The sequence below is a fragment of the Bos javanicus genome, chromosome 20, assembly GCF_032452875.1.
Source record: "Bos javanicus breed banteng chromosome 20, ARS-OSU_banteng_1.0, whole genome shotgun sequence".
Classification (NCBI taxonomy): domain Eukaryota; kingdom Metazoa; phylum Chordata; class Mammalia; order Artiodactyla; family Bovidae; genus Bos; species Bos javanicus.
This window is the reverse complement of record NC_083887.1, coordinates 42625126-42769304: the sequence shown is the minus strand read 5'-3', so window position 1 is coordinate 42769304 and position 144179 is coordinate 42625126.

Sequence of the window (144179 nt, the reverse complement as noted above, 5' to 3'; positions counted from 1 at the left end):
TCAGGAATTAAATATATGAATTTGGGGAGAGGACACAATTTAATTTATAGTAAGCACTTTTCAAAATGTATTATATCTATATGTGTATGTTTGCTTTTTGTTTTAGTGACCATTTCCTCTACCAGACAGTTTTTCTTTTACTTTTTTTTCAGAAAGATATACTCAGTGACCTCAACAACTTTGGCAGTTGATAGTTGATAAATATTTATTGTTTTTCTACATATGTCATTATGTCATTTATAAAGTTCATTGATGTTCTGAATTTTGTGATTTTGCTTTCTCTACGCCCAATTTTATCATCACAATTTTATCCAATGCCATCCTAGGGCAAATTTTTCGAAATGTAAACCATATGTCAGAATGAGGCAAACATAAATCCCGTTTTGTTTTATGACTTCCTAAATAATTCAAACCAAAATATGTATGCTTTTAGAAAGGAGATGGAAGTAGTACCATAGTTCACTTAGTAATTTTTCAACCAGCTTTCAATTTACTTTAGCTCTGAGGAATGAGATTTAAGAATAATAATATAAAATGTAACCCCACTATTTTATGCTGGATGAGAGAAACTTGAGAGAATGCCCCTCCATGGTTCAAAGATCACTGGCTTATACCATACTGTTCATAGAGGAACTGTCCTTCTGTCCATCTCACTCCAAGCAAGAGACCTGAACCCTGTAATAGCCTACTAAATCCTGCATTTATTATACATTTCCTCAGCCTTCTCTTACTCTCCCTTTTTACCAGTTCCATCTTCTATGCTGTCAAAAAAGCATGAGTCTCTTGTTTTAAGAAGGCTTGTTTTAAATCTTCCTAATCTATTATTGGATCTGGTCTCTCAACTCAAACTCCTTGATATTTTATTCAGCCTCTTTAAATCAATCATGTCACCTCTACTAGATGAATCTTCCCAAAATGCCATTTTCATTATAGCACTTCTCTGACTTAAAACTATACTGGTCACCTATTGGATCAAGTTTAAGATTCCATATCACCTAATGGATCAAGTTTAAGATTCTAAGTCTCCATTAACTAGCCTCAGATTGCTCATCCCTTTTTTAACTTCCACTATGTCTCAGACTTATGCCATCTGCTTTATTCTTTCAACAACTCTTGCCAATTTCAACTCTCTTGCTTTATTTATGCTGCTTTTCCAAGTGAGAAAGACCTGCCTACTTCTTCCTGAAAAATCCAGCTCTATCCAGTCATTGAGCTCCTGCTAAGGAAGTTCTCATGAGGTTGATTCTTCCAGTCCATAAAATATTCTCTGTCTCAAGTTCTGCAGCAATTTTATTTAGGAAGCAATGAAGATATATATATATATATATATATATATATATATATATATATATATAGTTAGATGAGTGAACATTAAACTTTTGGTTCATCTGTGCTTTTTGGCATTCTTCTTATCTCAATAAATAGACAACCAACTTCAGTACCCTTCAGAATTAAGCCTGAGCTACATGGAATCAATAAAGGCAAATCTTTAAACAAGACTCTGTTTATTTCATGTATAAGCTATTCTCTTTATATTTTTCTTTTGCACTTTTTTTTTCTTTTGCACTTTTTAAATTTCAATGCCTAAGTACTTTCATCACAACAGCTAATGTATAACATACACACAATTGCAAGATTTCATATAAAATACATTACATCTAAAATAAACCTAGTGCTCGTGCTGTCGCTTCTGTCATGTCCAACTGTTTGCAACCCTGTGGGCCGTACCCCGCCAGGCATTGCTCTCCATGAGGATTTCCTGGCAAGAATACTGGAGTGGGCGCCATTCCCTCCTCCAGGGGATCTTCCCCATCCAGGAATAGAACATGCATCTCTTGGGTCTCCTGTATTGCCAGGCAGGTTCTTTACCACAGGCGCCACCCGGGAAGCCCAAAATAAACCCAGAGAAGGTCTATATCACTTAGTAGAAAGCCTTTACAAACACATGCCAGCAGAAATTATGTAAATTGTAAAGCTATAGAAAGTTCATGAAAAAACATACTTTGTATCTAGCTGCTCTAATTCTTTAATCACATGTAACATATTAAAGGAATATTTTGCTCCTGACTCATGATTCAACTTCACACTTGCAGTATAACACTGATATGAGGGAAACAGAGGGAACAAGGATAAAAGAATGTTAGTAGACTACAAAAGTGTGTTAATTAAGAATGTATTTATTTAAAAATACCAAGAATAATCTTCCCATATAAAGAGCACATATGAAAAGTGGAAATACATTAAATGTTTGGCATGTATTCATCACAATATTAATCTTGTGATGCTTTAAAAAACTCTGAATAGTGGAAAATTTTACACTTTTGATTTACTGTTCAGTCTGTCATTGTAGGCTGACACCCTATCCCATTATACAGACCAGGTGGCCTAGCCACATGTGGCTATTGTATTATATACCCCAAATATGGCTAGGTCAAAGTGAAAGCACGTTGAATTTTGAAGTTTTAGTTAAAAATTGCAGTGTCTCAGTTTTCTGTTGAAATGATAATACTATACTGTGTGTGTGCGTGTGCTTATTTGCTCAGTTGCATCTGACTTTTTGCAAACTCTTTGCTCTGCAGCCCGCCAGGTTCCTCTGTCCATGGGATTTTCCAGGCAAGAATACTGAAGTGGGTTGCCATTTCCTCCTCCTGGGATCTTCCAGACTCAGGGATTCAACCTGTGTCTCTTGTGTTTTCTGCATTGAAGGCAGATTCTTTACTTGCTGAGCCACCAAGGCAGCCATAATATTGTACATATTAAGCAAAATTTGCAAAACACTAAAATTCACCTATGTGTTTTCTACTCTTCTTAATGAGGAGTTACAAAATTTTAAACTGCACACATAGCTTAAATTATATTTCTGTTGGACTGTGTTGATCTAGACTTCATAAGACCTCATAAACTTTCAGTAAAGCCCTTTATATGAATAAGTGAAGACATTCCATAATGAGTTAAAGTAGCTGTATCTTGCTGCAATTATTTATTGTCTGTTTACAATATTAAATGTTTAAAACCATATTTTTTAATTTTAGAAAATTTTGATTTTTGCTCAAAAAGTCTGACTTTTTTCCAGTATATTACTGCCATTCACATTATTTATACCATGCAGCACAAATAAGTTTTTTCAAGATTGTGTACATGACACATTAAAACATGCCTGTTTAAAATAAAATCCAACTTTTCAATTTTCAACATAAAGCAAATGACACTTTCCATATGTAATTTAAAATTAGATGATCTTCTCTTTGAATTGAGTACATGTTTTGACATTGAGAAATAATTATGGACCCTGACAGAATATGAAAGCAAGATTAGTTTTCTAGCAGTGCAAGGATATAGAAATTCTAAGCAGCACTTTTTATCCAGAAAATTGTAGAACTGGCCAATGAAATCCAGCCCAACCCTCTTATTTTATAGATGAACCATCAGATGCCTTGAGAGGTTAAAAGACTGCTCATTGTCACAGTGAGATCACTGTGATCCCCATCCAATTCTCTTCCCCTTGTAGCACACGATCCTTTCTTCACTCTGAATTTACTTCATCAGACACATCTGTAATGACTAACTGAACTGAGTTCCAAACAAGTTATCAAATTCCTGAAACAGCATATAAGACAAATAATCAGTAGAACAGAGCAAAAAAAAAAAATTCCTTAAATTCAATGAGAATAGTGAAATAAATGATGGCAATCATCAATAACAACAAATTGCTTTTTTTTAAGCATAACTTCCAAGAATACCATTTTCGTTTTATTTATTTTATACTTCTAAGAGTGTACATGTTTTTCCTTCTGTATTTGAGCATTTTCCCTAATTACACACTTAAATATATGCAATGGAGTCACTCCGAATCCTCATGCCTTTCCTCCTTCTAATTTTTAAACTCTTTAGAATCATTATTTCTAATCATCATCTATGAGTATCTTATATGATTTTTAATATTTCAGGCAATTCTCCTTAATAACAGAATCATGATTATAAGTGTTCTGAGAATAGCTACTATGTTTTATAAACCATTATTATCCTAAGAGACTTTTGTCAGAGGTGTAAAACCCAGCAGGATGCATTGTGCGGACAATAATGGACAAAAGCTGATGGACTAGTAGAAGTAGTCTTCCTTCCTTCCTTCCTTCCTGAGTTTGTGATAGGAAGACTAACATGTTCCAGATGCTGAAGGAAAGATATGTGCTGATGGCATTAGCAATTGGCAATACATACTATTGATTATGGGCTTCCTAGGTGGCTCAGTGTTAGAGAACCTACCTCTCAATGCTAGAGATGCAGGGTGAAACCCTGGGTAGGGAAGATCCCCTGGAGGAGGGCATGGCAGTATTCTTGCCTGGAGAATCTGATGGACAGAGGAGCCTGGCAGGCTACAGTCCATAGGGTCGCAAAGAGCTGGACACAACTGAAGTGACTGAGAACTCATGCATTGCTGATTGTGTGTAATAAGGACCCCTGATCAAATATAGAAGTAAGGAGCCAGGCCACACTGATCTCCAGGCTCAGATTCTGTGATGTTTACCCAAACTTTGTGGCCTCACATCTCTGCACTATATTTCTGGATTACAGGTCAGAGCACTTTACAGACAATATCATATTTACCTTTATGGTATTCTCTGATTGTTGAGAAGGGGCTAATGCTTAGCCCATTTCCCTTTATTGCCACAGGGAAAAATATAAGCAAAGAGAGCCTGAATCATTTATACGGCGCGGTACCATAAGGCAAAAAAAGAGGCAGGTGCAGGTCTCAGATGGTTGTCTAAGTCCACATTCCACGCTCTATCTGCTAGATAATCCTGCCTTCCCTCTCAATAGAATATTTCCCTAGATAGTTCCTGAAACATTTATAGCAGGAGCCTGCAGAGTCTCTGTTATAGAAGTTTGTGGAAAACTTCCAGGCATCTAAAAATGTAAGAAATGGCCACATTTCACTTTGGGTATTCACATTTGAGAAATGATGTTTTTTTTCCTCCCCTCAAATATTCAAAAGTTTGATCTAAGGCAAAAGTTTTACTATTCCTCCCTAAACTGGAGGAATGAAAACACCCATGAATTTTCATCAGTTTGCTGTAGGCAGAAATTTGCCAGTTTGAGGGAAAATGGCTTAAAAATCGAAGCCGAGATGAAATTCTTGAACTTCTTGTGTGAACCTATGAAAGCAATATTTTTCTTTATCAGCTGATATGAAGGTTTGCACAACCCTACATTACTTCAGTATAAAAATGACTTTTCCTGTCTAAAATGTCACAAAACTGTTTGGATTTTCCAGAAAACATTCGTAAAAAGGTTCTCGTCCCCTTAATTTTGTCATATGCCATCTTTTCCCTTTTATTTGTTATCTATTTCCATACTTAATAGAAATTCCCTATAACTAACTTCCTGTATCCTTCCCTATGAAGTATGCTTTGGGAAAAGTTGTAAATGGGATAAAACTGGAAAACTTTTCCTTTCTCTGAGTGTCAAACCCTGCATGGACTGGATAGTTGCTGCCTATCTAGCTAGAAACTATAATCATATTGAATGCAGTTGAGCCCCTGAGTCCCACCCTGAAACATGAGTGTTGGGTTGGCATTTGCCCAAATTACCAACTGCATCATGTCAACCTGGTATTGGTTTAGGCCATTTGGATGTCAGCAATAATTACCATAGGCAAAGGTACTTATGCTGCAATGTGGTTCTTCCACTAATGGGACCAGAAGGATCCACTGGGTGAAACCTTGATCTATTTATTTCTTTGCCACCCCCAGCTGGCAAGTCAGTTTTACTTTTATGGCATGTATTTAATTAAATCCATTTCTCAAAGATTTTTTTAAATTTCAGACCAACATATATTTCTAGAGGCATCAACTACCTGAAACCTGCTATAATAAATGCCATAAAGTATTTATGCTGATAATGATATTAGTAATATAAACAAGAATTTACATATCCATCCAATCACAGGCATTTATTTGTTCAAGAAATTAGTTAGAATTATGTGTGCTTCCTGTTCCACTGACTTACCAGTGAAGGATGCAATAATCCTTTCAGTAATATTCTCCTTCCATAAAGCATCTTGTGAGCTTTCTTAATTATTAGAATTTGAAGCCAGTGAAAAGACTAAACCAAGTAGACATATCAGAATATCAATACAAGTGGAGGTTTTGACTTCAGTATTTTTGCCCCATAAATATCTCTACTTTACTTTCTAACATAGATCATCCCTTAGAAGTATTCTATTGTCAGACAGCCATGTGTTTTGAGTTGCTTGTTTAATAGTTGTGGGGAAATAGTAAATATTCACTCACTCTTGTTGGCTTATCCTTCCTGTCTTATATTAAGGAAGAAAAAATGAAATGTTGCTGGGTGGATTAGAGCACTGACCATCATCAACAATTGAAGAAAAGCCAGTCGGTATTTATAAGAAGCAAGAAATACTCATGGTCTTATTAGAACTACAAAGCAGTCTAGATAAAGGATACAGTTTACTTAAACTCCACAAATTGACCTACGTTTTCAATCGCCACCAAAGTATAATGCAGGTTCTCTGAGAAACAGATGCCAAGACAAGATCAGATGGGCAAGAGGTTTGTTAAGGGAAATGCCTATGAGAAAATTAGAAAGGAACTGGGAGGTCTTAAAGAGTCTTCAGATCAAGATGTCTATCTGACTCTTGAGAAGAAGAAAAGAAATACATGAAGGCAGATCTAAGAAAGTCTGGCATTGTCAAGGACCAATAGGAAAGACTGAGCCAAAAAGGCCCAAAAAAGGAGTTCTGTATCTCCAGGAATGACCTAGCCTGCTGCTGTCAGCACAGCTCTCAGCCTTGGCTGGGAATAGTGATAGGGATTGTCAGCCTTGGTTTGATAGTGGCGATGGCTTTCAGAGCACAGCAATAGGAACCATTGCTGAACTATGCTCTGCTCATTTGGAACTTTTGAGAAACATAATTTGATGGATGCCACAGGCCACCTCTTGCATCACATACATTTACTTTACTCTCTACTTGGGGAGCATTTTATCCAGGGTTCCCATGGGCCTCTCTACCTAACGAGAAACTCAAAAGAGGCAGTTTTGATGCAGTCAATATAATCTCGAGATAACAACTGATATTTAAACTATCCCTCCTCTGTTATCCATTCACAATTCCCTTTATACTCAGTGATCATCTCAGCACATTGTTGGTGGTGCACCTCAATACTAGCACAACCCAAACCTTCTTTCCTGGGAAGTATGTATCCTTTTTCATACTGTTCGTGGGGTTCTCGAGGCAAGAATACTGGAGTTGTTTGCCATTCCCTCCTGTAGTGGACTGATGCTTAAGCTGAAGCTCCAATACTGTGGCCATTTCATGTGAAGAGCCAACTCAGTGGAAAAGACTCTGATGCTGGGAAAGATCAAAAGCAAAAGAAGAAGGGGTAAGCAGAGGTGAGATTATTAGATGGCATCACCAACTCAATGGACATGAATTTGATCAAACTCTGGGAGATAGTGAAGGACAGGGAAGCCTGGCATGCTGCAGTCCATGAGATTGCAGAAAGTCAGATGTGTCTCAGTGACTGAACAACAACTGTATTCCTGGTTAACCAGACCCTCAGATGATGGCTGCTACACATATCTATTCATAGTTACAACTGGGCAGGTGAATACTAGGAGGTGCCCACCTGAACAAACTGGGTTCTACATGTATTTTTCATCACTCTTACTGCCTGAAGAGTAGCCCTGTGGTCTCTTATTATCGAGGTCAATTGCCTCTGCCAGTATGATGACATCTCTTCTACCCTGGTGGTCTCTGGCTACAAAGAATCCAAAATGCCCAGACAGCAGCATTGCATGCACTTCAATGGAACCTCTTCTGTGTCCCCCAGCAAAAGTATGTCCCCTTTGCTTATAAAGACCAACTCTGCAAAGCCCAGAGTACTGTATATAGAAAAATAAAATCCCCCACCTAGTTATGGAGCGTGATGGTCAATGAGGATAATCCTATTTCCATGCTATGGTTCCCAGATCTCCATATTCTTTCCTTAGGGACACACAGCATCACAGGGAAGTCTATAACTTAATGAATACACTACATGCTGAGGATTTTGTTGTTGTTATTTAGGCACGCAGTCGTGTTCAACTCTTTGAGACCCCATGGACTGCAGTACGCCAGATTTCCCTATCCTTCACCATCTCCCAGAGCTTGCTCAAACTCATGTCCATTGAGTCAGTAATGCCATCCAACCATCTCATCCTCTGTCATTCCCTTCTCCTCCTGCCTTCAATCTTACCCAGCATCAGGGTCTTTTGTAATGAGTCAGCTCTTTGCATCAGGTAGCCAAGGTATTGGAGCTTCAGCCTCAGCATCAGTCCTTCCAATGAATACGCAGGATTGATTTCCTATAGGATTGACTGGTTTGATCTCCTTGCAGTCCAAGGGACTCTCAAGAGTCTTCTCCAACACCACAGTCCAAAAGCATCAATTCTTCGGCACTCAGCCTTCTTTATAGTCCAACACTCACATCCATACATGACCACTGGAAAAACCCTGAGGGCTCTGTTTAATTTCAGAGTATTGCCTGTGGATTGACAATTTGGCTAGATTTCTCTAGTTCTGTGGGACTTACTGACTCTAGATGGTGCACTATGTGATACAACCAGCAGATGCCAAGGTCATACGGCTTTTACCTAACCTCTTCACTGTGAGGTGTGCCCACTGTTTGGATGTTATGGGTTCAGTATTTGAAAATTGGCTCATATATGAGTACTAAGCAAGATATTTTTACTTTGCTGGGGGGGAATTGTCTTTACTTCTCAGCCTCCCTATCCTCCCTCCTTTCCTTTTTATTTTTGGGTTACAGTTATTAAACACCATTCTTGTTGCCAGGGATGCCACTTTTCAATAACCACCTTTACCACTCCCCATGGGCCAAGCTCATTTGGCTGCCCCTTTGACCTTGCTTATCTTTAGAATAATTGTGTCCTCCTGGCATTTGATGTGTAATTCTGATACCTGGCTTCTAAAGACTGTATCTGCTTTTTCTACCACCAGCTCTGGCCTACAAAAGAGGCCCTACAGAATTTCTGATGCTAGTGTCCCTCTCACCAGCATTTTGATGATTGCCTTAGAGAATAATGTGACCTCTGGTTTCTTCTGTGGAACACAGTAATCTGCTGGATTTTCTGGCCTCACATAAGGTATCCACTCCAGTATGCCTGTTTCCCTCAGCCTCTTTATTCCTGCCTCTAATGTTAGACAACACAAGTCAGACATTTTTACTCCACTTAACATTGATCATCACTTTCTTTTAGGTATCCAAGAGACACTGCAGCCATGAGCTTACTTCATCTCCTAGGTCCTTGCTAGGATATGTCTTGTCCCAGGAAAATCAATTAACTGTCCCAAGTCAAGAATACTTGCTTACACAGTCTTACATTCTGGCCTCTTTAATGAAGCATCTTCAAAATCCCATCCCAAGAGTATTATCCTAGCTCATGTATGTATAACCTATTTCTTTCAACTCATTCATTATACAACAGTCTCTTTCCTTCTTTATGAAACCCAATATGGTTATCCTGGGACCTACCAATTACCAGCCTGCAGCCAGAAGTGGAGAAGGGGATCATCTGTTTCCTTCAGAGGAGAGTTTTGTTTTGTTTCAACAGCCACCATTCCTGCTTCACATCTACCATGTGCCCAGTTCTTCCATCCATCATGTTATTTATTCTGCACAGTCAATTGCCCCACCAGGACCAGGACCTTCAAGAAACTGAGGTACAGAAAGGTTAAGTCACTTGTCCACGTTCCCCAGCAGGTAAGTGTTAGAGGAGGGATCCCAGTTCAGATCTTCCAAACCCATGTTCTTCCCACTTTGCCACCAGTGACTCTCAGTGAAGGGTATTTGCTGCAGCTGTCAAGTGAGAAAATAGTGATTTTTATGGAAGTGCCTAAAGGGTGTTACAAGGCAGGGTTGGATTTAAGTGGTGTTGCTAACAGCAGTCAAGACCTTTCAAGGTTCCCAGGTTCTTCTCAGCCTAGAGACCCACATATGCCAGACAGGCAGACTTTCACAATTCCATGGACACAAACACCAGATCCAAGGAGATATGCATTCACCTAATTGTGATGTGAATGTGTAAGTATACATAGGCTCTTAATCACAAATCATGCAATCCCACCAGAGGGGTAGACCATCCTGGGGCATGTACATACTCAGACACACTCACCATCTGCTTCTCACACATACACACACAACACTCACTCAGGATGCTGAGGCAGGTGATGGAAAGAAGGACTCTGATTGGGTTGTCTGAGGCTGGTGATGATGGATATAGTTGTATGACCCTGACCAGCAGACAACCATCTTGAAATGGTAAAGATGCTTTCATTTCTACTGTGGTCACCTTGAGCAGTGGGGGAGAAGGGGGGCAATATCAGATAGGGCAATAACAGAAGGGTAGGCAATATCCACTCACGCCCACTTGGTACAGCAGACCGGGGAGCAAGACCAAGACGGAGGCAACCAGAGCAATGTCTGCTGACAACATAGCAGTCAGTGATCAAGCAGGGGAAATGGCCAGGCCAGCCAGCATCAGGATGGTGACCAGGAGACAAGGCCAGCTAGCAGCACCACAAGGGCATCATCACCTCCAGCACTGTGCAGCTGACACATGAAGTTCACGTCCTGCTCAGCTGAGCTCATCAGCTGCTTAACCAGAACCAGCAGAGCAACCAGTAGACAGCACAGTGACTACCACTTGCTGCCACTCGCCCAAGTAGCCGCTGGTGGAGGATTATAGCAGCGCCATGCCAGCCACAAGGCCTTCAGTGAAAATGATAGCTCTCTCTCAAGAAGGCAGTCCACCTCTGAAGCCCAGAGGGTTCAGGACAAGTGCAGAAATAACATCAAGGTATCCCCATCCTGTATTTCAGGGCCTCGGGTTTTCCCAGCCAGCACCCTGGCCTTGGCACAACCAAGCAGAACACTGGGTGATCACTCAGATGCCACCGAAGCCCTACAGCTCTGTGAGATCGTCAGCCTGTTGCATATCTCTGCCTATGTTTTCACTACAGGAAATAAAAGCCTCTTTGTAAGATACCAAGGCTTGTTAGCAGCCCTCAGTTTCTTACTATCCCTCCACAGGGCATAAATACACTTAGAAGGAACTAGCCAAGTTCACTATCTTTATAAGCATTGTTAACACACAGCTGTCAAATGCCTGAATCCTCATCCCCATCACAGCATTCTTCTCCACTGAGATAGTTTCCCGCCACCAGCAATAAACTCCTTAGCAATTAACACTGCCTTGGCTCAGATGGTAAAGCATCTGTCTACAATGTGAGGGACCTGGGTTCGATCCCTGGGTTGGGAAGATTCCCTGGAGAAGGAAGTGGCAACCCACTCCAGTACTCTTGCCTTGAAAATCCCATGGATGGAGGAGCTTGGTGCAGGCTACTATCCATGGGATCACAAAGAGTCGGGCACAACTGAGCGACTTCACTTTCTTTCTTTCTTTCTGTATGAGGCAGTGTCATTGCCCCACCTACCAAACAGGACAGTATCCTTCCTCTTCACCCACAAGGCGATGATTAAGCCAGTCCTAAACCCCGTCTTGTTTTTCTTTTTGGATAGCTCCTGACTCCACTGGTGTTATTTGGGTACTGTGAGAAGCAGATGACACCGAGACACAATTAGATGTCCAAAAGTTTGTTTTCTTTTATTTTAGGGAAAACATCTATGAAGGAAACTGTGAAAGGAGCTGGAGGAGCCTGGGAGGGCTGACAGAATTCAGGGCTAACCCTTGTGAGGGGAAAGAGAAGAAAGAAAAGTCAGGTCCAAGAGCAGGGAGAGAATGTGGCAATTTTAAGAAAGCTTGGCAAAGCTGTTGGTTGAATCCTCAGTTCAAAGTTTCCCATCAGAGGACTATCCATCTTTTAGTATCAGGCATCTCTTAGAATCAGGCTATAGCATCCTTCAGCTCCTATGGCAACATGATTGCTGAGTAAGCTACTGAGTTAAAGTGTTTAGTTTCATCAAATCTTAAAAGAATGTAGAGACCTACGTGTCTCTATTTTGCTGTGTTTGTGTCTTTCCTGTGATCCATATATTCTCTTGTTCTATAATTTTATTTTTCTTAGCTCTTTGAAGTCCTCAAGAATTTATGAGATTAAATTACTATAAATCACTTTATGATTCAATCGTTACCTCTAAGTTGTTATATAGAGAACCCTGGATAAATTAGTCTGTGGAGGCAGTAGGGAAGTTACAATTGATTTTTTTTTTTTTAGATAACACATATTCCCAATCATAAATTGAGCACAATTAAAACACCAAATTGCTTGGTAAAAATTAATCAATCTTCATATGTTATTGCATCAATGCATATATTATTTCTATAGATGCACAGAAAGCTTCAGCCTTTCCTTCAGTTTTCCTATACTAGTTTTTTTTTTTTTTCTTATTGCCATATTCATCTGTGCATAAAGGCTTGAGATTAGTAATTTTACCTGCATCTTCCATCTCTTTGATGGAATCTCATCAGGCTGTTCTAATTTCTACTGAAGTGCAGTGTTCATACAGCTCAGCACTAAATTATAGAGACAACAAAGTGCCTAAATACTCCAAATTATCTCAGTTATAACTTATTTGAGATTATCATTTCATATGATTGGTCTCTTTTTGTTACTTTTATTCTTTAAAATCTTTCCATTTTTTTCCTGAGTCTCTGCTATGCATGTAATACCCTATTCACGTTATTCATAAACTATGCTCCTAAAGATATGTTTCTGGAGGGAGACTCATAGAGCATAAGGACTTTTGTAACCAAAGTCAATTTTCTGAGTGAAATTCACAGGTACGTCTTCTCAAGTGATTTCAGAAAAGACAATAAACCTTGTCAATACAGTGCAATTGATTCCAGTCGCTTGTTATTATTTTATAAGAATGGCCCATCTCCAAAGAAATTATCAAATCGACCATGAAGAAATCCACACTGCCATTAATATTGGCATTAGTATAGCAGAAAATAATATAATCTAATCATGCTCAGTTGTATAGACACAGCCTTAGACAAGACACAAACATTTTCAGTAAATAGTATGGAGAGTAATTTCCTTTGAATCCTTTATGATGACAAAAGATTTATTACAAATAGAGTTCCCATTATGAGTCATGTTCTTTACCAGTTCTCAGTGCAATCTTTGCTAGGTCTGAAGTATTCATGAGTTGAATATACTCCCTTATTGGTTGCAGGATGCTGTCCTGGTGGCTCAGACAGTAAAGAATCTGCCTGCAATGCAGGAGACCTGGGTTCAATCTCTGGGTCAAGACTATCCCCTAGAGAAGAAAATGGCAACCCACTCCAGTATTGTTGCCTGGAAAATTCCATAGATAGAGTCCATGTGGTCACAAAGAGTAAGACACAACTGAGCAACTAATACTAACTACTAGCCATGCCTGCATGCACTCTTGTCATCAGGATCCAGGTGTGATCACGTAGAAAACTGGGTAACCTATTTTTGGACTTTCAACTTAAGTACTTTAGTAACAGCCACTCTGAGAAAATGATTTTATCTCTCATTTTCATAGGTTCATGCTTAGCCTTCAAGATGAAGGTAATTGCCAATCAAGGAAAATACCCACATCCATTAGAAGTACAGATATGAAAGAAGAGAGAAGATGCTCACCCAAAGAGCAGCCTGGGAAGTAGGGGGGAAAAAAGAAACAAAGTAATATAGCCAAATAGACTTAAGGTACTAGATCTGATAGAGTGCCTGATTAATTATGAACGGAGTTTGAGCAAGCTCCGGGAGATGATGCAGGACAGGGAGGCCTGGTGTGCTGCAGTCCATGGGGTCACAAAGAGTCAGACATGACTGAGTGACTGAACAACAAAAGGCTTCTGCTCATAGCTGTTTATCACTAAAACAAAACAAACAAACAAAAAAAGCAGTGATTTAATTTAAAAAGTTTTCTTCATTAATCACAAATATTAGAATCTTGGGGGGAAATGACATGGAATTTTGATAGTTTGATAATCTTTGAAAAAGATAATCCATTTGTTCTAATAAAATTAAAGCATTTGAGTGATTTTATAATGTTTTGCATAAAGATAAAAACAGAAGAGGAATTAGAAAGAGCTCTGCAAACTACAAATAAGTGCACACTTATTTTATTACTTATACTATATAAGTTGAATATTTTATTCACTTATTATCTAGGATCTCAGATAGCTAATAACTCTCAAATAATAAAACAATGTCCTAAATGCTCTGGACATACTACATATTTTCTGGTTGGAAGTACTTTCTTGAAAAACAGTTACTCTCTTTTAAAAATAAACTGTCAACTTTTAAATTTAAAAGGAATGTACTTTCTACCCTTTAAAAATTGCTATACTTGGCACTCTTGATAGGTTAGATGAGATACATGGTGATAGATAGATAGATATGTGACATGAATTCATATTGGTATATACATGCATGTTCACAGTCTCTACCAAAATAAATAATTTCAAAAATACAAAAAATAAATTGAAGATAATAAAAAAGAGAATTCTTCATTCTTTACCAAAAATATCATGGATCTAGCATCAAAACAGATATTTGTTTTCCTGAATCTCTAAAAGTTAGATAATACCAGACCTTTGTTTTTCCCAGAAATCTTACTTCCTCCTGATATTCCAGTAACTTGGTCATTTCCTAGACTTCTAGAGAATCTATGCTTTTCACAAGCCTTGTTGAAATTGTTCTAGTGGTATAAGCAAAGTGGTTGACATAACTTGAGAAATAATGCACAGAAATTACTAGTGTAAGGTCAGCCATGCCCTCCTACAGAAGCAATCAGTGCACGGAAGTTAAAGTGTTAGTTACTTAGTTGTGTCTGACTCTTTGTTATCCCATAAGCTCTAGCCCACTAGGCTCCTCTGTCCATGGAATTCTCCAGGCAAGAATACTGAGTGGGTCGTTATTCCTGTCTCCACGAGATCTTCCAGACCCAGGGATCAAACCTGGGTCTCCTGCATTGCAGGCAGATTCTTTAATGTCTGAGTCACCAGGGAAGCCTTAAACAGAATGTGGCCTAGCTCTAATAGCAAAGAGGGAAATACAGAATATACATCTGGGCATAAAGCAAATGATGGTAGCAATCATTCTCTCAGAGATGAAAGGGATTTTAAAAAGCAGTGCCATTTCTCAAAAATACCCATCAAGATCATGAATACTAAGAAATCCCAAAGAAATTAAGAAAATCCAAATAGCTCCCAAAGAGGCACATCATTTTAGTGATAAGAAAACATTTATACTTCATTACTCTTTTAAAGAAATCCTGCTAGCAAAAGACATCAATATTTGTTTGAGAGTAGGATGAAAGCCATATTTGGCAGGAGTACATTTGAAATGTTTCCAAAACGTATTTTTGTTCTCAATGGAAAAACAAAACTTGGTTTTTCTCCAGTTTTGGAAAAGTATACACATATTCATATACATACAAGTTTGTGTCAAAGCAAATGAAAGGTGTGACTTTAACAAGTATACTTCCCCCTCCCTCACTCAAGTCATTCTTTTCCCTGACCAACATGTGTAAACACAGTCAGTAAAACTTACACAGTTATGACAGCTCTATTGATGCTTTGAAAGACCATTTGTGTGTGTGTGTGTGTGAGAGAGAGAGAGAGAGAGAGAAACTTTGTCAGGTGTCTTTTAAAAATGTGATTATATACATTATATGAATCTATAAAAATGTATAGTTTATAAATATTATCATGTTATATCAACTGTCTGCAAGTTGCTTGCTTATGCTCAGTAATATGTCTTTGGGAACTTTCCATTTTGGGTACATATAACCAGTCCTTTTAACTATGCAGAAGGTCCATTACATAACACTGATATTTACTAAACACTTAGTAAATGCAAGACGCTCAATGGTTTACTTGTATTGTTTCATTTCATTTTCACAAATGAGTAGATACTCTTAATGTCTCCGTTTTACAGATGAGAAAATAAAGTCACAGAAAAGTTAAGCTATTTTCCCAAGTGCACACTGCAGGGAAAGAGCAGAGCTGGGTTTTTAGTCCAAAATGCTGATTCTTCTCTCAGTATTCCACAACATTCTTTATAAATGCCTGAGACTTTTTTAAAAATATACTGTCATTAGAGGACAATCAGCTAATTACAAGACTTTAAGAAAAACACAACTCACTGCTACAGTAAACTTTTTTGTCTTAACTTCTTTATGTATGTAAATGAACAACCCCTAATGTATACATTTACAACTGCAATTCCTAGTGGAATGTTAATTGCATAGGTCATCTTTCAGTCGGAGAAGGAAATGGCACCCCACTCCAGTACTCTTGCCTGGAAAATCCCATGGACAGAGGAGCCTGGTAGGCTGCAGTCCATGGAGTTGCTAAGGGTCGGACACGACTGAGCAATTTCACTTTCACTTTTCACTTCCATGCACTGGAGAAGGAACTGGCAACCCAATCCAGTGTCCTTGCCTGGAGAATCCCAGGGACGGGGGAGCCTGGTGGGCTACCGTCTATGGGGTCGCACAGAGTCAGACATGACTGAAGCGACTTAGCAGCAGCAGCAGCATCTTTCAGTAGTTTAAACTAGAGCCTAGAGGTTAAGACCCCTCAGCTGTGAATCACACAAACCTAGATTTGAATCTGTTTTTCTACTTAGGGGCTTTGGAGAAAGGTCTCTCTGAACATGTTTACTCATATGTGAATTGAATATACTCACAGTATCTCTCTCAAAATTTTGCTAAAGGTTAAATGAGTTAATGGACAAAAAGAGTTTAATCTAGTGCCTAGTACATAGTGAGTATTCATGATCATCATCATTATTAAGTAGCATCCAAGGAGTGGTGGCTGCGCGGGCACAGGACGACCGAGAGGAGCTACTCCACGTTCAAGGTCAGGTGGGGTGGCTGTGAGGAGATATCCCTCATCCAAGGTAAGGAGCAGCAGCTGTGCTTTGCTGGAGCAGCCGTGAAGACATACCTCACGTCCAGGGTAAGAGAAACCCAAGTAGGACGGTAGGTGTTGCAAGAGGCATCAGAGGGCAGACACACAAACCATAATCACAGAAAACTAGTCAATCTAATCACAGCCTTATCTAACTCAATGAAACTAAGCCATGCTGTGTGGGGCCACCCAAGATGGGTGGGTCATGGTGGAGAGGTCTGACAGAATGTGGTCCACTGAAGAAGGGAATGGCAAACCACTTCAGTATTCTTGTCTTGAGATCCCCATGGATAGTATGAAAAGGCAAAATGATAGGATACTGAAAGATGTACTTCCCAGGCAGGTAGGTGCCCAATATGCTACTGGAGATCAGTGGAGAAATAACACCAGAAAGAATGAAGGGATGGAGCCAAAGCAAAAACAATACCCAGCTGTGGATGTGACTGGTGATAGAAGCAAGGTCCAATGCTGTAAAGAGCAATATTGCATAGGAACCTGGAATATTAGGTCCATGAATCAATGCAAATAGGAAGTAGTCAAACAGGAGATGGCAAGAGGGAACGTCAACATTCTAGGAATCAGCAAACTGAAATGGACTGGAATGGGTGACTTTAACTCAGATGACCATTATATCTACTACTGTGGGCAGGAATCCCTTAGAAGAAATGGAGTAGCCATCATAGTCGACAAAAGAGTCCAAAATACAGTACTTGGATGCAATCTCAAAAATGACAGAATGATCTCTGTTCATTTCCATGGCAATCCATTCAATATCACAGTAATCCAAGTCTATGCCCCAATCAGTAATGCTGAAGAAGCTGAAGTTGAATGGTTCTATGAAGACCTACAAGACCTTTTAGAACTAACACCCAAAAAAGATGTCCTTTTCATTATATGGGACTGGAATGCAAAAGTACGAAGTCAAGAAACACCTGGGGTAACAGGCAAATTTGGCCTTGGAATATGGAATGAAGCAGGGTGAAGGCTAATAAAGTTTTGCCAAGAGAACGCACTGGTCATAGCAAACACCCTCTTCCAACAACACAAAAGAAGACTCTACACATGGACATCACCAGAGGGTCAACACCGAAATCAGATTGATTGTATTCTTTGTAGCTAAAGATGGAGAAGCTCTATACAGTCAGAAAAAAACTAGACCGGGAGCTGACTATGGCTCAGATCATTAACTCCTTATTGCCAAATTCAGACTTAAATTGAAGAAAGTAGGGAAAACCACTAGACCATTCAGGTATGACCTAAATTAAATCCTTTATGATTATACAGTGGAAGTGAGAAATAGATTTAAGGGTCTAGATCTGATAGATAGAGTGCCTGATGAACTATGGACGGAGGTTCATACATTGTACAGGAGAAAGGGATCAAGACCATCCCCATGGAAAAGAAATGCAAAAAAGCAAAATGGCTGTCTGGGGAGGCCTTACAAATAGCTGTGAAAAGAAGAGAAGCAAAAAGCAAAGGAGAAAAGGAAAGATATAGGTATCTGAATGCAGAGTTCCAAAGAATAGCAGGGAGAGATAAGAAAGCCTTCCTCAGTGATCAATGCAAAGAAATAGAGGAAAACAACAGAATGGGAAAGACTAGAAATCTCTTCAAGAAAATCAGAGATACCAAGGGAATATTTCATGCAAAGATGGGCTCGATGAAGGAGAGAAATGGTAGGGACCTAACAGAAGCAGAAGATATTAAGAAGAGGTGGGAAGAATACACAGAAGTACTGTACAAAAAAGATCTTCATGACCAAGATAATCACGATGGTGTGATCACTCACCTAAAACCAGACATCCTGGAATGTGAAGTCAAATGGGCCTTAGAAAGCATCACTACGAACAAAGCTAGTGGAGGTGATGGATTCCAGTTGAGCTATTCCAAATCCTGAAAGATGATGCTGTGCAAGTGCTGCACTCAATATGCCAGCACATTTGGAAAACTCAGCAGTGGCCACAGGACTGGGAAAGGTCAGTTTTCATTCCAGTCCCAAAGAAAGGCAATGCCAAAGAATGCTCAAACTACCGCACAATTGCACTCATCTCACATGCTAGTAAGGAAATGCTCAAAATTCTCCAAGCCAGGCTTCAGCAATATGTGAACCGTGAACTTCCAGATGTTCAAGCTGGTTTTAGAAAAGGCAGAGGAACCAGAGATCAAATTTCCAACATCCGCTGGATCATCGAAAAAGCAAGAGAGTTCCAGAAAAACATCTATTTCTGCTTTATTGACTATGCCAAAGCCTTTGACTGTGTGGATCACAATAAACTGTGGGAAATTTTGAAAGAGATGGGAATACCAGACCACCTGACCTGCCTCTTGAGAAATCTATATGCAGGTCAGGAAGCAACAGTTAGAACTGGACATGGAACAACAGACTGGTTCCAAATAGGAAAAGGAGTACGTCAAGCCTGTATATTGTCACCCTGCTTATTTAACTTATATACAGAGTACATCATGAGAAACGCTGGGCTGGAAGAATCACAAGTTGGAATCAAGACTGACACGATAAATATCAACAACCTCAGATATGCAGATGACACCACCCTTATGGCAGAAAGCGAAGAGGAACTAAAAAGCCTCTTGATGAAAGTGAAAGAGGAGAGTGAAAAAGTTGGCTTAAAGCTCAACCTTCAGAAAACGAAGATCATGGCATCTGGTCCCATCACTTCATGGCAAATAGATGGGGAAACAGTGGAAACAGTGTCAGACTTTATTTGTTTGGGCTCCAAATCACTGCAGACAGTGATTGCAGCCATGAAATTAAAAGATGCTTACTCCTTGGAAGGAAAGTTATGACCAACCTAGATAGCATATTCAAAAGCAGAGACATTACTTTGCCAACAAAGGTCCGTCTAGTCAAGGCTATGGTTTTTCCAGTGGTCATGTATGGATGTGAGAGGTGGACTGTGAAGAAAGCTGAGCGCCGAAGAATTGATGCTTTTGAACTGTGGTGTTCAAGAAGACTCTTGAGAACCCCTTGGACTGCAAGGAGGTCCAACCAGTCCATTCTACAGCAGATCAGTCCTGAGTGTTCTTTGGAGGGAATGATGCTAAAACTGAAACTCCAGTACTTTGGCCACCTCATGTGAAGAGTTGAATCATTGGAAAAGACTCTGATGCTGGGAGGGATTGGGGGCAGGAAGAAAAGGGGATGACAGAGGATGAGATGATGGATTGCATCACCGACCTGATGGACATGAGTTTGAGTGAATTCCCGGAGTTTGTGATGGACAGGGAGGCCTGGCGTGCTGTAGTTCATGGGGTCGCAAAGAGTCAGACATGACTGAGCGACTGAACTGACTGATCATTATTAACTTCAGTAAGAAACCTTTTCTGACTCCCACATCTATTCCCATTTCACCTGCTGTAGCTTACACCCATACGTTATTTCTCCCCACTATATTTTGAGCAATCACTTCTTATATCTCTCTTTCTCTTTGGATTTTATGCTTCCTGATAGAAGGCGCTATTGCTGCTGTTCAACTGCTAAGTTGAGTCCGACTCTTAATGATCCCATGGATTGCAGCATGCCAGGCTTCCCTGACCTTCACTGTCTCCCAGATTTGGCTCAGATTTTTGTCCATTGAGTCAATGATGCTATCTAATGATGTCATCCCCTGCCGCCCCTTATCCTTTTGCCTTCAATCTTTCCCAGCATTAGGGTCTTTTCCAGTGAGTCAGCTCTTCCCATCAGGTGACCAAAGTATTGGAGCTTCAGCTTCAGCCTCAGTCCTTCCAGCGAATAGTCAGGCTTGTTTTCCCTTAGGATTGATTGATTTGTTCTCCTTGCTGTCCAAGAACTCTTAAGTGTCTTTTTCAGCAAAACTGTTTGAAAGCATCAATTTTTCAGGACTCAGCCTTCTTTATGGTCCAACTTTCACATCTGTACATGACTACTGGGGCCTTTGTTGGCAAAGTGATGTCTCTGCTTTCTGTATCAGAACTATCTGGCAGGTACCTAGCATCATCTGTGTTTTCTGAATGAACGATAAATAGACATGCAGAAAATAGATTCCTAAATGCTTTCTAATTCTTCCCCATCTTTTTGGCTGTCAACCTAAAATTTCTTAATAATACTGAGTTCTTTACATTCCTTCCATCAAACATACCTAATTTTCCTTTATTGTATTAGTTTGTGGGGCAATGTAATTTAATAAAAACTTGAAGAAAATGTATTTAAAATATATAACTGGGCCAAAACCAAAAGAAACAACAAAACTGATGTGGTCTTCTGATCTGACCAAGATGACAACCATTCAGGGTCCTGTAAGCCACAAAGTAAAAATGTGGCTCCAGCTCTCATACTTAGTTATGAACCTTGACCAAAGTAAGTGGGGAGGGAGCAATTTCCATTTCATCCTGTGCTGTATAGACACAGCATGAAGTTGTTACATTTTGTTGTTTTTTTTTTTTAAGGGTCATTCTTTTATTTTATTTTATTTTTAAACTTTACATAATTGTATTAGTTTTGCCAAATATCAAAATGAATCCGCCACAGGTATACATGTGTTCCCCATCCTGAACCCTCCTCCCTCCTCCCTCCCCATACCATCCCTCTGGGTCGTTCCAGTGCACTAGCCCCAAGCATCCAGTAAAGTGCATCGAACCTGGACTGGCTTTATTGTTTGCCTGGAGAATTCGTTTTTCTGTTTTAATAATACATTGAGACGATTTGATGATGGATGGGGTTTCAGAACTCTTAATCAGCTTGCCATGATAACTAGGGTAAACTGAGCATGTGCAGACATAACAGAGATGAGGAGAAATGTCCCTTAACAGTGAACCTGCTAATAGCACTTATATGCTTTCAAATTCTGTTTCATTAATTCTGCAAGATTTTCCATCCTCTTTTCCTGTTCTCTACTTTTTTATTCGTACTTCGTTCATTTGATTCTACTTTGTGTGTTCATAACTGATTTCAACGCCTGTATTTAGAAATTCTGCTTTCATTTGAATAGGAATTTACTATTCATTTTTAGTAAGGACAAAGGAAAAAATATCTACAGCTGAATTTGTGTGCTTGCCAAAGTCAAAAAGTGAAATTAAATGTAGGGAAAGTATCCAAAATGAGAATGAAAAGAAATACACCAGTGCAGGGAATTAGAAGTGGCCTGGGTTTTATCTGTCTGATTTGGTTTGTGTAATCTCTCCCTATTACCACTGTTTTCATCAGCCTGTGTATAATATATAATATATATATATGTATGTGTGTGTATATATATATATATGTTGCATAATTTGTTGTCAGAAAACTATGAAAGAATTTAAAGTGTGCAGTAGAGAGCTAGGGGCTAAGTTCAGTTCTGACATTCATTTTCTGTCCTGGGCAGTCAAGGGTTCAGATCACAGAACCTAGAGAGACCATTTATCCAGAGTATGATAATGGGGCATGGAGAGACAAAGCATAAAGGATAAAGAAGCAGAGTTCTGTCCCTGACCAGATGCAAACTTGGAAAGAAGCTCTGACAGTTTCTGCCAAAAGAGCAATACTGTAAGGAACAGGCATATTTCCAAATGGCCAAACAGCCAGCCCTGATCCAACTACCATGTACCCACAACGCCCGTTAAACTTGGTGCCCAGCAGTGTTGATCCTGCGCCCACTGTGATGTGCTGCAGCTCTGCTTCCAAAGAGCAGCATGATTATTTCGGACTCCTCTCCTACTAACCACTACCCTAATGAATTTTTCCTTTAACTGCCATGTAAGATTGTAAAAGAAATAACCAGCTTACTATAGAAAAGAGAAATATTAAAATTGCATCTTCAGGGTCATGGAAAAACCTCCCAAGTCATAATCAAAGTTCCAAAACAAAAGTACAATTAGTTGAAGTGTTAGTGGAAAACATGTGTGTGTATAATAAAGTTCTTATATGAAGGCTAGTGTCTTAGTACTGCACAATTGTTAAAACTCTCAGCTGTAGGAGATGACTCTATCTTGGTTGAATCAAGATGCTCTTCTCACAAAAGCTTCCCAGATTTTGTGCATCACTGTATAGTCACTACCTATGACCAACACCAATCCATAACACACCTGACTTGTGCTGATAAATATTTTCATAAGTGTCATAGTATATCATATAGCCATTGTTCACTTTTGCAAACCTCATACAGAATCTCCATTTATTAAACCTCTGTGGTTCTAAGCACAGTTACTCCCAATTTGACACACTCACAGCCAAAATGTATTGTGGTTCATTAATTTGCAATTGGTGTTGGGTAAGTGCTCTCAGTAACTTATTATCTGGACAGCATTGCTTTCTGAGTGGCATTCCAACTACTCGAAAGTAATTGATTATACTTAGTTCTTGGATAGTCCTCTAAAATAGCTTCCCAAATTAGCACTAAGATGTTATGTACACATCTCTGGGTCAATGAGGTATGGTTTGCTAAAGCATTTATTCAGTCAGGTAATCATTTAAAAATCAGTTACTGAACACAGGTTTGTGGTGAGGCACTGAAAAAGATCTGGGGCTATGAAGATATAGCTTATTCACATTTCAATCTGATAAAGAGAGAGATAAATATGTAAATTAATGTGCATAACATATGATAGATACTGTAAAAGGGGATATAGCAGGAGAAAAGGGAAGTGGTCAGATCTACTTGGGAGTAGGGAATGGTCATTCTACAGCTCAAGAATTCCTGGCTCACCGCTAAAAGAATATCAAATGCAGCTAAAATAATGTGCCATTAAACTAAAACTCTGAATATATTGAATAATGGACAAAACGGGATACCTATTGAGCTCTCCAGAATTTTACCCTTCTTTCTATCCAGAAATAAAAAGTGAATTCATAGCTCACAAAATGTATCAATCAAGAAAATAAGGAAAAATATTTGTTTCCTAGTGTCTCTTCTAGAAATTTGTAGTCTTCTCATGCTGGGTTGTGTTTTAGCTCCTGTTAGAATATAGTAAAATCAATATATTCAGTGAATAGTAAATGGCTATATTCACTTCATAAGAAAGTCAATGAAATATACACATTTTGTACATTTTACCCATGAAATTATATTCAGGGGATTAATTTTTGTATATATTGTTCTCCTTTGAAGATATTCTTTTAAAAATCATATTTTCAAATTGTGTAATCCATATAAAAATTTTTAATATGCATTAAATATTCTCTGTGAAATACATCTTGGTACTACAGTCCCTCATCTTTTAATCCTTCAAACAAGTTCAAAACAAAATTGTAGCACTATACCATTAGTTGCAAATATTTTCTATAAAAAAGCTTTGATGATTTTCATGGTTTCAGATATGTAAATTCCATTTGTGGTATCTTTTTTTGTTTTCAAAGTAATCATCAATAGAAGTAAGTCATTCTTATTTCGTCAAACACGCAAAAACTATTAACAGAACATTTGTTAACTGATTCATAGGATTCTCCAGGTAAGATTGATGTGATTACTTGTATAAAATCTCTTTAAAAAGCATGAAATTCTCTTTCATACGCTCATCTTCCTGAAGTTTATGGCGCTTGATCAGCTGGAATAGTTCATATTCTCCTTCCTCTAAAAAATAAAATCAATAAATAAATATTAGGTAGAATTTAAGACAGAACTTATCTTTATTGCAGACATTTTATAGTCCAGTCTTAAGAATAAGGGTTTTGATCTATAGATGAGAATACCTAATGCATGTTCACTTGTTTAATAAGAGAAGGAACACAAGAATTGTTTGACCTATATTGTCAAATGAAGTTTCTGAAACCATTAAATAATGCCTGAATTTTCATAGAAAACACAGAAAGGCATTTGAAAGAATATAATCGCTCCTTATGTTTTCCATAGGACAACAACTATTCTTTTATCTACCAGAAAAAAAAAGCATGAACAAAAAGCACCAATGAACTTTGGTGCTTTCCTTCAAAGAAAGAAAATTTTGATTACTATTACTTTCATAGCAGTGAAAACTATTATGGTGTAACAGTAAAAGGTAATGAGCAAATCACAACACATAAATACTCAAATTTTTGTAGATCTCTTTTATCCAGTAAATAAGTTAAAAACTAAATTATTTTCATAGAAATAATGGTTACAGATACTGCATAAAGTTACAACACCCATCAAAAAAAAATGCTATTACTGACAACATACATGTTGTCATGTTTTGTGTTATGTATGTTGTATATGTTTTGCATACTTCTCAAGCTTAGAAAATGTTACCAAGACTGTGGGGAGAACAGGGTTGACACTGGGAGTGATCAACTTAAACAAAGCAAAACAAGTAAGTAAACCTTGTTAGTCACAAAGGCAGTGGGAGCAGCAGGGACTGGACCAGAGGCAGCAAAAATGTGCTTTTTAAGCTTACCTCCTACTTGCCCACAGGAGGTATGCTGATTCTTGGTTCAGTTGGTTCCCACAAGAACTTGAAGAAGCCCTGATGACTTCTTTACTTTCCAGGAACTATTATAATAGTATTTTTTAATCATTACAAAGCTTCCACCAAGATGCTCAGGGTACTATATTAACAATTAAAACATCATCATTGTAAACAATAATAATTAAAAACACATAAAGAGCACAGCACAGAGCAGCCACAGAACACTGAGCACAAGTCATGTTGAAGAGAGAAGGGTCTTTTTGCAGTGCTCCTTATAATGCAATATTGCATGGCCATTTTCTGAAGTTCAAAACCAGAAGCAGATCTAAAAGTATCATCAATTTACCAACTGCAAAATGCCTACAGATTGATGTATGGAACATTGCTCTCATACATGGGAGAATCATCTAGTATCCATTGTCTCCTTTAAAATCAGAACTTTCAAAAAATAATGTAATGCCAATTAAAATGATGAAAGAACCTGCTGACAGTTTCTGACTGAATAGACAATGTTGTCAGAATTTTAATAATTCTGTCTCCTATTTTATGTTCCTCTGGTTGTGATGATTAGTAAGCTGCTTAACCCATTTATGGTTTTATTTCAGCATCTGTGAACAAGGAGTAGAATTGTGTCTGGCATTAGAGAAATTGCTTTAAGTTGTACAAACTAAAGATTCTATTTATCCACAAGTAGTTCACATATCCCTCTCCACAAATCTGATGTTTAACCAGGGAATGCCAGCTCTCTGATTTAAAATATATTTATTTCAAATTTTAAATTTATTTTAAAGAAATAATATCGGTGACATTTTCTTTAAGGAAATGCCAAATATCTATAGGAGATCCAACCAGTCCATTCTAAAGGAGATCAGCCCTGGGTGTTCTTTGGAGGGAATGATGCTAAAGCTGAAGCTCCAGTACTTTGGCCACCTCATGCGAAGAGCTGACTCATTGGAAAATACTCTGATGCTGGGAGGGATTGGAGGCAGGAGGAAAAGGGGACGACAGAGGATGAGATGGCTGGATGGCATCACCAACTCAATGGACGTGATTTTGAGTGAACTCCGGGAGTTGGTGATGGACAGGGAAGCCTGGCGTGCTGCGATTCATGGGGTCGCAAAGAGTTGGACATGACTGAGCGACTGAGCTGAACCAAACTGAAATATCTATGTATTTTTTAATAGAATAAAATTTCTATTGACGTTTTTTGTTCACATTATAAAGTGAGCAAAATACATGTTTAGCTTGATAAGGGGTTATAAAGTGAGCATACCCATGTAACCCACCACTCATGAATAAATGGAACAATTCCAGCATCACAGAAATCTCCTTTCTGTCCGCTCAAGCTACTAACATTAGTTCTGAAAAGTAATTAGGAGGCCACCTTCTACAACCATCTCTCTACACTACCTGCTTTTGACCTGTTTGGAAACAGATCTCTACCATGCCTAGTCTTTTATGACTCTTCTTTTGCTCCATTATTTTTATGAAATTCATCCATAATGCTGTGCACAGCTCAGTGCCTCCACTGGAATTACTGTTTGCCATCACTTTGTGTGAATATGCCACAACTGATTTGGTCACACCAGAATTTAGGCTGTTCTTAAAAACATTCTTGTATATATGATCAAGTGCATGCAGGTTTTCATTTCTATTAGGTATACACCTAAGGTAGAATTGCTGGGTCACAGAATTTGTGCACCCAAATATTCTGCTTTAGTAGACATTTCTATTCAGCTTTCCCAAGTGCCTGGCTCGTTTTACAAAACCACCACCTGAATGGAAGAGTTCTAGATGCTCAGTATCCTCATCAACAATCTTCATTTTCAGCTTCTAAAATTTTTAGCTTCATTTTAAGTTAATTCATTTGGTTTCATTTTTCATATCACCTCATTAGAGTTTAATTTGAATTTCTGATGACAAATGATGTTGAGCAATTTAGTATATGCATATGGGACATCTGAATGTCTTCTTTTATCTGAATGTCTTCTTTTGCAAAATATCTGATTTATCTGAATTTTTCTTAATGATTTTAAGAAACTCTTTGCATACTCCTGATATGAGTCCTTTTTTAGTATTATCAACATATTATTTCACTCTGGTTTGTCTTTTCTCTTTCTTACCAGTAACTTTAAATAAACATAAGCAATCAACTTTAATAAAGTCCATTCTAGAAGTCTTACTTTTATAGCAAAGGGTCTTGGTAGCCAACTCAAAAAGTATTTACCAACTCCCAAATTATAGACCTTTTCCTTTGTTAACTTTCAGAAGACATATGGTTTTACCTTTCCATTTATATGTATAGTTGATAGAGACATGATTTCTTTTTTATTTGAAGCCTGAATATAAATTTTTATTTCCCATATGATGCCCAGTTGACCAAGAACCATTTACTGAAAAGAACACCTTTTTCCCACTGTACTGTGGAACTTTATTATAATTCAAGTAACTGTTATGAGGCCCTTTCTCTGTGTTGCTTTATTTTTCTATTTTTACTTCCTTAAATTTTGAATAAATTATTGGAGTTTTATGTCTAAATATTTATCAATGTCAGATAGCCTACTTTATTATTTTTCACAACTGTCATTTATGTTCTTAGTCCTTTGGTTTCCCATGTATAATTTAGATTCAGCTTGTCAGTTTCAACCAAAACTTGATGAGATTTTTGATTGGAATTCCATTAAATGTATAGGTCAGTTAGGGTATACTTGATATTATTACAGTATTGAACCTTGCAAACCATGGATATAGTAGCTCTCTCAATTTATTAAGTCTTCTCTAATTTCACTCATGTCTAGTAGTTTTTTTGTAGAGAGTTTGCATGCATGCTAAGTTGCATCAGTCATATCAGATTTTGTTCAACCCTTTGGACTATGGCTCGACAGGTTCCTCTGTCCATGGGATTCTCCAGGCAGGAATACTGGAATGGGTTGCCATGCCCTCCCACAGGGGATCTTCCCGACCCATGGATTAAACCCAATTCCCTCATGTATCCTGCACTGGCAGGTGGATTCTTTACCACTAGCACCACCTGGGTCTTACGTCAAATTTATTCCTGGGTATTTGATGTATTTTAAAGGTATTTTATTTATTTAACTTATATGCAGCGTACATCATGTGAAATGCTGAGCTGAATAAAGCACAAGCTGGAATCAACATTGGCAGGAGAAATATCAACAACCTCAGGTATGCAGATGACAATACCCTTATGGCAGAAAGTAATGAAGAACTAAAGAACCTCTTGATGGAAGTGAAAGAAGAGAGTGAAAAAGTTGACAAAAAACTCAACAGTCAAAACTAACATCAAAACTAACAAGACCAGATGGCATCTGGTCCCATCACTTCATGGCAAATACGTGGGGAAACAATGGAAAGAGTGACAGACTTTATTTTCTTGGGCTCCAAAATCACTGCAGATGGTGATTGCAGCCATGAAGTTAAAAGAAGCTTTGTCCTTAGAAGAAAAGCTATGACCAACTTAGACAGCATATTAAAAACAGAGATATTACTTTGCCAACGAAGGTCTGTCTAGTCAAAGCTATGGTTTTTCCAATAGTCATGTATGAATGTGAGAGTTGGACTATAAAGAAAGCTGAGTGCTGAAGAATTAATGCTTTTAAACTGTGGGGTTGGAGAAGACTCCTGAGAATCCCTTGGACTGCAAGGAGATCAAACCAGTACATCCTAAAGCAAATCAGTCCTGAATATTCATTGGAAGGGCTGATTTTGAAGCTGAAACTCCTGTACTTTGGCCACCTGGTACAAAGAACTGACTCACTAGGAAAAAACCCTGATGCTGGGAAAGATTGAAGGCAGAAGGAGAAGGGGATGACAGAAGATGAGACAGTTGGATGGCATCACTGACTCAATGGACATGAGTTTGAGTAAGCTCTGGGAGTTGGTGATGGACAGGGAGGCCTGGCGTGCTGCAGTCCATGGGGTCACAAAGAGTCAGACATAACTGAGCGACTGAACTGAACTGAACTGAAAGGTATTTTAAAATTTATAAGTATACAACTAATATTATCCAAATTTTCTTATCTTTGGAAATAAATTTAATGTCTATGTTAATACTGTATACAAAAACATTGCTGAATTTACCAATTATTTTTATTCATTTTTTAAAAATTTTATCATATGCAAACAGTGACAATTTTTTTCTTCTCTTCCAATTCTTTTGCCATTTATTTATTAACCCATTGCACTGGCAAAGATCTCCAGAAAAAATGATGATTGGGGGGTGATAGCGATATTCTTATCTCATTTGTCTCAAAGGGCAGCTTTTGAAACTTAATCTTTAAACAGAAAATTTCCTAGAGATTTTGTTGATATCTTTTATTAAGTTGAGGAAGTTCCCTTCAATTTCCAGCTGTTAAAAGTTGTTATTGTGAAAAGTTGTTGTACTTTATTAAATACCTTTTCTGCATCTATTTAACGTCCATATATTTTTCTCCTTAATCCTGGTAATATGGGTAATTACATGGATTGACTTTTGAATGTTAATCATGTTGAATTCCCAGAATGAATATGCCAAATAATTTTCTGTGAGATTTTTAAATAAGAGAAAAAAATTTCTCATTACAAAATTAACTTGGCCTTTAAAAATCTATCTTTTCCACAATAGCACACACATGACTTAGCACACATGTGCTCTTGTGGGGCTTCCAGGTGGTGCTAGTGATAAAGAACCCTCCTGTCAAAGCAGGAGACTGAAGAGATGTAGATTCAATCCCTAAAGATCCCCTGAAGGAGGGCATAGCAGCCCACTCCAGTACTCTTGCCTAGAGAATCCCATGGGCAGAGAAGCCTGGTGGGCTACAGCCTACAGAGTCCCAAAGAGTTGGACATGACGGAAGTGACTGAGTAGAGCATGCATGCATACTTTTGTAATGATCTGGATAATCCACATTTTCTTTGTCCATTTCAGCTTCTATAACCTAGAAACTAGTTTATAAATATCTTAATATAGGAATAAATATTAACTATTGTATATTTACTTTATCATAGGAAAATGGATGACTCTTAAAACCAATCAATTTAAAAAAAACATTGCTCTAATAACTGGCTTTAAATTATACACATGGCTTTTGTAAAAATCAATTCTGATGTCCATTTTAAAAAACTGATGAAGGCCTTTATAAAACTAGTCAAATTCGTTTGAGCTTTCTCAGATTTCAGACTAGCAACTATAATTCAGCAGCTTCTTCCAACCTTTCTTACACTTCTAGATTGCAAGTTTCATGCAAACAAGAAGACATGATTTATGAAAAGTCCATATAAAATTTTGAAATTTACACAAATGTGTATCAGCTTAATCCCTTTAAAAACATGTATTTCCTTCTATTTACCTTCAACACTTGGAAATGAAAATGCTAGGTACTAAGTGCCATAGTACAGAAGTATTGGAGGGAAAAAAATGGTTAAATTACATAAAAGGAGCAATAACTAATTAAATGAAGTGACTGAAAGAATTTAAAAGCAAGCCATCCAGAATTTAGATTTGCCCCACACTTTAGAGGAGGCAATTAATAGCCAGTATTTGGGACTCCCAATAATGTTTCACGTTCAAGTAGAAAAATGTGGAAACTATGCCAAGATGTTATTCTGAGAAGCAGCTGCAGCCCATTTTAGAAGTACACACAGGTAGGAATTCCATCAATGTGGCCAAATTTAGCATAAAACTACAGCACTTGGAAAAAAATCTAACAGTCGGGGTTAGGGATCTCATCTTCACTAAGAAGATAGGTTTGTTGTAATAAGTTCATATAATTAGCTCAGCTAAAACTCTTTTATCTCTCTGTAGTAAAATATGCGGAGAAGGCAATGGCACCCCACTCCAGTACTCTTGCCTGGAAAATCCCATGGACAGAGGAGCCTGGTAGGCTGCAGTCCAAGGTGTCGCTGGGAGTCGGACACGACTGAGTGACTTCACTTTCACTTTTCACTCTCAAGTGTTGGAGAAGGAAATGGCAACCCACTCCAGTGTTCTTGCCTGGAGAATCCCAGGGACAGGGGAGCCTGGTGGGCTGCCATCTATGGGGTTGCACAGAGTCGGACATGACTGAAGCGACTTAGCAGCAGCAGCAGCAGTAAAATACGTATTTTGCCCTGTCTTCAGTCATGGAAGTCTACTAGCATAAACCATTTTATCTAATTTATGAGAATGTTTAATCAAATAGAATTTTAAATTATTATTGTAATTTTTGTAAAAATTGTAAAAAAAAAAAAAGCGACTTAGCAGCAGTTATTATTGAAAAAAAAAAGTGACTTAGCAGCAGTTATTATTGAAAAAAAAAAAAGCGACTTAGCAGCAGTTATTATTGAAATTCATACAGTGTCTGAGGATCATCTAACTTTGTGAATTCCTACCAAGTATCACTGTGTCTGCCATATCCTATACAGGCAATCACAAACTCTTGACAAACCTAGACAGTAAAAAGCAGAGACACTGCTTTGCTGACAAAGGTCCATAGAGTCAAAGCTAGAGTTTTACCAGTTGTCATGTACAGATGTGAGAGTTGCACCATAAAGAAGGCTGAGCCCAAAAAAATTGAAGATTTTGAATTGTGGAAGACTCTTTAGATGTCCAAGAGTCCCTTGGACATCAAAGAGATCAAACCAGTCAATCCTAAAAGAAATCAACCCTGAATACTCATTGGAAGGACTGATGCTGAAGCCGAAGCTCCAATAACTTTGGTCACCTGATGCAAAGCACTGACTCGTTGGAGAAAACCCTGACATCTGGAAAGCTTGAGGGCAAGAGGAGAAGGGAGTGACAGAGTATGAGATGGGTGGATGGCGTTATCGACTCAATGGACATGAGTTTGAGCAAACTCTGAGAGATAGCGAAGGACAGCCTGGTGTCCTGCAGTCCATGGGGTTGCAGAGTCCAACACAGCTGAGAAACAACAACATCGTGATAAACAAATGTTTGATTAAAGAATTAAACAATTCAGTTTTCAAATTTTATCTTTCAAAAGTCTTGTTGTGAATATTCCATGGATCAAATTCATTACTTTATACGAGGTGGAAAAAAAATCTCATGTCTTTACTAGTACCTCTCACATTTTACTATTAACTTTCAGGCAGTCTTCGAGTTTGGTATCCATGTTTGAAGCTATGTTACTTTAAAAATGAAAGTAAAGCTTTCCACATACTCTGAAGATAAAACATTACTAAGATTCAAAAATTAGAATCTTTTCCAAAAGAGAAATCACATGTTTGGGGGGGTATTACTTTACTCCTATTGGCCTTCCTAATTTTCCATTCAAATTTGACTTTTTGTGGTACTTCTTATTCTACCCATGCAATTTCTGGTGGGACATTTTAAGAAAAGGGTTTTTTCCAAAAGTTGAAGAGACTTACTTTTTATAATTACACTTTCTGTAATAGCTTTATATTGTACTTTCAGAAATATCTTGATAAATAAAAATAATTAATGTCATGGTTTTATTTATTGATTAATCATGGGCATCCTTTAACTATCTTCCTGTTATATTCACTGATATCAAATTGCTTTCCTCAGACAGTATAAAGCAAAAATGGCCAGAGTTCAAGCACTTTAAATAAAATTTAAAGGAATATGACATCACCTCAAAAGAGCAAAAATGGTTCATATCCAATAGGGCAGGATTGCCACCGTCATCTTCACACTTCAATTTGACTCCCCTGTCAACCCTTCATACACCTCAGTATTTTTGTTTTCTTCAATTATTAATTTAAACAATGAAATGGGGGGAAAAAACTTTAGCCACTTCTACAAGAAAAGCATAAAAGTCTTCGAGGCCAGATTTTATTGTTCTTCACACATTTCTATCAACTTAGTTAACAGCCTTGGACTATGGAGTGAGAATGCAGAATCTTGCTGGGAATTCTAAATTCTCTCAACAGCAAAGGGAAAAGTTTATATGTAAAATTATTTATTAACTGCATGGAATCATCTAAAAATCACCATGTCCCATTCATAATTCAGTTCAGAAATTTACAGTTAGAGATAGGGAGCACTAACATTTGAGAATCACACAAAGCATTTCATTGGGTGTTCACTGTTTGTACACAAAAAAGAAGGAGGTACCTCTAGAAGAGACAAAATTTTGCTACTTCCCACCCTGAAAGGAAAAATATTCTTAATCATATCTAGCACTACATTTGAATGAAATGCATCATGTTATTACATTTGAAACATTTTTTTAAAATGTTAGCTTAACGACATTTTCAGTCTTCCTATTTTTCTAGAAAGTTAGCAATCTAGAAACAAATATGAAGAATCATGAACTTAAATATTAATATCTATATGTTTAATCCTACTGTTATAAATACTAATATATAAAAATACATTCCAAAGTAGATTGGTATTTTTTTGAAAAATGAAATAAATTATCCTCAAAAAATTTAGAAGTGGTTAATGAACATCATTTCACAGTATCCAGAAATAATCACACTTATACATATGCCTAAATATATAATGACATTGTACTATCATTTCATATATATATATAGGATTCCCTCATAGTTCACTTAGTAAAGAATCTGCCTGCAATGCAGGAGACCCAGGTTCAATCCCTGGGTTGGGAAGATCCCCTGGAGAAGGAAATGGCAACCCAATCCAGTATTCCTGCCTATAGAATCTCATGGACAGAGAAGCCTGGCGGGCTACAGTCCATGGGATCACAACAGTCAGATGCAACTTAATGACTAAACCATTATCATTTTGTTATCAGTATTTTCACCTTAATGCAATGATTTTTTTACTAGAAAACTTTATATTTTCTAAAAAGAAAATGTTTCCTGCTTTTCAATATACATCCTTTGAACAAGTTCAATATTCATTTAAGATGAATCTATTGAATACCTATGTCCCTTTTGATTTACCTGTTACTCTTAATTTCAGTTAAACACTCTATTTCTTATGCTCTTGTATCCTTTTAACATAGTTCACATAGTTTCACATAATTACAGGTTGTTACAGGCTGTAAATCTTCCCTTTTATTTACCTGGCACCTAGTAGGTATTCAGTACATTTTATAAAAATATTTAAATACTCCATCTCAGAGACTCAGAATATCGACTTCCTAATATTCCTAAACCAATATGTAGGTCACGAAGCAACAGTTAGAACTGGACATGGAACAACAGACTGGTTCCAAATAGGAAAAGGAGTACAGCAAGGCTGTATCTTGTCATCCTGCTTATTTAACTTCTATGCAGAGTACATCATGAGAAACGCTGGGCTGGAAGAAACACAAGCTGGAATCCAGATTGCTGGGAGAAATATCAGTAACCTCAGATATGCAGATGACACCACCCTTATGGCAGAAAGTGAAGAGGAACTAAAAAGGCTCTTGATGAAGGTGAAAGAGGAGAGTGAAAAACTTGGCTTAAAACTCAACATTCAAAAAACAAAGATCATGGCATCTGGTCCCATCCCTTCATGGCAAATAGATGGGGAAACTGTGGAAACAGTGTCAGACTTTATTTTTTGGGCTCCAAAATCACTGCAGATGGTGATTGCAGCCATGAAATTAAAAGACGCTTACTCCTTGGAAGGAAAGTTATGACCAATCTAGATAGCATATTCAAAAGCAGAGACATTACTTTGCCAACAAAAGTCAATCTAGTCAAGGCTATGGTTTTTCCTGTGGTCACGTATGGATGTGAGAGGTGGACTGTGAAGAAAGCTGAGCGCCAAAGAATTGATGCTTTTGAACTGTGGTGTTGAAGAAGACTCTTGAAAGTCCCTTGGACTGCAAGGGAGATCCAACCAGTCCATTCTGAAGGAGATCAGCCCTGGGATTTCTTTGGAAGGAATGATGCTAAAGCTGAAACTCCAGTCCTTTGGCCACCTCATGCGAAGAGTTGACTCATTGGAAAAGACCCTGATGCCGGGAGGGATTGGGGGCAGGAGGAGAAGGAGACGACAGAGGATGAGATGGCTGGATGGCATCACTGACTCGATGGACATAAGTCTGAGTGAACTCCAGGAGTTGGTATTGGAGGCCTGGCGTGCTGCGATTCATGGGGTTGCAAAGAGTTGGACAAGACTGAGCAACTGAACTGAACTGAATATTCCTAACGTCTAAATGTATCATTTATCCATCCATTCTTTTAAATTCATCTCTCATTATCTCATACTTAGAAATCCCTCAACTTACAGTTTTGTCCATGCTGAATAATGTCATCAGAATAACGATTATGAATCAATACTGTCATCAAACCATGCTTCTTCACTAAAAACCATTAAAACAACTTATTGACTACAGAATAAATAAATTAATTCAATCAAAAAGAATATTTATTACTTTTTATGTGCCAAATATCATTCAGACCTCATGAACTGAAATTCAAGTCCCTCCAAATTTGGCTGTAATCCGTGTTCAACAATGTCTTCAAACACTGATAATCTGGGATCCTATGTTCTAGCTAAATTTTTCTGCTCTTCTTGTCTCTCTGATATGTATCTTGTGCCTTCTCACTTTGCAAATTTTGCATGTGAAAACTACTCTTTTCTTCATGATCTAACCAATTATTTTAGACATGATCAAATTTTTACTATTTTATGAAAACTTTACAAACCATTCCAGATATGAATAATTTACTCACTATTGTATAATTTTAAGTGTCCTTTAGTTACAGGCTTTCTTCCAAAATATTTAATTTTTTACTATGAAATTCAACATTATATAATGAAAAAGTAAGGGCTTTGCCCATATTTAAGCTCAAATATCCAATAAGCTATATATTAGCCAGGTGATCTTGGTTAAATTAATTTCTAATGGGTTTCCTATCTCCAAAGCAAAATTAGTAATAACTCGGAGAAGGCAATGGCACCCCACTCCAGTACCCTTGCCTGGGAAATCCCATGGATGGAGGGGCCTGGTGGGCTATAGTCCATGGGGTCGCAAGGAGCCAGACACGACTGAGTGACTTCACTTTCATACACTGGAGAAGGAAATGGCAACCCACTCCAGTGTTCTTGCCTGGAGAAACTCAGGGACTGAGGAGTCTGGTGGGCTGCCGCCTACTGGGTCGCACAGAGTAGAACACGACTGATGTGACTTAGCAGCAGCAGTAGCAGCAGTAATAACTACTTCCCTGAATGATGGTAAGAATCCAGTGAAGTAACACTGGTACTTATTGACTAGATTTTCCTACAGTCTTGCATTTTTTAAATATCCTTATGTTTAAGAATTAATTTGCAAGCCCTTAAAAAGGTTTCATCACATTTTACTATGTATATCATTATAAAGAATAGAATCACAAAACACATTTCTTTAATAATGGATTGTTTACATCAATTTTCTATTAATTCACTTATTGGCCAAAAAAAAAACTATGGATATAAATACATGAGGGAAAGATGATAACCTTTTATTGAATAATTTATGCTAAATAGTATATATATATGAATCTGTGAACATATATGTACATATTTTTATATATGTTTGTTTATATGAACAAAGCTAGTGGAGGTGATGGAATTCCAGTTGAGCTATTTCAAATCCTAAAGATGATGCTGTGAAAGTGCTGCACTCAATATGCCAGCAAATTTAGAAAACTCAGCAGTGGCCACAGGACTGGAAATGGTCAGCTTTCATTCCAATCCCAAAGAAAGGCAATGCCAAAGAATGCTCAAACTACCACACAATTGCACTCATCTCATATGCTAGTAAAGTAATGCTCAAAATTCTCCAAGCCAGGCTTCAGCAATATGTGAACCGTGAACTTACAGATGTTCAACTGGTTTTAGAAAAGGCAGAGGAACCAGAGATCAAATTGCCAACATCCGCTGGATCATTGAAAAGGCAAGAGAGTTCCAGAAAAACATCTATTTCTGCTTTATTGACTATGCCAAAGCCTTTGACTGTGTGGATCACAATAAACTGTGGAAAATTCTTCAAGAGATGGGAATACCAGACTAACTGATCTGCCTCTTGAGAAATCTATATGCAGGTCAGGAAGCAACAGTTAGAACTGGACATGGAACAACAGACTGGTTCCAAATAGGAAAAGGAGTACAGCAAGGCTGTATCTTGTCATCCTGCTTATTTAACTTCTATGCAGAGTACATCATGAGAAACGCTGGGCTGGAAGAAACACAAGCTGGAATCCAGATTGCTGGGAGAAATATCAGTAACCTCAGATATGCAGATGACACCACCCTTATGGCAGAAACTGAAGAGGAACTCAAAAGCCTCTTGATGAAAGTGAAAGAGGAGAGTGAAAAAGTTGGCTTAAAGCTCAACATTCAGAAAATGAAAATCATGGCATCTGGTCCCATCACTTCATGGGAAATAGATGGGGAAACAGTGTCAGACTTTATTTTTTGGGCTCCAAAATCACTGCAGATGGTGATTGCAGCCATAAAATTAAAAGATGCTTACTCCTTGGAAGGAAAGTTATGACCAACCTAGGTAGCATATTCAAAAGCAGAGACACTACTTTGCCAACAAAGGTCCGTCTAGTCAAGGCTATGGTTTTTCCTGTGGTCATGTATGGATGTAAGAGTTGGACTGTGAAGAAAGCTGAACGCCAAAGAATTGATGCTTTTGACCTGTGGTGTTGGAGAAGACTCTTGAGACTCCCTTGGACTGCAAGGAGATCCAACCAGTCCATTCTGAAGGAGATCAGCCCTGGGATTTCTTTGGAAGGAATGATGCTAAAGCTGAAACTCCAGTCCTTTGGCCACCTCTTGCGAAGAGTTGACTCATTGGAAAAGACCCTGATGCTGGGAGGGATTGGGGTCAGGAGGAGAAGGGGATGACAGAGGATGTGATGTCTGGATGGCATCACTGACTTGATGGATGTGAGTCTGAGTGAACTCTGGGAGTTGGTGATGGACAGGGAGGCCTGGTGTGCTGCAATTCATGGGGTCGCAAAGAGTCCAACACAACTGAGTGCCTGAACTGAACTGAACTGATACTTGTGTATATAGGTATATATATAAATACATATACACTCTTTTTTTAAATTTTATTTTATTTTTAAACTTTACAATATTGTATTAGTTTTGCCAAATATCGAAATGAATCCGCCACAGGTATACCCACGTTCCCCATAGTGAACCCTCCCCCCACCTCCCTCCCCTACCCTCCCTCTGGGTCATCCCAGTGCACCAGCCCCAAGCATCCAGTACCCTGCATTGAACCTGGACTGGCGACTCGTTCCATACATGATATTATACATGTTTCAATGCTATTCTCCAAAATCTCCCCATCCTCTCCCTCTCCCACAGAGTCCATAAGACTGATCTATACATCGGTGTCTCTTTTGCTGTCTCGTACACAGGGTTATTGTTACCATCTTTCTAAATTCCGTATATATGTGTTAGTATACTGTATTGGTGTTTTTCTTTCTGGCTTACTTCACTCTGTATAATAGGTTCCAGTTTCATCCATCTCATTAGAACTGATTCAAATGTATTCTTTTTAATACACACTCTTAAAAGTGTATACACTCTCAAACAAAAATAATTAAGCCAGATAGGAAGATGATTATCTTGGGTTAAAATATTTCTACATAGAACAGTTCTGTTAGATTTGCACTCAAAATTAATAGTGCACTCTCTCAGAGAGCAGTATATCAACATTCTAAAGAAGACTTCAAGCCTTCAGTTTGAAAAGGGCTCCAAATGTGTAGTTTGAATTGATCAGTTTCAATAATATTAAAGGAAGGTCAGTAAGTCAGTAAAATATACGAACACTATTCCTGAGATTATAATAATTAAAAACTTATTTCTCTAAAAATTTGCCTTTAAAGAATATTTTTTGATTTAGAGAAACTGTAAACATAATCTTACATTGCATTACTGATCAGCTTGATTCAAGGAACTCTGCCATTTTTCTTTGTTTTATTTCCTACACTGAATTCCAAGCACACAGTTCTATGACAGTGCCCTTCATTTGTTCTTCCCAGTAGGAAAGCATGACTAATCTCTTAAGGGAATATTCTTGCTCTTTATTATTGATTTCATAGCTCAAAAATATAAGTGGGCAGAGAATGGGCTGCATTTCAAATCAGGAAATAACCACTAAGAAGAAGAAACCAGTTGGACATGTGATAAATTGCTACTTTCTGTCTGAATTTTATACCTAGTTATAGGTAGTTTACAGAATTAAGCTCCATATGGACCCAATGCTACTAAGGAGACTATGACATAACCTGTATGTAGTTACAGATGCTTCTCTCACTCTTTTGGGACACATTTTAGGAGAAACATGTCATAATCAGGGATTTAGACATAATGAAAGATTTGGCTCTCATCTGTTTTTCATGGATTTACCAGAGCTGAGATAAAGAAAACAAGCACACACAAATGTTAGCTATGATAGCATAAAGCAAACTAAACAAATGTTCCCTGAACAAGTTTATACATACACAGGCATACACATGCATATAAACACTTAAAACTCTCATACCACCACCAGCAGCAGCTCTGTAATTCTCACTATAGAAGCAGTTTCACTGTTCTACAGGATTGGAGGGAAAAAAAAAAAGATCTGTTATAAAAAGAATTGATGAATTCTTCAAATTTTGGATTTTTTCTGGCTCTGTTTTATCTAAATTAAACTAATGCAGACTTCCCAAGTGCTAATCTATCAGGAATCTTCCAATTTAAAATAATGATTATTTGGGGTTATACATTACTATTCTTTAAAATGTATTATAGACCATGTATTGGCCAATGTTCAACTAGGAAACTGAAACCACTAAGAATTTGATAAAATTTAATTCAGGAATTGGTCATACTATATGATAGAAGATCTGAAATGACAAAATAAGGGAAAGGAAGCAATACAAAAATTGCAAAAGCATGAACCCACTTGTACCCACGGATAATAGAAAGGAGTAGGTGATATTATTTGGGCCTGGAGCCCTGGATTACAAGGAGTCTGGTGTTAAGGTGGATGTTTCCAGTAGGAGATGAATCTATAGTGGAGATATAGCTATTTCTGGAGAAGCTGCCAGAAGCAGAAAGCAACAGGGAGAAATAATCTAGATTCTCCCTTCTTAGCCTTTCAGTTGCCAACCTGTAACTGTCATTGGCTAAATTTAGCCATAAGGCAACTGACATAAGGGAAATACCTCCTGCTAGGGAAATCCTCCCATCATTTTCTGAGGAAAAAAAAAAATTGATCAGAGAGTAAATAGATCCAGGATCAAAACACACATACACATACAGATAAACGCAGCAAAGTTTTTTCCCTCCAAGATGGCAGAGTAGAAGGACATGCGCTCACCTTCTCCTGCAAGAATACCAAAATCACAACCAGCTGCTGAACAACCATCAACAGGAGAATGTTGGATCCCACCAAAAAAAGCAATACTGCATGTCCAAGGACAAAGCAGAAGCTGAAACAAGAAGGTGGGAGGGGCACAATCAAGTTTAAAATAAAATTTCATACCTGACAGAGATGCTTGGAGGGCACAAACAAAACCTTCTATGCACCAGGACCCAAGGAAAGGAGCAGTGACACCCACAGTAGAAGGAGCAAGACCTGCCTGTGAGGGTTTTAGGGTTTCCTTCGGAGGCAAGGGTCAGCAGAGGCCTGCCACTGGAACAGGGGCACATGCAGCAAGCAATCCTGGGAGGCATGGCAAGTGGCATAAATCCTCTTGGCTGCTGCTACTGCTAAGTCACTTCAGTCATGTCCGACTTGTAGCGACCCCATGGACTGCAGCCCACCAGGCTCCTCCATCCATGGGATTTTCCAGGCAAGAGTACTGGGGTGCGGTGTCATTGCCTTCTTGGAGGAGGTTGCAATTAGCTCCACTATGCCACTAGGTAGGCAATCCACAACCTAGAGACCAATTATACTAAAGAAGTTCTCACACTGCTGTGAAAGTTATAGACCCCAAAACTACTTTCCAACCCGGAGATCCCACAAAGGAACTGGGAATCTCCAGGGAATCTGAATTTTAAGGTAAATGTGATTTGATTATAAAACTTCCACAGGACTGGAGAAACAGACTCTTGGAGGGCACAAACAAAACCTTGTATGCACCAGGATCCAAGAGAAAGGAGCAGTGAACCCATGAGAGAATGAGCCAGATTTGTCTGTGAGTACTTGAGAGTTTCTAGCAAAGGTGTGGGTCAACAGTGGCCTTCAGCAGGGTCAGGGGCACAGGCAGCAGCAGTCCTGGGAGGCACAGCATTCTGTCATAAGTCCTTATGGAGAAAGTCACCATTACCCCTAATATAGTTTGGTCTCAGGCAAAACTACAGGGAGGGAGCACAGCCACACCTATCAGCAGAGAATCTGATTAAAGATTTGCCGAGCATGGCCCAGCCCACCAGACCAAGACCTAGTTTCCCCATAGCCAGTCCCTCCCATCAGGAAGTTTGCATAAGCCTTTTATCCTCATCCATCACAGGGGAGACAGAATGAAAACCACAGTCACGGAAAACTAGCCAAATGATTACATAAAGTTACACAAAGCTGTAATTCAATGATAAGCCATGCCCTATATGGCCACCTAAGATAGACAGATCATAGTGGAGAGGTCTGACAAAACATAGTCTTCTCCTTGGAAGAAAAGTTATGACCAACCTAGACAGCATATTAAAAAGCAGAGACATTACTTTGCCAACAAAGGTTCATCTAGTCAAGGCTATGGTTTTTACAGTACTCATGTATAGATGTGAGTGTTGCACTACAAAGAAAGCTGAGCACTGAAAACATTTATGCTTTTGAACTGTGGTGTTGCAGAAGACTCTTGAGAGTCCCTTGGACTGCAAGGAGATCCAACCAGTCTATCTTAAAGGAAATCAGTCCTAAATGTTCATTGGAAGGACTTATTTTGAAGCTGAAACTCCAATACTTTGGCCACCCGATGTGAAGAATTGACTCATTGGAAAAGACCCTGATGCTGAGAAAGATTGAAAGTGGGAGGAGAAGGGGATGACAGAGGATGAGATGATTGGATGGCATCACCGACTCAATGAACATGAGTTTGGGTAAACTCCGGGAGTTGGTGATGGACAGGGAGGTCTGGTGTGCTGCAGTCCATGGGGTCACAAAGAGTCAGACATGACTCAGTGACTGAACTGAACTGGAGAAGGGAATGGCAAACCACTTCAGCATTCTTGCCATGAGAACCCCATGAACAGTATGAAAAGGCAAAAAAATATGACACTGAAAGATGAACCCCCCCCCCCCACCGTGTTGGTAAGTGTTCAATATGCTACTGGAAAGGACTAGAGAAATAGCACCAGAAAGAATGAAGAGCAGGAGCCAAAGCAGAAATGATGCCCAGTAGTGAATGTGTCTGGATATGAAAGTAACATCCAATGCTATGAAGAACAATACTGTGCAGGACCTGGAATATTAGGTTCATGAATCAAGATAAATTGAAAGTGGTCAAACAGGAGATGGAAAGAGCGAATATCAACATTTTAGGAATCAGTGAACTAAAGTGGATGGGAATGGGTAAATTTAATTCAGATGATCATTATATCTACTATTGTGGATAAAAATTCTTTCAAAGAAATGAGTAATCCTTATAGTCAAAAAAAGACTCTGAAATGCAGTACTTGGGTGCAATCTCAAAAACGACAGAATGATCTTGTTTCAAAGGCAAAATTCAATATCACCATAATCCAAGTCCATGCCCCAATCACTAATGTCAAAGAAGGTAAAGTTGAACAGATATATGAAGACCTAGAAGACCTTCTAGAACAAACACCAAAAACAGATGTCCTTTACATCATAAGGGACTGACATGCAAAAGTAGGAGGTCAAGAGATACCTGGAGTAACAGGCAAGTTTGAACTTGGAGTACAAAATGAAGCAGGGCAAGGGCTAACAGAGTTTTGCCAAGAGAACACACTAGTCATAGTAAACACCCTCTTCCAACAACACCAGAGATGACTCTTCATGGACATCAACAAATGGTCAATAACAAAATCAGATTGATTATATTATTTGCACCGAAGATGGAAAAGCTCTATATAGTCAGAAAAAAAAAAAAAAAGACCAGGAGTTAACTGTGGCTCAGATCATGAACTCATTGCAAATTTCAGACATAAATTGAAGAAGTAGGGAAAATCACTAGGCCATTCAGATATGGCCTAAATCAAATCCCTTTTGATAATATAGTGGAAGTGACAAATAGATTCAAAGAATTAGATCTGAGAGACAGAGTGCCTGAAGAACTATGGACGAGATTTGTAACATTGTACAGGAGGCAGTGATCAAAATTATCCCCAAGAAAAAGAAATACAAAGACAAATGAAATAGACAAAAGAAATAGAAAGACAAATGGTTGTCTGAGGAGGCCTTATAAATAACTGAGAAAAGAAGAGAAGTGAAAGGCAAAGGAGAAAAGAAAAGATATATCCATCTGAATGTAGAGTTCCAAAGAATGGCAAGGAGAGATAAGAAAGCCTTCCTTGGTGATCAGTGCAAAGAAATAGAGGAAAACAATAGAATGGGAAAGACTAGATATCTCTTCAAGAAAATTAGAGATACCAAGGGAGCATTTAATGCAAAGATGGCACAATAAAGGACAGAAACTGTATGGACCTAACAGAAGCAGAAGATATTAAGAAGAGGTGGAAAGAATACACAGAAGAATTATACAAAAGAGGTCTTAATCACCTGGATAACTGTGATGGTGTGATCACTCACCTAGATCCAAACATCCTGAAATGTGAAGTCAAGTAGGCCGTAGGAAGCCTTACTACAAACAAAGCTAGTGGAGGTGATAAAATTGCAGCTGAGTTCCTTCAGATTCTAAAAGGTGGTACTGTTAAAGTGCTGCACTCAATATGCCAGCCAATTTGGAAAACTGAGCAGTGATCACAGGACTGGAAACGGTCAGTTTTCATTCCAATCCCAAAGAAAGGCAACGCCAAAGTATGTTCAAACTATTGCACAATTGCACTCATCCCACACGCTAGCAAAGTATTGCTCAAAATTCCCTAAAATACACTTCAACAGTACATGAACCAAGTACTTCTCGATGTAGAAGGTACATTTAGGAAAAGCAGAGGAACCAGTGATCAAATTGCCAACATCCATTGAATCATAGAAAAAGCAATAGAATTCTGGAAAAATATCTACTTCTGCTTCATTAACTACACTTAAGCCTTTGACTGTATGGATCACGACAAACTAGAAAATTCCTGAGACATGGGAATACCAGACCACCTTATCTGCCTCCTGAGAAACCAGTATGCAAGTCAAGAAGTAACAGTTAGAACTAGACATGGAACCATGGACTGGTTCAAAATTAGGAAAGCAGTACATTGAGATTGTATATTGTCATCCTGTTTATTTAAATTATATGCAGGGTACATCATGCAAAATGCTGGACTGGATGAATCTTAAGCTGGAATAATGATTGCCAGGAGAAATATCAATATCCTCAGATATGCAGATGACACCATTCTCATGACAGAAAATGAATAGGAACTAGTCCTTTGATGAGAATGGAAGAGGAGAGTGAAAAAGCTGACTTAAAACTGAACATTTAAAAAACTAAGACCATGGCATCCAGTCCCATCACTCATGGCCAATAGATGGGGAACCAATGAAAACAGTGAGAGACTTTATTTTCTTGGACTCCAGAATCACTGCAGATGGTGACTGCAGCCATAAAATTAAAAGATGCTTGCTCCTTGGAAGAAAGGCTATGACCAACCTACTCAGCAATTTAAAAAGCAGAGACATCACCTTTTCAACAAAGGTGCATATCATCGAAGCTATGATTTTTCCAGTAGTCATGTACAAATGTGAAATTCAGGCCTTAAGGAAGGCTGAGCACCAAAGAACTGATTATTTTGAAATGCGATGTTATAGATGACTCTTTAGAGTCCCTTTAACAGCAAGGATATCAAACCAGTCAATCCTTAAGGAAATCAACCCTGAATATACATTCGAAGGACTGATGCTGAAGCTGAATGAACTGCAATATTTTGGTCACCTGATGCAAAGAACCAACTAATTGGAAAGGACCCTGATGCTGGAAAAGATTGAGGGTAGGAGGAGAAGGAGTCAACAGAGGATGAGATGGTTGGATGACATCATTGACTCAATGGACACGAGTTTAAGCAACTCCAGGAGATAATGAAGGACAGGGAAACCTAGCACGCTGCAGTCCAGGAGTTGCAAATTGTCAGACAGGACTTAGTGACTGAACAACAACAAATATAGCAAAGTGAATAGCCACACATATACATATATCTATTCTTTTTTAGATAATAGGTTATGACAAAGTACAGAGGAAAATTCCCTGTGATATACAGTAGGTCCTTGTTAGTTATCTATATTTTATATGCTACTACTGCTACAATAAGTCGCTTCAGTCGTGTCTGACTCTGTGTGACCCCATGGACTGCAGCCTACCAGGCTTCTCCATCCATGGGATTCTCCAGGCAAGAACACTGGAGTGGGTTGCCATTTCCTTCTCCAATGCATGAAAGTGGAAAGTGAAAGTGAAGTCGCTCAGTCGTGTCCGACTCTTAGCGACCCCATAGACTGCAGCCTACCAGTCTCCTCCATCCATGGGATATCCCGGGCAACAGTACTGGAGTGGGGTGCTGTTGCCTTCTCCATTTTACACGTTAAGTTGCCTCAATCGTGTCTGACTCTTTGCAACCCTATGAACCGTGGCTCTCCAGACTCCTCTGTCCATAGGATTTTCCAGGCAATAATACTGGAGTGGGTTGCCATTTCATCCTCCAGGGGATTTTCTTGACCCAGAAATCAAAATCATGTCCCTTGAGTCTCCAACATTAGCAAGTGGGTTCTTTACCACTAGCACCACCTGGGAAACCCCTATATTTTATATAGCAATATGTATATGTCAATCCCAATTTCCCAATTTTTCTCTCACTATCCCCCTCACCCCACTTTCCACCCTGGTAATCATAAGTTTCTTTTCTATGTCTGTGGCTCTATTTCTGTTTTATAAATTTGTTCATTTCTCCAATTTTTTTTTAGATTCCACATGTAAGTTATATCATATGTTTGTCCTTTTGTGTCTGATTTACTTCATTCAGTATGGCAATCTCTAGATCCATCCATGTTGCTGCAATCATTTCTATATTGTCAAATTTCAAACTATTTAAAATTCAATCTACAATTTGAAATCCTAGATTTCTATAGCATTTCATCACCAAACTATTAAAAAAATTGGAGGTTAAAGAAAAAATTGTTTGCATTGCTAAAAAGCTTAGACACTTCTCCATGGAGAGAGATCATGGCAGCAGAGTGGGAGGACATCAGGCTCACTTTCCTTCATGAACACATCAAAACTACAGCTATCTATAGAATGGCTCTTGCTGGACTCCACCTGAGGACTAGCAGAATAGCTCTTCTACAACTAAGACTAAAGAAAGAGCCAAATGGAGTCTTGTAAGAAGGCAAGAGAAACGATCTGATTGGTACCCGCACCACTACTGTGGGACCCAGAAGAGGAGGGAAATATTACAGGTTCAAGGATCCTTCCTGGGGAGCAGGGGTTCAAGCCATATATCAGGGCACTCCAGGCTGTGGGGCTGATACAAAGAGGATGAGCCCCCTTAGCTGTTTATAAATCAATGGGAATTATTAGGCCAGTAAGAAATCAAGACTCTGCTCATGATGAGCCTGAACACAGACTTGCTGACTCCCAGTCACAGGGCTGAACAACAGACTGAAAACTGTCTAGGGCTCTGGCCAGCTTGTCAAGACCACTTCATTGCACCCACCAGCCCACAATGGGTCTCTCCTCCAGCCCCTCTTGCTTCAGTACTGCTCTTCTTTAGATAGAGGCTGCCAGTACCAACAAGAGTGTGTACACTTGGGAGTGGGTGGGCCCAGCTTAGTAGTGTGGCACCAATACCTTTGGCTTTTTTGTTATTGTTGATCAGTCACTAAGTTGTGTCCAACTCTGTGATCCCATGGACCACAGCACTAACCGGGTTCCTTATCCTTCACTATCTCCTGGAGTTTGCTCAGATTCATGTCCATTGAGTCAGTTATGTTATAAAACCATTCATCCTCTGCTGCCCTCTTCTCCTTTTGCCTTCAATCTATCCCAGTATAATGATAGCATATTCAAAAGCAGTGATATTACTTTGCCAACAAAGGTCCGTCTAGTCAAGGCTATGGTTTTTTCTGTGGTCTGTATGGATGTGAGAGTTGGACTGTGAAGAAAGCTGAGCGCCAAAGAATTGATGCTTTTGAATTGTGGTGTTGGAGAAGACTCTTGAGAGTCCCTTGGACTGCAAGGAGATCCAACCAGTCCATTCTACAGGAGAACAGTCCTAGGTGTTCATAGGAAGGAATGATGCTGAAGCTGAAACTCCAGTACTTTGGCCACCTCATGCGAAGAGTTGACTCATTGGAAAAGACCCTGATGCTGGGAGGGATTGGGGGCAGGAGGAGAAGGAGATGACAGATGATGAGATGGCTGGATGGCATCACTGACTCGATGGACATGAGTTTGAGTGAACTCCAGGAGTTGGTGATGGACAGGGAGGCCTGGAGTGCTGCGATTCATGGGGTCGAAAAGAGTCAAACACGACTGAGTGACTGAACTGAACTGAACAAACAAAAGTCCAGGAATGGATGGGCTTCACAATAGAATTTTACCAAATATATAAAGAAGAACTAGTAACTAACTTCTCAACCTACTCCAAAAAATTTAAAAGGGAGAAATAATCCCAATTTAATTCAACATGGCCACATTTACCCTAATACCAAAACAAGACAAATACACCAAGAACAACAACAAAAAAAAACTAATGCCAATATCTCTAATGAATATAGATGAAAAAATCCTCAACAAAATATTAACAAACTGAATCCAACAATTTATAAAAGGGATAATATACTATGATCAAGTAGAATTTATTAACGTGGTACAAAGATGATTCAATATCTGCAAAGCAATTAAGGTAATATACACATTAACAATGGAGAAGGCAATGGCACCCCACTCCAGTACTCTTGCCTGGAAAATCCCATGGATGGAGGAGCCTAGTAGGCTGCAGTCCATGGGGTCACTGAGAGTCGGACACGACTGAGCAACTTCACTTTCACTTTTCACTTTCATGCATTGGAGAAGGAAACGGCAACCCATTCCAGTGTTCTTGCCTAGAGAATCCTAGGGACGGGGGAGCCTGGTGGACTGCCGTCTATGGGGTTGCACAGAGTCGGATACGACTGAAGTGACTTAGCAGCACACATTAACAAAATGAATGATAGAAATCACTTGATCATCTCAATGCTGCTAAGTTGTTTCAGTCATGTCTGACTCTGTGTAACCCCATAGATGGCAGCCCACCAGACTCCCCTGTCCCTGGGATTTTCCAGGCAAGAATACTGGAATGGGTTGCCATTTCCTTCTCCGATCATCTCAATAAATGCATCATAAAAGCATCTTGATAAAATCCAACACGTATTCATGGAAAAAACTGTCAACGTTTGTACAGGGGAAATATATCTGAACATAATAAAGGCCACTTCTGATAAACCACAGCTAAATTATATAGAATGCTGAAAAACTGAGTTTTTCTTTTAAAATCACGAACAAGATAAGGATGCCCACTCTTGTCATTTCTGTTTAACATAATATGGAAGTCCTAGCCATAGTGGTCAGAGAAGAGAAAGAATAAAATACATCCAAATTGGATGGGAAAAAGTAAACCTCATTATTTGCAGATAACATAAATAAATGATATTATTTATAGAAAACGTTTACATCGCTACAAAAAAAAATCTTTTAGAACTAATTAATGAATTCAGTAGTTTCAAGAAACAATACTAACATTCAGAAAGTTGTTTATTTTCTATAAACTAATTATTAACGATCAGAAAGTAAAAGCAAGAAAACAATCTCATTTACAGTCACATCAGATAGAATAAAATACTTAGGAACAAATTTAACCAGAAGTGACAGACCTATACACTAAAATCTATGTGAAATTGATAAAGGAAACTGAAGACTATACAAAGAAATGGAAGCATACCCACCATGCATAGATTAGAAGAATTAATACTGTTAAAATATCCATAGTAATTAGAGCAATCTACAGATTTAATGTAATGCCTATCAAAGTACCCATGACATTTTTCACAAAAGGAGAATAATCCTAAAATTTGTATGAAACTAAAGTAAGCATCAAATACCCAAAACAATCTTGAGAAAAAGAACAAAGTTGGTGGTTTCATGCTCCTTGACCTCAGACTATATTACGGGTAATTAACAGACAATATTGGGGCAAAATCAGACACACTGATTGATGGAACAAAATAGAGGGCCCAGAAATAAACCCACATATTTGTGGTCAATCTACAACACAGAAACAAAAATATACAATAAACATAAGACAGTCTCACAACTGTGATGTTTGAAAAATTGAACAGGTACATGTAAAAGAATAAAATTAGCACATATAAAAGAATAAAACTAGCATGTTTTCTCCGAAAAATAAACTCAAAATGGACTAAAGACCTAAGAGCAGAAACCATAAAACTCCTGGAAGAAAACATAGGCAGTAGACTCTTTGACATAAGTTTTACTAATACTGTTTTTTGATCTATCATTTGGGCAAAGGAAGCAAAAGTAAAAATAAATAAATGTTACCTAATTAAACCTAGAGACAGACATCCTGGAATGTGAAGTCACAAATCAGCTCTCAAGTGGGCCTTCCGAGCATCACTACGAACAAAGCTAGTGATGACATAACAGTTGAACTATTTCAAATCCTAAAAGATAATGCTGTGAAAGTGCTGCACTCAATGTGCCAGCCAATTTGGAAAACTCAGCAGTGATCACAGGACTGGAAAAGGTCAGTTTTCATTCCAATCCCAAAGAACGGCAATGCCAAAGGATGTTCAAGCTCAATTCAGTTCAGTCGATCAGTCATGTCCGACTCTTTCCAACCCCATGGACTGCAGCACATGAGGCCTCCCTGTCCATCATCTTCTCCTGGAATTTACTCAAACTCATGTCCATTGAGTCAGTGATGCCATCCAACCATCTCATCTTCTGTCATCCCCTTCTCCTCCCGACTTCAATCTTTCCCAGCATCAGGGTCTTTGCAAATGAGTGAGCTCTTTGCATCAGGTGGCCAAAGTATTGGAGTTTCAGCTTCAGCATCAGTCCTCCCAATGGATATTCAGGACTGATTTCCTTTAGGATAGACTGGTTGGTTCTCCTTGCAGTCCAAAGAATGTTCAAACTACCGTACAATTACACTCATCTCACACACTAGCAAAGTAATGCTCAAAATTCTCTAAGTCAGGCTTCAACAGTGTGTGAACCATAAACTTCCAGATCTCAAGCTGGAGTTAGAAAAGGCAGAGGAACCAGAGATCAAATTGCCAATATCCACTGGATCCTCCAAAAAGCAAGAGAGTTCCAGAAAAACAACTACTTCTGCTTTATTGACTATGCCAAAGCCTTTGACTGTGTGGATCACAATAAACTGTGGAAAATTCTTAAAGAGATGGGAATACCAGACCATCTTACCTGCCTACTGAGAAATCTGTATGCAGGTCAAAAAGGAATGGTTAGAACCGGACATGGAACAACAGACTGGTTCCAAAGTGGGAAAGGAGTACGTCAAGGCTATATATAGTCACCATGCTTATTTAACTTATATGCAGTGTATATCATGAGAAATGTCAGACTGGGTGAAGCACAAACTGGAATCAAGATTCCTGGGAGAAATATCAATAATCTCAGATATGCAATGACACGACCCATATGGCAGAAAGTAAAGAAGAAAAGAGCCTCTTGATGAAAATGAAAGAGGAGAGTGAAAAAGTTGGCTTAAAACTCAACATTCAGAAAACTAAGATCATGGCATCTCATCCCATCACTTCATGGCAAATAGATGGAGAAACAGTGGAAACAGTGACAGGCTTTATTTTTGGGGCTCCAAAATCATTGCAGATGATAACTGCAGCCATGAAATTAAAAGACTCTTGTTCCTTGGAAGATAAGTTATGACCAACCTAGACATCCTATTCAAAAGTAGAGACATTACTTTGCCAACAAAGGTCCGTCTAGTCAAGGCTATGGCTTTTCCAGTAGTTATGTATGGATGTGAGAGCTGGACTATAAAGAAATCTGAGCACCAAAGAATTGATGCATTTGAACTGTGGTGTTGGAGAAGCCTCTTTAGAGTCCCTTGGACTGCAAGGAGATCAAACCAGTCCATCTTAAAGGAAATCAGTCCTGAATATTCATCGGAAGGACTGATGCTGAAGCTGAAGCTCCAATACTTTGGCTACCTGATGCAAAGAACTGACTCATTGGTAAAGACCCTGATGCTGGGAAAGATTGAAGGTGGGAGGAGAAGGAGATGACAGATGATGAGATGGTGGAATGGCATCACCAACTCAATGGACATGACTTTGGGCAAGCTCTGGGAGTTGGTGATGGACAGGGAAGCCTGGTGTGCTGCAGTGCATGGGGTCACAAGAGTCGGACATGCCTGAGAGACTAAACTGAACCGAACAGAATCAAATGCAAAAGCTTTTGTCCAGCAAAGAAAACCATGGGCAAAATGAAAAGACAACTGACTAAATGAGAGAAAATATTTGTAAATTATATGACTAATAAGAAGTTAATATATAAAATATACCAATAGCTGATAGAACTCAGTATAAAAAAAAATTCAATTTAAAAATGAATAGGCTTAAAAAAAAAAAAAACAAGACATACAGCCAGCTAACAGGCACATGGAAAGATCCTCAACAACACTAATAATCAGAGAAATGCAAATCAGAACTACAGTGAGATACTACCTCACACCTATCAGAATGGTTATCATCAAAAAGACCACAAATGTTAAATATGGTGAGGAAGTCAAGGAAGGGGAACCCCAGCTCACTGTTGGTGGTAATGTAAAATGTAAATTAGTAGAGCCAGTAGGGAAAACAGTACATAAGTTTCTCAAAAAATTAAAAATAAACTACCATATGATCCAACAATCTCCCTCCTGGATATGCATCCAAGGGAAAAGAAAATACTAATTCGAAAAGATTCGTACACCTCAATGTTCATAGCAGCATCATTTAACAATAGCCAAGATATGAAATCACCCTAAAGGTCCATCAACAATTAAAAGGATTAAAGAGGCTGTGGACTATATATACAATGAAAATTACTCAGTCATAAAATGAATAAAATTGTGATATTTTCAACAACATGAATTGACCTGAAGAGTATTATACTGAGTGAAGTAAGTCAGACAGAGAAAAACAAGTGGTCTGTTTTCACTCATTAGTGGAATCTAAAAAAAATAAAATGAATGAATATAAAAAAAGAAACAAGCCATAGACACAGAGAACAGCTAGTGGTTACCAATGCAGAGAGCAGAGGGAGAAGGTGAAAGATGGAGGGAAAGAATTAAGAGGTACAATCTACCAAGCATAAAACAAACAAGATACAAGGATTCAGTTTATTTCACAGAGAACATAACCAATATTTCACAATAACTTCATCATACTTTTTTAAAAGATTTTTTGATGTGCTCTGTGTTTAAAGTCTTTATTGAATTTTTTACAATATTGCTTCTGTTTCATGTTTTGTTTTTCTGACAATGAGGCATGTGGGGTCTTAGCTCCCAGACCAGGATTTGAACTTGCATCCCCTGCATTGGAAGGTGAAGTCTTAACCACCAGACCAGCAGGAAACTCCCTACAATGACTTTAACTAGAATATAATCTAAAAAATATTGAATCAGTATATTACACACTTGAAACTAATGCAACATTGTACACCAACTATACTTCAATTCAAAAAATAAATTCGACATGTATCATGCAAATGTCAATAACAAGTCCATTTATATTGCTTATCAAGCAAAGTCAATTGCATTAAATCATTTGGATAAATACAACAATTATATATTTCACATATACTCGTCACTGTATCTTAGTATTTATATCACCATCCTCTTTTTCTAAAATAAGCATCATTAAATATAGAAAAATAGTGTGTTTTTTCCAAATGCATTTTGTACAATTTTAAAATGTTTTAAATTAAATATTAATGCACTTGATTTGAGAAAAAGCACAAACTGTCTTAACTTGTTCAGTGTCTTTATGACTTATTCAGGAAATAACTGGCTAATCATGTCAAGGACAGATCATAGATTGTTTTCGAAACCCTTCACAGACTCTGTCACTCTAGCTATAAGTTGAAAGGGTCAAAATATGGTCGATATTTTTAAATAAATAGTAAAAGGTATTTTTGGTGATACACTCTAATTAAAAATTACATTTAAACTCATGGGAATGTAATCAATAAAATAAGCTGGTGGCATTTTTCTGAATCTATTTCCATTATTCCCTGGTGTCTCACCGAAGGCTCATTTCTTTAGAAAATCATTTACTCGAAAACAGTCTTATAAACTTCAAGAAGAAACTAGAATTTCTTACCTGTTTCCAGTACAGTAATCTCCGATATAGAACAAACTTTGTCTTTGCTCTATGAATGTGCAGGGTATAGTACATAGTGACAGATCACAGGCTACCATGATTTAGCACCTAAATCAGTCCTACCTCATTTGAAACATACCCTCACTCCCTTTCAGATATCAGTTTAACCTTGAAGACCTAAATTTCAGACCCATCTTGGAAAACCTTCTGATATAACAAGCAAGATAGATTACTATGCTAAACAAACTGAAACCAAGAAACACAAACTTATCTATGGGCTTTGCAGGTGGTGCTAGTGTAATGAATCCATCTGCCAAAGCAGGAGACTTAAGACAGGTGGATTCCAACCCTGAGTGGGGAAGATCCCCCTAGGGGAGGGCATGGCAACCCACTCCAGTATTCTTACCTGGAGAATCCCATGGACAGAGAAGCCTGGTGGGCTACAAAAAGTCTGACATGACTAAAACAACTTAGCATGCACTCACTTATCTATGATATGCATTCACAGGATACAATTGATTATTTTATTAAAGAAAAAAATGAAATTGAATAGATTTATTGGGGAGGAATAACTGGTTGTGACAATGTTGCAGAGGAAGTATATTTTGGGAACTGTGTTGGTGGAGTTAGACTTCTTCAAAGGAAGAAGAATTTGCCACGATAAAGCACAAGCCAGTTCATTCGGAATGACTCCTATCTTTGCCCTACTGAAAAATCATCTTCAGAAAATTTTGAGATTTGAGGGAAAAAAAAACATCTAACAATACTCCTGAGACTAGTTCAGTTCACTTGCTCAGTACTGTCTGACTCTGCGACCAGATGGACTGCAGCACACCAGGCTTCCCTGTCCATCACCAACTCCTGGAGCTTGCCCAAACTCATGTCCATCAAGTCAGTGATACCATCCAACCGTCTCATCTTCTGTCATCCTATATCCTCCTGCCTTCAATCTTTCCCAGCATCAGTGTCTTTTCAAATTAGTCAGTTCTTTGCATCAGGTGGCCAAAGTATTGGAGTTTCAGCTTCAGCATCAGTTCTTCCAATGAATATTCAGGACTGATTTCCTTTAGAATGGACTGGTTTGATCTCCTTGCAGTCCAAGGGACTCTCAAAAGTCTTCTCCAACACCACAGTTCAAAAGCATCAATTCTTTGGCCTCTCAGCTTTCTGTATGATCCAATTCTCACATCCATACATGACTACTGGGAAAAAAAACATAGCTTTGACTAGACAGACCTTTGTTGTCCAAGTAATGTCTCTACTTTTGAATAAGCTATCTAGGTTGGTCATAGCTTTGCTTTCAAGGAGCAAGTGTCTTTTAATTTCATGGCTTCAGTCACCATCTGCAGTGCTTTTGGAGCCCAAGAAAATTAAGTCTGTCACTGTTTCCGTTGTTTCACCATCAATTTGCCATGAAGTGATGGGACAAGATGCCATGATCTTAATTTTTTGAATGTTGAGTTTAAGCATTCAGCATTTGAATGTTGAGCCAGCCTTCTCACTCTCCTCTTTTACTTTCATCAAGAGGCTCTTCAATTCCTCTTCACTTTCTGCCATAAGGGTGGTGCCATCTGCATATTTGAGGTTATTGATATTTCTCCCAGCAATCTTAATTCTAGCTTGTGCTTCACCCAGTCTGGCATTTCTCATGATGTACACTGTATATAAGTTAAATAAGCATGGTGACAATATACAGCCTCAATGTACTCCTTTCCCAATTTGGAATCAGTCTGTTGTTCCACATCCAGTTCCAACTGTTGCTTCTTGATCTGCACACAGATTTCTTGGAAGGCAGGTAAGATGGTCTGGTATTCCCATCTCTTTAAGAATTTTCCAGTTTGTTGTGATCCACACAATCAAAGGCTTTAGCATAGGCAATGAAGCAGAAGTAAATGTTTGTCTGGAATTCTCTTGCTTTTTCTAAGATCCAAATGATCTCTGGTTCCTCTGCCTTTTCTAAATCCCACTTAAACGTCTGGAAGTTCTTGGTTCACGTACTGTTGAAGCCTAGCTTGGATAATTTGACCTTTACTTTGTTAGTGTGTGTGATGAGTGCAATTGTACAGTAGTTTGAACATTCTTTGGCATTGCCTTTCTTTTGGATTGGAATGAAAACTGACCTTTTCCAGTCCTGTGAACACTTCTGAGTTTTCCATATTGGCTCTCATATTGAGTGTGGCACTTTCACAGCATCATCTCTTAAGATTTGAAATAACTCAGAGGGAATTCCATCACCTTCACTGGTTTTGTTTGTAGTGATGCATCCTAAGGTCCACTTGACTTCTCACTCCAGGATGTCTGGATCTAGGTGAGTGATCACACTATCATGGTTATCTGGGTCATTGAGATCTTTTTTGTATAGTTCTGTGTATTCTTGCCACCTCTTCTTAATATATTCTGCTTTCGTTAGGTCCATACCATTTCTGTCCTTTATTATGCCTATTTTTGCATGTTCCCATCTAGTCCTGAGACTAGAAATAGGAAAATTCTAGCATCAAATTTTGAATTGTGCTCATGTAGTCATTCCATCACACATATAAAGTAAGATGCAATAAGGGATTTAAAATTCTAGGTCATAGGGTATTAAGACACTTTGAGTTTCTTTCCATTAGAAGGTAATTAGTCTATGGAAATTCCCCAGTGTTCTAAAGGTTAAGACTTCACCTACTAATGCAGGGGGTGAGGGATTGATCGCTGGTTGTGGGGCTGAGATGCCCCATGCATCATGGCCAAAAACAAAAGCAAAACAAAACAATGTTGTAAAGCATTGTTGTAAAAAATTCAATAAAGACTTTAAAAATGGCTCACATCAAAAAACAAACTTAAGAAAAGAAGATAATTAGCAAGGCTATAAAGGGACTTCCTATAAGAAACCCTGGGTGAACCTTGAGTTTCTTATCTGTACACCTTAAAAACATCCTTTCTTAGCAGGAAAATGTATCCACTCTTATTCACAATCACATATTCATTTATTAGAAAGTTTTAAGTTTCTGTTTTAGAAGGAAGTACAAATTTAGATTAATCAGTTATCTCTTCATTCAGCTAATACAAAATAATCAGAAATTAGAGCTCCAAATATCATTTGATAATCAGCAAACTGAGATTATTCTCTTTTTTAAAAGGTCTATAATATTAAAGAAAGATTAATCAAATGGCATTAGTCAAAGAGGCTACAGTGTTTTAGTATGAAGGAAATAGAAAGGAAACAGAAGCTTGTAAATCAGACTGTATAATACTTTCATGTCTCAAGTGGAAGAAATTCTAAACAGAAACATTTTGAACATAAAATTCCTTGTTTGATGAATGAACCAGAACAAATACAACTAATGCAGGAGGAGAAAAAGGAAGAAGCAAAGAATATGTAGCTTAAAAAGTCTTCATTTTTTTTTCTTACTGTTTTTTTTTTTTTATTCTTCATTCAGACTATCTTTTAAAAATAGATTGACCTTTAAGTTAATGATAATAAGACACAAACACAGTTACAAAAAATAACAGTTATTAATAAAAACTCTGTTAATAAAAAATAGTTATAAAATCCTCCCACAATATGAAAGATAACAAGGAGCACAGTGGCTTTCAATTCATAATTAGTAAATGGTAGGTTACACTGAAATCACACATTGTTCTAAATATATCTATTTGTACATAAACTATACTAATTTAAAATATATGCCTTCTCAAATTTTTATGACCAACCTAGATAGCATATTGAAAAGCAGAGACATTACTTTGCCAACAAAGGTCCGTCTAGTCAAGGCTATGGTTTTTCCAGTGGTCATGTATGGATGTGAGAGTTGGACTGTGAAGAAAGCTGAGTGCCAAAGAATTGATGCTTTTGAACTGTGGTGTTGGAGAAGACTCTTGAGAGTCCCTTGGACTGCAAGGGAGATCCATCCAGTCCATTCTGAAGGAGATCAGCCCTGGGATTTCTTTGGAAGGAATGATGCTAAAGCTGAAACTCCAGTCCTTTGGCCACCTCATGCGAAGAGTTGACTCATTGGAAAAGACCCTGATGCTGGGAGGGATTGGGGGCAGGAGGAGTAGGGGACGACAGAGGATGAGATGGCTGGATGGCATCACCGACTCAATGGACATGAGTTTGAGTGAACTCCGGGAGTTGGTGATGGACAGGGAGGCCTAGCGTGCTGTGATTCATGGGGTTGCAAAGAGTCGGATACGACTGAGCAACTGAACTGAACTGAACTGAAGAGGCAGATACGAAAAGTAATAAATCCATATGTAATTCCAGGTTGATAAACAGCATGCATTAAGAGATATGCTATTGCAGTTGATGTATTTCATTTGTGTTTGGTTTATTTAGAGGGATACAATATATACTCATAAATATGTGTATATGTGCAATCTATTGCTACCCCCTCACATTTGAACAAATACTTCCAAAAAAAGGTGACGATTGAGAGTGTTAGAGTGTGTGAATAAGTGGTTGCAAGGAAAGCAATTGTACAGTACTGATTACCAGATATATACTGGAGTATCTCACATAGTCTAAGGTAGAGATGACAGCCAAACTTCAGCAGACTAGGAACCTGATCAGGTGTGGATAATTTAACTTGCAGCTTTCTCCCTCTTGAGCTCTACAATTATTGTTACTTAGCCACCAATTCTCGGTAACATGTTTCTCAGTTGTAATTTTCAAGTGAGAGGTTTGATGAGCTGAGCTTGAGTCAGAAATCCAATCATTTATTTATGCACTCATTCAAAAGTAACTGAGCATCTATCATTAAAATGATAGTAGTAAGTGCTAGATATACAGAGGTTCAATAAAGCAGACATGGGAATGCCATGGGGGTAGGCAAGTAGGGCCATATAGCAGAAACAAGTTTGTATAGGGGCTTACTCTTTCTGAGCAGAAGAGAGAGGCTCTATAAATTAGGGAGCAGAAAAGAGAGGAATTGCTGATAGCCAAATAGGGGTATACTACACACACATGATGAATAAGGTAAATGGAGCCTGGTGAATGTGTAAGTACAAAAACATTAAAGCTGGTAGTTAAGAATGTGATTAGATAACAGGACAGGAAAAAAAAAAAAAAGAATTTGAAGAGGCAAGTGAGATGACTGCCAAAAAATCCTAAGAAACCACCTCATGGCTAGACATTTGAACTCAATTCCTTAGTACTTTTTCATTCTTCTATTAATTGCTATTGTTAAGTGAATTCAGGCTCAGCGAACTAAAATTAGCCTTCCTGAAGGATTTAAGGAAGGAAAGAAGCACTGCAAGAGAATTTCCATCTTCAGTCTAGCACAGTGAGTTTATAAAAGGTAAGTATCCTATTTCATGTTCTTATGGATTTTGAAACTTCACTAATAAAATACAGCTCTGAAAAAACATCTTACCCTAAATTATTGCCTTTAATTCTGTGTTAGTTTAAACCTATTTCTCTTCTACCGTATGCTGCTGCTGCTGCTAAGTCGCTTCAGTCGTGTCCGACTCTGTGCGATCCCATAGATGGAAGCCAACTAGGCTCCCCCATCCCTGGGGTTCTCCAGGCAAGAGTACTGGAGTGGGGTGCCATTGCCTTCTCTGCTTCTCCCTTATACTGGTAGCTTTAACAGAAACTTGAATGTGAGAAGGCAATTATTTCATCTCACTTTCCCATCATATGAAATATTATCCATTAGATTAGAGAGGTAATAATTATTTTACGTACTGGCAAAGTACCAGTTACCAATTCCATAAGCCCTTCTGAACAAGGTTGTATCTTTAAAACAGAATGTCACATGGCTTTTTACCTTATATTCACTCTACAATAGAGGGATCTTAGTACAATTAAAAGGATACTGCTGCTGCTAAGTCGCTTCAGTCGTGTCCGACTCTGTGCGACCCCAGAGACGGCAGCCCACCAGCCTCCCCCGGCCCTGGGATTCTCCAGGCAAGAACACTGGAGTGGATTGCCATTTCCTTCTCTAATGCATGAAAGTGAAAAGTGAAAGTGAAGTCGCTCAGTCGTGTCTGACTCTTAGCGACCCCATGGACTGCAGCCTACCAGGCTCCTCTGTCCATGGGATTTTCCAGGCAAGAGTACTGGAGTGGGGTGCCATTGCCTTCTCCAAAAAGGATACTACATTTTTACTAAGAATATTTGAACCAATTATTAACTAATAGAAATGGCAAGTAATTTTGAATGTTTTCTATACCTCCCTTTGGCCCAACAGCATTATATTAGCAAAATTAGAAACCACACATACAGACCTTGCCAATTAATTACATCTACAGCACTATGAGCTATGCATAATAAAATAACAATGTGAGGTCCCTGTCAGTGCACATAAAAGTCAGTCACTCATTTTTCACAAGAAAGACAATTTGAAAGATAGTGATCATACAATTGTGTAGTCTGAAATACTAACAGAGGTGTGAGAAAGATAAAAATACACACTCCGGTAGTAATTTTCAAAAGCTCAAAACATTGATAGAAAAAAATTTACAGCATTTTACCTTCCTAAAGAAATAGTTTCTCTCTGAGAGGTATTCCCAAGTGGAAAACAGGAAACCATCAAAACTATTCAGGAAGAAACTCTTGTGCATTACTTTATCTTCTAAATAATAATTAAGTGCTCTGTATCAGGAACAAGGTAGGAAAAAATATAGATAGTCTAACCTCACAGAATTTCCAACAAGGTGAAAGGAACAACTAAGAGGCCAATAGGCTAAGAGTAGGAGAAGGAAAGGAGAAGACTTCCTGGGAAAACATGAGATGGGAATTAACCCTTCTCCTTGGGAGAAGAGGGTGGAGGCCGAGCTTCCAAGCCTTCTTGAAGTTGAGACACACAACATGAGTTAGCCTTGGGAAGAACCACAAAGTGGATGGGCAGTGGGGGTAGGAAAGTAGGTTTTCCTGCCAAAGGAACCATTATATGCAAAAGATCAGGAGATCGGGAAGCAAGATAATGATGTTTGTTTGAAGACCTGAAAAAAATTCAGGAGGACTGAGTCATAACCACATTAAAGAATTTTACTTTTTTCCAAGAGAGATGGAAATAATTGTGTGATTGCATACAGAGAACTAAAATGATGAGATTTCCAAAATAATCTTTGGAAAGAGTACTTGGTAAGAAATGTGGTAGGATGGGAAAGTAGAAATGTTAGGAGGTTTTCTCACAAAGGTAGATGAGAAATGAAATCACAGTGGGGCAGTAGCAGCAGGGAGGAGATGAAAATACACAAGAGGTACTGAGAAAGTAAAATGGAGAGTATTTTGAGATTTATTTCATATAGAGAGTTAATGAAATGGAAGAGTTAAAAAAAAAACTGGTGTCCAATCATTGCTTAAGCAATCCAATGGTGTTTGAGACTCTTTATTAGCAAAAGAGTACTGGAGAAGAAGAAGCTGTATATCATTTGTTGTTTAGTCTCTAAGTCATGCCCGACTTTTTGCAACCCCATGGACTGTAGCCCATCGGTCTCCCTGGTCCATGGGATTTTCCAGGCAAGAATATTGGAGTAGACTGCCATTTCCTTCTCCAGGGGAGAGCCACCAGGGAAGCCACTGTGTATCGTTATCATTCCCTAAAAATGTAGGAGAAAAAAAAAAGCAAGCAGGATAATGAGTTTCAATCGTGAAGTTTTCTAAGAGCTGAATAACTGAAAAGAGCCACAATTATTCAAGATGACATAAAATAAGATAAATAAAACAATACTGTCAGAGATGCCATACTATAAAATAAAACACAAAAGGAAAATTAAAATAATTATATAAAAGAATTGAAAACTTGGAAGTTAGCAAAGGAAAAAATTGATCAATTAGCTTACTTGACAGAGAAGGCAATGGCACCCCACTCCAGTACTCTTGCCTGGAAAATCCCATGGACAGAGGAGCCTGGTAGGCTGCAGTCCATGGGGTCGCTAAGAATCTGACGCCTTTGAGAGACTTCACTTTCACTTTTCACTTTCATGCATTGGAGAAGGAAATGGCAACCCACTCCAGTGTTCTTGCCTGGAGAATCCCAGGGACAAGAGAGCCTGGTGGGCTGCCACGACTGAAGTGACTTAGCAGCAGTAGCTTACTTGAAAGGTGAATAAAGGAAATTTGAACTTCAAAATATTGATTTAGCCATTAGCTGATGCTATTAATACACAAATCTGATTAAAAAAATTTTGCAAGTGAAAATCCAAGAATGAACTTAAAATTAGGTTTAAACATACTAGACATTTTAAAACCACCTACATTATGTACTAGACTTGCCTGATAGCTCAGTTAGTAAAGAATCCACCTGCAATATAGGGGACCCTGGTTCAATTCCTGGGTGAGGAAGATTAGCTGGAGAAGGGATAGGCTATTCACTCCAGTATTCTTGGACTTCCCTTGTGGCTCAGCTGGTAAAGAATCCACCCACAATGTGGGAGACCTGGGTTCAATCCCGGGGTTGGGAAGATGCCCCAGAGAAGGGAAAGGCTACCCACTCCAGTATTCTGGCCTGGAGAATTCCAGGGACTGTATAGTGATGGGTTCGCAGAGTCGGACACAACTGAGCAACTTTCACTTTCATATTATGTACTGTAAAATCCATATCAGGAGTATTTATACTTAAGAATATGTATTCTTTTGGCATACTAGGAGACAAGACAAAATAAAATTGGAATGAGTAACACTTTGTTAAAATGGAGATGTATATCCAGTGAGACACAATTGTCCCCCTCAGGAACCTAATGAAAAATGTTTTCATATATTAAGGCAGGCTACATATATTTGTCAAAAATAAATCATATCAGGCATAGTGTTTTTCTTTGAACTTTTAGGTAGGAAAATGTAGTATATGTTATGTGGAAATTATTCTGGCTTTGAACATTCACACTTGGCAAACAAAGATTGGCAAAAGAGAAGATTGATAGCTCTCTGGCCTATATAGAATGTCAAAGAAGAAATTGGAAAATTAGAGAAGAGTCTGTACTGAATATATAAAGGAAGAAAACTTCAAAAGAAAGGATTATTTCTTTCTGTCATGATGACACAAATAAAATCATACAATTGAATTTAATAATCTAGACTTGCTTCTTTCAACTAATTAAAGACTTTGTGTTTAAAGAAAATGTAAGAATTATAAAAGGATAATTAAATTGATTCTGTCAATTATTCAACAAGTTTTAAGTACTCACTGTGTATCAGGCAAGGCTCTGAGGATACAAAGATGAAAGGTATTATTTTTATTCTCATGAAACATAGAGTTTAGCAAGGAATTGACAAGTAAACAACAAATTACAAGTTAAAATAGAGAAAAGATGTGTGGAAGCATATGGGAAAAGCAGCTAAACTTATGTGTCAGGAAATCTTTTTGGAAGAAGGAAAGCCTTAACTGGAGATCAGCAGTATCAGTTCATTTCAGTGGCTCAGTCGTATCCAATCTCTTGGGACCCATGAACCACAGCACACCAGGCCTCCCAGTCTTCACCAACTCCCGGAGTCCACCAAAACACATGTCCATTAAGTTGGTGATGCCATCCAACCATCTCATCTTTCTTCTCCTCCTGCTCTCAATCTTTCCCAGCATCAGGGTCTTTTCGAACCAGTCAGCTCTTCACATCAGGTGGCCAAAATATTGGAGTTTCAGCTTCAACATCAGTCCTTCCAATGAACACCCAGGACTGATCTCCTTTAGGATGGACTGGTTGGACCTCCTTGCAGTCCAAGGGACTCTCAAGAGTCTTCTTCAACACGACAGTTCAAAAGCATCAAATCTTCTATGCTCAACTTTCTTCACAGTCCAACTCTCACATCCATACATGACCACAGGAAAACCTATAGCCTTGACTAGAGGGACCTTTCTTGACAAAGTGATGTCTCTTCTTTTTAATATGCTGTCTAAGTTGGTCATAACTTTCTTTCCAAGGAGTAAGAGTCTTTCAATTTCATGCCTGCAATCACCATCTGCAGTGATTTTGGAGCCAAAAAAAATAAAGTCTGACACTGTTTCCACTGTTTCCCCATCTATTTCCCATGAAGTGATGGGATCAGATGCCGTGATCTTAGTTTTATGAATGTTGAGCTTTAAGCCAACTTATTCACTCACCTCTTTCACTTTTATCAAGAGGCACTTTAGTTTCTCTTTACTTTCTGCCATAAGGGTGGTGTCATCTGCATATCTGAGGTTATTGATATTTCTCCCGGCAATCTGATTGCAGCTTGTGCTTCTTCCAGCCCAGCGTTTCTCATGATGTACTCTGCATATAAGTTAAATAAGCAGGGTGGCAATATATAGCCTGTACAAAAAAACTGTATAAAAAAGATCTTCACGACCCAGATAATCACGATGGTGTGATCACTGACCTAGAGCCAGACATCCTGGAATGTGAAGTCAAGTGGGCCTTAGGAAGCATCACTATGAAGAAAGCTAGTGGAGGCGATGGAATCACAGTTGAGCTATTTCAAATCCTAAAAATGATGCTGTGAAAGTGCTGCACTCAACATGTCAGCAAATTTGGAAAACTCAGCAGTGGCCACAGGACTGGAAATGGTCAGCTTTCATTCCAATCCTAAAGAAAGGCAATGCCAAAGAATGCTCAAACTACCGCACAATTGCACTCATCTCACACGCTAGGAAAGTCATGCTCAAAATTCTCCTAGCCAGGCTTCAGCAATAAGTGAACCATGAACTTCCAGATGTTCAAGCTGGTTTTAGAAAAGGCAGAGGAACCAGAGATCAAATTGCCAACATCTGCTGGATCATCGGTTCAGAAAAACATCTATTTCTGCTTTATTGACTATGCCAAAGCCTTTGACTGTGTGGATCATAATAAACTGTGGAAAATTCTGAAAGAGATGGGAATACCAGACCACTTGACCTGCCTCTTGAGAAATCTGTATGCAGGTCAGGAAGCAACGGTTAGAACTGGACATGGAACAACAAACTGGTTCCAAATAGGAAAAGGAGTACGTCAAGGCTGTATATTATCACCCTGCTTATTTAACTTATATGCAGAGTACATCATAAGAAACGCTGGACTGGAAGAAACACAAGCTGGAATCAAGATTGCCAGGAGAAATACCAATAACCTCAGATATGCAGATGACACCACCCTTATGGCAGAAAGTGAAGAGGAACTTAAAAGCCTCTTGATGAAAGTGAAAGTGGAGAGTGAAAAAGTTGGCTTAAAGCTCAACATTCTGAAAACGAAGATCATGGCATCTGATCCCAACACTTCATGGGAAATAGACGGGGAAACAGTGGAAACAGTGTCAGACTTTATTTTTCTGGGCTCCAAGATCACTGCAGATGGTGACAGAAGCCATGAAATTAAAAGACGCTTACTCCTTGGAAGGAAAGTTATGACCAACTTAGATAGCATATTCAAAAGCAGAGACATTACTTTGCCAACAAAGGTCCGTCTAGTCAAGGCTATGGTTTTTCCTGTGGTCATGTATGGATGTGAGAGTTGGACTGTGAAGAAAGCTGAGCGCCGAAGAATTGATGCTTTTGAACTGTGGTGTTGGAGAAGACTCTTGAGAGTCCCTTGGACTGCAAGGAGATCCAGCCAGTCCGTTCTGAGGGAGATCAGCCCTGGAATTTCTTTGGAAGGAATGATGCTGAAGCTGAAACTCCAGTACTTTGGCCACCTCATGGGAAGAGTTGACTCATTGGAAAAGACTGATGCTGGGAGGGATTGGGGGCAGGAGGAGAAGGGGACGACAGAGGATGAGATGGCTGGATGGCATCACTGACTCGATAGACGTGGGTCTGGATGAACTCCGGGAGTTGGTGATGGACAGGGAGGCCTGGCATGCTGTGATTCATGGGGTCTCGAAGAATCGGACACGACTGATCTACTGAACTGAACTGAAGATATTGCATGTGAAGATGGTATGTGAGCTACTGAGGACTATAAAATATTTTATGTTATTACGTTGGACTGTGCTAGACTAGAGATGTGGATATGAATAACCAAGTAACACATGGTGTGAATTATTTTAATTCAAATGCCTTTTTGTTTGGTGATATAAAGGTAAAAGAGTGAAACCAATGGCCAGCTGCATTATTCAACTCGAGGTAATGAAACCAACCATGATGGATATATTGCTTTTAACCACTTTAAAAAAAACCCTATTTCAGTCCACCACATTCAACCCATAAGAACAACATCAATAGCAAAAGATTTTTAAACCATGTTTTTTTTACAGAAAAATTGAAGCGTCTATAGTATTTATCAAGAAAATCCTTACTAAAGCCACTTAGTAATTTTTAGACTTTTGAAAGCTTAGCATATAAAAAAGAGGGTTTGAGGGTTTATACTTTTCTATATGGCCTTAAATGTTTCAGAAGAAAAATAATAAATGAATTTAATCTCAAAAATAAAGGAAAAAATACAATAGTCAATGGCTGATATAACTTTCCAAAGATGACAACAACAATTTCTCTCTCTCCCACATGATATTCTGTTTGTATCCTTGTCACTTTGACACTCAAGAGATGGAACCTATTTATCTACCCCATTATATCCAGGCAAACCCTGTGACTGCTTGCATCAACAGGATATGGCAGAAGTTGCACCATGTTACTTCTGAGGCTAGAGCACAGTAAGTCTTGCTATTTCTATTTGGGTTGACTATAATGCTCACTCTCAGGGTGATACCTTTCATGATCCAGCCCACCATGCTGAGAAGCTCAAACCACCTGAAGAGGTAAGTGTGGACACCCTAATTCAGGTGTCCCCAACCTCCAGGCTACAGACTGGTACCTCCTGCAAGATCAAAGGCAGCATTAGATTATAAATAAAGTGTACAATAAATGTGATGTGCTCGAATCATCCTAGAACCATGCCCCCAACATCCCTCAGTAGAAGAAACACTGTCTTCCACAAAACCAGTTCATGGTGCTAAAAAGTTTGGGCAACACCATGCTGATAGTCCCAGCTGAGCTCTCAGTCAACCACCGGCTTCAATTGCCAGCCCTGGCAGGTGCCCTGTTAGAGGTCCAACTCAGGCAAGTCTCTGAGTCCTCACTCACACCTGTGAGAATCACACATCTGAGCTCAGTCAATGTACAGAAGAATGAAAGCAGTGATTTGTTATGCAATGAGAAACAACCATAACAGTCGAAAGATGAACAATGTAGAAAAGGCTGTTTCAAAAGGCATCGTTTTTTGCTTACTGAGTGCAAACTATGTGTCCGATGCCATTCAGAAGTATTTTATACACAATATAGCCCTGGGTAGTCCCATAAACATGTCAAGTATATGCAATTTTTACCTCCATTTTATAGATGAAAAAAACTGAGACATGGAGAACTTAAGTTACACGGGTCATCTAACCAGTGATCCCCTAATTTGTATTAAATTAGACTTCTCTGAAACACATAATGACAGGAACAGATAAGAGGTTAGCCTGTGTGTAACAGAAAGCTAGATCTTCTTATCTCCAGGATAACTGCCTTGCTAGGAAAGGAGGAGGAATGGGTAAAGAATAGATGGATAGAGAAGGAATAGAAAGAAAGTGGTTCATACAAATATTTTTATGCCAAAATTACTGTGCCATTAAGAGTAGTTCAGAATGACCTTTCATTCTTTAATTCATTCATCAAATTTTTTAGTAAGGTTTTAATAGATAGTAGGTACTGTTTAGACACAGTAGATGATAACAGTAAGGGAGAAAAAGTCAGTCTCCATGTCCTCAAAGAACTCACATTCCCATGAGTATTGGGGGGTTTTTTGTTAGAAATCTATCTAAAAAGACTAGAGAACCACATGGAGAAACTACTGAAGACAGATCCAAGAATTAAAAGCATTGTGATAGGAAGCTGTTAAGCTTCTTTTAAGTCCCAAGACCTTAAGATTTTACTTTCCAGAGGACTCATATCCACTTTTCATGGTCTGATAATCTAGGTCAGAAAGATACAGCCCTGGTTAGAAGGGGAAAAAAAAATACTGGTGATGTCTTTTAATTCCAGTGAGTTTTCTGTGAGTTGAATCAGAGATATTATTTTATAGGGTATTTCACAACCAGATTGCTCTTTCCTCCCTAGACTGGGCTGACCTCAGAACCAAATGACATATTTCTTCTTAGTATCTGCACTGCCACATAAGTCCCTAATGACACCACAGCTATAGAACAAGGAGACTCAAATAATGTCTATTTTTGGAGGAAACTCGGGCTCTATCACTTTTTGAAGGTGACATGGGAAAGTAGGGCAGGACTAATCACAGGTAAGATTGGATTTAAAAAAAGAAAGAAAAAAAAATCTTTTCATAAAACAGAGAATGTTGTAACAAAAATGAATCATAGATTGTAGGTAAGAAATCATTACTAACAGAGCCAAATCTTCAATAAGAGTAGGGAGAGATCCTTCTACAATGAAACAAGATATTTTTAAGAAAAGCTCTGAACTGTTTGAATCCTTTTAAAAGTAATTCTAAACCCTCTCCACCCACTCAGTAAATAAACTATTAGATTTTAGTTCAGCTGAAGTGCAAGAATTGTGTTTTATAGGTTTTTGCCATTGTTTCCCATGATCTAAAGTTAATTTACTTGAAGGGGCTTCCCTAATAACTCATAAAGTTTAAAAACTGCCAACTTCCATTTCACAAGACCCATTGATTCAAGTTATGGCGGCTTTTAAAAAGCCAAGTTCCAGAAAGGAAATTCTACCATGAATGCTTCCGACACAGGGCTGAGCTCCCCAAGGAGCCGAGACAATTCTTGCCAATGCTCTGAGGGAAAATGTCTTTTACTTAATCTTTATTTTTTTATTTATTTATTTTTTTATCATTTTGGGTGAACCTGATTCTCATTCTATTCCACATCCTTTGAGGCATTTTTATTCAGAGGGCTCACACTGACTTCATTAACAGGAGCTGTGAAGTGCAGCTCTACTTGGCCCTGAAAGCTTCTGCTGCCTTAAGAAGCACAGGAGCATGCTTTAGGCAGTTAATGTAGCATCCGTAAGCACAATGCCTTGACAGCCACTACAGACAGAGAAATGTTTTTATCTCCTGTGATTTTTCCCCTTAACTTTCTCTGATGACTCTTCTCCAATTTACAGAAAGAAACTTTATTACTTTGTCACATTTTTTAAACTTTTTCCACATGCAGGCAGTATTTCCATGTCATGTGTACTAGATAGGCTTTTTTTTTTTTTTTTTTTTTTCCTTTTCTTTCTTCTGGACTACCTCAATTAGTTAGCTGGCTCTCTGTGGGGGGAGGGGAGTTGAAGAAATAGAAGAGAGATATCCATGCCCTGGACTTGTATAGTGAGAAGAGGAAGACTATATAGTATTCAGTAATTACTTGGGCTATAAAAGCTGAATAATCACTATCCAGTCAATACGTATATCCTTATGTATATCAGCTCATTTATCCTTGCAACAGACTCATAATCAGGCATTCTCAGGTCCATAGTTCATACACACAAGTGTGCCATACACACAAGTATATGTATACACAGAAGAATCTTAGGGAGAGTAAATACGTAACCCAAAATTTCAGATTTTATATACAGAGCAAATGTTAAGATTTAAGTTAATCAGACTTTAAAGCGCTTTCTCTCCTGTGATTTTGTCCTGTTTTTACTACTTACTAAATGTGAGAATTTAGTGGAAGGTAATTCAGCTTCTTTAAAACCTAGTTTATTCATTCATAAAAGGAAGAGATAAAGTATATTTGCTTATAGAATGACTGTAAAGATTAAATGGAATAACACACACATAAGACAGTTCTAATCAGTCCTTGGACATGGCCCTTAACAAATTTTAGTTCATTTCTATTTGCCTTCTTTTACAGTGTTTCCTAGCACATATCCACTAAGAGGTTCTTTTGATAATTCCAAAGTAGGCAAAGTGTCAGCCATTCATAGAAAACATCTATACATGTAAGACATATATTTGTGGATTTGTTTGGGTGTTTTATTCATTATTTCAAAAGTCCTTTTTTTTTTAAATTTCAGGCAGTCAGTCTTTAGTCCCACAAACATTCGTTGACTCCAGACTCCTTATAAATGGCATTAGAACTAAAAAGATGAAAACACAGGCCCTCCATCTAAGACATGCTGAGTCTGAGAAATAAACATTGATGGTACAAGGTGAAAACTGCTGTAATACAAGTGGGAACTCACAGAAGAGAAACCTAAATGAACACTAAAGCTGTCTGGAAAGGTTTGGGAAGGAGATGTGTCAAATGAGAGAAGAGTGGGTAGGAATTAATCTGGTAACAGGGAGAAGAGCTACCAAAGAGCTGGCACCAAAAGACACAAGGCATGGTGGTATCCGGGAGCTCGAAGTAACATGGCTGTCGGTGGGGCTTAGTCCTCATCGCTGAGGGAAGGGGCAGTAACAAAATCCAGCATCCAAAAGCCTGTGCGGCCCCACATTGATTTAGACTGCAGTGTTACCAAACTAAGTCACAGCAAGAGTTCAGACAATGAGCTGCGTCCAGTTGGGTGGAAAGTATTGGTACTTGGTTAGTAGCCCATTGGAAGGAAAGTTGTCACTCGTCTGAACCGGGTGCTTGGTCACATTAATACTGGGAAGAGTTTCTAACCTTTATCTTAGCTGGCAAGGAAAAGTAAAAGAGGTAAAAGACTCAAGGGGCAAAAGACTAGGGCAAGTTTACTCTCCATCAGGGAACTGAAATCCCAGAGGAAATGCCATCAGAAGCCTAAGAACAAGGCTCATTTGAAGAAGGGTAGTGCAAGGTGGTGGCTCCGTCAGACTGCCAGACTCACCCCAGGCATCCACGGTACAGGGTAGACACCTAATTCCTGACTCGGTGAGTTGGCTGCCCTGGGTCAGCTGTTACTCTGCCATGAAAAGCAAGGGATACTCTATTTGAAGTAAAAAGAAACCAAAAAGTCCTGGGCTTCAGAGTCAGACTCAGGCAAATCTCAATTTGGCCAGATTCTCTGTGTGCCCTTGAGTACATTACTACTACCATCTCAGAGCCTCAGTTTTCTTATCTGTAAAGTAAGCTGCAGAGTCTGAATCTCAGAGATGTTGGAATTAGCAAACACAAGTAGAAAAGAACTTTTCATACTGAAAACCACTGTCTATCAATATAAAAATGCTATTTAAACTTGAGTGCACTTAACAGGCATTACAGTTTGCACTATCAGTCAGTTCAGTCACTCAGTCGGGTCTGACTCTTTGTGACCCCATGAACCGCAGCATGCCAGGCCTCCCTGTCCATCACCAACTCCTGGAGTTCACTCAGACTCACGTCCATCGAGTCAGTGATGCCATCCAGCCATCTCATCCTCCGTCGTCCCCTTCTCCTCCTGACCCCAATCCCTCCCAGCATCAGAGTCTTTTCCAATGAGTCAACTCTTCGCATGAGGTGGCCAAAGTACTGGAGTTTCAGCTTTAGCATCATTCCTTCCAAAGAAATCCCAGGGCTGATCTCCTTCAGAATGGACTGGTTGGATCTCCTTGCAGTTCAAGGGACTCTCAAGAGTCTTCTCCAACACCACAGTTCAAAAGCATCAATTCTTCGGCGCTCAGCCTTCTTCACAGTCCAACTCTCACATCCATACATGACCACAGGAAAAACCATAGCCTTGACTAGACGGACCTTTGTTGGCAAAGTAACGTCTCTGCTTTTCAATATGTTATCTAGGTTGGTCATAACTTTCCTTCCAGGAATAAGCGTCTTTTAATGTCATGGCTGCAATCACCATCTGCAGTGATTTTGGAGCCCCAAAAATAAAGTCTGACACTGTTTCCACTGTTTCCCCATCTATTTGCCATGAAGTGATGGGACCAGATGCCATGATCTTCATTTTCTGAATGCTGAGCTTTAAGCCAACTTTTTCACTCTCCTCTTTCACTTTCATCAAGAGGCTCTTTAGTTCCTCTTCACTTTCTGCCATAAGGGTGGTGTCATCTGCATATTTGAGTTTATTGATATTTCTCCCGGCAATCTGATTCCAGCTTGTGCTTCTTCCAGCCCAGCATTTCTCATGATGTACTCTGCATATAAGTTAAATAAGCAGGGTGACAATATACAGCCTTGACGTACTCCTTTTCCTATTTGAAACCAGTCTGTTGTTCTATGTCCAATAAATAATAAAAGCAATGTATCTACAGAATACATATTTTGAGGATTTTGAGATGGATATACAGAGTATTTAGACAAAATTTATGGTTTATTTGATTTCTGAATATGGCTGTCTATTCTGAAGCAACAGAACCAAAGTAATTCTCATTGTAGTCCCCCACTCTGAAGTGAATTCTATCTTCTAAATTTAGTTATTTCTACTAATTTAGTTTTCAGCAGTTGTAGTGCTTTTTATTTGCTAACTTAGCTTTTTTAATATAACTGAAATGTTCAAGATCAAATCGATTTTCTCAGAACAATGTCTCCACAATTTTATAATATCATAAATGACAGGATAAACTTGCAGTTTTTTTAAAAAATTGATTTTTAAGAGCTAGATTTAGACATTCAAATTTTCCTATTATTAGTTTGATGTTTCTGAATGTAAACAACAATGATGATATTTAAAAATTAGTCCAATTTACATATTTCCTCAACACAGATGAGCTTTGGGCAAATCTAATCATGTCAGATGCCTGCTTACATGCCTTTAACGTCTCCTTATTCCCTTCAAGAGCAAACCCAAGCTCCTTAACTGGGCAATCAAAGTCCTTCTCATAATCAGTCCCTTATATATGTTTCAGTTCATCTCTGTCAGTAAACAATCAGCAATCTGAAACCTCAGCTATTACAAAAGTTGAAGCCCCAGATATACCATGCTCCATTTTTCATCCCTGAATTTTTTTACTGTTCTGTCTCCATAAAGTCATACACTATATATATATAATTTATACATATAAATACATATTATAATCATATAATATGTATATATACATATAATTTATATGTGTGTATATATATGTGTGTATATATATATATATATATATATGTATATATACCTTCTATGTATACACTTCCAGGAATACAGCCAGTGGAATTAGTACTCTCAATCTCCTTTACTGCTCTCCTCCAACTCCACCTGCTTCTGTTTAGCTTTGCTCTTAGGATCTCTTCCTAGGGCAGCAAAATAACCACAGCCAGTCCCAGCCTTACATACTTCATTGCTGCATGTCTCCTGAGAGCTCCAGCACAAATCCTAAGAAAAACTCTGATCAGCTAATCTTAGATCAGATCAGAATCAATGTGGTCATCGAAGAGAGAACTTTTATTCTTGCTAGTCTGAATCATATACAATCCCAAATTTACAAGACACTATGAAAAAAGAAATGGTAGTTCTAGTCCTCCAAAAGGAGGTATACTGACATGAAAGAACACATATATAAGATATATATATATATAATATATATAAGGTATATTGGCATGAAATAACACATATATAAGATGTATACATAATATATATAATCATTTCTTCCATGAGCACTATCACACATTAACCTAAGGAATTAAGTACGTCTTATTTACCATTACAAATATTTCTCAGGTTCCAGTTGTATATTGATTTTTTCCCACTAAATCAGCTTATTCAAGAGCCAACATTTTAAAAAGTGAGTTAATTTCTAAAAATTAGAAATCCAATTATCATGGTAGTGGTTAGTTAAAATTTTAAAGAACTTTAAAATAAATCATTTTTAATTAATAATTACACAGTGTGAAAATAAGTCACCCTAGCTTAAGAGCTAACAAAATCAAAGTTACCATACAACAAGTACTGGCCATAAATATTTCTAAAAGAAATATAATACTGCAGAAGGAAAGGCAGAGGAAGGAGAAAGGGACAGGAGGTAAAGATAAGAGAAAGGAAAGTAGGAAAGGAACACACAAGGAGAGAAACAGTTGGGATATTATAGTTAAAGAAAAGGAACTCTTACTAGGAGTTTTTATCTCCTCATACCACATACCAAACCTAAAACATAGTGCAAGACTCATGGATATTTAAATGTCTAAGACACTAAAGTTGTTGAATCTGTTCCTGAGGACTGGGAATAAGAAAAAATAAATCCTTCCTCATGTACAAAGATTAATCATATAGTTTAGCAAGGGTTTCTAAGGCAGCAGGTTTCCATTGACATGCAAACGGAAATCTTTCTTTTGCATGAATCACCCTGAAAGTACTAATTAGAACTTAAAATTCTTGTTTGTAAATCATATGAATCTTATGAAATATGCTTCTGCCTTAGAGAACTGTTTCCTAAGGGCTACCATATGACCAGAGTGTGGAGCAGATGTTATCAGACAGACGAAGACAACCTTTGAAAGCTCAGAGCAGCTCGTGATAGCTAGGGGAGCAAAGCCCTATTGGATTTCTATAAGTAAGCGCTAGGAGAGGGAAAAGCTTTCTGCTAAGTGGTCCACTAGGCTTTTAGTTAGGTGAGCATTTGTACTCCTAGGTCATAGTCTGTGAAAGTAAATAAGTTAAAATTCCTGATTCAGTTAGGAAGATGCAAAAGTGATTCCTTTGTACTGTAATTTGGAGGAAACAATTAGAAGCTAGGATGTAGGTTCGATTGGAACTCAATCTTTATTGATCTGTATGTAAACTATATGCTGAATGTAGTCAGCCTAACAGTATCTGTAAGGATCTCTTCAAATCTAGACTGTTATGCTTTACTCTGGGAAGCCCAGTGGCAAGACTGTAACAGTGTAATCACTCTGGGAGAGGCCTTGACTCTGAATATATTTAAGACATTTGCTGAAAACAAAACAAAAAAACCAATTCATTATACTGTATACCTGAAACTAACGCAATATTGTAAATATTCAACTAAAAAAAAAAAAAAAAAAGGAAAGAAATGAAAACACCTCTAAGAGGAGTTCCCCCAGACTTGTCAAAGGTGGCCTTTGCTGGCGCTGTCCATTGTCCTGATTTTTCATTTGCAGGTATTAGTATCTGGAGTACATCTTGGAATCCGGGCCACGAGAGCATTTTTGTTCATGGTAAATTACTCATTTTAAATGAAATTAAAAGAGTATCAGGACATAAATGACATGAAAATATCTTCCAATTTCCATTTACTTTCTCTTTGGCCCTGATGAGTCCTCTAAACCCCTGATATCTTCTTTGACTTTATTTTTTTTTCCACTCATAACTCTGCAATAAATCTGAACTTAAGCCCTGTCCTGAGTTCTCTTCTAAGATACAAAAGCCACAGGACATCCACTTTGTCACCAACCAGAGAACTTCTCAATTTAATACATACTTTGAGTAGTAAGGTCAGAGACAACCAGGAAGTAACCCTGATGGAATCCATCCTGCCTTCTCCTTTGCTGCTTTCCTAGCACAGCTGAAATTTAGCTCAGGCGACTGCAGTCCTTCCCTTTTGACACATTTCCCCTCCCCTTCAGATGCTCAGTGCATTTCCTGTGGTTCAGTCTTAATATTACTTATTCTTAGAAGACAAACTTTGGTTCAAAGAGATTTTAGACATCCAAAAGCTGGTTTGTAAATAATGTAGAAAATTAAGGTTGATCATCTCAAGTCTTTAAAAATCACACTGTTGAGACTGGTCAAGAGCAAAGGCCTTGTCATCTACTGCACAAAATCCAACATGTGGTGGGATCCAATAAATGTTTGTTGATTCAAAAAAAAAAAAAAGCCACTAAAAAAAAAAAAAAATCATGCCATCTATCCTGAAAAGATGGTTACTCCTTGGAAGAAAAGTTATGACTAACCTAGATAACGTATTGAAAAGCAGAGACATTACTTTGCCAACAAAGGTCCGTCTAGTCAAGGCTATGGTTTTTCCAGTGGTCATGTATGGATATGAGAGTTGGACTATGAAGAAAGCTGAGCACCAAAGAATTGATGCTTTTGAACTGTGGTGTTGGAGAAGACCCTTGAGAGTCCCTTGGACTGCAAGGAGATCCAACCAGTCCATTCTGAAGGAGTTCAGCCCTGGGATTTCTTTGGAAGGAATGATGCTAAAGCTGAAACTCCAGTACTTTGGCCACCTCATGCGAAGAGTTGACTCATTGGAAAAGACTCTGATGCTGGGAGGGATTGGGGGCAGGAGGAGAAGGGGACGACAGAGGATGAGATGGCTGGATGGCATCACTGACTCGATGGACGTGAGTCTGAGTGAACTCCAGGAGTTGATGGACAGGGAGGCCTGGTGTGCTGCGATTCATGGAGTCGCAAAGAGTCGGACACGACTGAGTGACTGAACTGAACTGAACTGATCCTGCTTTTCAAGGTTCAGATACTGAAAAAAAAAAATATCTGAAAATACACAACTTCAGCCTAGCACATCTTATATTTTCCTATTTGGTTCCCATATCTATGCAAGACTGTCCTTAACTTATGAGCCAAAGAACTCTTAAGTTCAACCTGCATGTGCTCAGGCTTTCAAATTATATTATCAATACACTGAAATAATGCACTTCTATTGTCAAAAACACATGGCTGCCAAATTTGTAATTACTTTATTATGTAAGTAAAATTTGTTCTCCATCTCTCAAGGTTACTGGGGAAAATAAAAAGGAAATACTAGGTTATCTTGTTAGGAAGTATATGTCCCACCATGGCAAAGTGGAAAATGCTATTAGCTTAATAATTGTCCACTTATCGCTTAGAGAGAGAACAGGTCTTTCTTTGGGGAAGAACCTCGATAAGGCATTTGGTATTGTAAGATCCTAAAAATATTAATGTTGGTAGGAGAAGCCACAACAAAGTTATAAGATGAACAAGCCTCCTTGAGGTAAAGGGAGGAATTTTAATCTCAGGAAGGAGGAGAACACAGAGGGAAATGCAGAGAGAGGGAAGCAGATGGGGGTAGGAGGGTGACGGGGAGGAAGCTGAGGTGCAGAGGTCCTTAGGTGGAGAAGGTCTTCAGAAATTTACTGGAAAAACAGAGACTAAAATATCAGGAAAACAGAGACTAATATTTTAAAGTGCCAGGGTTCAATGTGAAGTTATTTCCACTATAAATGTCCTTTTACTTCTCACACCTCTCCAACTCTACAACACTTGAGGACATTTTGTATGAGGAGTGCATATTAGGGGAAAGTTAGGCTAGCATCTGTTTCATGTGTGCATAAATGTCATTGGAATGACTGTATATAGAAAAGGAAGGAAATGGGAGGTAGAAGGGACCTGGAAAACACAGGCGCCATCCTCCCCTCAAAGTGCAGAAGCTTGAGGGCTACTTTGGCTTCCATTAGGTATAAACAGATATCCAGGTGAGTCCCAAAAGGTCAGGAAACTCCAGTTGACATCTAGGTTATCTCATTTCCTAAGAGAAAATTTTTATCCATCTGTCAGTTTCAGGAATACAAAACACTAAGGTGTCTTGAGCGGCTGGGAAGGGCATCCTCTTGCTTGTGCTGAAGTCTTAAGGACAACTGTAGCAGGGGCTAGGTAAGCAATGAACACACATTGCTGTAAGAAACTCACAATGGCTTTAAGCTATACACATCAATCCCAACAATACGTGCACAAGCAGGCATGTGTTTTTTAAGCAACTGGGAGGAGAATAAGGAAACAATCAATTATTAAATGGGTCATTTTTATCACAATTGTCTGTCACATTCAGTCTAGAAATGTACCACAGCACATTTTATAAAGTACAGAATTAATCTTAAGGTCAAAGGAAAAACTAAGGAAAGTGGTGCTTATTTATCTATATTTTGGTCAAATATACAAAAGGTTTAGTTAACATTCTTTTAATTAATTAAAATTTAACCACTGGATGATGTATGATCTCCAGCAACCCTGACATAATTAGTGCAGGCAAATAAAGCTACCCTTAGTAGTTGTATAAAGTGCAAAAAACAGCTGTAAAACATTGATTCCCCAGTAAAGGATCCCAGGTACAGAAGATGGAGAAAAAAATACCCAACCAGTTGTCACACTTACTCCATTCTTTATAACACAGAGGAGTTATAAGCCTTCTTAGACAAGGGCTATAAAATACTGAGAGCTCCCCAGAGGACAGAGCAGTCTAGGAACAAGGTTTTATTAATTGCAGGGTTTATTAAGCATGAATCAATTCCCTGTGCCTCCTCATATAACTTGGGCCTACTATTCATTTATAGGAATTTTTAGGTCCAGAAAAATTTTTACAAGCCTTTTTCTTTCGAGGAAGATGGAGGCTTGGATGTAGAGTAGTTTTCTCCTCTATTTTTTTCTAGGAGTGAATATTTTATAATTCATAGTATCTTTTCTTTACAGTGAATTTTTTCCTGTTTTTGTTTTCCTTAGTCCCTTTTTAATCTGTATGTTTCTGAAGGAAAGAAAAAAATGAACAAGAAAAAAAAAAAAAAAGCCCATGTTGTTTTTCCACTTGTGAGAATTACATTCTGTTCATATTTTTATCCCCAGTGCCTAACACAATATACAATAGACGTTCAATAAACACTTTCTGAGTGAATGTTTAAATTCTCCTTCTGAGCCTATAAGCTGGCTGTATTCTGTTTTTCTCCCGTGTGTAATTTTTCACTCTTTCTCTACTGAGCTCTGTGTCTTGGAGGTAAAACTGGTTAGTACAAAGTACATCAATGGAGTTCCAAGCACTGAGGCTTACTTATGACTTTGATTAATTGGAAGCACCACAGAGCTGATGGGAGAATGACATTAGTGAATTTATTCTCTGTGGGTCTTCCCTCAAAGACCACACCTCCTATCAGGTGATGCTCTCCATTTCTCTGTGTTCCAGGAATCACTCCATCCCAGTGGTCTTTTAGTCTTAGGATAAATATGACTTCAAACAGTTGTTAGCCTAGGGAACTTCAAGTACCTTGAAAGTGAAAGTGAAGTCGCTCAGTCGTGTCCAACTCTTTGTGACCCCACGGACTGACTATAGCCTACTAGGCTCCTCGGTCCATGGGATTTTCCAGGCAAGAATACTGGAGTGGGCTGCCATTTCCTTCTCCAAGAGACCTTCCCGACCCAGGGATTGAACCCAGGTCTCCCGCGTTGCAGCCAGACACTTTACCTTCTGAGCCACCAAGCAAGTCCTACTGGTACCCTTAAATCCTGTTCATGACTTTGGAAGTTTATTAAACTCTCCTCAATTATCCAATTTATTGTGTCATCTGTTTCCTGTTGGGAACCTGACTAATATAGCCTTATGATTTATAAAATACTATCAAAGTTCAAATGGTAATAAAATGAAAAATTCAATATCTGAATTTTTTTTTTTTTAATGACAGCTGAGTCTGTTGATGATCTGGATACCTCAGGCTGTCCTTTTTTTTAACTGAAGGCAAAATTGGTTTTTATTTCTTTCCTGAGTAAATGTTTAACCAGCTTTATTGAGCTAGTTATGATGTGGGAGCTTTGTTCTGATGAAGGTGTTCAGAAGTATTTTGTAGCTACTAGCTACAATAGCTATGAAAATATCTTTCTATTTAAAAATGTGCATTAAATTATACTTCTGTGAAATTTTAAAGTAAGATAAGTAAGAAAGAACAAACTGTGAACTATATTGTTAAGAAAGGTTATTTAGATGATTACACAGCAAAATTTTACTAAATGTTCATTTATACTTAAAAAAAGAAATTTAATTAAAACATGGAGCTCAAAATTTCTATTAATCACTCTGTTTTTATATATGATTAAATCAATGGAGTAATGTTTTTATTTCAAGCATCTACAATATAATAAAATACACATGTAATTAATTAAGAGAATAAAACTATTTCCTCAATATCTAGAGTTCTGAATTTTTCTTGAGTAAATCACTGAGTGGAATTTATTTCAATATATAATAAAAGCTAAATTAAAATCCATACTCATATTGCTTCAATAGTAAAAAATCAGTCTTTTAAACTTTTCCAAAATATTTAAATTTTTAAAGATCTATCAGAACAACAACAAAAAAGCCATGATAGCATTTTTTCATCCATCTTAATACTAGTTTCCCCAACTCAAATATAAAGATAAAAAGTCATAAGGGAAAAGGTATAAGAAAGAGAAAAATAGGGGGAGAAAAGCTGCCAAAGTATTATTTCCCTTCTTTCCTCCTTGGATATCAACACTGGGGCTCTCTATGCCAAGAAGCTTCTTAAGTTTTATAGAAGCTTCAAGATTATAGCTGGATTGGATTAAATTCAAAAATGCCCCGTAGCATCACACTCAGTTTTTCCTTATGTGGATGAAAGAAGAGATTTCTCTTCCTGGATTTTCATTTTTTCCCACTCGCCAGTGTGTTTTGGCAGGATGAGAAGTGGAGGTGGTAAGCATGGTGGTACTCAGATCTTCATCGATTATAAAGTGACTCCACTCATTTTTTGCTACTAAGCCACCACTCTTTTTTCAATTTTCTTTGCACACTGGTCTATGAACTTCTTGCTCTCATTACTTCATTTAAGCTCAGATAAAAATATTTATTAGGGATGACTTGAGCATACCACTGCAGAAGCAATAGCCAAAACATTGGCTTCTTATGCTGGTGCACACCATCATTTAACTACTCATTTGCTTGACTCTGACATTTTCTGGTATCAAGTATTTATCACCTTATAAATATTCTTTCTCCAAATTCTGTCTCTCCTTCTTGAAATGTTTATATACTTGTCAAATTGAGTTTCTTAGGAGTCCAATTTTATAATTTCAGAAAACAAATTTGTTCCCCATTGGTTACTGCTTCCATTCTAAACTCCTCTGTATAAAATTTCCCAAAGTGTTTGATGTGGTTTCTCTCTTCATGCTCAATCATATGCCTTATTACCTCCTACTCAATACTTCTGCTCTAGTCATATCAGAGCAGAGAATATTATTTAACCCGTTCTGTCAACCAAAGCTATGCTTATCCTTATACTTATCCCTCAGCTACTGATCTACTGCCTTTTTTATTAGTTTGTATATGTTTTCTTTCTCTTTTTAAATTGTTCTTCTTAAGCAATTATCTGGACAGTATATATAGGGAATGTTTGGGAATGATGAAAAGGCAAGAAGATGAAGTGTGATCAAGTACTGGCTTCTTAAGAGTCATTGTTTTTATTTTTAATATTTTTCTACTTCATCAGCAGTGGCACAAGATCCCAAAGAGCCACACAAAGACAGAGATCCTTTAGGTTTGGAAAAGAGAATTTGAAATGTTCCAGAACTACTGCTTACTTTTAGTTTTACTGAATTTCAGTCAGAAAATATTGTCCATGTATTACCAATTCTGAGAACTCCCAGGGAATTTGACTTTGAAGGCCAGTGGGATCTGATTACAGAACTTAACTGGACTGGTGAAAAAGACTCTTGGAGAGCACAAACAAATGCCAAAACCCAGCATACAGGAGTAGCGACCCCACAAGAGGCTAAGCCAGACTTGCCTCTGAGTGTCCAGGAGTCTCTGGCAGAGTTGTGGGTCAACAGTGGCCTGCCGTGGGCTCAGGGGCACTGAACAGGACAGTTCTGGGAGCTGCAGGGTGTGCCAGCCTAAGTGCTTTTGAAGGAGGTCACCATTACTGCTGTTACCCTTACCATAGTTTGGCCTCAGGCCAACCTACAGGGAGGGAACCCTGCCTCAGCCATCAACAGAAAATTGGATTAAAGATCTACTTAAGATATTGCAGCCCTGAGCAAGAGGCAGATTCCCCACAGCCAGACTCTCCACATAAGGAAACTTCCACAAGCCTCTTATCCTTATCCATCAGAGAGCAGACACAATAAAAACCACAATCACAGAAAACAAAGCAAACTGATCACAAAGATCAAACCCTTGTCTAACTCAATGAAACTATGAGTCATGCCCTGTAGGGCCACCCAAGAGGGATGGCTCATGGTGGAGCCATGACAAAACCACCAAGACACTGGACCACCATGACAAAATGTGGTTCCAGTGGAGAAGGGAATGGCAAACCACTTCAGTATTCTTGCCTTGAGAATGCCATGAACAGTATGAAAAAGGCAAAACAGTAGATGCTCAACATACTACTGGAGAAGAGTGGAGAAATAGCTCAGGAAAGAATGAAGAGGTTGAGCCAAAGCAAAAAAAAAAACACCCAGTTGTGGATGTCACTGATCATGGGAGTAAAGTCCGATGCTGTAAAGAACAATATTGCATAGGAATCTGGAATGTTAGGTCCATGAATCAAGGTAAATAAGAAGTAGTCAAACAGGAGATGGCAAGAGTGAAGATTAACGTGTTAGGAATCAGTGAACTAAAATGGACCAGAATGGGCGAATTTAATTCAGATGACTATTACATCTACTACTGTGGGCAAGAATCTCTTAGAAGAAATGAAGTAGCCCTCAAAGTCAACAAAACAGTCAAGCAGTGCTTGGTTGCAATCTCAAAAATGACAAAATGATCTCTGTTCATTTCCAAAGCAAACCAATCAGTATCACAGTAATCCAAGTCTATGCCCCAACCACAAATATCAAAGAAGCTGAAGTTGAATGGTTCCATGAAGACCTACAAGACCTTCTAGAACTAACACCCCCAAAAGATGGCCTTCTCATCATAGGGGACACAAATGCAAAAGTAGGAAGTCAAGAGATATCTCGAGTAACAGGTAAGTTAGGTCTTGGAGTACAAAATGAAGGAGGGCAAAGGCTAACGGTTTTTCCAAGAGCACACACTGGTCACAGCACACGCCATCTTTCAACAATACAAGAGATGGCTCTACACATGGACATCACCAGACAGTCATTACCGAAATCAGATTAATTGTATTCTTTGCAGCCAAAGATGGAAAAGCTCTATACAGTCAGCAACACAAGACTGGGAGATAGCTGTGGCTCAGATCATGAACACATTATTGCAAAATTCAGACTTAAATTTAAGAAAGTAGGGAAAACCACTAGACCATTCAGGTATAACCTATATCAAATCCCTTATGATTATACAGTGGAAGGGACAGATTCAAGGGATTAGAAATGATAGACTGCCTGAAGATCTATGGACGAAGGTTCATTAACATTGTATAGGAGGGGGTGATCAAAACCATCCCTTAGAAAAGAAAGGCAAAATGGTCATTTGGAGGTCTTAAAAATAGCTAAGAAAAGAAGCGAAAGGCAAAGGAGAAATGGAAAGATATACCCATATGAATGCAGAGTTCTGAAGAACAGCAAGGAGAGATAACAAAGTCTACCTCAGTGATCATTGCAAAGAAATAGAAGAAAACAACAGGATGGAAAGGACTAGAGATCTCTTCAAGAAAATTAGAAACACCAAGGGAACATATCATGCAAATATGGGCACAATAAAGGACAGAAATGGTATGGACCTAATAGAAGCAGAAGATACTAATAAGAGAAGGCAGGAAAACACAAAAGAACTGCAGAAAATGATCTGAATGACCCAAAGAACCATGATGGTATGATCACTCACCTAGAACAAGACATCCTGGAGTGCAAAGTCAGGTGGGCTTTAGGAAGCATCACTACGAACAAAGTGAGTGGAGTTGATGGAATTCCAGCTGAACTATTTCAAAAAACTAAAACATGATGCTGTGAAAGTGCTGCACTCAGTATGCCAGCAAATTTGGAAAACTCAGAGGGGGCTACAGAACTGGGAAAGGTCAGTTTTCATTCCAGTGTCAAAAAAAGGCAATGCCAAAAAATGTTCAAACTACTGCACAATCACACTCATCTCACACACTAGCAAAGTAAAGCTCAAAATTCACCAAGCCAGGCTTCAACTGTATGTGAACCGAGAACTTCTAAGTGTTCAAGCTGGTTTAGAAAAGGATTTAGAAAAGAAACCAGAGATCAAATTGCAAATATCCATTGGATCATAGAAAAAGTAAGAGAGTTCCAGAAAAATATCTAGTTCTGCTTCATTGACTATGCTTAAGCCATTGACTGTATGGATCACAACAAACTGGAAAATTCTTAAAGGATTGGGAATACAAGACCACCTTACCTGCCTTCTGAGAAATCTGTATGCAGGTCAGGAAGCAACAGTTAAAACTGGACACAGAGCCATGGATTGGTCCAAAATTGGGAAAGCAGTATGTCAAGGCTGTACATTGTCACCATGCTTATTTAACTTACATGTAGAGTACCTCATGCAAAATGCTAGACTGGATGAAGCCCAAGCTGGAATCAAGATTGCCAGGAGAAATATCAATAACCTCAGATATGCAGCTGACACCACCCTTCTGGCAGAAAGCAAAGAGGAACTACAGAGCCTCTTGATGAATGTGAAAGAGCAAAGTGGAAAATGCTAGCTTACATCTCAACATCTAAAAAATTAAGATCCTGGCATCCGGTCTCATCACCTCAAGGCAAATCGATGGGGAAACAGTGGAAATAGTGACAAATTTTATTTTCCTGGACTCCAAAATCACTGCAGATGGTGATTGCAGCCAGGAAATTAAAAGACACTTGCTCCCTGGAAGAAAAGATATGACCAACCTAGACAGCATATTAAAAAGCAGAGACATTACTTTGCAGACAAAGGTCCATCTAGTCAAAGCTATGGTTTTTCCAGTAGTTATGTATTTATGTGAGAGTTGGATCATTAAGAAAGCTGAGCACTAAAGAATTGATGTTTTTGAACTGTGGTGTTGAAGAAGACTTTTGAGAATCCCCTTGGACTGCAAGGAGATCAAATCAGTTGATCCTAGATGAAATCAGCCCTGAATATTAATTGGAAGGCCTGATGCTGAAGGTGAAACTCCAATACTTTGGTGACCTGATGTGAAGACTGACTCATTGGAAAAGATCCTGATGCTGGAAAAGATTGAAGGCAGAAGGAGAAGGGGATGACAGAGGATGAAATGCTTGGATGGCATCACTGAGTCGATGGACATGACTTTGAGCAAGCTCTGAGAGTTGGTGATGGACAGGACACAGCTGAGCAACTGAATTGACTGATTACCAATTCTTTGATATTTCTTAAGGCTTCCTTTGGGCTTCCCTGGTGACTCAGATGGTAAAGAGTTCTCCTGAAATGCAAAAGATTCAGGTTCAAACCGTGGGTTGGGAAGATCCCATGGAGAAGGGAATGGCAACCTCCTCCAGTATTCTTGCCTGGAAAATCCCACAGACAGAAGAGCCTAGTGGGCTACAGTCCATGGGGTCACAAGAGTCAGAAACGACTTAGCAACTAAACCACCACCACTGCCCCCAAGGCTTCCTTTGTCATTTGGAATGAGGTTGAGTTCTATAAATGTCCTGCATATGTCTAAAAAACATGATTTTGCTTGGATTTTGGAGTGAAGCTACACACACACACACACACACACACACAAACACATGATACAGATAACTTCTTGTGTTGTTCACATTCCTCAATTCATCTCATTATTTTTGCCTGCTTAGTTTATAGTTTCTATTAGAATTCCCAGGGAGTGAAGAATTTTTCAATTTTTCCTTTTATATCTGTCAGATTTCTATTTAAGTATTTTGAGAGTGTATTTAAATTGGATTATCCTCTGAATTTATTACCCTATTTGTCACTGAATCCCATCTCACCAAATGAGAAGCTTGGTGTAGCACTAGGATTGCTGGACTGTGTCATAAACCCCAGATACACTGGACTAGGAACATAAGAACTGTTAGTAGGACTGATACTTGAAGTATTACTGGAGATGAATATGTATTATCTGATGGCAGGGTGACATCTAATTCATTTGTGTCCACTCTGCCCAGCTCACACCCTGGAACTCAGGGTCTTCATAAATGAATTCCATGGGCAACAATATTTTTCAGAGTACGAAAACAGTGAAGCAAAGAAAGGAAAATAGTTATAAAACTGCAAACATATTATCAAAATTCTGATTCCCAATTAAACAGCTGAAAGGATGGTTTCTTTTTTTCTTTTTTTTTTTGGCTGCACCACAGAGCTCACATGATCTTCTGTGTGCACAGCTACTCAGTCATGTCTGACTCTTTGTGACCCCATGGACTGTAGCCCGCCACACTCCACTGTCCATGGAATTTTCCAGGCAATTTTCCAGGAGTGGGTTGTTGTTCACTTGCTAAGTTATGACCAACTCTTTGAAACCCCATGGACTACAGTGTGCCAGGCTTCCCTGTTCTTCACTCTCTCCTGAAGTTTGCTCAAATTCATGTCCACTGAGTAGGTGACTCTATCTAACCATCTCATCCTCTGCTGCCCCCTTCTCCTTTTGCCTTCAGTTTGTCCAGCAGCAGGGTCCTTTCCAATGAGACGGCACTTCGTATCAGGTGGATCAAGTATTGGAACTTCAGCTTCAGCATCAGACCTTGCAATGAATATTCAGGGTTGATTTCCTTTAGGATTGACTGCTTTGATCTCCTTGCAGACCAAGTGATTCTCAAGAGTCTTCTCCAGCACCATAATTCAAAAGCATCAATTCTTCAGCATTCAGCATTCTTTATGTTCCAACTCTCATATCTATACTGGACTACTGGAAAAACCATAGCTTTGCCTAGATGGGCCTTTGTCTGCAAAGTAATGTCTCTGCTTTTTAATACACTGTCTGGGTTTGTCGTAGCTTTTCTTCCAAGGTGCAAGTGTCTTTTAATTTCCTGGCTGCAATCACCATCTGCGTGATTTTGGAGTCCAAGAAAATGAAATCTGTCCCTGCTTTCACTTTTTCCCTATTACCCATGAAGTGATGGGACCAGATGCCATGATCTTTGTTTTTTAATGTTGAGTTTTAAGCCAGCTTTTCCACTCTCTTTCACCCTCATCAAGAGGCTCTGTAGTTCCTCTTCATTTTCTGCCATTAGAGTGGTATCATCTCCAAACTGAAGTTTGTAAATATTTCTCCCAGCAGTCTTGATTCCAGCTTGTGATTCATCCAGCCCAGCATTTCATATGATGTACTCTGCATAGAAGTTAAATAAGCAGGGTGATGCCTTGTCATCATCCTTGTCCAACCAGTCCATGGTTCCATGTCTGGTTCTAACTGTTGCTTCTTGACCTGCAAATAGGTCTCTCAGGAGGCAGATAAGGTGGTCTGGTATTTTCATCTCATCAAGAATTTTCCACAGTTTTGTTGTGTTTCAGTCAAAGCTTCCCTGGTGGCTTAGATGGTAAAGAATCTACCTGCAAGAAGTGAGACCCAGGTTTGATCCCTGAGTCAGGACGATCCCCTGGAGAAGGGCATGACAACCTACTCCATTATTCTTGACTGGAAAATTCCACGACAGAGGAACCTGGTGGACTACAGTCCATGGGGTCACAAAGAGTCAGACTGAGCAACTAACACTTCATATAGTCAAAGGCTTTATTTAGCATAGTAAGTTAAGCAGAAGTAGACATTTTTCTGGAATTCTGTTACTTTCTCTGTGATCCAGTGAATGCTGGCACCTTGATCTCTGGTTCCTCTGTCTTTTCTAATCCCAGTTTGTACATCTGGAAGTTCTCATGTACTTTTGAAGCCTAGCTTGAAGGATTTTTAGCATAACCTTACTAGTATGTGAAACGAATGCAACTGTACAGTAGTTTGAACATTCTTTAGCATTGCCCGTCTTTGGGATTGGAATGAAAACTGACTTTTTTTAGTCCAGTGGTCAGTACTGAATTTCCCAAATTCGCTGGCTTATTGAGTGCAGCACTTTTGTAGCATCATCTTTTAGGATTTGAAATAGCTCAGCTAGAATTTCATCACCTCCAGTAGCTTTGTTCACAGTAATACTGCCTAAGGCCCACTTGACTTCGCACTCTATGATGTCTGGCTCTAGGTTAGTGATCACACATTGTGGTTATCCAGATCATTAAGATCTTTTTTTATATAGTTCTTTTGTGTATTCTTGCCACCTCTTTTTAATTTCTTCTGCTCCTGTTAGGTTCTTACATTTTCTGTCCTTTATCTTGCCCATCCTTGCATTAAATGTTCCCTCGACATCTCCAGTTTTCTTAAAGAGTTCTCTAGTCTTTCTCATTCTATTGCTTTCCTGTATTTCTTTGCATTGTTTTACTTAAGTTCCCTGACCAAGGATCAAACCCATGCCCCCTGCATTGGAGGCACAGAGTCCTAACAACTGAACAGAAAAAGAACTCCCTAAAAAGCTTCCTTTTTTAGATTTTAAAAATCATATGAGCTGCAAATAATGTATCAAACAACTGATAAATCTATCACAATTAAATTTGGGGGAAATTAGAAAAAGAAGAAAAAAGAAAATACTATGGAATGAAATAAATGATATTTATTACTTCCTGTGTTAAACACGACTGGGCTACTTTAAATTGCTTATCTCAATGAGCACCTTAACAATCTTATGGTAAATATAAATATCTTTATTTTATTAGAGAAAAAATGAAGACCAAAGTATGTACATAATTTACTCAATTTCAAATAACTAGTAGAGAACTGAGAAAAAAATGAAAAATGTGTCAATGTTCTGCAGCCAAGATTACCAGGAGTACATTTCTAGTTGAGAGAGGTTTGGTTTAATATTTGCTCTATTGGGAATTGTGGGATGTCTCAGGAAGAGATGGTTGGAAAGAACCTTTCACTGGATTTTGGTTTTGATTGGATTATTTGGAGCAGGAGGATCTAAGGAAGCAGGGGCTCACACAAGACTGCATGCTGAAAGGAAGCAGGGGAACTTTTGTGATTGTGTATCTCAGTAAACTTAGTTGACAAGGAGGGGAGACAAGAATGAAAATAAAGCTGCAATTGATAAGGATGTAGCAGTAATGTATTTTGGATGAGGAAGTGGGTGTTTGATATTTTGTGGGTGGCACAGTGACCTTGTTTTTGTCTGGGCTTAGAATTATGAAGTGGCCTTGCTTTATTTCCTTTTATGATGATCTCAGAGTAACCTTGTCTGAGGTTGGCATTCTGTGAGATGGTTTACGTCTAGTTGGAGAATAACATGACCTAGCTGTGTGTGCCAGGCGGGCTTCTGAATGCCAGGTTATGCACCTTTTATCTTTCCGGTCAGAACTCAGAAGATCATGTTCCTTCTAACCTTGCCATTTAAAAAAAGGGGAAAGAAACCTTAAGAATGATTTTTGCATGTCCGTTTTCCACCTCTCTCGTATCTATTTAATAGCACCAGACTGTTAATATCAGAGAATTAAACGTTCCACTCTTATTTCCCAAGAGGGAAAAAAATATACTCTGAACTAAATTTAATAGTTCTATAAGGACCATAGAAGTCTAAACCAAAAGGAGATATTTATAAATTACTCCTTCAGTGAAAGGCACTGCCATTTACTGCAGAAAAAAATAACTTGTAAAACAATGTAGGAATAACATTTGCCAAAGCTGTCTACTTAAGTGTTGAACTTTTCTGCCTTCTTTCCTTTTAAAATTCTAGAACACATGCTAGAGAATAAAAGTTGACTCGGATGGCTGTAAAATTAAATAGCTCAAAGGATGAGGGCAAAATCAATGATCTCTTCCTTCATTGATGGAAAGCAGCCTTTGTGCTTCATTAATGCACAGACAGCTGTCACTTATGCCTAATGGAAGCCAGAGGACACAATCCTTAAAACATACATCTAGTTAAATACAGAGAGAGAAATCTTGAGGGTACAGTCTAGTGAAAAACAAGTTACTGCACAAATTATCACATGAAATATCTACCAAGTTATTTGGCAAAATCTTAAGGAATGCACTGCTTTCTAAAACAGTCAATCAATTAAGAGTATTTATAGACAATACTGTTGGCTGTTAGGGGAAAATGAATGTGACAGTATTTATAGAGTAATTCTATGTTCTATCAAATCTTGGTTCTGAAAAAAAAAAAAAATCTTGGTTCTGCTATCTAGCGGTTGTGTGAAGTGATCAAATAACCTTTCTGTGAGTCAGTTTCTTTTTAGGTAATAAAAATACCTGCTTAGCCATCCCCATGGGGCTTCCTGGAGAAGAAAAATGTTTGTGAAATACTTTGTAAACTGAAAAGCACCACATATGTGTAAACTATCATTATCTAAGATATAGCATACCCAATATGTACTCAAAGTAATCTGTATCAATTTATTCACAAGTCAGGGCTCATTTTATATTTCTACTTAATTTCCTTAGTTTGATCTTTTATTTTTTAATTCAATATATTTAATATTGAGTTATCCTGAGTATGTGTTCACAGGCCAAGTATATCAAGTGTCATGTTATTGTGAAAATTTAAAAATTTAGATCATTTACTTTCTAGAACAAATGTGCCTAATAAAAGTGGGCATCTTAAATTTAACAATTAATAAGATTGATAAAAGACACAATTTATTTTATCCTTTGAACTTTGGTATGTTTGGATGGTTGAATTAGGTTTCGAAGGGTCCAGTCTTTAGCTGCAGAGAGAGTTCAAAATGATAAAATCATGGTACAGCTTACTTCTTCAGTAACTATTACCTTTATAAAATTTTCCTTGGACCCTAAGGATCAGCACCAAGTGAATTCCACTGTGTTTAAATGCTGAGAAAGAAATATAATTGCATAATAAAAACTTGACTTTTCACATTTTATTATTTCTCATTAAATTATAACACTATTGCAATTAATTTAATTTTTAGCTATTCTGAAGACAAAGGAAGCACATCAGTAAAGAAAGAATAATTAGATTCTGAGATGCCTGCTGATAAATGTACATACACTTGGGAGGAGCAAGAGGCTTTGTCCATAGTGCTTCTCTAATTTCAGCACAATACTTTTGTACAAATCATAAACCATGAATGATCTCTGTTATGGCAAAAAAAAAAATTAACACTAATATATTAGAACCAATTGGGCATAAACTTTCATCTATTCCTGTGTCCAGTTAGTTGCCTTTATCAAGTCAGAGCCAAGTTCAGATTGCAGCAAGTAGTTAGAAAAAATGTCTTACAGAAAGATATCTACAAACATATTTGTGACATGTTCTCTATATCTACTTAATAAATTTGAAATTAGATCTCTGGTTTTAAATGTATAGCCACTGGTCCTGCTGATAATGTTCTTTGCCATCAAAGTGTTAAGTCTCTTAATAACAGACTCCCCATGAGTTACTTTCTGATAGAAATCCTTTAGGGCAATGTCTCCATTTCTGAAATTAAGGCTTTAATTTTGGATATAATTCCCCACTCTCTTGAGTTATCTAAAAAAATTGAAGTCAAAATTACTTAATTAAACTGAGTATTGTATTAGCTATCATTATACTACTCTACTATTTGAACAGAGAAAATATAGCTGTTGAGTCAACCTACAGGTGTAACCTTGTTCTTTTCTCTCTGATTTATGTAACAGCTGTGCCCTTTAGTTCAACTCCACACAGTTCAAAGGCGACTCTTCTTCAGAGTCTGCTCTTGCTAGAGGCCATTACCTAATTGGCTACCCTCTTGTCCAGATCCATCAATTGTCAGACAGCTTCTTCACAGGTGAAGTAAAGTGTAGGCATGTCACTATTAACAGAGAGACTTGGGGAAATATTATTGAGGTTGTGATCAAAAGACAAAGAAATATGCACACTGTTTTCTCTGATGTTATTCACTGACAGACCAGAGAAGACAGGAGCAGTAGAAGTGATTTCAAATGATGTATAATGTTGGATTTTTTGCTGCTGCTGTTATACCTATTGATGGTAGCATCAGCAGCTGTGGTGATGCCATTAAGCATCTTACCTTAAGTCACATACTAGGAAATGATTTATTTAACCAAGATTAGTTGAATACCTTCTATGGGCCAAAGTTTATGCTGCAATTACTACCTCCAGTAGAACACAAGGACTATCACCACTGAACCTCTCAACCCACGACTAGCCCAAAACAATAACCAACTGATAGATATGGAGTATGAAATACAGTTTATTGTTCAGTCAGTCATGAAGTCCAGCTGTAGATAGATGACTAATAAGGTATGTAATATCTGAAGGCTGGTAAAAGACATTTCCCCATAATGTCCTTATCCTGATTATGTGAATTTACATGTATGTGAAATTGTTTATCACTGACTTAACTTGATAATTGTAACCACAAATGACATTTATAAGTAGCATAAATAAAGTGATGGATGATGCAATTTTCTGACTATTAGACAGTCAGTAACTATTGAGTTCTAAGGTAATTGTTGAATTTGAAAATAATTACACTCTACTTCTAGAGTAAAGGTATAAATGCTTCTACAATGAGCAACAATTCAAAATAGAATATAAGTCCTGAATAAGTGTTACTGAGGATGAAAGCTATGAGTTGAGAGGAGGCAAGGTGAGTGAAGACAAAGGTGATCAAAAAATTTCAGAGTGTATACATTTGACAAAAGAAATATACATTTGACAGTAAAGAACAAGTAGAGTCTTTAGAGGGAAATTATATCTATAATTTTTGCTTTTCAGTTTTTTTAGTTAAAAAATTCCAAGACAATATTAGGAGGATTAGTTTATTCTAAATAGATATCTAAAATTTAAAGCAAATGACACTAACTAAAATGTAGTACCCTATATTAAATCTGTGAAGCCCAGTACCAGTCAGCTGAGTCTTACCACTTAAAGACACAACTAACCAATTATGTCTTGTCTATGAAAACATATGTACTTATTTAATGATTCAAAATATATTTTAATTAACAAACATCAAATGTCAGGCATTGTGTTTAAAAATCAGCAGGCTCTCATTAGCAAAATATATAACCTTGCCTTCACAGATATTTTTCAATACAATGGGAAAGCACATAATAATAATCAATCAATAAATAATGCTATAATTTAAAACTTGTTTAAGTGATAGAAAAGAAATGATAAAAAGAAAATACTGCGTTGGAAGTCAGAGCTGTACTTCATAAGATATGATAGGACGAACCGTCTTAGGAGGTGCCATTTAGTCAAGAAGGAATGAATGAAAAGGAGACAGCTTCAAAAAGGCAAAAGTAGATTGTGTATACAGAAGTATTAAATGGGGAATTGTGCAAAGGCCCTGCAGTAAAAACTGTTTTTGCCAAAGCACTGAAGCCATATAGAACTTGGAGTGTTTGAAGGACAGAAATGAAACCAATGCAACTGGAAGGGGGAAACAGAGGAGATGAGAATATCGAAATTGTCAGGAACCCAACAGTTTCAATAATTATAGGACTAAATGCAGTTGGAGGTGCTTTTGAAAAATGCATTATCAGATGTATGTCATAAAAGCATTGTTCTGGTTGTGAGTTGTTTAGTCACTAAGTTGTGTCTGACTCTTTTGTGACCACATGGACTGTAGCCCACCAGGCTTCTCTGTCCATGGAATTTTCCAGGCAAGAATATTCGAGTGAGTTGCCATTTTTTTTCTCCAAGGGATCTTTCCAACCCAAGGATCAAGCCCGATCAAGCCCTGCGTTAGCAGGTGGATTCTTTACCACTGTGCCACCAAGGAAGCCCATTGCTCTGGTTGTAGAGGAGCAATAAAAAAAAAAAAAGAGTGCAAGTCAGAGGCCGCCACCATCTTATCTAAGCAAGAGGGGATGGGAGCTGGATAATATCTTTTAAGGTATGTATTAGAATTAAAATCAATAGAAGTGGCATCTAGATTGAATGTGAACATGAGAAAGAGAAAAGAAACAAGGATTGAGCAAATGAGAGATTAGCGGTGCTATTTGGTGAGATGAGAAATATTTAAGAAGGATTCAGTTTGAGATAAATGTATATAGTTTACACAGTATATGTAAGTCATTATGCTGTACACTTTAAACTTATACAGTGCTGCATGTCAATTAAAGGTCAATAAAACTGAAAGAAGAAAAGAAGAAAGAAAAGACTTTGACCATATTAAGCTTGATATACCTATAAGACACATGTGAAGATGTCAGACATACCTAAAGTTAGAAGAGGAATTTGAGCCAAAGACATATAATTGAATTTTTTTGTAACATAGATAGTACTGACATTTTGAGAACTAGAATATATCTTCTATCTATAGAGTTTAGACAGAAAATAAAGTGTCCTAAAACCAGTAAAGAGAAGTGCTTCCAGGTGAAGAAGTGGTCAACCAAGTTAAATGCTTGGGATAATTAACTTCAATGAAAGGCAATATTCTTCTGACTCTCATTCAGGTGGCAGGCACTGAGAAGAAAAATGATTGAGTTCACTCATGGTTGGTATTCTATAGAAAGATTAAGAAGAGATAAGATTTTTAAGATATGTTTAAGACAGTGATAGAATAATGGGCCATGGACTCAAAATGAAAGTATAAACGAAACATGAATAGTGAAAAGATAGTGGAAAATGAGCAATTGCAATGATGCATCTGAAACATAAGCCCTGCCAAAGGAGAAGGGAGAATGAGATATGATAATAACATAATGAAAAACTGACATCACTGGATTTGAGATCAAGATGTTATTGAGAAACTGTTGTAGTAAGATTATTGAGCAAGGATTATGGCAGAGAGAAGACTGGAGTCATCGAGTGTGATATTTGCATTTGAGATTTTGGAGGTCAGAGTTGAGGATACAGAGATGAGAGTCTAAAATGAAATTAAGAAAATGGTCACAAGAGAGAAGGAAGTCAGGAGGCCAAGATTTACACTAGTGATACACAGGGATTTAGACGCCAACAAAAACGATGACAGCTGCTTGGGCAATCAGCTGTCTCAGTGATGCAGAATTTTTGCAGGAAAGACAAGGGGACCTAGGAAGACATATCTTTCACTTCATTTATTTAGTGACTCAGTCATTTCTGACTCTTTTGTGACCCCATAGACTATAGTCTACCAGGCTCCTCTGTCCATGGGATTTCCCAAGCAAGAATACTGGAGTGGGTTGCCATTTCCTTCTCCAGGGGATCTTCCCAACCTGGGGATCAAATTTGCATCTCCTGAGTTGCAGATTCTTTACCACTCAGAAGAATGCCACCTGAAAAACCCTTCCACTTCATAGCTATAAGAAAATTGAGATATGAGAATAAATACAACATCCATGAGGAATAGATGCTGGAAACATGAGACTAACCCTAATCTGAGATTGACAGAAAGACTTCTGTACAATGAAAGCTGTAAGAAAGATTCACACAGAACTGGGTAGGAAGGGAAGAGAACCAATCTGGTTGGGAACTGTGCCCTTGGGAAGGGACTTAAAAAGAGAAGGGGGATTACATGGACAGAGACCATCCCTGGGGAGTGACTGGTTTGAGCCCCATATAGAGCGCCCCAGATCTGAGACCCAGGAAGAAGATTTCCCTTGGCTGGAGGGCTAGCAAGATTAACTGAAGGCTGTTGGAAGCCTGGACTCCAATAGTGAGGAATGCATACATGCTTGGTTACTTCCAAAACAGGGCAGAGAGGGAAGATGGAAACTGCACCAGATGGTGGCTGATTCTCCTCAACCAGCCCAGCCTGTACCCCAGCTTGAGCCAATAGCCCTCTCTGACCATGTTTGCTTCACGATGCAGCTCCACAATGGGACAAGGGCTGCCATGGTCTAGGGAAGGCTCATCTTTGAGGGACAAAGGTGGCTTAAACCAGGAGCAGCATCTCAGCAGGGTTGGGGCAACCATTACTGGTGTTCACACAGGCAGTACATCAGAATTAGCCCAAGTTTCTGACTGCAGTCAGTGCAGTCACAGCCCCTGCCCAGATCCATGTTGAGCCCTTGCACAAGTTCCCCTTGCTCAGCACGGCTCCCCTCTGGGGTGAGCATGCCAATGCTGGGAGGGAGGAGAATACACACTTAAAAAGAATAAAGCCAACTTGAATCAAACATTCAGGGCTTCTGGTCCACTAATGTAGGACCCATCCCTGCTTTTTTATACACTAAAAATGAGCTATCAGAAAGAGAAAGCAAGAAAATAATTCTTACTTGGATCAAAAAGAATAAAATCAGATCAGAACAGATCAGATCAGTTGCTCAGTCGTGTCTGACTCTTTGCGACCCCATGAATCGCAGCATGCCAGGCCTCCCTGTCCATCACCAACTACCAGAGTTCACTCAGACTCACGTCCATCGAGTCAGTGATGCCATCCAGCCATCTCATCCTCTGTCGTCCCCTTCTCCTCCTGCCCCCAATCCCTCCCAGCATCAGAGTCTTTTCCAATGAGTCAACTCTTCACATGAGGTGGCCAAAGTACTGGAGTTTCAGCTTTAGCATCATTCCTTCCAAAGAAATCCCAGGGCTGATCTCCTTCAGAATGGACTGGGTGGATCTCCTTGCAGTCCAAGGGACTCTCAAGAGTCTTCTCCAACACCACAGTTCAAAAGCATCAATTCTTCGGCGCTCAACCTTCTTCACAGTCCAACTCTCACATCCATACATGACCACTGAAAAAACCATAGCCTTGACTAGATGGACCTTTGTTGGCAAAGTAATGTCTCTGCTTTTGAATATGCTATCTAGGTTGGTCATAACTTTCCTTCCAAGGAGTAAGCATCTTTTAATTTCATGGCTGCAGTCACCATCCGCAGTGACTTTAGAGCCCAAAAAATAAAGTCTGACACTGTTTCCACTGTTTCCCCATCTATTTCCCATGAAGTGATGGGACCAGATGCCATGATCTTCGTTTTCTGAATGTTGAGCTTTAAGCCAACTTTTTCACTCTCCACTTTCACCTTCATCAAGAGGCTTTTGAGTTCCTCTTCACTTTCTGCCATAAGGGTGGTGTCAAATGCATATCTGAGGTTATTGATATTTCTCCTGGCAATCTTGATTCCAGCTTGTGCTTCTTCCAGCCCAGCACTTCTCATGATGTACTCTGCATATAAGTTCAATAAGCAGGGTGACAATATACAGCCTTGACGTACTCCTTTTTCTATTTGGAACCAGTCTGCTGTTCCATGCCCATTTCTGACTGTTGCTTCCTGACCTGCATACAAATTTCTCAAGAGGCAGATCAGGTGGTCTGGTATTCCCATCTCTTTCAGAATTTTCCACGGTTTATTGTGATCCACACAGTCAAAGGCTTTGGCATAGTCAATAAAGCAGAAATAGATGTTTTTCTGGAATTCTCTTGCTTTTTCCATGATCCAGCTGAAGAATAAAATACCTAAAAATAAACTTAACTAAGGAGTTGAAAGACCTATGCTCTGAAAACTATAAGACTTTGATGAACAAAACTGAGGATGTTAGAAAGAAATGAAAAGTACCAATATTAATGGATTAGAAAAATTAATATTGCTAAAATGTTCATTGTACCCATAGCAATCTACAGACTCAATGCAATCCCTATTAAAATACCCATGACATTTCCCACAGAACTAGAACAATTTTAAAATTTGTATGGAAACACAAAAGACCCTGACTAGCCAGAACTATCTTGAGCTGGAGGAAACATGCTCCCTGACTTCAGACTACATTACAAAGCTACAGTCACCAAAACAGTTCATTTTATATGTCTGGCACAAAAACAGACATGTAAATCAATGAAACAGGATGGAAAGTCCAGAAATAAATCCATGCACTTATGATCAACTAATCTATGACGAAACAGGCAAAATACAATGAATAAAAAGGTTATCTCTTCCATAAGTAGTGCTTGGAAAACAGAACAGTTACATGTAAAAGAGTGAAATTAGAACATTCTCTAACATCATATAAAAAAATAAACTCAAAATGGATTAAACACCTACACATAAGATCTGAAACCATAAAACTCTCAGAGGAAAACATAGGCAGAATACTCTGTGACATAAATTACATCAATATTTTTTTTGGATCTGTTACATAAAATAAAAAATAAAAGTAAAAATAAGCAAATATGACTTAATATAAGCAAAAACTTTTGCACAACAAACAAACCATCAACAAAATGAAAAGACAACCTACTGAATGGAGAAAATATTTGCAAATGATATTGATAAGGGATTAATATCTCACCAACATAAACAACTCATACAACTCAGTTATCAAAAAAGCAAACATGATTCAAAAATAGGCAAAAAACTGAATAGACATTTTTCCAAAGAGGAACTGCAGATGGCCGATAGCCACGTGAAAAGATGCTGAATATCGCTAATCATTAGGGAAATGCACATCAAAACCACAATGTGACATTGTCTCTCATCTGTCAGAATGGTTATCATCAAATAGAAAATAAGTAAAAAATATTGGCAAGGATATGGAGAAAAGGGAATCCTTGTACACTATTGGTGGGAACGAAAATGCGTGCATCCACTACGGGAAACTATATGGAAGTTTATTAAAAAACTAAAAGTAGAACTACCATGTGACTGAACATTTCCACTCCTGGGTGTATACCCAAAAAACCCTCAAAAACATTAATTTGAAAAACAATATGCACTCCATTGTTCAAAGCAACATTATTTATAATTTCTAAAACATGCAAACAACTTAAGTGCCCATCAACAGATGAATGAATAAAGAACATGTGGTATACACACACACACACATATACTTGAAGATTCAGTTCAGTTCAATTTAGTTCAGTTGCTCAGTCGTGTCCGACTCAGCACACCAGGCCTCCCTGTCCATCACCAACTCCCAGAGATCACTCAAACTCAAGTCCTCAAGTCGGTGATGCCATCCAGCCATCTCATTCTCTGTTGTCTCCTTCTCCTCCTGTCCCCAACCCCTCCCAGCATCAGGGTCTTTTCCAATGAATCAACTCTTCGCATAAGGTAGCCAAAGTACTTGAATATTCAGTTCAGTTCAGTTCAGTCGCTCAGTCTTGTCCTACTCTTTGCGACCCCATGAATCACAGCACGCTAGGCCTCCCTGTCCATCACCAACTCCCAGAGTTCACTCAGACTCGCATCCATCGAGTCAGTGATGCCATCCAGCCATCTCATCCTCTGTCGTCCCCTTCTCCTCCTGCCCCCAATCCCTCCCAGCATCAGAGTCTTTTCCAATGAGTCAACTCTTCGCATGAGGTGGCCAAAGTACTGGAGTTTCAGCTTTAGCATCATTCCTTCCAAAGAAATCCCAGGGCTGATCTCCTTCAGAATGGACTGGGTGGATCTCCTTGCAGTCCAAGGGACTCTCAAGAGTCTTCTCCAACACCACAGTTCAAAAGCATCAATTCTTCGGCGCTCAACCTTCTTCACAGTCCAACTCTCATATCCATACATGACCACAGAAAAAACCATAGCCTTGACTAGACGGACCTTTGTTGGCAAAGTAATGTCTCTGCTTTCAATAGGCTATCTAGGTTGGTCATAACTTTCCTTCCAAGGAGTAAGCATCTTAATTTCATGGCTGCAATCACCATCTGCAGTGATTTTTGAGCCCCAAAAATAAAATCTGACACTGTTTCCACTGTTTCCCCATCTATTTCCCATGAAGTAACGGGACCAGATGCCATGATCTTAGTTTTCTGAATGTTGAGCTTTAAGCCAACTTTTTCACTCTCCACTTTCACCTTCATCAAGAGGCTTTTGAGTTCCTTTTCACTTTCTGCCATAAGGGTGGTGTCAAATGCATATCTGAGGTTATTGATATTTCTCCTGGCAATCTTGACTCCAGCTTGTGCTTCTTCCAGCCCAGTGCTTCTCATGATGTACTCTGCATATAAGTTAAATAAGCAGGGTGACAATATACAGCCTTGACGTACTCCTTTTTCTATTTGGAACCAGTCTGTTGTTCCATGTCCAGTTCTAACTGTTGCTTCCTGACCTGCATACAGATTTCTCTGGTATTCCCATCTCTTTCAGAATTTTCCACGGTTTATTGTGATCCACACAGTCAAAGGCTTTGGCATAGTCAATAAAGCAGAAATAGATGTTTTTCTGAAACTCTCTTGCTTTTTTCGATGATCCAGCAGGTGTTGGCAATTTGGTCTCTGGTTCCTCTGCCTTTTCTAAAACCAGCTTGAGCATCTGGAAGTTCACAGTTCACGTATTGCTGAAGCCTGGCTTGGAGAATTTTGAGCATTACTTTACTAGCGTGTGAGATGAGTGCAATTGTGCGGTAGTTTGAGCATTCTTTGGCATTGCCTTTCTTTGGGATTGGAATGAAAACTGACCGTTTCCAGTCCTGTGGCCACTGCTGAGTTTTCCAAATTTGCTGGCATATTGAGTGCAGCACTTTCACAGCATCATCTTTCAGGATTTGAAATAGCTCAACTGGAATTCCATCACCTCCACTAGCATTGTTCATAGTGATGCTTGAATATTACTCAGCCATAAAAAGAATAAAATTTTGCCATTTTCAGCAACATGGGTGGACTCGGAGGGCATTATGTTAAATGAAATAAATAAGACAGAGAAAGATAAATAGTGTATGATATCACTGATATGTGGAATCTAAAAAAATATAACAAACTAGTGAACATAACATAAAGGAAGCAGATTCATAGATATAAGGAACAAACTGGTGGCTACCAAAGCAGGTATGGAAGGGGGACAATACAGGGCTGGTGGGATGGGAAGGGCAAACTACTGGATGTAAGATGGGCTCAAGAATACATTGTAAAACACAGATCAGTCGCTTCAGTCGTGTCTAAATCTTTGTGACATCATGGACTGTAGCTAGCCCAGCTCCTCTGTCCATGGGATTCTTCGGGCAAGAATGGTGGAACTTTCTTCATCACCTCCTCCAAGGAATCTTTGAGACCCGGGGATTGAACCCATGGCTCATGTCTCCTGCATTGGCAGGTGGGTTCTTTACCTCTAGCACCACCTGGGAAGCCCCATACAACAAAGGGAATATTGTGAATACTTTGTAATTTCTGTAAATGAAAAGTAACCCTTAAAGTTGTAATTAAAATAAAGTTTTAAAAAAATCTAGTGCTGTGACGGGTCTTAGCACGCAATAACTCTTTCCACTTCTATTTTGACCAGAGTAAATAAATAAATATTTTAAAAGGGGAGAAGGTGTCAGATTGGTTGGTTGGCTTGCCCTTTGTTCCTACAGCTAGCAAATGACAGCACTAAAATTAGAGCCTCTGAATCTCAGCCAAGTACTTTATCCACAGCATCAAAATGGCCCAGTTTCCTAGCGTTTGAAAGGACGTTTACAAGTATTAACTACATGCTTGCCTAGAAAAACAACTATGTTAACCTCAAACTGCCATTTCCTTATTAGGACATAAACAGAAGAGACAATAGAAAGAGTAATAATTTTTTCCCTCTCTGATGCATAGTGCATCTGGAGGTGGATGTGCCACAAAGCTAATAGAGCTGAAGCTTGCAGTTCTCTTACTTACCAATGCCCTGTCATTCTTCACTTGGTCATATGTTTTGTTAAATTTATCAAATTTATCAAATAGAATGTGTTGCTTCAGTCGTGTCCAACTCTCTGCAACCCTATACACTGTAGCCCGCCAGGCTCCTCTGTCCATGGGATTCTCTAGGCAAGAATACTGGCATGGGTTGCCATGCCCTTCTCCAGGGGATCTTCCAAACTCAGGGATTGAACCTGCATCTCTTATGTCTCCTACATTGGCAGGCAGGTTCTTTACCACTAGCACCACCTGGCAAGCTCCTTAAGAACAGAGGATTCAACCCAGTTCAACAGTTACTCTTCAACCAGAATTTCTTCCCCCAGGTACCTGAATATCTACCCATCTTGGTCCATCATTTCATACTACTCTCTATTAATATATGTCTTTCCATGGAGAGTCCACCCTAAACCCTGTATCTAAAGGGTATCTTTAGATACCTGGTATCTAAACCCTCTTTTAGTTTTTGTCATAGCACCTATGACCATGGACACATTTCATATTTTTTGTTACCTGTTTATCATTTGTGTCCCACCCCTACACCTATGGAGACTCCATGAGAAAAGTCATCATGCTCTCTTTTCCTGATGTCATATCCATGTCTAAAATAGTGCCTTTTATACTGTAGACAGTCAGTTGAAAATTGTGGTGTGAATAAATATTTATAGAGCACCCACTCCATGCCAGGACTGTGCAAAGCCCTGGGACTTCAGCAGTGAATGAGACTGATAACTTATTACAGATGTTAATAAGTAATTGCCCATGCAGTCAGCACTTCCAACACAGAGTCACAGGTGCTAATGGAGTGTATTACGAGAGCACTGGCATAGCCTAAGGGGTTAAGAAGACCTCTCTGAGACAATGATATTTATTTTACATGATTTCAGAGGCCTTTGTGTGGTCATTACAAGCAAGGGAAAGAAGACAAGAATGTTTTATTCCTTTTTCAACTCACTATAAACAGAAACCTTCTTAGTATTGGAAAATGCCACCACACCAAATGAAATGTGCTACTCCCATATATACTGATTTTTCATATGACAAAAAATAGTCAGACAAGCTGTCAGATCAGTTAAGGCAACAAATAAAGGGTTAGATAGTTGAACTTGAATTTATCCACTAACTCAGGGGGACCATAATTAATTACTTTATTCTTTCATCACATAAATATTTATTAAGCACCTACTTAATGTCAGACAGTGAAAAGCTAAAACTCAGAGTGTTGTCTCTGAGAATAAAGAGTATCCTAATTGGGCTCATCTCTTGCTCTCCTGCTATATTTGAGTTCACAGACAACTGCCAGCTAATCTTCACAAATGTCAGTCCTCAAAATATTCAGTAATTCCCTAGGCCCAAAAGCGATCCAAGCCTCATACCTGCCATTAAAAGTCTGCTATTCCTGGCCCTAAACTTATTTCTCAGTGCTTGTCAACTCTAGCCTATACTCTGATTCTCTTTATTGCTCAGAATTACACAGACAGGGACTTCCCTGATGGTTCAGCAGGTAAAGAATCCACCTGTAATGCAAGAGACACAGGAGACATGGGTTTGATCCCTAGGTTGGGAAGATCCCCTGGAGGAAGGGATGGCAACCTACTCCAGTATTCTTGCCTGGAGAATCCCATGAACAGAGGAGCCGGGTGGGCTATAGTCCAAGGAGCCTGGCAGGCTACAGCCCAAAGGGTCACAAAGAGTAACACGCAACTGAGTGACTAAGCACACACATACACCGACAGGAATATGCCTCATATTTGCTTGTAAACCCTCAGCCTCTTTTTCTTCCTGGCCTTTTCAGTTTTGTAGAAGTGTCTCCATCTGGGAGCTCATCCTTTCCTAATGCCTGAACTAAAAATGGATAATCACCTTTTACAATACTGCTTTTGGAATTAGGCTGGGGATAAAATTCCTCCTTGTAAAGTGAGAATCTACTGCAGGCTCCTAAAGTGCAATCTTCCTGGGCCCTTTGCCATGACGATCCAGTGGCAGAGCTTCATTTCAATTTTTATTTGAATTTCACCTCCTTATCAATACTAGAGCTCTGCTCTGAGCTCTGGCTTTTCTAGCCAGGGCTCTGATCCCCTGCCTGGCTCTTTTAAGCTTCCATCCAAAATAGGGGAGACCTCCTGGGCCCAGATTCTATTACCTACAGCAACTGCATATGGGCTCTGTCCAAAGTGTGGCTTGTGAGGTGGAGACCTAGAGGCTGGAGCTCAACTGGCAGAGCTGTCACCTAAAATGAGTAAACATAAGTCTTGCCAAGTAGGGTGGTAAGGATAGAGAGGGAAGCCATGAAGATGGGAATGAGTGAAGCCAAAACCTGCAAACACAATGGAGGCATCAGGAGCTACTTAGGTACCTGAAATTGAGCTAAGAGGTAAAGTCTCAGAGAAATAGAGCAAGAGGGAACAGGACTTTGCCAAAAAGGGGCTGGTGTTCCCTGTCTTTCTGTTGGTAGGCGCCAGCTTCACGGCTCATTGGTAATTCAGGACAGGGTGTGCAGCAAACAGCTGCTAGAGGTTTTGTTCCAAAATGGATTGATCATCCGGAAATAAAAAATTAACACCTGCCATCAGTGAACGTCACAACTGTCTGGAAAACCCAGTTACCTCTTCCTTTAGGTATTAAAACTCAACCCTATTAGGTTGGTGCAAAAGTAACTGTGGTTTGTAATTGTTGAACTTTGCTCTTTGAAACTGAAATACCTTCTTAAATAAATATGGTTATGTTATACACTGGGCTTCCCAGGTGGCACAGTGGTAAAGTGTCTGCCAACCAGTGCAGGAGACATAAGAGACAAGGGATCAAGCCCTGGGTTGGGAAGAACTCCTGGAGTAGGAAATGGCAATCCATTCCAGAATTCTTGCCTAGAAATCTCCACGGACAGAGAAACTTGGTGGGCTATACTCTATGGGGCCTCAAAGAGTCAAGACATGACTGAGCACCCACACTTGATTAATGTACATCTCTTGCTTTATGTCTTTTGTTAGTGACTTATTGAGTGAGCAAGCTAAGTTCCTTCAGTCATGTCTGACTCTTTGTGACCCCTTGGACTGTAGCCCATCAGGCTCCTCTGTCCATAGGATTCTCCAGGAAAGAATACTGGAGTGGGTTGCCATGCCTTCCTCCAGGGGATCTTCTAGACCAGGGACTGAACCCTCCTCTTCTTTAGCTCCTGCATTGCAGGAAGATTTTTTACAATTGAGACACCTGGGAAGCTCCAATGACTTATTACTTGCTGTTTATTTTTTATTTATTTTAGACTATGGAAATGTAGACAAAAAGCATATTTGAGCAATTTTCTTATTCCAGTTCAAAATGGGTCATGAATCAGCAGAGGCAACATCAACAATACCTTTGGCCCAGGAACTGCTAACGAATGTACAATGAAGTGGTAGTTCAAGAAGTTTTGCAAAGGAGACAAGGGTCTTGAAGATGAGAAGCATAATGGCTGGCCATCAGAGAATGACAAGGACCAAATGAGAGCAGTCACCGTAGCTGATCCTCTTACAACTGTGAGAAGCTGCTGAAGACCTCAACAATGGCTATTTTATGGTCATTCAACATTTGAAGCAAACTGGAAAAGTGAAAAAACTCAATAAGAGGATGCCTCATGCATCTACCAAAACATTATCTTGAATGTCATCTTCTCTTATTCCATGCAACAACGAACCATTTCTTGATAAGATTCTGATGTGTGATGAAAAATGGATTCTATATGACAACTGGCAAGATTGTCAAGGACCAGCTCAGTGGTTGAACCCAGAGAAGCTCCAAAGCACTTCCCAAAGCCAAACTTGCACCCAAAAAAGTCATGGTCACTCTCTGGTGGTCTGCTGCCCATCTGATCCACTACAGCTTTCTGAATTCTGGGGAAACCATTACATCTGAGAAGTATGCTGAGCAAATTGATGAGATGCATCAAAAACTGTAACTACTGTAGCCAGCATTGGTCAACAGAAAGGGCCCAATTCTTCTCCACAACAACCACCAACTGCACGTCACACAATCAACCAATGCTTCAAAAGCTGAACAAACTGGGCTACTGAGTTGACTCATTGGCCATATTCACCTGGCCTCTCACCAACCATCAATCACCTCTTCAAGAATCTTGACAACTTTTTGCAGCAAAAATGCTTCCACAACCAGTAGGAGGGAGAAAATACTTTCCAAGACTTCATAGAATCCCAAGGCACAGATTTTTCCACTACAGGAATAAACAAACTTATTTCTCATTGGGAAAAATATGTTGATTATAACAGTTCTCATTTTGATTAATAAAGATGTGTTCGGGCTTGGTTATAATGATTTAAAAATTCATGGTCCAAAACTGCAATTATGTTTGCACCAACCTAATATGTCCCTGTTAACCATGCCATCCCCTTTAGCCATTTGAGTTAAATGGAGGTTATTCCACTCAGAACTGGCTCTTATCACTGCATGCAATCAAAAGTAGGATGTACAAGAATAATTCAGCTAACCTATTTATTTTTTCCTTGAAACATCCAAATGATTTGCACAAATCACCTAAATTTGTATAGGATCTTATAATTCAATGCACTAAAACTTGGGGAGTCTTGTCCATGAGAAGCACTACAGAGCATCTTTCCCATTTGACATATAAACTTATAAATAAACCACAATTCCTCCCAAAGTACAAAAGGCCTATCTTTGGTCACCCCATGAATTACGGGATGTGGATTTTACTTTCACTGTCAGCTGTCACTCTTGTGATTTCTAGAAGCTCTTCCATTCCTCTAGATAGCAAGGTGATTCTAAAGCAAAGGGTAAAAAAGGCAAAAATGTAAAATAACTTGACACAAAGGGTAAAATCTCTCCTAGCAAAGTGCCAAAGAATAGATTAGCAGCTTTTCTTCCTGGAAATTTTAAAATAAAATTATAAGCAATAGGCAATTTTTAGGTTGTCAAATATCTATAATCACTATGATTTCTGAATTTAATACAACATAGCTATGATTATTGTTGCTTTTCTGCCTGTAAACATTATATATTTTGCTTAAATATACATTTTACACTTATGAACATCCACTAAAAATGATGCAGCCCAATTTCAAAATTAAGGTCTTTTTAACTTCTAATATGTGGTTTCTATTCCATTCAACAAGGCCATTATAAGGCTATTATAAGGATTTTTTTTCTCTATTACAAATGCTGAAATATTTAAACATCTGAAAGAAATAACGCAAGTGTTTCTATGTAAAAAGAAACAGCGTTCTTTGGAAAACATGAATTATATAAACTATAATTAGAGCTTCAAATTGAAAGTGTTTAAACTAAGAATACAAATTTCTATGTTAAAAAGATACTGAGACATTCAGAAGGAAAAAAGTAAATGCCGACTAACTAAATTAATTCTCCCACATCCCAGGCTGTTCTAGCTCCTTCTTGCCTTTTCCTCTGTGCCAGCATTGATGCTACATGGACACTAGTTCTACTACAATGAATTCAGGTGAATTTTTCTCCTCTTACTGTGTGAGTAAAGATAACTTGTGAGTATAAATTTTTATTAATCATCTTCAACTAAACACGGTCTGTTGAAGAAACTGATATAGGTAAAAATACAAATTGAATCCTATATTTTTAAACTAAACTGGAAATAACTTGTTAATATTTTAAAAAATAAAATTAGTTGTGTGCAGTTTTTAGGAACATGCAGTAGAGATCTAGAAATTAACTGAATAACAGATGAAGGCACCGCAAGGTAAAATATAGGGAAAATGTACAGGAATCAGTGAGTGTTGAACTGAATGAGAATAAGATTTTTAAAAAGTTGATTAAAAGAAGTTGTTTTAGAAAGTGGTCTAGTTTCATTCTTTCACAAGTGGTTGACCAGATTTCCCAGCACCACTTGTTAAAGAGATTATCTTTAATCCATTGTATATTCTTGCCTCCTTTGTCAAAGATAAGGTGTCCATATGTGCATGGATTTATCTCTGGGCTTTCTATTTTATTCCATTGATCTATATTTCTGTCTTTGTGTCAGTACCATACTGTCTTGATAACTGTGGCTTTGTAGTAGAGCCTGAAGTCAGGTAGGTTGATTCCTCCAGTTCCATTCTTCTTTCTCAAGATTGCTTTGGCTATTCGAGGTTTTTTGTTTTTCCATTCAAATTGTGAAATTATTTGTTCTAGCTCTGTGAAGAATACTGTTGGTAGCTTGATAGGGATTGCATTGAATCTATAAATTGCTTTGGGTAGTATACTCATTTTCACTATATTGATTCTTCCAATCCATGAACATAGTATATTTCTCCATCTGTTAGTGTCCTCTTTGATTTCTTTCACCAGTGTTCTAGACCACTTTCTAACACCATACACAAAAATAAACTCAAAATGGATTAAAGATCTAAATGTAAGACCAGAAACTATAAAACTCCTAGAGGAGAACATAGGCAAAACACTCTCTGACATACATCACAGCAGGATCCTCTATGACCCACCTCCCAGAATACTGGAAATAAAATCAAAAATAAACAAATGGGACCTAATTAACCTTAAAAGCTTCTGCACATCAAAGGAAACTATTAGCAAGGTGAAAAGACAGCCTTCAGAATGGGAGAAAATAATAGCAAATGAAGCAACTGACAAACAACTAATCTCAAAAATATACAAGCAACTCCTACAGCTCAACTCCAGAAAAATAAATGACCCAATCAAAAAATGGGCCAAAGAACTAAATAGACATTTCTCCAAAGAAGACATACAGATGGCTAACAAACACATGAAAAGATGCTCAACATCACTCATTATCAGAGAAATGCAAATCAAAACCACTATGAGGTACCATTTCACACCAGTCAGAATGGCTGCGATCCAAAAGTCTACAAGTAATAAATGCTGGAGAGGGTGTGGAGAAAAGGGAACCCTCTTACACTGTTGGTGGGAATGCAAACTAGTACAGCCACTATGGAGAACAGTGTGGAGATTCCTTAAAAAACTGGAAATAGAACTGCCTTATGATCCAGCAATCCCACTGCTGGGCATACACACTGAGGAAACCAGAAGGGAAAGAGACACGTGTACCCCAATGTTCATCGCAGCACTGTTTATAATAGCCAGGACATGGAAGCAACCTAGATGTCCATCAGCAGATGAATGGATAAGAAAGCTGTGGTACATATACACAATGGAGTATTACTCAGCCATTAAAAAGAATACATTTGAATCAGTTCTGATGAGGTGGATGAAACTGGAGCCTATTATACAGAGTGAAGTAAGCCAGAAGGAAAAACATAAATACAGTATACTAACGCATATATATGGAATTTAGAAAGATGGTAACAATAACCCAGTGTACGAGACAGCAAAAGAGACACTGATGTATAGAACAGTCTTATGGACTCTGTGGGAGAGGGAGAGGGTGGGAAGATTTGGGAGAATGGCATTGAAACATGTAAAATATCATGTAAGAAACGAGTTGCCAGTCCAGGTTCGATACACGATACTGGATGCTTGGGGCTAGTGCACTGGGATGACCCAGAGGGATGGTATGGGGAGGGAGGAGGGAGGAGGGTTCAGGATGGGGAACACATGTATACCTGTGGCGGATTCATTTTGATATTTGGCAAAACTAATACAATTATGTAAAGTTTAAAAATAAAATTAAATTAAATTAAAAAAAAAAAAAGAAGTTGTTTTAGTAAGCTGTTTTAAGAAAATTTAAAAAGATGACCCCAAATCACACACATTAAATTTTTAAATGTCATTATTTTTGTAATCAGAGTAGCTCTTTCTCCATTAAAATTCTAAGTTCATAAAGGAGAGGACTCATGTCTTTCTTTATACCTTCCTCAGCATCCACTCTAGCACATACCCGATTAGAAATGCCATCTCTCGGATACTACTTGCCAAAGGGAAATGGCTGGGTTCTTCCATTTCTAAATCATTTTGTTGTGTTTCCTGTGAGCATAAAACTGGGTGTGAAAAATACCAGGAACAGAGTAGTGGGAAGAGAATAGATTTATATGTTAATAAAATGTGGCTTGTTTCTAAAGACATAACAGTTTAGAAAAACTCACTAAACCAAACAATTTCTTGCAAATATTACCTTTATTAAAGTAAAACATATATACCTTAGCACACTAAATATCCAGATGATTTGTAATACTAATATTTGTTTATGGTGTACTCTTTCTTCAGCATTGCAAAAGAGATTTACAAGATTTTTCTGTGAAGTGTTACTATCTCAAACCAATCAAATTTAAATAACATCAGCAAGAATCAATTTTCCAGGCTTAACAAATGTCCAAAATGTTTACTGTCACTGAATTTATATTCACTATTTGGAAGTGTTAGCAAAGGAATACATTTCTTTGAGCATTGCACCAAAATATAACAAGGTTTTAAGATGACAGTTTTATGAAATTCCAGTTACTTATTAAGATTTATTAAAAGTTCACATACAGAAAAAAAGATTATAATGATTAAAGAAAAATCTTAACCCATTTGGGTTAATAATTAATTTTAGACAGCATTTCAGTAATTTGGTGAGGTGTACCATTTTAATAAAAAAATAATTTGAAAGTCTACATTTAAAGATAATGGAGAATATTTCTATATTAAATGTAATTTGTTTCAGGATAGAGAGGGGACAATACGTGGAGAGACATCTCTTGTTTCATTTCATCATCAATTTATCTTTGGCATTCATTTTTTTTTTTTTTCACTTAAATCTCTCTGGGCTAAAAGACAATCTAAGCTCTTTTCCCACTTTCCCTCTATGGTGTGTAGAAACTCATAGCCTTGATGGTACCTTATTGAATTTGCCCTCCCTTTCACTGCGTCACTGTGTCTGTTTTGTGAACATCCAGAGAAGAGCTACACCCTTGCATGCATGATTTGGTTAGCTGACTCACAGAGCTATCCTCCTAACCTACTGAGGTTAGCTTTCAAGACACTTTTTTTTTTTTCTTTTTAATGTGTATGTTCTTGAGGCAATGACTTTTTAAAATTTATTTTCTAACCTTTCTTCCAAGTCTTTATCTTCTCATATCAAAGAAAAGGAATGAGACTGTCTTATTTTTTCATTGCAGGCTTTTTCAAGATACCCAGAAATGAAGGATTCTTTAATCGATTAATCAGGCTCAAATACATAGTGCCAAAAGCAAATAAAACAATGGCACCTAAATTTATATAGTGTTTGAGAAGCATCTTCACAAACTTCATTTTATTTGATCATCACAAAAAAACTTTGAGGTGGGCCGGTCCGCTATGATCACCATTTTATGAGTAGAGTAAAATCACTATGTGAGCACAGCACATTCAACAGCAGAATTGAAACTAGAAGCCAGTTCTCAAATCCCTGTCTCCAGTGCTCTCCTTCCCTAACACACAAACGCCTATGATATGTAGAGAACTGTGTAAATATCTCTCATCTCACTTTTATATGTTTATATATTCTAGTACCAAGATAGAAGTCTTCTCAGTGTTACTCAAATAAATTGGTAAAGATTTTATGTCTTCTGAAGCTAAGTGATATATAAGGAATGAAAACTAATTTATCTTTCCCCAATATAATTAATGTTTCAAAAAGCAAAACTAGTAAGAATATTTATTTTCACACTATAAATATTTAGTATAAGGCCTTGTTCTCAAAATTCCAGTTTTGCATTTACTTTCAATACAATAAGTCAATGTTATAAAAGCTTCACATCATTGAGGAAATAGATTCAGTGAATAATTTCACTGGAAGACAATTTCCACACAACTTTTTAGTTTTTGATACTTTAAATAAACACTATACATAAGTATATTATATATGTTATATATGTTACTCATCTCTGATGTCATGAAAGTTGGGTATTAATAATATAGGAAAAATGATACTTGAATAAATACTGTTGGCAGATTGAAGACTGAGTACAAATGGACAATCACCACTGGAACACTGTACAGCTTTTTCAAATAAGGAGCAGCCAGAATGATGCGTAATGCAGTGGTACACAAGCTAACAACAGACCAATGCAGATCATTTCAACGAGCATTGGACAAGACTCAGAAAAATCCATCTGGTGAACAAAATCCAGTAGTTTACTGTCATCCTTTAAGTCTATGCTATGCTATGCTAAGTCACTTCAGTCGTGTCCGACTCTGTGCGACCCCATAGACGGCAGCCCACCGGGCTCCCCCATCCCTGGGATTCTCCAGGCAAGAACACTGGAGTGGGTTGCCATTGCCTTCTCCAATGCATGAAAGTGAAAAGTGAAAGTGAAGTCGCTCAGTCGTGTCCAACTCTTAGCGACCCCATGGACTGCAGCCCACCAGGCTCCTCCGTCCATGGGATTTTCCAGGCAAGAGTACTGGAGTGGGGTGCCATTTAAGTCTAGGCAGGTGTTAGTCAAAGTCAGTGATTCATATTTAAATCTGAGACACAGAAACAAACAACCATCAAACAAAACAACAAAGTGCAATTTGGCTCTCCTTCTCTTAACTCAATGAAAGTTTATCAGGGCAAAAGGATAGAGCAGCAAACAATTATCCAGTGAATTGATCTTCATCAAGAGAATCAATCTAGATAATTGAGGCTTTGTGATCCACTTCCACTTGAATTGTCCTGAGCTCATTCAATATAATATGTAATTATGCAACTCACTGCTTTAATTCTTAGTCATGAATTCATTGCTAAATGTGCATTAGGAGTGTGGGATTATATTAATATAAGATGATTACAGAGATCCTGAAAGTTAACTTCTTTTTGTGATCTTTTTTTCCTTTTGAGTTTATGGTTTCACACTGTGTCTTGTCTGTCTCTATATTAAGGAAGAAATTCAAGTGTTAACCAAGGACTTAAAATTGAATTAAACCAGTCTTCTCCCTACCAAATATATCCAGATTTATTTTAAATTGCTTTGATGCATCCAATTAGCCATATTTTAAATATAGAAATGAAAAGATATTTTAGCCCAATAGACATTACAGACCCCTCAGAAACTGAGTTCAGAAATGATTTACTGACCTTGTGTATATCTGGTCTTTATCACATTTTCTTGGTATGTTCTTAAAAATTATCCCAAAATAGCTTAGCATTTTTCCTCAGGAAAAGAAGAAGCAAAGGAGGAATAAAAGTCTACTCTATTCATTTTGGGTGAGTCATAAGTCAGAATCCCACTACAAAGACTACTTTATTCTATTTCTCACGGGATAGAGTGTCCAGAAAATGTCCCAATGAGAATCGTTCTTTGTAGGTTTCATGACAATGCTGTAAATTTTATTATTTCTTCAGGCTTTCTCCTATACACACGTATTAAATACCTCAAAATTTGGGCTTTATTCATTTAATTATTAAGGTCAGAAAATGTTAGTTTTTATTATTGAAATAGATTCTTCAAGGCTGTGATAAATTTTTTGGAGCAAAATTTTAATTAATTTAATTGAATCAATTACTTGTTTATAATTCATTTTCTTGTTCTGGTTCAATAAACATTGAGTACATGACATATATTAAGTTCAGTGAAAGGTATTCTAGATGTGAAAATGAGTAGGATTTGGCCTGTATCCTCAAGGAACAAGAACACAAGACAACAGATACATGCCTTTTCAATATAATACAATAGTGGTTTGTTTGCAAAAAGAGGCAAGTAGAAGACACACAGTGGGTGATAACCCAATCTGAAGTGGGGATAGGGAGAGGCCACAAAGTTTAGGAAGCGCCCTGAGTATAGATAAAGCCTGAAATTTGTCTTGAAGCAGAAGCCAGTATTTTTCAACAAACATATAACTAGGCATTTTTCACCTGAATGCATCTGAGAGTGAGTGAGTAAATTTTGCACCCCATCCACCTGGCTTTAGAGGCTCAAAAAGAAGAAAACACTTTATATCACCACCTCAGGTATTCTTAAAATAGATTTCATAGGAATTATAGAAATTGGCTAATTCCTGACTGCACATTTCTAGATAATTTTTTTATATGTGATATGGTAATCAAATTCAGAAAACAGAGAAATGTAATGCTGCACTTAATTTTGCTCCATTTATGGCCTTAAATAAATATACATGCCAGAGGTTCTCTTTCCAGTTAGGTCTATAGAAACCCAATCATTCATCTGAATGTTAAGAAGGGGACTCTGTAGGATAATTCCTACAGAGATCATATAATTTACCACGTAAACCAGAACACTCTTTAGAAGGAAAGTTAGCACTGTTTATAATTTGGCTGCAACAGCGGGCATAAGCCAAGACTGTCACAGGCAAGCAGGAGACACAGCTACCCTGACTATTCCCATAATTCTCACAAATGTGAGAATTATGAGAAATACAGCAGCATCTTTAACAATGAAGGAAGTCTCCTTCTCAAATCGCCACCCTAGGAGACCTAGAACCAAGCAGAGACATCCTTCCGCCTTGGCCTCAGACAGCATGGATGCTCTGTAGTATCTGTCTATCCACTGTTTTCCCAGATAAGGGAGCCATGACCACAGACTTAGATGTACTTTGCTTGTCCATCCTCAACCACTTATGCGAATCACAAAAGGTAGTCTGGGGAGTTAACCTCACATGAACAGATATATCTAAGTAGGTCATAGAAGACCATGCTGTGGAGGGCAGCTTTCACTCAGCCTACTGGAAAATATTGACTCTGAGCTACTCACCGCCTCACAAAACTTTTTCTTTCATTTGTCACTCTGACCCATCTTAGGTGGGTCATTTTTTTTTTTTAAAGAGGTCCAAGTTAAAAAGAAAGTCCTGTTGCTTATATAAGAAAGAAAACAAAGGGTAGGGGGAAGAAAAACAAACCCTGAACTAAAAATGGATTATTTGAAGTATCTCTTCCTTCTCTTCATTCAGTATCTTGAGATATTTAAAGGGCAAAGTGGGGTCAAAGATGAGTACAGTGCAAAGAAAAGAAGCAATTTATATGGTACTCTGAGACTACTTGCTACTTCTCTCTTTTTTTTTTTTTTGCCTATTGACTACCTCTTTGATATCTGTCTTCAGTCTTCAGCCAATCACTCTCTTTGGATAACAAGGCAGTTACTCTGTCTGATATAGAGTGCTCTAATATTGACTATGAGGCATTTTCTTCCTTTATTTCCAGAGGAACATGGACGTAATATACCCAAAGGTCCTCATAAGTCATCGGGATTTTTCTACTGCCTCCCGAAGGTCTCACTGTGCTGGTTTTACCCTGTGGTTGAAGCATTGCCTGCAGGATACCAAATTTCACTATAGTTAGTATTAATTCAGAACCTCAGATTTTCCACATACTGGGAAAATAAAAATGAATTAGGCCTACTTTATAGCATCAAAGAAACTTAATACAATCACTTCAGGGAATAAAATATCAAGATCAGGGGTTTCTGTTTCTGGACTTTCACTGCTACCAAGCAGGGAAACCCCATCGCATAATACGTTAGATATGAAGGTAGGAGTCCAGTAGTTCTCATCATTGCCCTAGGGAGACAATCCAGCAAAGGCCAGACTCTGAAAGCACACTCGCCGATTGCGGTGCCAAATTTCACCAGCTACCATAACATTACTCTGTGAAAATCATCTGTGCTCACATGTTTTTCCCCAAGGTGTCTCACACCTACAATTTCTATGCTATTTATTACAATAATGTATCATGAGCTGATTGTTTTGCAGGTCCCCTAGTAAAATTAAAAATGCCTTCTCCTCAAAATCTGTTAACATAAGTAACCATGGGAAGTCGAGCTTACAAATTCAGTTTTCCTTAGCTTATAATTTTCTTTTATTTTCCTTTAGCTCTATATTTTTCAAATAAGCAGTATGTTCACATGGTTCAAAAGTGAAAATAATATAAATGTATGCACAATAAAAAGATCCTCATACCTTTCCCTTTCACCCAATCCCCATCCCTTTCCCTTTCACCCAATCCCCATCCCTTCAAATAAACACAGTAGCCACTTTCACTAGCTCTGTTTCTATCCTTCCAGCATTGCTTTGTGCTCATACCAACAGTTCAAACACATATTCTTAATGACCCATTCTTTCTTAACTTGAAAGGTAGCATATATACAACCTCTCCTGCTTTAGGAGTTTCCTGATTAGCTCTGTCGTTTTTTTCAAATTCATTAATCCCTGATTTTCATCTTTCTCTATTCTTTTAATTTTTATTAGATTATTTTGCAATCTCCTTTCACACTGTTTGAGCTGAAGGCTATGACAGAGACTATGAAATGTTCACCAATTTCTTCCCCCTCTTATCCTGAGAACCTAGCTCAACTCAACACTTCCTAGCTTCTCATCAAGGATGTACCCAAAGGAGTGATTTCAAAGCCAATGGAATGTGAAGGAAAGTGATGTGATCTTTCTCCCAGCTTAGGCTTTTAAGAAGAATTTGCATCTCCTCTGCATTTCTTCCCTGCCTGGTGACAAATGATGATAAAGCCCTAGGAGATGACACAACCATAAGAGCAAAGGAGCCAGGGTGCCTGAATTACTGCACTGTGGTAAGTCTTTGATGACCAGTAACATCTAACTTAGTGTATTAGTGTACTCTGTTTGAGTACAAAATAAATTTTGTTCCCTGATTCATTTTATGTTTATATTACATTACAGTATGTTTACCTCTTCTGATATTTAGATAGAATAGTATTTTTGATGAATTGGTTATCATTATAATTAATTTATAATTTGTACATACCCACAGTGCTCTATATTTTGTCATATCTATTTGCTCTCTGTTATAAGCAGTGATAAAATTAGCATGTTTCTTCTTCCTTCTATGACAGAATACTTTTTAATAGCATCTTACATTTTCTTTTGGCTGTAACACAGGCTTTATTCTTCTCTTATCGTGTTTTACTGAATGGAAGAATCTCACCATTAGGTAGGAAGTTCAGTTCAGTTCAGTCACTCAGTCGTGTCCAACTCTTTGCAACCCCATGAACTGCAGCACATCAGGCCTCTGTCCATCACCATCTCCCAGAGTTCACCCAACCCTTGTCCATTGAGTCAGTGATGTCATCCAACCATCTCATCCTCTGTCGTTCCCTTCTCCTCCTGCCCCCAATCCCTCCCAGCATCAGGGTCTTTTCCAATGAGTCAACACTTCACATGAGGTGGCCAAAGTATTGGAGTTTCAGCTTCAACATCAGTCCTTCCAATGAACACCCAGGACTCATCTCCTTTAGGATGGACTGGTTGGATCTCCTTGCAGTCCAGGAGACTCTCAAAAGTCTTCTCCAACACCACAGTTCAAAAGCATCAATTCTTCTGCACTCAGTTTTCTTTATAGTCCAACTCTCACATCCATACATGACTACTAGAAAAACCATAGCCTTGACTAGATGGACCTTTGTTGACAAAGTAATGTCTCTGCTTTTGAATATGCTATCTAGGTTGGTCATAACTTTCCTTCCAAGGAGTAAGCGTCTTTTAATTTCATGGCTGTAATCACCATCTGCAGTGATTTTGGAGCCCCCCAAAATAAAGTCAGCCACTGTTTCCAGTGTTTCCCCATCTATTTGCCATGAACTGATGGGACCAGATGCCATGATCTTAGTTTTCTGAAGTTAGGCATGAGCAACTGAGGGGTGGCCTAGCAGTAAAGGATGTAAGCTGATCTCTAAACCCCATCCTAGACACACCCAGAAGAACTCACAGATATGCTACAAAAATAACCAGAGACTTTTCCAACTCCTGCACTGCACCCTAGGCACATAGTGGATACAAACTAACCACATGGGCTTCCTCAGGTAATCTTAGGCAGCTAGGAGCCCATTAAGGGTTCATAAACATTCTCACATATACATATCTGATTATAACAGACAGAATTATGGGAACACATACACAACAAAGCCTGCTGTTACATAACTTGCAATTGTCAATCGGCCTGAGTGTATGCACATTTGCATCCCCTTTCTAGATTAGTGGTGTGTACAAGCCCTGTTTTGCACAGGGCACAACCAAAAGGAACAGACAGGAAGTATAAAAAAGAGGAAGCCAAGAGAGGTCATTATGATGCAGCCTTTGGGGTCAGACTGCTCTCATTTCTTGGGAGTGTCTGTCTAGTAAAAACACCTGTCAGCTTGAGCTGAACTGAGCTGTAACTTGTCTGTTGCTTTAAACCCTTTAGTCCATCATTCCAAATTTTTGTTGCGATGAGATAAGAACTGAGGAAGATAAACCAACCTGACAGGACTTTTTCACGTATTGTTGTTGTTTAGTCCCTAAGTTGCATCCAACTCCTTTTGACCCCATGGACTGCAGGACGCCCGGCTTCCCTGTCCCTCACTTTCTCCCGAAGTTTGCCCAAGTTCATGGCCATTGAATCAGTGATACCATCCAGCCATCTTATCCTATGCCGCCCTCTTCTCCTTTTGCTTTTCATCTTTCCCAACATCAGGGTCACTTTCACTTGCAAATCTTTTCACATATTAATATCTCTAAAACTGAAATTTGTCTTACAATCAAAGATAAGTTACAATTGTAATTAGAGGTGGGTTTTTATCTTACAAGTTACAGAGATCAAAATAGAGTCTTTCAGGTCGAGAGTGCCTTAGGTATGGTTTGAACTCTGAGATTTCTGATATTCAAATGTTTGGGGATTGTAAGATGGCAATTCTATATAGTTCAACCTAATACATTTTACAATTTTAAATAAAAACTTGAGACTCGGAAGCCATTATCAAACACACTTATTCCCACCTTCGTCCATCCTTCCTTTTCCAATGATTATCAGTGAAATTCTTTCTGTTAAAACAAATGAGATTTACATTTTATACCATGATTCTGACCTAGCAGTAAAGAATCCACCTACCCATGCAGAAGACCTAAAAGACACAGGTTTGATACCTGAGTCTGGGAGATCCCCTGGAGGAGGGCATGGCAACCCACTCAAGTATTCTTGCCTAGAGAATCCCGTGGACAGAGGAACCTGGTGGGCTATGGACCATGGGATTGCAAATAGTCAGACATGACTGAATGACTAACTCTTTCACTTTCTTTCACTATGATTCTAATTCCCACATTTGCTTTGATCTTTGTTCTAAAATTAGATATTCCGAGCACTAATTTCCAGTCTTTTCACTGAAGTTTCTCCAGATGACTCTTGGTTGACTGACCAGACTGTAGGTCTGTAGCTGTTCTTCCTCTATTGCCACAAACGCAGGCACACTGCTTCCTGAAATCACCGCCCTCTCTGTGTAGGAGCACCTCATCTCCTTAGGGACAAGCTGAGTCCAGAAAGGCTTCTGCCTCTAGCCTTGCTTAGCTTAAGTCCAAGAACAACGTGAAAACAAAGAATAAAGCATTTGCCATGTCAGGAAGTATTTATTTGCTTCCATTTTCTACAGGCTTCTTTTCCTGGATGCTCTAGTTTTGTGCTTCATCCCATTAATTCTCCCTTTAACTAGTCTTCTTGACTTTGAGTCTTCTTCATGGTTTCACCAGATCTCAGATGTTCAGGGAAGTTCCTAGATATATTTTGGAGTCTGTGCATTATTTCTGTCTCCCAGGTTAATTGTACATCATTTTGGAAGGCTTTTGGTCTTTTGTTTTCCACTCTTGTCATTGTTCTTTTTCTGATTTGCAGGGGAAAGATGGGAATGCTGAGTTTCTACAGTCATGGGTCACATTAGTAGTCAACTTAATTTCAAAGCATTTCTCCATCTATAGGTGTGATGAACCAAATGCAGAAGAAAGATTTATGATTTAGAAGTAAACTGAATTTGCTTATTCATAATTATTGTACTTTACAAAAGTAATTCACTTCTCAATTCAGTTCAGTTGCTCAGAGGTGTCCAAGTCTTTGCAATCCCATGGACTGCAGCATCCCAGGCTCCCTTGTCCATCACCAACTCCTGGAGCTTGCTGAAACTCATGTCCATCTAGTCGGTGATGCCATCCAACCATCTCATCCTCTGTCATCCACTTCTCCTCCTGCTTTCAACCTTTCCCAGAATCAGAATCTTTTCCAGTGAGTCAGTTCTTCCCATCATATGGCCAAAGTATTGAAGCTTCAGCACCAGTCCTTCCAGTATATTCATGACTGATTTCCTTTAGGATTGACTGGTTTAATCTCCTTGCATTCCAAGGGACTCTCAAGAGTCTTCTCCAACACCACTGTTCAAAAGCATAAATTCTTTGGCACTCAGCTTTCTTTATAGTCCAACTCTCAAATCCATACATGACTACTGGAAAAACCATAGCTTTGACTAGAAGGACATTTGTTGGCAAAGTAATGTCTCTGCTTTTTAGTATGCTGTCTAGGTTGGTCATAACTTTTCTTCCAAGGAGCAAGTGTCTTAATTTCATGGCTACAGTCACCATCTTCAGTGATTTTGTAGCCCAAGAAAATAAGTCTGTCACTGTTTCCATTGTTTCACCATCAATTTGCCATGGAGTGATGGGACTAGATGCCATGATATTAGTTTTCTGAATGTTGAGTTTAAACCAGGGTTTTCACTCTTCTCTTTCACTTTCATCAAGAGGATCTACAGTTCCTCTTCACTTTCTGCCATAAGGGTAGTGTCATCTGCATATCTGAGGTTTTTGGTATTTCTGTCTGCAAACTTGATTCCAGCTTGTGCTTTATCTAGCTTGGCATTTCACATGATATACTCAGCATATAAGTTAAATAATCAAGAGATGACAATACACAGCCTTGACATACTGCTTTTCAACTTGGAACTGGTCTGTTGTTCTGTGTCCGGTTCTAACTGTTGCTTCTTGATCTGAACACAGATTTCTCAAGAGGCAGGTAAGGTGGTCTGGTATTCCATCTCTTTAAAAATTTTCCACAATTTGTTGTGATCCACACAGTCAAAGGCTTTGGCATAGTCAATAAACCATATGTTTTTCAGGAATTCTCTTGCTTTTTCTAAGATCCAAAGATGTTGGCAATTTGATCTCTGGTTCCTCTGCCCTTTCTAAATCCAGCTTGAACATCTGGAAGTTCTCTGTTCACGTACTGTTGAAACCTTGCTTGGAGAATTTTGAGCATTACTTTGCTAGCACATGAGATGAGTGCAATTTGCGGTAGTTTGAACAGTCTTTGCCATTGCCTTTCTGTGGGACTGGAATGAAGACTGACTTTTCCAGTCCTGTGGCCACTGCTGAGTTTTCCAAATTTGCTGGCATATTGAGTGTAGCACTTTCACAGCATCATCTTTTAGGATTTGAAATAGCTCAGCTGGAATCCATCACCTCCACTAGCTTTATTCAGAGTGATGCTTCCTAAGGCCCATTTGACTTAAGCTAGGATGTCTGGCTCTAGGTGAGTGATCACACCATCATGGTTATCTGGGTCATGAAGATATTTTTTGTACAGTTCTTCTGTGTATTCTTGTTACCATTTCTTAATATCTTCTACTTCTGCTAAGTCCATACTATGTCTTTCCTTTATTGTGCCTATCTTTTCATGAAAATATTCCCTTGATATCTCTAATTTTCTTGAAGAAATTTCTAGTCCTTCCATTCTATTGATTTCCTCTATTTCTTTGCATCAATCACTGAGAAAGGCTTTTTTATATCTCCTTGCTATTCTTTGGAACTCTGCATTCAGTTGGGTATATCTTTCCTTTTCTTCTCTGCTTTTCACTTCTCTTCTTTTCTCAGTTATTTGTAAGGCCTCCTCAGACAACCATTTTGCCTTTTTGCATTTCTTTTTTTAGGGGGATGGTCTTGATCACTGCCTCCTGTACAATGTCATGAACCTCCATCCATAGTTCTTCAGGCACTCTGTCTATCAGATCTAATCCCTTGAATCTATTTCTCACTTCTACTGTATAATCGTAAGGGATTTGATTTAGATCATACCTGAATGGTCTAGTGGTCTTTCTTACTTTCTTCATTTACCTCTGAATTTGGCAATAAGGAGTTCATGGTTGCCACAGTCAGCACCCAGTCTTGTTTTTGCTAACTGTATAGAACTTCTGCATCTTTGGCTGCAAAGAATATAATCAATCGGATTTCGGTATTCACCATCTGGTGATGTCCATGTGTGGAGTCTTCTCTTGTGTTGTTGGAAGAGGGAGTTTGTTATGACCAGTGCATTCTTTTGGCTAAACTCTGTTAGCCTTTACCCTGCTTCATTTTGTACTCTAAGACCAAACTTGCCTGTTACTTGAGGTATCTCTTGACTTCCTACTTTTGCATTCCAGTCCCCTATGATGAAAAGGACATCTTTTTTTGGGGTTCATTCCAGAAGGTCTTGTCCATCTTCATAGAACCATCCAACTTCAGCTTCTTCAGCATTTGTGGTTGGGATATAGACTTGGATTACTGTGATATTAATGGTTTGCCTTCAAAGTGAGTAATTTAAAATCTTCACATGTTAAAAGACAATTCTGTATGGATATGTATGTATATAACAATACAACATTTGTAATAAAACTGTTGATTATTTTCTTAGAATTATGTAGTGCTTAAGTAAGCAAATGCAAGATACTGTTACTTTAAAGAAAAAAAATAGTATTTAAAAAAGGCACATGAATTTTCTCAAATGTTTAATATGTCTCTATACTAAAATGCCATCTTAGCTTTTTTACCAATTTCTGCCTTTAATCCATCATTTAACATCTGAAACAATACATTTGCAGTTGATATAAAGAATGTTGTTTTTTAAACTGCTAATGCCCAACTTGAGATATTCTGAGAAAGAATATACCCGCTTTTGTATTAAATATGGATCAATATCATTCAAGGTTAAGAATATATCAGTCAGTGTAGAAATAAAAGTCCTTAAAACTCCCCACAGCATTAGTCTTTCCATCATTTAATATATTCCTGGGAAATGAGCCATGAACAGTAAAATCAAAATAAAACACAACAAATTTTAGAGATCCTGATTGCAAAAATTAGTTTCATACAATTCTATATTCATAGGATGATTTTGCCCAGTAGAATGTAGAAATATTGGCTCATTCTTCAAATCAACAGTTTAAGCTATTAAAATGTTCCTTGTTGTTGTTTTCATAATTTACTGCCATTACTTAAATATGTGCTATTTATATTGGTAATACAGTGTAGATTCTAAGAGAAATTTCCAACACTCTTGAAAACAAATTAAATATACTCGTGTGGGGGCATTTCTTCTCAGAAACTAATTTTTGTTGCTTTTGGCAGAATAGTGTAGCTACTTGGCCAAAGAAGAGTTATTTCAAGACAGCATACAACTTCGGGAGGAGTACATAAAGATTAGTGAGGAAAGGGGGCCCACCTGAGCAGCAAGGAGACTTTGTAAAAATAATTCACAGATGATAAAAGTCACATCCAGACTGAATGCAGATCCTGTCACTGCTTCTAGCTCAGAAGTGACAAAGAGCTGGTTTGCATGATAACGATTCCACATTCCGAAGCTCTGACAGACGTTATTAATTGATGACAGCAGTCCCTCTGTCTTTGAATGCAGCCTCAGCATCTTTCTCAACATGGCCACCACATGGTTTTACAAGTAACCACCTCCAGCAATTAGACAACCTCACTTGGAACCTATTCCCCAATCCCATCAACACTAGCCACAGTTTTCTTAAACTAACCTAGTCACACACTGCTATTTTCTGTGAGATGTACTTTAGAGCTGCATAAGAATTATTTAGGTCTAAGAGCTCTAAAACGGATAATGAGCCTTTGGATACACTAGTCCATCATCTCTAAAGTCTGAGCTGATTTCAGGCTATCAAACCACTGTCATGTATAAGACAGACAGTCGGTCACTGCTGCTTAGAGTTTTGCCAAGAGTTTACATAGGGTCTGTGACCTTAAAAAGGAGTAGGTATAAAAAGAAGTACTTCCATTTAAATCACATCTATCAATTATATCCTTCAAATTGTTGTCTTTGAATAATCACAGCCTGGGGCTATCCTGTTGAAATAGCTCTGTGACCAGCAGAGACTGGACATTCCAAGACTTAAGTGTATTGTAAAGCCAGAAACAGTGGAAAGCATGAAATGGAAGAACCCTGTGTTAGGAAGTGGAAAGAACCTTGCTCAGCATGTTTGGGTACAAACCCTAATGCTACTATGCGTGAATTTTAATAACTTTAAATTCTTCTCACTTTAGGTTTCCTCAGTTCTAAATGGGTAACAAAATCTTCCTTGCAGCCTTAATATGAGTATTAACTGAAATAACACATGTCAAAATATCTGTGAATAGCAAGCCCTCAACACATCTTCAGTTCAGTTCAGTCACTCAGTCGTGTCCGAGACTTTGCGATCCCATGGACGGCAGCATGCAAGGCTTCCCTGTCCATCACTAACTCCTGGACCTTGCTCAAGCTCATATCCATGGAGTCGGTGATGCCATCCAACCATCTCATTCTCTGTCGTACCTTCCTCCTCCTGCTTTCAATCTTTCCCAGCAAAAGGGTCTTTTCCAATGAGTCAGTTCTTGGCATCAGGTGGCAAAAATATTGGAGTTTCAGCTTCAGCATCAGTCCTTCCACTGAATATTCAGGACCGATTTCCTTTAGGATTGACTTGATTGATCTCCTTGCACTCCAAGGGACTCTCAAGAGTCTTCTCCAACACCACAGTTCAAAAGCATCAATTCTTCAGCACTTGGTTGTCTTTATGGTCCAACTCTCACATCCATACATGACCACTGGAAAAACCATAGCATTGACTAGAAGGACATTTGTCGACAATGTAATGTCTCTGCTTTTTACTATCCTGCCTAGGTTGGTCATAGGTTTTCTTCCAAGGACCAAGCGTCTTTTAATTTCATGGTGGTAGTCACCATCTGCAATGCTTTTGGAGCCCAAGAAAAGAGCTAGTCACTATTTATATTTCTGCCTGCAACCTTGATTCCAGCTTGTGATTAATAAAGCCCAGCATAACACATGATGTACTCTGCATATAAGTTAAATAAGCAGGGTGACAATATACAGCCTTAATGTACTCCTTTCCCAATTTGGAACCAGTACATTGTTCCATGTCCTGTTCTAACTGTTGCTTTTTACCTGCATACAGATATCTCAGGAGGCAGGTAAAGTGGTCTAGTATTCATATCTCTTGAGGAATTTTCCACAGTTTGTTGTGATCCACACAGTCAGACTTTGGCATAGTCAATAAAGCAGAAGTAGGTGTTTTTTTCTGGAACTCTCTTGCTTTTTCTATGATCCAAATGATGTTGACAATTTGATCTCTGGTTTCTCTATCTTTTCTAAATCCAGCTTGAACATCAAGAAGTTCTCAGTTCACACACTGTTGAACTTTGCTTAGAGAATTCTGAGCATTACTTTGCTAGCATGTGAGATGAGTGCAACTGTGTGGTAGTTTGAACATTCTTTGGGATTGCCTTTCTTTGGGACTGGAATGAAGACACCTTTTCCAGTCCTATGGCAACCATTGAGTTTTCCAAATTAGCTGGCATAGTGAGTGCAGCATTTTAACAGCATCATCTTTTAGGATTTGAAATAGCTCAACTGGAATCTCATCACCTCCATTATCGTTGTTCAAAGTGATGTTTCCTGAGGCCTACTTGACTTCGGACTCCAGGATGTCTGGCTCTAGGTGAGTGATCACAGTATCATGGTTATCTGGGTCATGGAGAACTTTTTTGTATAGTTCTTCTGTGTATTCTTGTCACCTTTTCTTAATATATTTTGCCTCTGTTACATCCATATCATTTCTTTCCTTTATTGTGCCCATCTTTTCATGAAATGTTCCCTTGGTATCTCTAATTTTCTTGAAGAGATCTCTAGTCTTTCCCATTCTATTGTTTTCTTCTATTTCTTTGCATTGATCACTGAGGAAGACTTTATTATCTCCCCTTGCTATTCTTTGGAACTCTGCATTCAGATGGGTGTATGTTTCTTTATCTCCTTTGCCTTTCAATTCTCTTCTTTTCTCAGCTGTTTGTAAGGCCTCCTCAGACAAACATTTTGCCTTTTTGCATTTCTTTTGGGGGGGGATGGTCTTTATCTGTATTTTCACAGACTGTATAGAATTTCTCCATCTTTGGCTGCAAAGAACATAATCAATCTGATTTCGGTATTGACTATCTGGTGATGTTCATGTGTAGAGTTGTCTCTTGTGTTGTTGGAAGAGCGTGTTTGCCATGACCAGTGTGTTTCCTTGGCAAAACTCTGTTAGCCTTTGCCCTGCTTCATTTTGTACTCCAAGGCCAAACTTGCCTGTTACTCCAGGTATTTCCTGACTTCCTACTTTTGCATTCCAGTCCCCTATGATGAAAATGACATCTTTTTTTGGTGTTAGTTCTAGAAGTTCTTGTAGGTCATCATAGAAATGTTCAACTTGATCTTCTTTGTCATTACTGGTCTGGGCATAGACTTGGATTACTGTGATACTGAATGGTTTGCCTTGGAAATGAACAGTGATCATTCTGTCATTTTTGAGACTGCACCCAGGTACTACATTTTGGACTCTTTGGTTGACTATTAGGTCTACTCCATTTCTTCCAAGGGATTCTTGCCCACAGTAGTAGATACAATGGTCATCTGAATTAAATTAACCCATTCCAGTCCATTTTAGTTCATTGACACCTAAAATGTTGATATTCACTATTGCCATCTCCTGTTTGACCACTTCCAATTTAACTTGATTCATGGACTTAGCATTCCAGATTCCTATGCAGTATTGTTCTTTACAGCATTGGACTTTACTTCCATCACCAGTCACATTCACAACTGGGCTTGTTTTCTCTTTGGCTCCATCTCTTCATTCTTTCCAGAGTTATTTCTCCACTCATCTCCAATAGCATACTGGGCATCTACAGACCTTGGGAGTTCATCTTTCAGTGTCGTATTTTTTTGCCCTGTCACACTGTTCGTGGGTTTCTCAAGGCAAGAAAGTAGATTGCCATTCTCTTCTCCAGTGGACCATGTTTTGTTAGAACTCTCCTTTATGTCCTGTCCATCTCGGGTGGACCTACCCAAGATGGACATTGAGTTAGACAAGACTGTGGTCCATGTGATCAGTTTGGTTTGTTTTCTGTGATTGTGGTTTCCATTCTCTCTGCTATCTGATTAAAAAGGATAAGAGGCTGATGAATAAGAAACTTCCTGATGGGAGAGACTGACTGTGGGGGAAACTGGATCTTATTCTAACAACACATCTTAGTTTTCTTTTATATTTTCATTTTGGTTCAAGAGTAAAAATGAATCACAATTTTCCATTATGTTTCCACCCAGGAATTTCCAAACTAGCCCACTTCACAATGTCTGAACAGTACCCTAAGACATAAGATATAACAATGGTAAACAAAAATAGTTGACACTAATTGAGCACTTACTATGTGCCAGGAAAAAAATATATATTTACCTCTCACAATAATCCTAGAAGTTCAATGAATTATCAGCATCATTTTACAGATGAGGTCAATACAGAGACAGAAAAGAGAAATATGTTTCCCATGATCTTAGAACTTGTAAGTTGCAAAGGCATTATTTGAATTCAGAAAATCTGCCTCTTCAGACCTCATCACTGCAATTACGAATAAGTACACATATCTAGTTTCATTCCTTAGTTCTGAAACTAAATTTCACTTCATTTTCTTGTTTATGTGAATGACCTTCCTCTGGAGGAACAAATAATGTGAAAATCTGTAGTCTCTGCAAAGCAAAAGATTCCGCAATGACTGTGACTGTTGATATTATTCTTGCTGTTACTCATAGTAGTGGAATGTAACCAAGGCCAATAGAAGGGTTTGAACCAGAATGTGACACCAGAGACAAGAGTCATTTCTGCCTTCAGAACCAAGGCAGGTGTTATAGAGGCCAAGAAGTTTGAGCTGAACCTCAGAATTATTTATTTCACTTTATTTCTGGTGACTAATAATATTCATTTGAAAATGCAAAGAATAGGAAACAGTTGATTCTAAAAATCTTCTCTTCTATATTTGGATTGAGTATTGGTAAATCTCATATTTGCAAAAAAAAATGAACTCTGACATAATTTAGCACCTTTTAGGTTACTTATTTCTGTTTTTGCTCCAGTTATAGCTAGCGAAAACCAAAGACAAAACTCCCTCTGTCTTGAGTCATTGAAATAAACATCACAGTCACATGAACCTTGATTCTATCCTCCTTTCCATACAACACTAATGAGAATATGGTCCTCAATGCCCAAACAGTTGGATTCTCCCTTTGTTTTATTCTTAGTGAAAAGAAAAGTTAAAATTATAAGCTCTATGAATATTTTAAAACTTCTTCTATAAAACTGAAATGGATTTTAGTGAAATTCTACCCATGCTTCCCTTCACAGTACCTTAAATTATTGTAAAAAAATTTTCATAATTCTGATTTTTCATTTCATAAGACAGAGGGCTTATATTTTGTTTGTTTGCTTGTGAATTGTGTTTTAAAGCAAGAATTCCAGCTTGCTTGTAGTACAGTACCAGAAAAAAAGAGAGAGATGTTTCTCTGTTACTATACAAATATTACAGCACAGTTGAGTTCACATCTGTGAACAGGTAGTACATTCAATATTCTTAACGTGAATGTGAGCCTTCAACAGCTACATACCGTCACTCCCATTTAATACAGGATTTGTACCCTACCTAGCCTGTCCAGCATGAAAGATCTCATGGCCTGCTGTACACGAATCTATTGTTCATTTGTTTTTAGTTTTTCTTGAAAGGGAAAAAATGTTGAACATCACGGTGCATTCAGATGTTGAGACACCTGCTATATTCTGATGTTTTGACATGAACAGTCAGTAGAAATCTATTTTTTTCCATTGCACAGGGAATAAATCAGCATTGTCAGAAAATTATTGTTCTAGTTATTGTAGCCCCTTCATATCAGACATCTACTCACCTTATACAATAGTTATATGCTCTTAATAATTCTACTCAGGCTTTCATTGATGCTTTTGATATTGCTACTGCTGCTGCCCCAGCTCTATAAGTATAATCAATAGCTGGATGGACCAAAAATTAAATCATTTAATGGATTTCTGGTTGAGTTCATTTAGGTCACTAGGTTTCCACTCCTGCTGGCAGGCAGCATGATTTTATATCCCTCTATTGTCGTAACAATACACGTTTCCACTTAGCTGCTAGCCTATGGCATGTTGTGCCAGTATCCAGCTTAGCTCTGTTTTTCAGACGTTTACAGAGATTTGAATTAGCTATGGTCAAAGACACCAGCAGAAATCCTGGTGAAGAGCACACTGTTTTCTTCCTCCAGACAGAGCCATTCTAAGAAACCACCCTTAATGTATAAGCATGTACTCTGTTTCCTTCAGCATAAACCTTATAAGTTAGAAGGCATGTGTAAAGCAGAGACTCTATGAAAACTTGCAGCCTCACCTGAGTGCTCTATAATCCTAAGTTTTGTATGGCAGATATCTGTAGATCTATTCAATATATGGGACTAGCAAGAATCGAAATATGTCAGATGATATTACTAGCCACATATATAAGTAAATCCAAACTGAACATTCATAAGTACTTCTTTTTTGGTCATTAAATTTTATATTTTCAAAGGAAACTTCATGCTCATGAAATGGCAGTTTTACTCCCTTATTTTTCAGACTGTTCTTTGTAAGTAATTTGACCTAAAACAGAAAGGAGTTAATTAAATGGTAACTTTTAACCTCTAGAGTCAATCTCTGACCTATCTACTAAGATATCTCACAAGGGTTCCACTGTCATCTTGTGAAAACCTTCTTTCATAAGCCTTGAAGACATAAAATGGGCATGTGTGTGTGACCCGGATGAACCTTGACTGGCTGAGAGACAATCCAAAGCTTTGAACCCTGTCTCACTACTCACTGCATGTGCCATCTGCACCTGACTTGACCTCTGACCTATGCCTCTGACCACAGGGTGGTGACCAAGATGCTCTCCCTCTCATACTGTCCAGAGACTAAGACACTTCCACCCTCCCTGACATAGGTGGGGAAGACAAAAAGGACACAGAGTAATCAATATCTATCAGAAAGGAAATGTTTGCTCATTCAATAAATCAGTGATTCTCGAGTGAAAACTGTTCCTTTACAAACCACTCCACTCCCCAGACATTTGGCGATATCTAGAGATATTTTTGTTGTCATAACTAGGGTGGGGATGCCACTGGCTTCAAGTGGGATGTTAGTTAGCAATGTGCAGGAGAGCACACAACATAAGACATAACACAGAAGAAAGAATTTTCCAGCAAAAATGTCAATAGTACCAAGGTTAAAATAGTTTGCAGTAATTACCCAATGGGTAGCATACTGTGTGCCAGGTACTGGATGGTACAGGATTAATCTTAGGCAAAACTGTGAGATAGTAGCATGTTTGTTTTTTAGCAACTACAGGGTCATTATGGAAACTGCAACCTACAGATGTTCAGCCATCCGTGTTCTGATCTTCTTCTGATAACCTGCTTCCCCTAAAATAGCGTGTTTTGTCCCATAGCCCATTGTCTCAGGATTCATTTTCCTAGTTCTGGAGACAGCTGGAAAGTCTAATCTTGTAAATATTTGTGTATCATTGCATTAAACAATATTTATAAAATTATGAGATTTTGATGGATAAAAGCTAAAGACAGTAATATAGATATACATCCAGATATTTAATACCCAGTTTAATTTACATACACATACATATCTTCCTACAGAAATAATGCATAGTTACCATAATCACTGCAGGGTGTCAAATTCTGGTTTTAAGACAAGTACTACTAAACTATCTTGATAAATTATCAGTGACCAAGAGAACTATTATATATTTTCTCTCAAGTGAAAGTATATTTAATTAGCTGATTTTAAGCGGAGCCAATTTAAATCAGGAAAAATAAAGATCACTCTCTTAATACATATCTTGCAGGGCCTTTCTTGACAGTCTCTTTCACACTTACCTTTAAATGTCATCAAAGTTCCTCTGATTTCCAAATGTACAGCTTCTGGCCATACTATTTCCCTGTCTTCAGAACAATCTATATATTGTCAACTCAGTCTCATTGTGTAGCTGCCTTACAATCAGTTTAAGTCAACAAATCCAAAACTAAATGCATGATCTCTGCAGTCTGTCTATTAAAAAGGAAAGAAAAAATTTCATCCATTTGTCATGGCTTACAGTGGTTCCTATCTCAGTGGTTTAACCCAAAATTTAGAAATAGTTTTTGAGACATCCCTTCTTTGCTTCCTAGAAAGCAAATCTTTATCTCACCAAATCCTATGAGTTTTCACCAGTTCAATTTCTTTCTTGTGTGTGCTAAGTCACTTCAGTCGTTTCCAACTCTTTGTGACCCTATGGACCATAGCCCACCAGGGCCCTCTGTCCATGGTATTCTCCAGGTAAGAATACTTGGAGTGGGTTGACATGCCTCCCTCCAGGGGATCTTCCCGACCCAGGAATCAAACCACATTTCTTATGTCTCCTGCATTAGGGGGTGGGTTCTTTAGCTCTAGAGCCACCAGGAAAGTCCAGTTTCTTTCATATCCTACCACTTTTCTTTGTCTTGACTGATCTGATCAAAAGCCAAGCACTTTCGTCTCCTGGCTATACTGGCCTCCCTAGTCTATATCGGCTTCCCAGCACTCTTCAAGAAATACCTGGGATGACCCAGAGGGATGGTATGGGGAGGGAGCTGGGAGGAGGGCTCAGGATGGGGAACATGTATACACCCGTGGTGGATGCATGTTGATGTATGGCAAAACCAATACAATATTGTAAAGTAAAAATAATAATAATAAAATAATAAATAAAGTCTTTATTGAATTTGCAAAAAAAAAAAAAAAACTCAATTCTGTCTGCCTCTCTAAACTTGCTGGGCATTGCACCTTCCTTGTTTTACATGCATCAACAGCTTAGACCAGCTATTTTCTTCTCAAATTGACCATGATTTTGCCTACTTTATGGACATTTTACCTGATGCTGCTTCTTTCTGAAATGTTCTGAACCCACCTACCCTCTGTAGTAATTTCATATTCATGACTCAGATTCCAAGTAAAATATTCCTTTCTTAAGCAAGATTTCCCTAACTCTTGCCCACCACCACCACCACCACAACTCCTAATATCCACAGCTTAGCTTAGGTTACTCAATGCATGTTTTTTAGAACAACTTCAGACTTTTTCATATCATTTTATTGCAAAAGATAAGTTACTGTTTGATTGGTTTCTCATGCTAAACACCAAACTCAGCATTCTTTCTTTTGTTTCAGGTTTATAGTATATAGTAAATATCAACTTGCTGGACAAAAATGAATGTATGTAATTTAGGTATGAGACACTTACATCACAAAGTTAAATGTTTTGTGAAAAGCCTACAAGCTCAAAAATTACTCACTGTCTCCATTCTTCTCTCTCTAAAGATTACATTTTAATTCTCATGTTATACAGTCAAATAGCATTATTTATTCATGGAATATTATAGCTCAGGGCTTCATAAATCAGAACACATAGACTACAAGATGTTCACAAACAACTTTAAAATTGTACTCAAAACTTCTTGTGTAATGTGCATTTTCCTGTGAATAATGTTGAAAGCTTTCATCAGATTGTCACTTTGATACAAGAAAGGTTAAAAAGAACATGTTATTAGGGTTTAACATTTTAACATTTACTGCTAAAATATCACTGTTACTGCATACTAAATGTGGCTGACAATGTTAATGATAGATACTGTCTCTTTTAAATACATTTCTGACGTTATTTGAACTATAAAAATACTTGGTTTGCTGAAAAGAGACATCATAGTTCAGTGCAATAAGGATGTCTTTTTAATAAACGGTGTCAATAAATAAGATAGAAATATATCATGAAAAGTAAATCTTATATCACATCCAAAAATCAATCCCATATGAATTATATATCTAAGTCTAAAATATCACAAAATTCTTTGTGATAACATGAAAGAATATCTTCAAAACTTTGAAATAGTTATTTTACATTTTTTAAAAATTATATATATAAAGTATTAAACAAAGATGGAAAGATTACATTGAGAGTAAGAACTTTTTTCATCAAAAGAATTTTAAGAGTCAAAAAACAGAGTAACAAGTGTGACAGCTCAAAAAGGATTTTTATGCAGAATATATAAAGAATTTCTAAAATATCAGCAAAAAAAGACAGAAATCCCATTGGAAAAATGAACAAAAGACCTGTGGAAGCACTTCACAAAGAGAATACCCAAATGGTCAATGAATATATGAAAAACACACAATCTTATTATTTTTCAGGCAAATATTCATTAAAATCCCAGTAAGATTTCAATATACTCCTACTTGAATGGATAAAATTGCAATGACTGTGATAACCTATTTATTCATCTGGATAATGGTTTCATGGATATATTCACTTTGTGAAACTTTACTAAGAGGCACATATAATACTTGTAAACTTTACTCTGTACATGTTTTACTTACATACATAAGTTTGTTTGTTTGTTTGTTTTTTAAGGAGCATATTTAACACAAGTGAAAATATCTGTATTAATAGAATAAATATGTAGTATGGTCTTACATGGGGTTGGTACCATTTTTTATTTGTGTTAGTTGCTCAGTCGTGTCTGACTCTTTGTAACCCAGTGGACTGTAGCCCGCCAGGCTTCTCTGCCCATGGGATTCTCCAGGCAAGAATACTGGAGTGGGTAGCCATTTCCTTCTCCAGGGATCTTCTCAACCCAGGGATCAAACCTGGGTCTCCTGAGTTGCAGGCAGATTCTTTACCATCTGAGCCACAAGGGAAACCTCATTTTTTTTTTTATTTGAATCAGGAAAAAGAATTCAACTGTCAGCCACTACCAAAAGTGACTGAACTGGAAAACCGTTTCTCTGTCCTAGGCCCTTAGATCTAAAACTAGAGTATCTGTTAAAGGCAAAACAAACAAACAACAAAAAACTGAGAAACCTTCAAGAAATGGACTTTCTTCACTTGATTCATTTTAACTACTGCATATATAACTTTTCTCATTGGGTAATTAGAATGTTAAAATATTATTTAATTATGTTTATTCAATTTAAAAGGGAATAATTATCTCCAGTGAAAGTAAGAGCTAATTACATGATGAAAATATATACTTATATACAGAAGAACCATAAAGATTGATGAAAGTTACATAAATTTATGCAGAAGTATGTAAACTTCTTCAGTCTATTGATATGGTACTAAAATATATCCATTTCTAAAGAGAAATCAAGACGGTTAGAAATTCCCTGGTGGTCCAGTGGTTAGGACTCAGTGCTTTCGCTGCCAAGACCACAGGTTCAACCCCTGGTTGGGGAACAAAGATCCACTGCCTGCCTGGCATGGCCATACAAACAGAAAGTATCAGATTGGGTGGCTCATAAATGAGAAACTTTAAAAAGAGAAAAAGGAAGATGGTTCTTGGTTCTGTCCATTTGGAATGCTGAGAGAAATTTCTCTTTTCTCATCTCTTCTTTGATGTTGGATCTGTCACCAAGATAAGGTGACAAACATATATGAGTGACTACCATTATGTCTGGGAAGTGTATATGAATTCTCAGGTTCTAGAATGTCACTCACTGATTTACAAAAAATACATAAAAAGTACTAACCATGTGCAGCACGAAGTCACATAAAGGATCTTTGTCTTCCAGGAGCTTGCATTCTAGAAACCAAAAGGAGAAAAAAAAAAGAGAGAAAGAAAGAGACACATAGAGAAGAAACCAAATAAATAAAATGTTTACAGATTGTGCTAACTCCTATAATAAACATGAACGAGGAAGTGAAATATAGAAAATTACAAGGTGGGCTAGTTTCAGCCAAGGTATTCAAGAAAGACCTTTTTAAAGCAAAACTAAAAGTGAGAACTGAAGGATAAGAAGCAGGTAGAAGTGAGCGCTGGGCAGTGCTACTATAACAGGAAGAGCTATCTCTTATTGAGCACTCAGGATTTGCTGTGCACTGCTTGGAACATCTCATATATTTAGTCCTTTGAGGAACTCTGTGACATTGAAACTATTACTTGCATTATTGTCCATACAGATGAAGAAAATGAATTTAGGCATAGAGAGCGTAAGTGATTCTTTTTCATGGCTGAGTAATATTCCATTGTATCTACAGATGATTTCAATGTATATATTGAAAACAGAATTGACAGAATTTGCTGATTAATTGGAAAATGATATGAAATAGGAGTCCATAATGCCTTGCAAGAGGACTCTGGCTGGAATAAGAAGAGTAGAGTTTCCATTTATTGGAGTTGACAGGTAAAGGACTCTTTGGCTAACAAGAATTGAGACTTCTCTTCTTCAACCTTTGTCTAGTTTGAGACATCTTTGAGACATTTAAAAACAGATGTCAACTGGCAATTGTATATGCAAGTCCAGAGCTCATGAGAGCTCTGGGCTGGAGCTGCAAAGTGAGATGTCATCAGTCTATGTAAGGAATGTAAAGCCATGGAAGTTGCTGCAGTCTTCTAAGAAGAGAGGAGAGGAAGAAGAAAAGGTCCAGGTGGGTTGTAGGAAGACTGATATGGGCTGAGAAGAAGGGACCCAAAAGAAGACAAAATGTCCACAGGTATGCAGAAAACCAGGCTAGTGCCAGGAAAGAATGTTTAAGGAAGGAGGAAGTGAACAGTGCTGTCAATATTATTCATTCCAGTTTGAGGGAAATGCAAAGAGATGAGTGTCTATTGGATTTGGCAACATTCTGTGGAGCGTTATAGTCAAAAGCAGATTCCAGGGTTGCAGAATGAGTGGGTGTAGTATAGACAATCCCTCCAGCTGAGAAAAATCATCAGTGTTTCTGGTGTAGACTTTTCCACAGCCTCTAAGCTCTAGAAACCATTTTTCCTAGTGATAAATGTAGATAGTTTGTTCACATTGGAAAATGAAGAGCATCAGCCAAATTGCAAACAACATCAATCTGGCTTCCATACAGTAATAACTGAATTAGAAAAATTATTTAAGTTACCAAAAATCAAGAAAAATGTGTTCTTTTGATCATTTTGACTGGTATGGTATCTGATATAGTACAAAAACAGGACACGTATCAGTCAAGCCTAGTCATGGTGTAGATAGGCATCCAATCATCCTACCAATGTTTCTTTCCTACTGTGTTCTGGGCATTGGAGTAGACATCAGAATTCAAAGATACAGATGTGAACAAAAAATAAACCCTCCTCACAAGGAGCTAACAGTTTGGAGGGGGAAAAGAAAAAAAAAATCCATTATAGGAAATTTAATTTCATATCAGAATCATAATGTAAAATCAAATGCAGCAAATAACAAGCTAAAAAATATGTTATGACATGCTTTTAATTTGATATTTGGGCCTATCCCTTGAGACTTTCAAAGCAGTTGTCAATCATTTGAAGTAGGACCATTTCTCTAGCTATTTTGAACAATGAAGTAAATTATGCTAACAGTATGCCCACTGTATTCTAAATAATTATAGTCTTTGGATAGAGGTATTACTCTATACATAATTATGGCATTTTAGAACATACATTTTCTTGATAGCTAAAAATATATGCATACAAATCTATATCTTTGCATACCATGATTTACTTAAAACTTCTGAAACAAAAAGAAATTAAAGCACATCAATAAGTGAAAAAATTCTAACACTATTAAGTAGAATAGATTATTTTTAAAATATTACCCAATACCTATCATCTTTATAAACTACAATTTCTTATACATTATCTGTACAATTTCTCATATATGCATGAATTTATGATCTAATAAGAATTTTAATAAATTAGGTTTCTTTTTAGAAAAATACAATTGTTCCAAAGCATTAGCAGCCATAGCTAAATTCTTCATCAATTACAAACATGATTTTTTCATCATTCATCTAAAATTACCCATCCTCTTCAGAAAAATGAAGAAACAGCTTTAGCTGCCCATGTAGGAGGACTGTGTAGTAGAGTTTGTGCATTTCTATGAAGTCAAATTTCAGAGAGCAGTTTCTGAAAGGGCAATAAGACAACTGAAAACAACACAAATGCACATCAACACAGAAACAGAAAAAGAAATTATGTCATATCCACACTGAAAAATAATGATTAGCAGTAAAAGAAGCAGGCTATTGATACAGACCATAGTTCTACTGCTACATGGATGAAATCTCAACAACATTGCTTATTGTATGTTTCCATTTCCTAAAGTTCTAGATCAGCTAAAACTAAACACAGTGAAAAAAGTAAGTGGTTGCACATGTTGGCACAGCAGAAAGATTGTGAGGAAATTTCCTGGGGTGATTAAACACTATCTTTTACACAAGTGTGTGCAACTGTCAAAACTCATCAAATTGGAACACTTAAGATCTATACATTTTATTGGATATAAATTACTCATAGATTGTTTTAAATAATAAAAAGTTACTTTTTTAGAAATCTAAAAAATAATGTTTGAGTTAGATTAATAAAAGGCAAAATAACCCATACTTTCCTCTTTAGAATCTGTGCATAATTATATCTTCTAAAATTCTCTTCTTAAATTTATTACTATTAGTCTTATAAAATACAAAAGATCAAAATTTACTAAGGATTTAATATATATCACATCAAGTTTTAGTCTTTCTATTGATGGAAGTGCTTAGTATTCTTTTTCAAAGAGATCAACTGACAATTTGATATTTCTTTTAGGGATGCAAAAAAATCTTACTTGAAAAAAATCTTGCATCAACAATTTTGGAAATAATAACGAGCCCTGTTTCTCATTTTGACTTTTTCCATTCTTTTCATGGAACACTTAACTCAATTAAAGTTGTTGACATGCCATAGTCTCATTTTTAATGCCATGATGCAGTGATTGACCTCTTTTACTCCAGGGTGTTCTTTTATTAATCATGTTTGTATGGTGCATGTTGGCACAAGACTCCGAATGACAGGGCCCTCGTGACTGACTGTTAATTAATTTATTTCACCAGAAACATTTCCTTAATATAGCAGGACATGGAATGTTGAAACAAACACTACGATTTAATGTTTTGAGATTCAGATGTGCTGTGCTCACGACAATTAAATCATAGTTGCTGCTAAGTCAGTTCAGTCATGTCCGACTCTGTGCGACCCCATAGACGGCAGCCCACCAGGCTCCCCCGCCCCTGGGATTCTCCAGGCAAGAATACTGGAGTGGGGTGCCATTGCCTTCTCCAATGCATGAAAGTGAAAAGTGAAAGTGAAGTCGCTCAATCGTGTCCAACTCTTAGTGACCCCATGGACTGCAGCCTACCAGGCTTCTCCATCCATGGGATTTCCCAGGCAAGAGTGCTGGAGTGGGGTGCCATTGCCTTCAGCTCTTGTTAAACCATCACATATTAGATACAGGCTTAATACATGAAAGACATGAAGGAAGCTGGATGACACTGTCAGATGTCCTGTCTGAAAGGAGAGTTAAGTCTTTTCCAATTTGGATTCCTTTTATTTCTTTTTCTGCTCTGATTGCTGTGGCCAAAACTTCCAAAACTATGTTGAATAGTAATGGTGAAAGTGGGCACCCTTGTCACCAGTAAAGTTGCAGGATATAAAATCAACACACAGAAATCCCTTGCATTCCTATACACTAATAATGAGAAAACAGAAAGAGAAATTAAGGAAACAATTCCATTCACCATTGCAACGGAAAGAATAAAATACTTAGGAATATATCTACCTAAAGAAACTAAAGACCTATATATAGAAAACTATAAAACACTGGTGAAAGAAATCAAAGAGGACACTAATAGATGGAGAAATATACCATGTTCATGGATTGGAAGAATCAATATAGTGAAAATGAGTATACTACCCAAAGCAATTTATAGATTCAACGCAATCCCTATCAAGCTACCAACAGTATTCTTCACAGAGCTAGAACAAATAATTTCACAATTTGTATGGAAATACAAAAAACCTCGAATAGCCAAAGCGATCTTGAGAAAGAAGAATGAACTGGAGGAATCAACTTACCTGACTTCAGGCTCTACTACAAAGCCACAGTTATCAAGACAGTATGGTACTGGCACAAAGACAGAAATATTGATCAATGGAATAAAATAGAAAGCCCAGAGATAAATCCACGCACATATGGACACCTTATCTTCGACAAAGGAGGCAAGAATATACAATGGATTAAAGACAATCTCTTTAACAAGTGGTGCTGGGAAATCTGGCACTCAAAATGGATTAAAGATCTAAACGTAAGACCAGAAACTATAAAACTCCTAGAGGAGAACATAGGCAAAACACTCTTAAACAAATGGGACCTAATTAACCTTAAAAGCTTCTGCACATCAAAGGAAACTATTAGCAAGGTGAAAAGACAGCCTTCAGAATGGGAGAAAATAATAGCAAATGGCAACCGACAAACAACTAATCTCAAAAATATACAAGCAACTCCTACAAACTTAGACATTTCTCCAAAAAAGACATACAGATGGCTAACAAACACATGAAAAGATGCTCAACATCACTCATTATCAGAGAAATGCAAATCAAAACCACTATGAGGTACCATTTCACACCAGTCAGAATGGCTGCGATCCAAAAGTCTACAAATAATAAATGCTGGAGAGGGTGTGGAGAAAAGGGAACCCTCTTACACTGTTGGTGGGAATGCAAACTAGTACAGCCACTATGGAGAACAGTGTGGAGATTCCTTAAAAAACTGGAAATAGAACTGCCTTATGACCCAGCAATCCCACTGCTGGGCATACACACTAGGAAACCAGAAGGGAAAGAGACACGTGTACTCCAATGTTCATCGCAGCACTGTTTATAATAGCCAAGACGTGGAAGCAACCTAGATGTCCATCAGCAGATGAATGGATAAGAAAGCAGTGGTACATATACACAATGGAGTATTACTCAGCCATTAAAAAGAATAATTTGAATCAGTTCTAATGAGGTGGATGAAACTGGAGCCTATTATACAGAGTGAAGTAAGCCACTGATGTATAGAACAGTCTTATGGACTCTGTGGGAGAGGGAGAGGGTGGGAAGATGTGGGAGAATGGCAATGAAACATGTAAAATATCATGTAGAAACGAGTTGCCAGTTCAGGTTCGATGCATGATGCTGGATGCTTGGGGCTGGTGCGCTGGAAACATGGGGAATACAATTATGCAAAGTTTAAAAATAAAATAAAATAGGCTCAAATTGGAAGCAGAAGGCCATCAGTAAGTAGTACCATTCACTTAAAGTATGTTCAAGGAGTTTACACATGTGTTTCTTTTTTTCAAATTATGCATATGGTGTGGTATGTCCAGGAGGGTTATTGTAATTTCTTTCATCTGCAAAGGCATTAGCACACCATGAATACAGAGTGACCTTTTGCCCCATACCAATTTGCTCACCTGCTCACCAGGACAGCAAGTCAACTGCACAAGTTCCCTGATGGGAAGAGCAGACTTTAGCATGCCTGATATATGCTGCTTAAGTTATAGGTTGCAGAGCTCTGAGAGAAAGCTGAAAAATGAAGTTTGAGCTCTATAAGAGATAAAAAGAAGGATCACTGTCATAGCCCAATTGACTTTGTAAATAATGCTGGACTCCCTAGGGGGGGATTTCTTGTTACTGTTGATTTACATTTTAAAAATCTTTAGAATTTGCTTGCCCCTGAAGCTTTAACCTGAATCATAAATCCTACCCAATTATAACATCTAAAAAAAATGGCTGTTAGCTAAACAGTAGATCTTGTTACTCAGAACATGGTACTATATCTTTGTATTACTATCATTGTTTTCTCAACTTTGTTCAGGCAGACGCTTTAACCTCTGAGCCACCAGGGCAGACCCCCTCCATGGTATAGGCACTATTAATTCTACATTACACTGCTAATGAGTATGAAAACAAAAAGAAATTCATAGAAGCAATCAGAGGAAAGTAAACCTGTAAACAAACATCTTTTTTTTTTCTCCTCAAACAAGATGTTTCTATTACCTTACTGAATTGGATCAAAAAACAAAAACAGTTCAACCTATCCTATATTTCAGGTCTAGTTTATTACACCATTGCTATATCAATACAATGTATTATATCACATATTATTGTTTGCACACGGAACAGCAGTCTTACTAGTTGTAAAGCAATATCTCATTTCTGTGGACAAGGTCAAGATGGATGACATGACGCAGAAAAAATAATTTTCTAAATATCTGAAGGACTTTCTAAAAATACTACAATAATACAGAAAGAAAAGAAAGATGCATCAACTGTCTTCCAGGGATGAAGTTGAATATGAGGAGAAAATAAATTTATTTCACAAAAGAAGAAAATCTTAGTAGATGCCTCCCACAAAGAGAATCTCTTCTGTTCCAAGGATCATGGATGACAATATATATACACAGAGAGAGAAGTTCTGGCTTTACCTTTGATAAACTCTGAAGAAACTTGAAAAGATAAAATATGCAACACTAAAAATTAAGAAAACTTGGGGAGGTATTTAGAATGGGAGGAATAGTATGGTAAAAGGCAATATTATGTGTCTTTTTAGAGAAATATAGATGAAGTAAAAGACTGCTGTCTTTTCTTATAGTGGATATCATAGAAGTGATGAGCCTTCAAGAAAATAGGAATATAAGTTAGGACACGAAGAAGGCAAAGCAGGCAGGAAGGAGAGCAAAAATTATTAGATGAGGGAATAAGCATTCGTTGTGAAAGTTTTTTGTGAATGCTAAAAAGGTTTATGTAAAGTTGAAAGTCCATGATTATTGAACCTACAAGTGATGATGGCAAAGAAGAGCAGTGTGAATTGAGAAGAACTGTGTTGAGGAGCATCTGAATAGGTAAGGTAGGACCAAACACACAAGGAAAGACAGATACATATGATTATAAATCTTCACAGAGCATTAGGAAATGTTTGTAAATTCTAAGCAGGAAGAAAAATCATAAGAACAATGCTTCAGTTATAGTCACCTATCAGCTGTGTAGGCTTCCCCCGTGGCTCAACAGTAAAGAATCCACCTGCAATGCAGGAGCCTCAGAAGACATGGGTTCGATTCCTGGGTTGGGAAGATTCCCTGGAGGAGCGCATGGCAACCCACTCCAGTGTTCTTGCCTGGAGAATCCTATGAACAGAGGAGCCTGGCAGGCTACAGTCCATAGGGTCACAAATAGCTGGGCACAACTGAAGTGACTTAGCATGCATGCATCAGCTGTGTACAAGACAGATTGTAGTGAGAGTGCATTGGAGGCAGAGAGATTGGTTGTGAGGCTACTGCAGCGTTTGTCTGTGAAATAAGCACCTGGAATATTCTGGCTCAGTTCAAATTCATTGAGCACCAAGTGTGATCTAAGCACTGCACTGAGCTCTGGGAGTGGAAGGATGGCAGGAATAGTGCTATGAAGGACTCTTAGAATGAACACAGTTCGCCTATAACTTCACAAGTACTGTAAGAAGATTGTGAATTTGTTGCTATGGAAGTAAGAGGAGAGGCACTTAGCTCAACCTATGTAGGAAAAGGAAGATCTCTAGGGAAGTTTATGCTTGAACTTAGTCTTGAAAGTTGAATGAGTTACTAATGGCTAGAAGGAAGGGTCAGTTTTGGAGGAGGAAAACTGCAATCTAATAGGAGAACAAAGGCAGGCTTTTGAGTCATATTATGGTTCTTGGTATCAATTTAATAGGTGAAAGAATACCATTCTAATTGTAAGAGCATTATGGTCAGCTTTGTGTCTTAGAAGTATCCTATGGCATAAACGAGTCAAAGTGAGACTAGAAAGAAGAAGCCTAGTTAGGACTGATGAGGAAAGAGCTTTGACTTTTGTATCAACAGCAGTAGTGAAAAGGAGAAGACTCTAGAAATATTTGAGAGATGAAATGCAAAGGACTGTGGAATTGTCTGAATAAGAAAAGTAAAGAAGGAAATATTAGAATGATAACTGACTTTCTGTCTCTGACAGCTGGCTCAGGGGGTGGTGTGTCAGTAATTGTCATTTAGAATTTGAGAGGATGATTCAAGAACAAGGTTCATCTGAGGTGCCTGTGAAACAAATCGATAAACAGAGCAGATTATAAATCTGAACACCAGTGGCGTGATCAAGACAATATATGTTTGGGAATCATAAGCACTTGAGCTATTATAGGATTTGATCCCTGGGTCGGGAAGATCCCCTGAAGAAGGGAATGACTACTAACTCCAATATTCTGGCCTGGAGAATTTCATGACCAGAGGAGCCTCTCCAACTACAGTCTATAGAGTCACAAAGAGTCAGACACGACTGAGCAAATTCATTTTGAAGATATTATAAAATGATGAGTAAGAATGAGACTTCTAAGGAAAACAATGTAACCTGAGGAGATCAGTGGAAAAGAAGGCAGCATCAGCACTTAAGAAGAAAAAAGAAATCAGGAAGGAGACAGAGAAGCAACTGGGAAAGTAGTTGCAGGAAGAAAATTGGTAGGAAGGGATTAGATAGAAGCCAAAGAAGTAGAGAAGATCTAGGAGACTAGCAAAGAGAAATCTTGCTGCACATGAGGTAAGGAAGTGGTGACTGATGTGATTCAGAGGTGATCTTGAACATTTCAGTTATAATTCCTCACAAGGACTTGCGTTCAGGGAGCTGGGACAAATATGCCAACACTGATAGGAAAAAAAAAAAAAATTGAGGTAGATGAGCCTAAGAGACATTTTATCGGTGTGAGTTTTTTGCCAGTCCTCGTTTGCCAGCCTGCCAATCGATATGGGTCTACAAAACACTGTATCGCTTTCGACTAAATTGCATTAAAACTCAACTCAGTCCCTATGTTCAAGGGCTGTTAGACTCAATCAAGAAACTTTTACCAGTTGGTAGACTTCACAAATCAGAAGGAACAAGACAATTTCCACGAAGGACTGTGATTCTTATAGTTGTTTCCTTTCCTCACTTTATAATGGTACCATTAGTTAGAATTCCAGACACTACATAAAGGGAAACCATTCAGTCAGGTTGACATTTATAAGGTTAACCAAATGGCTGTGAGATATAATAAATAAGTGTAGTAGTACCTGGAACAAGTTGAGGGAAAAAAATTGTAAAATACACTCACATTGTATCCTAAAAAACCAACAAGGAAGGTTTTTCTCAACAGTGAGACAGATTTGGAGAAAGGTAATTATGCAGGCAATTCGATGCCTACTGAAGTGTGAGTTCTGATACCCCGCCCCCCTCCCTGCCACGTGTAAGACATTTGAAAGCAAAGGGAGCTTAAATCAGAGACAGTTTCAACATATGCTCCCCCTCCTTCCGCTCTGCAGCATGAAAGCCACTCGGCCACACTTTCTCACATTTTGCAAAGGTGAGAGGATGCGGATATGTTTGAAAGAGTCCTACTGAAGGGGAATATGGGAGGCAGGAGAGTGCTGTACCACTGAAGACACTCGGCGTCACCTTTCTCTTCAGCAAGTTTCAAATATAAGGGAAAGAAAGCGCCACATATGCATGATTCATATGGGAACCTCCTGGTCGCCTTATGTGGCTCATAAATTATTCTGAAGATATCTCTAGGGCATAGACCCTTTTTTTTTTTTCTCCTTTAAATTGCAGCTAGATCTCAAGATCCATAAAACTAAACAGATTCATGGAAAGTGAAGAAACACTGAATAAAACAAAAAGGAATACCCTCAAACTCGGTATGAAATTTACTCTGTGGCATGATATTTTTAGAACAAAAGAATAAAACAACTTTATATGGATCTTCTCTAGTTCTTTTGTGTCTGGCAATCAGGAAAACGAAACACAAGAAGTGTTAAGTAGACTACACAAACCACTTTATTCCGCAGAGTTCAGGGGTGCACGATGTTCAGTCACTTGAAAATAATACTTTGTACCTCAATAGCATCTTTAGTTCAAGGGTCATGGGGTATTTACAAACATGAAATACTTCTATGAAACTCAGTGACTCTGCCCACACTCTAGGCTGGCAATCTTCACAGAGATTTAGCAGCAGCATGCCCCACTGCATTGCAAGTTACTTGTGGAGGCAGAAATAAATCCCAAGACCTTCTGCTGCCTGCTCTCTGCTCAAAACATGATATGACATTTCTGCCCTCACTTTGAATCACTGGTTCTTCAAATATTAGGAGAAGATGTAGCCACAAAGATCAGAAATTTGTGAAAGGAAAATGTTTAAGCTGAAGACAAAAATACCGAAACTATTAAATGATGACCAAACTCTACCCATTCAAAATATGACTCCAGGGTTAGTGTGGCCTCAAATCTAAAATGTGAGAATTTTTCCCCTAGTTTTCGCTTACATTTCAATTTTTTAAAACCTTCAAATTAATAATCCCTGGATAGTTCTTTTCCAGAAACATAAAAAAGAAACTTCCAGAAAGTAAATGGCACCTAGCATGCCAGAATAAACGTCAGTAAGTCCATGTACCAGACTGTGTGTCTGCCTTCTTCCCAAAGAACCCTCACAACTCATCCCTTACTTAATTTTAATGCTAAAGAGTCTGGCTATGGCTGTCCTGTTTGGAAGTGGATTGGAAGCCACAAACTAGAAGGAAGGGAGGTAGATGACTAGTGTTAGGCAAAAAAAATTATGAGCAAACTTTCTCCTTTTTTTTGAAGAATACAAGACAATACATGAAGCAAGCTGGCATATTGGAAAGCATAATGGTTAACTGTATGTGTCAACTTGGCTAGGCTATGGTGCCCAGTTTTTCGGTCAAATGCCAACCTACATGCTGCTGTGAAAGTGTTTTTTTTAGATATGATTAACATCTAAAACCAGTAGACTTTGAATAAAGCAGATTACCCTCTATAATCTGAGTGGGCCTGTCCAATTGGTTGAAGGCCGTAAGAGAAATCAGTGAGGTCCCCAGGGGAAAAGGGAATTCTACCAGCAGAGAGCCTTTGAACTGAAGCTGAAACATTAGCTTTTCTTTGGGTCTCCTACCAGTCAGCCTGCTCTGAAGATTTTGGACTTAATCTTAAATGACATTCTTAAAATAAAACTGTTTCTCTCTATATATGTATAGT